We start from the raw sequence: 121,896 nt of genomic DNA, 5'->3' as shown, positions 1-121,896 counted from the left end.
TAACTGCATGCAAATGTGAAGGCACTTGGTATCAGCTTGCTGTGTGATTCTGTTCTTTCGTATGCTTTTGACACGTTCCAGCAAAGAGTCTGTCATACACACCACCAGGGGAACAACATCATATATTCCTACACTAAGAGACATTAGCAGTTTTCAATTTAGCAGTTATAGCTTAATGGGCATTTATTTTGACAAAAATGATTTTTGGTAAATGCTCTAAGATTTGGTGCAAAACAGCGTCACTTCTTCCAGTCAGGTTCAACATTGGAGTCCATGACCAAGAACAGTGCTGTGTTTGAAATGGCAACCTACTCATTATTTTCCCACATTGGAAAATCAGGAGCATTATATAGAACACTGTTATAGGGACAAAGGTTACATAACATTGCATATACACAGATACAGATAAAATTAGCTAAATTGTTATCCACACAATTATTTGACTTGTATGAAACCTAAAATCAGTAAGTAAGCTGGTTAACAAGAAAACAATCATCTGTGACTATAAAACACTTTTAAAAAATGTATCTACTCCTTACATTTGTAAGGAGTCTAAAGAGATGCGAAGGCGCGTGCGAATCAAACCAAACAATACAGTGCACTACAGATATTTCATGGCCTTTAGGGTACATTGTTTATACACTACAGTAGTTGAGGAAAAATAACAATTAGCCACAACATTAAATCCACCTGCCTAATATTGTGTTGGTCCTCCTTGTGCCGCCAAAACAGCTCTGACTATTGAGGCATGGACTCCACAAAACCTCTGAAGGTGTGTTTTGGTGTGTGTGTGTATATATATGTATATATAATATATGTGTATGTATATGTATATAATGTGTGTGTGTGTGTGTATATATATATATATATATATATATATATATATATATATATATATATATATATATATATATATATATATATGTATATATATATATGTATATGTATATGTATGTATGTATGTATGTATGTATATATGTATATGTAATTATATATGGGCCATTCTATAATTAGGAGTATATTTGGAATTTGACAATGTGAAGAAAACAAGTTTTTGTTTTTCCCAAAACAGAACAGGATCTTACATAAAACCCTTAAAATCAAGTACTTATACTATTAGCCAAACTCAGGGTTACTTGGTTTTGGATTTTTTTTTCTTCAAAAAGCAGATGTTAGTTATATTCCAGTCAACTAAGTTACTGGCAAAATAAATATTTGTTCATAGCCAGATATCATCTGATTGACAGATTATGTATCCACTTACCAAAAAAAAAATAAAATAAAATTGTAATCATTAATACTTTATGGAAAAAATATTTAGAGATGTAATACCTCTCTATTTTCACAAAAGTCGTTAAATGGTCCTCACATTTTCTCAAACAAGTCAAATTTGTATATGCTGTTTTGGAAGAAAAATACCTTGAGGGCATCTCTTGTAATCTCAACACTAAACATGTTTTACAGTACTCAACTGAGTATTTTTTGAAAATTAAAAACTCAGCAGTAACAGAGTTGACCATACAGAAGCATAGTTGACAAAGGTAACACAGTTGACTGGACATGAGAAAGTAGAGAAATGAGCAAGAAACAATAGATCACAGGTTATACTTACAACAACAACATTTTTATTTATTTATTATTGAACAAGTTTGCACACACTGCAGCTGGATATTAAACAGAATCTGGTTACTGAACAAGTTTACACCCATTTAAATTGTTAGAGAACAAGTTCTTGAATGAAACCAAGTCCATGTATAGCGTTCACTGAAAAGTCTTGGGGGTGGGGGATAGATCCAACATGCTAATTTCCAAGAAATCTAACATCATATAGCTCATATTAGATATGTTTGTGAAAGAGGAGAGAAAGAAACAGAACAGTTAATGCTTAAAGTTGTGATGCTGAGAGCTCTTCCCATATTTCTCTGCTTATTTGAAAATTACGAGATGTCACTTTCTTTGGGGGAGGAATTAACCTGAGAACATCCTCAAACAAGTACCACAGCACATCGTCTCTCCTGGGCCAGAAAAAGCGATTCTGGCCAATGCTGTGTATGCACTTCACTCTCACATGTGTTTCACTGACTTCAAGGATAGTCCCAGGGTATATATTTCATCATACTTGACAATGCACCACTGACCAATGATGATGTTGTCCTCCCACTGAATTTGGGTATGTTATTGATCTTCACACATGGCAGAAGGTTTGGGTATTATTGCATTTACATTGAAAAATCTGCATGGTTGAACACTGACAACTTACATCACAGTATTCAAATTTTCCTCGTGAAGTTGTGGTGATTTGATGGATCTTAATTTTTGAAGGCAATGCAGGGAGTCTTTGTGGCATTTCTTTGATGTTCTTGTCCACTTCTGTTTCCTGAATGTGGAAAAGCTTCACTGCTACACTGGACTGTAATAATACATTAAAGAGGTGTTTAGCAGTTGGAATGTCCTTCTCTTCACAGATCAGTCTGTCTGCTTTTTAGGAGGCCACCTACCCCATCAGGGCATCCTTCCCGTGGCTGGCCTAAAAAAAATTCCATGTGCCAGCCCTGAATCCATGCTTGTATAGTTCTGTACTAAACAGGAAGAAGTTGCCTTTCTGCCTATACTGGGTACACGGCCCAACACTGAAGAAGTGGATGACACACAGATGGATGGGATTCTTTTAGGTGGTCAAGAACTAGGGAGAGGTGTGCCCATATTGCAGGCGGTCCCTTTTCTTTGCTTGAGGAGACTGTAGTGAAGCACAGAGGCTTTACACATCCACCAATGTAGAGGACCCCTCTGTGAAGGACTGCTTGCTGTTGGGAGGAGGCAAAATGGACAGACTAGACTTCTGCATAGAATTTACATGCATAATTTTCTGAAAAATCAATATGAATGAGGCATTCATCATCTTTCATCCTTTGTTTCAGGTTATGGCAGTGTGTGAACTGTGCCCTAATATTAAACAAGTGCCTTTTGAAATTGTTCAGTTGTTCTTGAAAGGATCCAATCAGTTCTTCAACAGAACTTTCAATTTCCTTCTTTGTTGTTATTTTGTCAGGCACCTTGTCCTTAGAGCCATCATTCTTCTTTTCCCTCATGATAGTTTTGATTTTCCATTGTACATATGAAACCTGGGTTTGTGGGTCATATTCTGGAGCAATTTCATAGACACAGTTTGTACAGGTTTTGCATTCTCTGTAAATGCATGCTTTCTGTATTGCATCACAGCACATTGCCTCTGCAAGGGACTCCGAAGTCCTTGCATCTGAGAAGATTGAGTTGATTAAGTCTGTCAACAACAGATGACACATTTTCATGTACTTTACAAAGGCATGTTTGCCTGTCTGAGATGGTTGGATGGAGAATCCAAAATGGATGCATTCGCCAGAAGAGGGAATAAGAGAGATGACTCAGTGGATTTTCCAGCAGGAATCTTCGATGAAGGTTTCCCAGTGTGTCATTTAAAAAGCGTTTTTGCATTTTGCACTTTCCTTTACTTATGGTCTTTTTTTTGCCAGCTGTTGAACAACTTATATCATCCCTAGTAAAAAAGACAGCAACACTCTGATGCAGTTTAGATTGTTTTATGTTGTATTTCTTAATTTTGAAAGATGTTACATTTTCAGCATTTCTCAGACCCTTGCAGAAAAGTTTCCTTGAAGCACCCAAGGTTTCTTGAATATATTTCTGGAGCTTGTATTTTCTCAGAATTTTTCCACATACAATTCTGACTATAATTTGCCTGGTCTTCTCTTGTGTTGCTGTGTGAAATTTCTGTTTTATGTTTTCAACCAATGCATGTATATAGACTAGAGTTTTGCTGGAAGTCTTCAGAGCAACTTTTTTCTTTTGGTGCGAGGAGATTGTGTATTTTTCTGTATTTGTCAGTGATTCGTTGTTGTGTATGAAGTCATTTTTTGAGTTTCTGATTCTCTCTGTACAATCTTGAGTTTCTCTTTTTTGTCTCCCTGATAGTCGCGGCCTGCAATGAAAAGTGTAAAATCTCAATTTTCTCTGTTGATAAATCACAACTATTTACTGATAATGACTAAATTAATGGTTTGTAAGAAACAGAAAACACATTTCACAAAGTTGAGAACAATGCTACTGTCTACTTTAATCTCATTTACTACCCTGAACATCATCTTCATATTGTTGTATTGTTAATTACAGTTGTTTGAGTTACAGTTATTTTATATGTCTTACTAATGAGTCCGGTATTAGCCAATCAGATGTGGCTACGGCATTATACCAGAACTAGTTGACTGTGTTATGTTTTTAAGGCAGTATGCTCGTAGGCTCTGGTGTGGATGGTTGTTGACAAACCCATCAGCACTGGGCAAGAGCATAACTCTGTTGTTGTAAGTTTGCGCTTTTAATAAGTAAGTAAAGTTCCTGCAACAGATTCTCTTTGTTCTATGATTCTCTTCACGCCTCCACGGACACTTATAAGCCAAGAGGAAATCACAGCTATATTCGTTAGGCACTCACTGTTGTAACAAATTAGATACTTCTCAGTCTTCTAACCTTGATGTTCTTCTAGAGAAAATTACATCACAAAAGATTGGGACAACCCATTCCTTTTTGATGGGGGTTTTCCTAGTGGGTAACTTAGTTGACAATGGTTTTTTGGACACACATAAAATAAGGTATATAACAATAATCACTCATTATTTTTTTGAAGAACACACCCAAATATCTTGATGATCTAATCTAACTGAACGCAAAGCTAATAAATGAATTTATATTTGTGGTTTTCATGCTTAAATGCAGAGTAGAATGAGCAACTTTACAAAATCAAACAGTTGATACACAGTTGTATGTTTCAGCGAAGCCAGAGGACAGACATAAGCTTAGTAAAGTTGAGGATTGTGTAAAGGACATTAGACATTGGATGTTAATTAACTTCCTTCTGCTTAATTCTGATAAAACAGAAATACTTTTATTAGGCCCACGTGTAGCTAGAAGTATTCCTTCTGATCACATGATTACTCTGGATGGTCTTTCTGTTTCATCATGTGCAGCAGTTAAAGACCTTGGAGTGATTATTGACTCCAGCCTATCATTTGATGCTCATGTAGATAATATTACTAGGATAGCCTTCTTTCATCTCAGAAATATTTCTAAAATAAGAAACATATTGTCACTACATGATGCGGAAATACTAGTTCATGCATTCGTCACCTCTAGATTAGATTATTGTAATGCCATACTGTCTGGATATTCCAGTAGGAATATAAATAAGCTCCAATTAGTCCAGAATGCAGCTGCTAGAGTCCTAACTAGAACTAGAAGATACGACCATATCACACCGATATTATCAATACTGCATTGGCTCCCAGTAAAATCTCGCATTAATTATAAAATACTCTTATTAACCTATAAAGCACTAAATGGTCTCGCGTCACAATATCTAAGCGACCTTTTGGTTTTATATGATCCGCCACGCCTACTTAGATCAAAAGATGCAGGCTATCTGACGGTACCTCGAATAGTGAAGGCTACAGCAGGGGGAAGAGCTTTCTCTTATAGGGCCCCACAGTTATGGAACAGTCTTCCTATTAGTGTTCGGGACTCAGACACAGTCTCAGTGTTTAAGTCTAAGCTTAAAACGTATTTGTTTACTCAAGCCTACCCTGACTAGATTCTGTTCTACTTTCTCCCTCTCTCCTTTCGCCGAGCCCCACACGAATTTATGGAGATACTAGAGATCCAGATCCTTTCTGCCTCTGGATGGAGCTCAAATCTTCTTTAATTCCAGACTGCTGGGACTACGGCTGCTCTTAACGCCATACAGACTTCATATAAATCCATAATGAACTTTTTCACAATATCTGTTGTTACCCAGATGAGGATGGGTTCCCTTCTGAGTCGGGTTCCTCTCAAGGTTTCTTCCTCTTAAAACATCTTAGGGAGTTTTTCCTTGCCACCGTCGCCACTCAGTGGCTTGCTCAGTTGGGATAAATTCACACCTTTTAATATCTGTATACCGTGTTGATATTTCTGTAAAGCTGCTTTGAGACAATGTCTATTGTAAAAAGCGCTATACAAATAAAATTGAATTGAATTGAATTGAATTGAATTGAATACCCTTATTTTTGAACAAAAGATATGGCTTTTTCCACATGTAGTAGTGTGATTGGGAAAAATATAATTTTTCACTAGGAAAATAAGCATTGGGGCCTTATACTGATGAATATATACACTCACTGACCACTTTATTCAACTCATTGCACAGCAGTATATTTGAATTAAACTTTATTGATCCTTTTGAAATGACTTACTACAGAAATAAGATTAAATAAACTATTTACATGTCCTCAAAACTATTTACAATAAATAATGTAAATTGCTTAATTGAAGTATCCCCCCCCCCCCCCCCTTGTTGAACAGCTGAAATTAGGACTAGCATTTAATTTTCTTCAGCACTCACGCTACATATGGTAAACAAGGTACAACTGTGTTAATTTTAGACCACCTGTGACTAATTATATGCTTGCTCAATAAATATCATTAAATTTGGGAGGTGTCACCACCAAAACAGCAGATCAGATTAGTGCTGCTGTCACGAGGACCAATGACCTACCTGTGATGCTTTGCAATGAAGTTATTAAGAAGAAAAAAGCTAGAGAAGGTTATTAAAACATTGGCAAAGCTTTGAAGCCTGCTAGTAGCACGTGAAATCCATTATGACTAAATAGAAAAAAATATGGCATGACCCAGATAGTACCAAGACTGAGTGTTTGGGCAAAAAGGGCAATTGTTAGAGAAATGTCCAAATGTCCAACTACAACACTGAAGAGGCTACAGAGATCACTGGCTGAAACAGGAGATCCTGTTCAGACCTCTGCAATATCTTCAGCTTCACAGTCTTGGCCTCTATGGGAGAGTGACCAGAAGGAAGTCACTTTTGAGAAATCTTAACATAAAGGTATGCCTGGAGTTTACTAGAAGGCATGTGACAAAATCTTAAAGCTTTTGGAAAAAGATTTTTGAGCATTTTGTCTAAAGGCAAAGCTTTATGTTTGGTACAGCCTAACATAGGGCTGCACGATTATGGCCAAAAATGATAATCCCGATTATTTTGATCAATATTGAGATCTCGATTATTTATCACGATTATTAATTGATTTTAGTGACAACATATTTTTATTGCACTTTCACATTTATTAAATTTTATCATGCCACAATATAACACACAAGTAGGCATGAGAAAACTTGAGCTGGTCAATTATGACAGAATTTAGGAACATAGTGTGAGCCATGACACATTAATTTACCTTCTGATAAACTAAATTTAATATTTTCAGTTCATTTTACAGACTGTATGCAAAAAACAAACATTAACCTGTTCCACCTTGTAAACAAATACACTAAAAATGAATGTGCAGTCTTTGAAGTCTGCTCCTCTTAATATATTTAAAACTACACTATTAGACATTTTCCACTGTCATGGTTCTGGGCTGGAGTCAGTACTCGAACCGCTCTGTGTATATTGTGTATATATCTGAATAATCTAATATAGGATGTGATTGGCTGAGTTCATTTACCCGTCAGATGCAAAGCACTTTAGTTTAATGGTGTTCATTACTCACTGTCCGATCAGGATGTTTACAGACGATACAATCCAGATACCAATCTTTTTTTGTTTAAACTTTAATCAGGAGGTCTGTCATAAACAGTTAAATGTAAGCTCTCTGCTCGTGGTCACTGTTAATTGAGTTAAAATAATAGCAATGAGATACTGTTGGTTAATTGATAAATAAACAAGCATAAAATTTTTATTTTTAAATATCTTAAAAAAAAATAAAGAATCCTAATTAAGAGTAGACTAACACAAAAATGATCCATATTAGGAAAAAGGCTAATAACTTTCTAAGGAAATAGCTTACTAAGATTAATGTCAAACTGATATTAAATGCAACCCATAGTCATTAAACATTATTCCATTTCTCATTTTATTTATATTTGATGAAATTGTCTATTTTTTTATGATAAGTGATTTATTTATAACTAAGCACATTTTCTGTCTTTACATTTTAGTAGTTTTATTTTTGTTTGTTTATCAGTTTTAGATGGGTCTCCCCAGTACAGTGTTCCATGTCTGCTGATAATGATATGTTTTGGGGGGATAATTGAAAACATGGCAACTGATGTTGACTTTTCTAGTGATATCTGGCAACCGTGAGTTTAAATGGAGTGAATTAGAGTTAGTGAAGGAGAGCGGCAGTGTATTGTATGTTTACAGACCGAAAAGTTGCTGCTCTTGATTATGATTGGTGAGGAATTTTTTTTTAAATAAACAAGTTTGAATTAAACCCACCTTGTAGCATTAGCATTATTATTAATTTACTCCGCGCGAAGCCGCTGTTTCTACACGAGCAGCTCACAGTAGCGGGTTCAGGTTATTTTGCGGGATCAATAAAAGATGGCGGTTGTGAGATCGGGAGGTTGAAACCGATGATGTACAGAGTTACTTAATCATAATGGCTTCTCTGCAGTATTTACACACTTGTTCGGTTGAGTGAGGAGATGAAAAGCAGTGTGAAAGTAACTGTAGATGCATTTTGGACTTCCTGTAGTTTTTATTAGGATTGTATTATACAACTCCGAACAGGTCACTAGCACCGGTGTGAATAAATATTTATTCACAGTCGCACAAAATACTTTTCAGTCACAAATTCGAGTGAAATGGTCGAACTGTAGAGCCCTGAGTTTATCTGCAAACTTTTTTCCCGTTCGGCGTGATGACGTTTAATGTCCCCGACAACCTCTGTAGTGCCATTTAGAATCATGTTAATGTCATGATTTCTCCTCGCGCAAAGCGCTGGAGCTCAAAGCGAAGCTGGCCGCTAGAGGGCTAAAATTCTAACTCCGTTTCGGGGTTTTGGCACTACAAAATGACGTAATCCCTGCGCCGCTCTATGGTGATTGGCTGTAGTGTAGGCAGCTTGATTTGATCTGCAACGGAGTTTTCTATGAGTGGAGGACGAACTTTAAACGTTAATATCGAAGTCGATCATGTTCATTTAATTGTGGGCAGTCAAAATCGAAATCGCGATTGATATTCGATTAATTGTGCAGCCCTAGCCTAACACAAACATAACACCATTCCTACCATCAAGGACAGTGATGGTGGCATTATGCTCTGGTTTTCAGCAGATGGAGCTGGAAATCTTGTTGCCATTAAGGGCAAAATGGATGGAAACAAATATAGGCAAATTCTTGCCTATATTTTTATATTAAATAATAAGTATTTTTCTATCCCAGGGAGCATCGGGCACAAGGCAGGGTACACCCTGACAGGGTGCCAGTCCATCACAGGGCACACTCATATACCCATTCATACACTACGGACACTTTAGACACACCAATCAGCCTACCATGCATGTCTTTGGACTTGGGGAGGAAACCCCTGCAGCACGGGGAGAACATGTAAACTCCGCACAGACATGGCCCCCGCAGGAATTGAACCCCGGACCCTCGAGGTGTGAGGCGAACGTGCTAACCACGAATTATATTATGAAATATATTATTCCTTTTTGCTAAGCAGCAGCTTTTTCTAACAGCCTGTAACTCATGTTGTGACAAAGGAGGAATAGGCATCTCAGCTGTCTACTCAAACAGAGAAAACATGATCTCTTCAAATAATAGCCAAACATTTGGTGAGTCTGGAAGAAGTTACTGAATTGGGAAATAATTGGAACTGTGCCCTATCTAGTGAGGACGGAATATTTCCAGCCACTTAAGAGCTAAATTCCTCCAAACATGATTTACGTTTTCTGCAGTATATTCAAGTATGAATCAATCACACTGGATATCAGGAAAAATGCAATAACTGCTGCTAAGGGAAACTAACTGATACTATCATATTGCTATACTCTTGCTCTTGCTCTGATTCTGTTGACATTGTACTAGATTTTGGATAAGCAACTTGGGTGACAATATCCAACCATCATACTACTACTACTACTACTACTACTACTACTACTAATAATAATAATAACAATAACAAGATGAACAGGAAGTGGAGGGAAATCAAATTCCCACTTTTGCCCCTTCAGCCAAATTAATATGGGGACTGCTTTCCCTCTGCCCAACTCTAATCACATCCATATTCATACTGTATTGGAGGATGTTGGAGATTCTCTGGGACTTAAAAGATCAGTAGAACGACCCTATTTAAAAGTTTGACAAAACTGAATGCCTAAAGCATTGGAATGTCTGTCCATTTTGTTCACGCCTTCCCACAATTTCAAGATGAACCCAAATACACACACAAATATACATTCAAGCTGTTTCTGACACACAAAAAAAATATTCCACTTACAGGTGCCCCCTGGGCATGTCTAACATGCATTTCACAAAAAACAGCACTTGAGCTGACTTGCTAAATGTAATGACAGCTCTTTTTATTTAACAAACAACATGGCTTGAGTATGTATGTATATATATATATATATATACACACACACACACACACACACATATATTCGTATATATACCAAAGTGAACAGAAAATGTGCTTGAAATGAAATGAAAATGTGAAAATGTGCTTATTAATATTATGAAACATTTCTCATATTTCAATTTTATATTCAATTTTATTGAGCAATTTATCATACAGGGGTAATAGGTATCTTGAATTGGGGGGATGGGAGGTAGGAAGAGAAGGATGCTACTGAGAATGAACAGTGAAAACAAATGACACACTATTTAGGTTAGGCAACATATAAAAAAGAAAACAAGACTGAAATGAGTCAAACGTCACTTAAAAGAACAATGAGTGTGACAGCATACACCTGAATACAATGTATGACATATGAAAACAGGCAGCACTTAGCTTAAATGTAAAACCTGCACCATAAAGTGGCAAAAATGCACAAGTGAGACCTCATGTCTTACATGACCACTCCCTGCAGACTGACGAATATATAAAAATATAATTTTAATCAGTTACCCTGATACAAGTTTATGGCTGTTTTATGTTTAATGAGACCACTCAGTATAAGAGAACTGATCAAGGATCAGCCTAAAGAAACAATTTTGCTAAATATTAGAGAGCTCAGATTAGTCCATTAGAGAGTCCATCAGTATTATAATGTCCTATAGCATCTTAATGTTAACCCTTTCCTGCATAGTCGCTACTACAGTGAACAGCTATTCAAAAGCCATTTTCTGGCTACTGCAAGGATTTCAATAGAATAACTGCATAACAGCCACAAATTTTTTGTTTGAATGCATGCAGTCCACTGGAGTTGACACTTCAATAACTTTTTGAAAAATGAATGTAAAAGTAAAATGAAGGTAAAATAATAATTTTTATGCCTAAAGAAGAGAAAAAAAAAATCCTTGATCTGGATTTCAGAATTCATGCATGAAAGGGTTAAAGTTCTGTCTGAGTCTGTGTCACACACAGACTCTCTCTGTGTGTGTGTGTGTGTGTGTGTGTGTGTGTGCATGTGTGCATGTGCTTTCCAGCCAGTTCATTTCAGCCAACACTTGAGCTGAGACTCAACTGCATAGCTCTATGCTTGCCTTTTATTCTTGCCTCACTTGTAAGTCACTTTTACTAAATGAATGAAAAATAAATGTATCAGCCTAAAACTCAAACTCAGATACCAAATCTGTGGCCTTAATCCAAGAGGTTGGAATAAGTAGATTGCCTGGTGTCTTTTTGAGCTCACTGTCTAGGCTTGAAGGGATGTCTTGCAGGTCTTACTCGTCTCTTCATTCCTGCTGCATAGCAAAATGTAAAAATATAATTAGTGAACAATGCCATTTATCTAACATGCATTTAAAATGATTACAGATTCATTAGTAGGAAACAATACATAGTAGAAATTTTTCAAATTATAAATATAATAATAATAAACTTTATTTTCATATAGTGCCTTTAAAGCCACTTCTCAAGGCACTTTGCACAATAAGAATATATATATATATATATATATATATATATATATATATATATATATATATATATATATATATATATATGAAAGATAAAAACACAAAACATACAAAATCAAAAAACAGACTTGAATACAAAATGGTTAAAGCCATTAAGAAACAGCTAACCTAAAAAAAACCAAAAAAAAAATGTTTTTAGGTTAGATTTAAAAATGCTCAAATTCTGTGCATCTCTAATATGAGCAGTGAGTGTATTCCAGAGTCTAGGAGCATAGGATGAGAAAGCCCTGTCCCCTGCAGATCGCAACCATGTCTGTGGGACAGCCAATAAACCAGCTTGGGAGTAGCGCAAATGATGCTTGGGAGTATATAAAGTTAATATCCATTGTTAAAAGCGCTATACAAATAAAATTGAATTGAATACTATAATTCCACATTAATATAAATGAAAAGTTATTTTTGTAAAATTAGCAGCAAACACACAGAATAGCTAGATAGACACACTATTGAAGCAATATCAGATGTTGGTCATTAAGAAAAAAATTATTAAATAACATGAATGGTGTACATATTCATATGGTGGATATTCAGATATAGTATTTCAATATCAGGAAAGAAATACTTGGACAGCTATAAAATGATTTGGTTTTAAATAAAATACCCTCAAATAATAATCATTTTAAATAAAGTTTACATACACCAGTTAAAATTGCAGGGTTTAGAAATGTGAAATATAAGAAACCAAGATAAGTCATGTCAGATCTTTTCCTACCTCTTATATGATATTAACCAAGAAAATTTATGTGAAATACAAACAGAAATGTTTTAAGGGAAAAAAGTAGGACAAAATACTTATTACTAATAACCTGGTTGCTATTACTGGACAAATAACGTAAATTCACAGATAATTTAAAGAATAACAATTGATCTCCTGTGCTCAGCTCTCTTCAAGTCATTCCACATGTTTTCATGATCCATGATTCCCTCTATCATAACTATAGCCTCGGTCCCAGCAGAAGAGAAGCAGCCCCATAGCATGATGTTACCATCACCACCCTTCATTGTCGGTATGGTGTTCTTTGGGTGATGAGCTCTCTTGTTTTTGCACCAAACACATCTTTTACAATTATGCCCAAAAAGTTCTACCTTGGTTTCATCAGACCATAACAAATTTTACCATATCTTGGGGTGATTTCAGTGTGAATGGATTTATAATTTTTTCATAAAAAAGGGGTTTCCATCTAGACACCTCACCTCATAGCCCAGACATGTGAGGGATGTGAGAGATTGTTGTCACATGCATTTGCCAGATATTCCTGCAGCTCTTTTGATGTTGCTGCAGGTCGCTTGGCAGCCTCCCTCATATGTTTCTTGTATGCCAATCTTTTGTACCCCTTTTTCTCAATCTTTTGAAATTCTTTTGTACCCCTCTTCTGATCAATACCTGTGGGCAATGAGATCCTGTACATGCTTTGTAAGCTCTTTGTGGACCATAGCTTTAGCAGTCAGATGAACCCAAGAAGACATTAAGAAAATCCTACAGAAACAAATGACGTTTATTTGACATAAATCAGAATCACTTAATTGATGATACTTGTATGATAATTACTTTTGAACATGAGTTTGAATGTGATCGACTCATTTTGAGGTCACTCACAGTCCCCATTACACTTGTGCAACCAGGTTTGTTTTCTTTTTTGGTCTAAAATATTTATATTTGTTTTTCACTTACATTCTGTTGGTATATCGCATTACAGGTGGAAAAAGATCTCACATGATTTATCTTGGTTTTTTATATCACAAAACATGCCATTTGAACGGGAGTGTGTCTTTTTATATCCACTGTCAGTATAATATGTATGTATGTGTGTGTATATATATATCCATAAATCATCTATCTTTTCTTACCTGGTGGTCTTTGGACAGCCGCTCTTTTCTGAGAGCCGCCATCTAAAAAGAAACTAAGACTTAACTTACAGATTCTTAAAAACCATAGTTGCCTTTACCATAACCACCTTCATGCTTCTGCATAAATTAGAAACTTAAGTCTCTAACGTTTGATAATTTTGGTGATTCTTTCTGATTCCTCCTCAATGAGTTCTGGGCTGTGCTTGAAAGATGTGATCCTTGAGAAGTCCGGTCCTGCAACATTGGAATAGAATATGAATGACACATCACTAAATACCACCAGAGATGCCAAGATCTACTGATTCCATATTGATTTCAGTAAAATTCATTACATTTTATTAATCCTAAATCTTACCTTCAATAATATGAGGATCTGGCCTAATCACTTTGGTAACAGTGGTGATTTCTCCACCACCTCACAAACAAAAGAAAACAATAGATGTTAATTATTTACTGACAGTAGACATAAACCACAGGAATAACATGACTGTGTCAATATGCACAGCATTGTGACAGGGTATATAGTTTCCTATTTAACTTGTTGGTAGGACAGGCTACACAACACACCCTGATTGAGTTTGATTGAAAATGGTGATTGTTTTTCATGCCGTGATTTAGTTTGTTGATTTCTTTAATGATTACAGTGCAAGAGAGTGTTTTCTCTTACCTACATCGTGTTGCTTCACAGTGATCCTGTATTACCATATATATATATATATATATGGAGCACTTCGGCCTGGTGCACGCTGTCCCTGGCCACAATGTTGTTTGACAGATGTTTTCATTGTGAGAAGCTATGACACAGCAGCGCATTTGGGATGTATGCGTGGCAAGATTCTGGCCATCGCCCCTCCAGGAATTACAAGGGGTGAGGGGGTAGACAATGACTCTACCACAGTTGGGTGCTTCACCAGGTAGCAGCTCAGGTGCTGGGAAGCGTTTATGTAAGACCCCTGGGTTGTATTAACCCCGTCACAGTGCTACAACATTCAGTTCAGATGTCGACCACCGAGGTTCCATGGGGTCAAAATGACTATAGTCAAAGACCCAAACAAGGCTCTGACTCTACGCCAGGAGGTCTGGGTTCTCCCGGAGAAGGGTGCCATTGAGCAATTAGATGGTGTTTTACAGAACAATGGATTCTATTTCACTTTATTTTATTATCACAAAGAAAGATGGTGGACTTCGCCCCATACTGGATTTAAGACCTCTGAACACACACCTCAAGGTTTTCAAGCACTATATGCTACTTACAGTATACGTACTTCAAGGCATCAGGCAGAACTATTGGTTTACAACCACTGACCTGAAATACGCATATTTTCATGTTCCAGTCATGCCCCAGCACAGACTATTCCTCCTTTTCGCCTTTGAGGGAAGGGCTTACCAGTTTTGTGTGCTCCCATTCAGGATCTTGCTGGCACCAATGGTCTTCACCAGGTATGTAGCAGCGGCACAACCTAGTAGCTACAGCCATTTTTCATCCAGCTTCACAGCCTTTTTAAAGATCACGTAGGACTTCCTCGTGATCTTGATGGTATTACTCATCCAGGTGCTTAAAGCATTGTCTCTGGTGGTGAGTCGAAATGAAATAGAATGATGGTTACATATGTAACCGTGTTTCTATGAATTTCGGATGACCGCCAGAGCTTGGCAGTCACTCTGAATATTCATGAGAAGATTATGACCAAGATTATGACCAAGAGGTCACTTCCTGGGTGAACATGCCTTTAGTACCGGGGCAAAGGGCATCTGTCACCCAGGTCACAGGTGAATTTGTTGATACAAACACTCGATCTGCACATACATGTGATGGACATCTAGGTGCTTAAAGCACCACCTCTGGCAGGCATCTGAAATTCATAGAACCACAGTTACATACCTAACCATCAATATATGCTCACACTTCCTCTTTACTGACCTCCCTCAATCAGTTTAGTGATCTTCTCCTCCTGATTATGTAGCTCACTTTCCAAAACTTTCTTTACCTTGGACAGGTCTGTAATACACAATGGGGCATAAACATGTAACACTTCACAAAGAGTTGAAACTCACAGTCATATACACTACCGGTCAAAAGTTTGGAGACACTTGACTGAAATGTTTCTCATGATCTTTAAAATCATGAGGTGTATGATTAAATGTTTGAAATTGGTATTGTAGACAAAATATAATCGTGCCAACATGTTCATTTCTTTCATTAGAAAACTAACATTTTATTTACAAAAAAATATTTTTTTAAATGGATGACTTAGAGCGAAATATTCCAAAAAGCAGCCAATAATTGTCCAGCATAGGTGGGAACTCCTTTAATACAGTTTAAAAAGCATCTCAGGGTGATTCCTTAAGAAATTGGTTGAGAAAATGCCAAGAATACATCCTAGGCAAAAAGGATGTCTGCTTTGAAGATGCTAAAATACTAAATTATTTTGATTATTATTTTGAACATAATTCTTAGTTCAATTTATTTTATTCCATAGTTTTGATGACTTTATTATTATTCTAAAATGTGGGGAAAAAAATATAAAGAATGAGTGTTTCTGAACTTTTGAGCGGTAGTGTGTGTGTGTGTGTATATATGTATAAATATATATGACTTTTTTGGCATGTAGCTGCAAACATTTTACATTTAAATGTAATATTTGTGTATTGCACCATCCATCGATCCATCTTCTACCGCTTACTCCTTTTCAGGGTCACGGGGAACCTGGAGCCTATCCCAGGAAGCATCGGGCACAAGGCAGGGTACACCCTGGACAGGATGCCAATCCATCACAGAGCACAATCATATACACTCTCTCACACCTATTCATACACTACGGACACTTTAGACATGCCAATCAGCCTACCATGCATGTCTTTGGACAGGGGGGGGAAACCGGAGTACCCAGAGGAAACCCCCGTAGCACAGGGAGAACATGCAAACTCCGCACACACATGGCCCCGGCAAGACTTGAACCCTGGACTCTGGAGGTGTGAGGCGAATGTGCTAACCACTAAGCCTAAACATTGTGCTTTTAAAAATGCTGATTTATTCCACTGCACTGACTGCCTTATTTATTATGAATGTTGTAGGAATACAAATTTAAGAGTCACTGTTTTCCTATATGTGTATTTTGTATGAGAGTCAAACCATATTGGCATCAACAGAAGGATAATGTTAAGCAAAGTTTCTAGTAGGAGGTTTCTGCCAGTTCCTGTTCTCTTTATTGTGAGTGAAACATGCATGTATATAAATGTATATACATCTACAATGCACATTGCAATGTAATTTTGTTTAAACTTGATGACTGCAGCTCAAAACAGCAGGTTCTCAATAAAGAATTCCGATGAAGATATACCCGATTCTTCTGGTCTTCACTTCTGAATTTCAAGTAATGTGTAACTTTTTTAATGGTTCTAACAAACAGTATATTCTATATGATAGTGCAGAGTCACACACCTTCACTAAGAATCTTCTTAATCTCAACTTCAGCATCAAGTTCCCCACCAGCTGAAAAAAAACCCAACATGATATAAAACTATATAAAACTATAAACTATGACATAGAATTTAAGTTTTACTACTTAGGTTAATACCGAGCAATACCAAGCCTCTAAACTATAAACTATAAACTATGACATAGAATTTAAGTTTTACTACTTAGGTTACAGACCTCCAGGGAGGATTCCATCACAACAACCAGAAATTATTTTGTACTTGTTTCCTTGTTAAGTAGAAATAGTAAAGATGTCACCTTATGACTATGACTCACTGTGAATAGCCTATAAAATGACCCTGCTATGCCACAATTCATACTAAGTATAGCACACTAATCATTTGTTCATTTGTTTATTGCTAATTGCATGCAAAACCATGGGCAGCATCCAAATATCCTGACTACCCTATGGGACAGTAGGGGAAAAGCAGTATGTCAAAGGAGTAGTATGTCTGAATTCTCAGAATTCATAAAACAATAGGTGAGAAATTCCCGGATGAACTAATGCTTCTGCCGAGATTCTGCAGTATGGAACCACTGGACAATGTGTATACTGCACTATCTTATAATGTAGTGGTACTGGTGTGGAAGAGCTTGCAGAATCTGCGCTGCATAGGACATCCAGACAGTATTCATGCTTACCACTTATACAGTGCATCCGGAAAGTATTCACAGCACTTCACTTTTCCCACATTTTTTTATGTTACGGCCTTATTCCAAAATGGATTAAATTAATTATTTTCCTCAAAATTATACAAACAATACCCCATAATGACAACATGAAAGAAGTTTGTTTGAAATCTTTGCAAATTTATTAAAAATAAAAAACAAAAAAAGCACATGTACATAAGTATTCACAGCCTTTGCCATGACACTCAAAATTGAGCTCAGGTGCATCATGTTTCCGCTGATCATCCTTGAGATGTTTCTACAACTTGATTGGAGTTCACCTGTGGTAAATTCAGTTGATTGGACATGATTTGCAAAGGCACACACCTGTCTACATAAGGTCCCACAGTTAACAATGCATGTGAGAGCACAAACCAAGCCATGAAGTCCAAGGAATTATTTGGAGACGTCCAAGACAGGATTGTATCGAAGTACAGATCTGGGGAAGGGTACAGAAACATTTCTGCAGCATTCAAGGTCCCAATGAGCACAGAAGAAGTCTGGAACCAGCAGGACTCTTCCTAGAGCTGGCCGCCCGCCCAAACTGAGCAATCGGTGGAGAAGGGCCTTAGTCCGGGAGGTGACCAAAAACCCGATGGTCACTCTGACAGAGCTCCAGCATGTCTCTGTGGAGAGAGGAGAACCTTCCAGAAAAACAACCATCTCTACAGAACTCCATCATTCAGGCCTGAGTGGTAGAGTGGCCAGATGGAAGCCACTCCTCAGTAAAAGGCACATGACCGCCCATCTGGAGTTTGCCAAAAGGCACCTGAAGGACTCTCAGACCAAGATCGAACAAAGATTGAACTCTTTGGCCTGAATGGCAAGCATCAAGTCTGGAGGAAACCAGGCACCACTCATCACCTGGCCAAGACCATCCCATCCCTCATGCTGTGGGGATGTTTTTCAGCGCCAGGAACTGGGAGACTAGTCAGGATCAAGGGAAAGATGAATGCAGCAATGTACAGAGACCTCCTTGATGAAAACCTGCTCTAGAGAGCTCTGGACCTCAGACTGGGGCGAAGGTTCATCTTCCAACAGGACAATGACCCTAAGCACACAGCCAAGATAACACAGGAGTGGCCACAGCACAACTCTGTGAATGTCTTTGAGTGGCCCAGCCAGAGCCCAGACTTGAACCCGATTGAACATCTCTGGAGAGATCTGAAAATGGCTGTGCACCGACGCTCCCCATCCAACCTGATGGAGCTTGAGAGGTCCTGCAAAGAAGAATGGGAGAATCTGCCCAAAAATAGGTGTGCCAAGCTTGTAGCATCATTCTCAAAAAGATTTGAGGCTGTAATTGGTGCCAAAGGTGCTTCAACAAAGTATTGAGCAATGGCTGTGAATACTTATGTAAATGTGCTTTTTTGGTTTTTTATTTTAATAAATTTGCAAAGATTTCAAACAAACTTCTTTCACATTATCATTATGGGGTATTGTTTGTAGGATTTTGAGGAAAATAATTAATTTAATCCATTTTGGAATAAGGCTGTAACATAACAAAATTCGGAAAAAGTGAAGCGCTGTGAATACTTTCCGGATGCACTGTACTGATCGGTATGTACTGTATCAACTGCCGAACAGTAGGTACTGAATCGAATGCAGTAGGTCCTGTTACAGCATGCAATTTTGGGCACAGCCATGGGCTTCATAGAGATGAAGAGTAAATAATTTAACAGTATAAATTGTGACATTTACTGAATTGTTGAGATTCACAACCACTTCTATTTCAATATAGAAGTAGTAGGAGGAAGCTATTAGTGGTAGGAAGTTATTTGTAGTGGTAGGAAGCTATTTGTTCTGCAAGGTGCCGAGGGAGTTAATGTACAAGATCAATGGTCAAATTTGTTGGGGTTGAAGCATTTTCGACAAGCAGTTACAAAGCCTTGCCCTAACTGCAGCATAATGTCAACAACAATATGTTTATGCTACTGACTATTCATTATCCTATGAGAGTTATGATGCATTGTATTCACATCGAGGAGTGAAGCAAACATCAGACATGGCTGCTGAGCCGTCTAGGAAGAAAAAAGGTAAGGTCCTTTGCTGCATCATCACAGCAGGAACAGAAATGGAAAGAAAGATCAATTGCACAGCACCTGAAAGGTGAAGAGTGTGCATGTCTACTATGTTGGAACACAGGTGAAACAGTTGACAATGGGCAGGAACTGTTGCCAATAAGATAACAGTGTAAAAAAATGAAGAACACAGAAAAGTTTAGTACAGCTGCCTTACATAAAGAGAAAATCCTAATGCAGTCTCAGTGGCTGTTTTGAATTCTCTATGCTTGATGGTCCGCCCCTTGGGGAGTGGAGCATCATGATGATCAGAATGTAACATACAGAATGTGCAGGTTGGTGTTAGACCCAATTTATCCCAAATGCTTTGCAAAGCAAATCCTGGGTGGGCTTGGCTGGCTCAAGTACAATTGTCAGAGAGCAGGTTCTGCAGTTAAAGTATGACATCACTGTTCTCTGTTATTGTCTGGAGGGATGCATTATCCAGATGCATAATCCCTGTGATGACTGATTTGCAGCCACAACTAGTTACAAAGGAATCTGCTCTGGTGGTCCAGAACAGGGTCTTTTTCAGTGTTTGGTCATAGTCACAAGGTGATGACGTGTTTTTATTATTTGTACTCAACAATGTAAGGGGTCACATCTCCATGATTCTGAAGGGAACCACTCTGTCAATCATCGAACCATGACTACATAAGTAACCTTTTGTTTTGGAAGGAATATTATGTTCCTAAAAACTAGTTGGTCATGATGAGCAGTGATATTTAGAAAACTTACTTCCAATGAGCCTTGTAACCGTTGTAACTGATGGATCCCCTTCAATGACTCTCCTAACTGTGGTGAATTTTGGTTCTCCCTCAATTACCACTTCCTTCACCACAGGCTTGGTCTCAATCAGTTTGGTGAGCTTGAACTCAGTGATCACATGATCTCCCCCCACAACCACTTTGTCCACTTTTGGGCCAGTTTCAGTTACTTGGGTAACTTTCTTAATAATGGGCTTAGTTTCGATAACCTTGATTTCAGGACCTAGAACAAGAAGGCAGAGATTAAAGAAATATTATTTAATCTCTGATCTCATTAATGCAAATTTTACTGAAGTTTTACCAGTGCAATTTTTATAAGTGTTATATAAATATATTTCAGAGTCTTGGTGGTACTTTACAATTTTTACAGATTCATCATAATTTTAATGTAACTGGAAAAATGTATTGGAGTCTTGTTCAGTGATCTTATTAAACAGCCATTCTCAACCCCTAACAATGATCAGGAACAAAGCTAAAAAAACACTGTTTGGCCTTGGTGCAAGCAGTTTAAATTTACTAAAGACAGCTTGTAATGGACTTAAAAACATCTGCTGTTTTGATAGCAGTGTTGACGAGTTCCGACTGGGATTGGCCAGAGTGGAGGTACAGAATGTCTGCATAGTTGCTGGGAGTATTTCCTTTATCAAGAGTTTTAAGAGCACAACACAGGTTTCCAATAAAAGAGGAACCCTATTCATCTTTTCACTATTTCCAGCTTATGATTATGGAGTGATAAGTGAAATAATCATCTTATCTTAACTGCGTTAAATGGTGTTCTTGAGTCAACCTTTTTGCCAGGTGCCACATCAGAATGTATATTTGCCATTAAAATGCTCTTCGTTGTTGAGAGCCATTTTTCTGATAAAATCTCTTTCTTTGGCAAAAGCACTGAAATTTGATTCTGCACTGTAAATTGAACTCTTGAGTTAATAACAAGTCCTCAGGAGTCAGGATTAGTGCCGTATTCAGGGGAGCAAATCCTCTCCTGTCATCATTACTTCATTAAAAGGCTAAAGAGCTTTAATTTGCTTAGTGGTTTCCTGAGCAGATGCCCAAGAGAATGGCAGCCAACATCAGACCTTTTCCAGTCCAGCACCATACATCGTGTTGAGTTCTTTTGGTCCTGGACCTTTGTGTTATATCAATAATATCACACTCACAGTACTGCCAAAGTCCAAAAGCCTATTGTTGATAGGAGAAATATCATTGATACACAAACATATATAATAGTGCTTAATAATGTATTTGCAACCAAATATGAATACAGATCTGATCTGTATATGAAATATTTATTTTTTATTAATGTGTTTGATTATTTGTTTGTTAGAACAAATAATGTCAGCCTCAGACTAGGTCCGTGTAACCACAGGACAAAACAAAGAAGTCACATGACAAAAAAGCAGCAAATCTCTGCTGAATGTTATTTTTTGCAAACTCTTGGTTAAGACCAAGACCATGACAAGTACAAGTAGCAATAAGTCATAGAGAAGTACAGGTCAATACAGAAAGAAAAGAGATGAGTTCGTAATATTATTTCCATAATATCCCTAATATAATTTATATAATTTTCATACTCGTCAGAATTTCAGTGAGCCTTCACGCATTGTGGATTAGGACATTGTCATGGAATAATTGGAATGCTTAGCCCCCCCCCCCCCCCCCCCCACACACACACACTGAATTGAAATGTGAACAACTTGAGTAGTAGATTGTTAAGAGACCATAATACCATCCTCTTACGTGGAATAGAGCTCAACAATACATGCACCATGATGCTGTCCATTACCTGTTTCAATAACGTGAGTGGTGATAAACCTCTCTGCAAAAAACAAACAAACAAACAAACAAACAAAAAAATGGTTAATATACAGGAACCTTAGATTAGCATTTACTGGAGCCTGACTGGGTTCCAGAACTCTACTTACAATGAAAGCTGAAAGTAAACTCCTAGTATATTGATCATTTAGGTAAGTATTGCTTGTGGATATATGGTTTCTTGAAATGGATATATAAACTCTTTTATTGCAGTATGGCAGCTGCAGAGCTTCATTATTGGGGCATTAACACTGTTCTGTACCAGACAAGTGGTCATGCTGACATGAGAAGGAACTCACTAATGAAGGTGAGTGGAATCTCCCTGTAGGTGTATCCATTAACAAACTAAAAGATAAACAGACAGACAAGGCAAGCAAACATATGGTAGAAATGTAGGGAAATTATTGACAATAAGAATATGTACTGTAACTCATAATAACTGCATAGAGGATTCTACTGTATTAGATTTGGCTGCTGTTTTATTGTACCTTTATCTGTGTGTACTTAATGAGCTTCCTCAGCAGATAAAGCAGATCCTCATGGCCTACTGGTAGATCTGGCAAGAAAAATACATTGTTTCTCATTCAAGTTCAGTTTATTTCATCCTTACACTTGGCAATGATTAAAAGTAAGATTGCAAAATATATGACAGTAGTTGGCAAGCATATTGTACTTGGCAGTACACACAGCTGTAGTTTCAATATACTGCACAAAATTCAATGCCTGCCAGCTATTGCTTTAGGTTACAGAATACAAGAAACACATGCATGGAACATTTTGCAGGACAAATCTGGATAATTATTTCATTCTTTCCAGAGATTCCAAATAAAAAAAAAATATTAAAGAGTATTAATTTTCTTATTAATTATAGGTGTAGTTAGTGAGCATCTTGCAGGTGTCTGCATTGGGGACTAGAATTAAAATATGTCAGGTTGTGGCTTAATCCAGCATTACTACCAAAGATATCGCTGCAGTATAATAACAAACCTATCATTTTAACTTTGATTGCAGTTGAGAATGTGCCCAGGCCTGTGTCCAGTAAGTACTCTCAAAGGCTATGTGGAAGTGACTCCCAGCTGGTGGGTCTCTGGGCAGCTGTTTGTGTGCTTTGGGGCACACCAAAGAAGGTTCTGTTTAGAGACAGGTTAGCTTGTTGCATAAAATAAGTGACTGGACAAGTATACTTGAAGCAGAAAGCCTTCTTCCATTAAATGTAATTTCATGCTTGCTGTAGCTACCACCTGAGTGGCATTAAGAGGAGTGGTCTCCGTTAGTTTGAAGGAAACCAAAGGAAGTAGAATGGAAGTTTATATATGTAACCATTGTTTCATGACTACATGGAGGCCCATCAGGCTACCTGAGTCATTTGGCTCGATAAGAATGTCCAGACAATTACCACGACATAACAGGAACCTTTTGTGGGCTTCGGATGAGGGGTTATAATCATCAGGTGACAACTTTACAAAAACAGGATTACTCAATTTTTACTATACTAGACTCCACTCAGTCATAGAACCACGGTTACACACTTAAATAACCTTCTGTTATTTTACCTTTCCTGTTTTTAGAATGTCTTGCCATGATGCATGTCTTCCTTCAAGATACAAGGAAGACATTCATCAATACTCTTCTTTGTACTGACCCTCAGGAGGTAAACCGACTGATAGTGGATGACATAAGACCTACCACTTAACCAAATATGTATATAAGCACTAAAAAAAGAAAACTCTAGACATGTGTTTTTGTTGCTGGACAAAAGTATTGGACCAACTCTGAGTTTTACTTTGATCGTATTTTTACACCTAGATTTATTTGGACTAGCATTAGGCATTGAATTTCTTGGAGAGCACTTCTGTAAGTCTGTAATTCTGTAATTGTAAATTCTGTAATTGTAAATGCCTGTTCACTTACCCGCAGGATAGAGCAAGCTCTTCACTACGTGAACTACTCCATTGGAGGCCATGAGGTCATTATCTTTCACATTCACTGAGTTCACATTAATGGAGTTATTAACCTGAAAAGACAGGAATGCATTAATTGCATTTAATATAATAACTATATACATACCCTTAACAACTTTACAATATAAAACTTATAAAGTGATTCAGATGATGAATATTAGGACTGAAGACGTTGTAATATTTCAGTGTAGATCAATCATTCAATAGAACTAAGACACTACAAGGCCAAATAACTGAGAAGGGCATTAAGACGTTATTCTGCACCATAATATGAGAACAAGCATATACTATAGAACTCAGACTTCTGTTTATTATTGACATTATAAGAAGCAGTCATAAATATGTTATTTTTTAAAACGACAAGTACTCAAATAGGACATACTGGGCCTGTATGTAGAACCACATACCACAACAAGCAATTGTTTTTATTTTTGGATAGAAACGTGAAGGCAAGACAATCTTCTGGGAGATGATGCATAATGGGTGTTTTAGTGATGACAGCTTATTGCCAGGAAGGCAGATATTTATCAGTGTGTCAGCGTGGAATGACTTAACATGCAAACACACACACACATTGTACACACAAGCTATGAGGTAGGAAATAAGATTCCCCTACAGTTAAAACAATTGTAAATAATATTCAGTGTTCAGTCTGCAGAAACATAATATTTCAACAAATAAAACTTTGCCAAGTGTTTCCAACAGATTCATGTGACTTATTAACTTTAGTTACACATTTTAGTTACCTCTGCCAAATGTAGGAACAATGGCTTATTTTTATACCCTCTGGAATTTCCGTATTGTAAATGAAAGATATTATATGTAGCACGAACAGAATGCTTTCTCTGAGGTGTACAGGACCATGAGTTTTGTCTGATATTGTAGCAAAAGAAAGCTCACTGCTTGTCCAGGATTTCCATTTTCAGATTAACAGTATTTTTTATACCTTAGAGTCCAAAAGTCTGAGACCACTATTGAAAATGCTTCTATTTCGCATTAAAAAAAACAAAACAATAATTTCATAACAAACTGTCACTTGAGTGAAAAGTAGAATCTTTAAAATATTTACACGATCTTCAAAGTTTTTTAGTGTTTGGATTGTCCCCTTTTTGCATTACTGACAGTGTGCACTCGAGTTTGCATGGACTCCACTGAACCTTATGATCCATTTTACATCAAATCCTTCAGAATGTCGTTGTCACATATTTACCGTAATGAAGGTTAGGACTGATGCAAGTGCAGATAAGAGCTTTTAATAAAGAGAGGCAGGCAGACAAATCCAAATCATGAGATAATAATGTGGTCAAAAACAGGCAATGGGTCAGGCGATCAGCAAACAGGTATAAACGAGGCAAGGCATGAAACGAGAACGAGAATCCAGAAACAAGATCAAAAACCATGAATCAAAATGAGGAACAGGGTACAAATGCTTGTTATGGTGATAACACTCAATACTTTGCAAAGAGTGAAAGCCTCAAAAGTCCTTTTAAACTGTGGTGTGATTGTGTGTGAGATTGGATGCAGATGTGCGTGATTAGAACGAATGAATGTTCTGGGAATTGCAGTCCATGGAGGCCAAGTTTGTAGGGCACAGTCCAGGATGAGAAAGGTAGTCACTGGTTTGTTGAGACATGACAGAACATCTAGCTCCCCTCCCCTGGCGGTCCTGGCCCTCTGGGCAAAATGTCTTCAGCTGAACCAGGAGTCTGAGCGGCATCCTCAGCTGAGCAGGAAGGCAGAGCAGCGTCTCAGAACTTGGGTGTTCGTGTCAGCAGACTTGGGCATGCTCAGAACTTGCTTGTCCGTGTCAACAGACTCAGGTGTGAGCAGATCTTGGTTGGTCGTGACGTCGGCTTCAGGCGTGAGCAGATCTTGGTTGGTTGTGACGTCGGCTTCAGGCATGAGCAGAACCTAGTTTGTCATGATGTCGGCTTCAGGTGTGACCAGAACCTCGTTGGTCGTGACGTCAGCTTCAGATGTGATCAGCACCTGGCTGGTTGTGACGTCGGCTTCAAGCGTGAGCAGAAGAGCAGAACCTGGTTGTTTGTGATGTCGGCATCAGGCATGAGCAGAACCTGGATGGTCGTGATGTCGGTTTCAGGCATGAGGTGACCTTGGTTGGTCGTGTCATTGACCTTGGACTGGAACTTGATGTGGGAGGTCGCCTCATCGATATCAGACTGGAACTTGGTGTGGAAGGACACATCGTCAATCTCAGACTGGAACTTGGTGTGGAAGGTCACATCATCGATCTCAGACTGGAACTTGGCATGGAAGGCCGGCTTGAAGACCTCAGACAGGAATGTGTCTTGGGAGGCCGTCTCTTCGACCTCGGACGGGAACTTGGTTTGAGAGGTCATCTCTTCAACTTCAGACAGGAACTTGGCTTGAGAGGTCGTCTCTTTGACCTCGGACAGGAACTTGGCTTGGGAGGCCATCTCTTTGACCTCGGACAGGAACTTGGCTTTATGCTGGAGCTCTGGAGATGAGACCTCCTTGTGGGTTTCCTGCCAGAGCTCTAGGGTGGAGGTCACCACGTTGACCTCCAGCTGGAGCTCAGCAGCTGAGACCACCTCATGGGTCTCAGGTTGGAGCTCTGGAGATGAGGTCACCACGTTGACGTCCAACTGGAGCTCTGTGGGGGAGACCGCCTTGTGGGTCTAATGCTGGAGCTCTGGGGAGGAGGTCATCACGTTGACCTCCAACTGGGGCTCTGGAGCAAAAACTACTTTGTGGGTCTTAGGTTGGAGCTCTGGGGATGAGGTCGCCATGTTGACCTCCAACTGGGGCTCTGGAGCTGAGACTACTTTGTGGTTCTCATGCTGGAGTTCTGGGGAGGAGGTCGCCACGTTGACCTCCAGCTAGAGCTCTGTGCATGAGACCACTTCATGGGTCTCAGGTTGGAGCTCTGGGGATGAGGCCGCCTCGTGGGGATCCTGCTGGAGCTCTGGGGAGGAGGTCACCCCTCCCCATATGTATATATATACACACACACACACACACACACACACACACATTTGCAATCAATATTATTCAACCCCCATTGAAAATTAAGTTTATTGTCAAAATTTACTTTTGACTTTCAGATGTATGCAATCAACAAATAAAGCAAAAGCAATTGAAATAGTACAACACAACAGATGCTTCAAGTGATTTCCGAAATTCAACTGAATAGCAACTTATAATGATTTCTCCAGTTTCTAAATTATTCAACTCTCTGAATAGAATCCCTCACAACAGCACAAATATGCAAAGCAGGTGTCTCAAGCACATCTGGTGCAACTAGTCAAGGGCTTCATTGGTTGCACCAGGTGTGCTTGAGCTAGAACACATTATACACCTGAACTGGCTAGGGGCAGAAAATTCATGCAATACCTGGACGGGGCAGAAAAAGGAAGCTATCAATGGCTGCAACCAGGTTTCTGAGAAGGCAGGGTGTGCAAAACCCTCAAGTGACTGCAAAAGACCTGTAGTAGAAATTGGTGGCAAAAGGCACTGAGGTTTCAGTGAGCACAGTAAGGTGCATACTAAATACAGAATGTTTCCATGCCAGAACTCCAAGATGTACACCACTACTGACCCAAAAGCACATGAAAAGTTGGCTTAAAATCATATAAATAAGCTACAGAAGTTTTGGGATTCTGTTCTGTGGAGTGATTAAGCAACACCGGAACTTTTCCGCAAAATGGATCAGCTGTATGTCTGGAGGAAGAGCAATGAAGAAAGAACACTCTGTCCACAGTCAAGCATGGTGGTGGTTCAGTGATGCTGTGGGGCTGTTTTGCATCCTCTGGCACTGGAAACCTGCAGCGTGTGGAATGCAAGATGGATTCAAGTATCAGTAAATCCTAGGAGAAAACGTCATGCCGTCTGTGAGGAAGCTGAAGCTTGGGTGTCATTGGACCTTCCAACAGGACAATGATCCCAAGCATACCTCAAATTCCACCAAGGCTTGGTTGCAGAAGAAGTCCTGGAAGATTCTACAGGGCCATCACAGTCACCTGACTTGAACCCCATCAGAAATCTCTGGTGGGATTTGAAGAAGGCGGTTGCAGCACGCAAGCCCAAGAATGTTTCTGAACTGGAGGCCACTGCTCGGGAGGAATGGGCTAAGATTCCTCAGGAACGCTGCTAGAAGCTATGCATCTCATTTGCAGCAGGTCATAACAGAAAAAGGGTGCTCTAGTAATAGTAAAGATGCTTGCTATAAAGGGGTTGAATAAATTTATAAATTTGAAACTGGAGAAATCATTATAAGTTGCATTTTCATCTGAATTTGGGGAAACCAATTGAAGCATTCATTGTGTTAAGCTACCTCAATTGCTTTAGTTTGTTTTGCTCAGTGTAAACAGCTGAAAGTCTGTAAATTTTGACAATAAACCTGATTTGCAATGGAGGTTGAATAATTTTGATTGCAACTATATATATATACATATACATACATATATATATATATATATATATATATATATATATATATATATATATATATATATATATATATATATATATATATATATATGTGTGTGTGTGTGTGTGTGTGTGTGTGTATAGATATATATATATATATATATATATATATATATATATATATATATATATATATATATATATATATATAATTACTATAATCATCTCATTAAATATAATAGAAAATAAGATTAATAACTATTGTTCATGCTTTGGACACCAGTAGTTTCATTCTGCCAGCTGCAGTTTGAATGTACAAATTGTACAAATCCGATATAAAAGCTATGGCAGTAGCTAGCAAATAGCCACCTAACCAATCAATGGTTTGTATGAGAAAAATAAATAAATTGTGAATGAGATGTGGATATGTTTTTTTTATGCAAGTCCAAACATGAATGAACGCACAGAATGCACTTGCAGGTTGTTGCCCTGGATGGTCTTGAGCAGATTGGTCACTCCACCTTCTAGTCCTCCATTAATGACGATGCCACTGCTGAAATGGTAGAGCAGGATTGTCCTCAAAATGTTCAAGTCACCTAAACAGAAGGGTGTAAAAAATACTAGTCATTTAGGTTAAAAAAAAATCTAGCTTTCCTGTGATGGTTACTACAACTTTTTCAACATAATTGTAGGAAATAGAAATAGGTTTACTGGTGAGAAGTTTCATGTCATCCTCTGACATCTCCTTGAAAGCTTCATCAGTTGGAGCAAAAATTGTGTATGATCCCTCTTGCTTTAGCATCTCAGTCAGTTCTGCTTCCTCCATCAACTTCAGTAATATTCTATAACATTCCAGGCAATAAGTTCCTTAATTACTTTTATGTATTTGAGAAGTTTGGAGAAAGAAAAAAAAAAAAGACAAAAACTATTTTGATAATAAATGGATCCAGTAAGGTTCCACTTTATATTGTGTCTTTCATAACACTGTAGTTGCATATAACTATAGATGTGACTATAATGGCACTCTTCCACCAGACAGTGGAGCCAGGACATATGGGTAGAGCAAAAAATAGTGCAAACACTCAACTGATCAAACAGAGTTGCTCAGATGCCCTGATTAATATCTCGGACTGGAAATGTTTCTCTATCTAAACAAAAATCTTTGCAGTAGGCTAGTGTAGTGCCTGCAAAAGTTTCTTATTCTTTTTTAAAGTCTATATTTTGGCATATTTAAGAGGCCAGAATTGTAAATAAACAGCAATTTAATATTTCAGATTCAGTTGTTCCATCATGAATAGTGTAAAAATATATATTTGAGATTCAGATGTTTATTTAATGTTGTCTGGGAAGGGTTCACTAAAGATTAAAGGACTGGTTTACTTCATTGTGTTTGGGAGCATACCCTGCCATTAAAACAGTGAGAATACAGTCCCAAAACTTCTGGAACAGCAAGGCCAACTCGTTTGTTTGTTTATTCGTGATATACACCATAGACATTTGGGTTTTGATCAAAAGATGGATATGAGACAAGAGTTTAGGATTTCAGATTTTATTTCCTGGTATTTACATCTAGATGTGTTAAATGAGATAAAACATAGGACCAGTTGTCATGATCCATCCAGAAGGCCATGCATTTTCCTGTGTTTCCCTGTTTTTCCCTTCCCCATATTTCTAGTGTTTCTCTCCCTTGTGTTCATGTTGTGACTGTGTGTGTCTGTGTGTGTGTGTGTGTGTGTGTGTGTGCGTGTGTGTGTGTGTGTGTGTGTGTGTCATTGGGCATGGTGCTCCACCTCTCAGCAGTCAGAGTGAATCAGTAACTCACCTACGGCTCATCAACTCATCTCTCAGCAGTGTATATAAACCCAGGATCTTCAGCCACTCATTGCCAGATTGTTCCGGTTTCAGTGTGGTACTCTTTTGGCTTGCCTCGCATTTGCTTTCTGATTATATCTAGTGTTTCATTGTCGAGTTTCCCTGTGCTTACCCTGTCTGTTTTCTCCTCGTGTTCTACATCCACCATTCACACAACTGCCAGCTCTCCCTCGTCTCACTTCCTGCTACGCCCAGCACCATCAGCCTCCCTCATGTCTGAGCCCTCGACTCATATGTGGTGGACCTGAGTTTGAACCCCGCTCTCAACTACACATTTCCATACAACTTTCTCACACACTACAGTTTCCAATAAATCCCATGAACCTTTAACCATTGTGTCTGTGTTTTGCCTTTGGTTCTCCTAGTCTTGGTGTGTGTAACAGAAAAATTTGGCCACCATGTACCAGCAGAACCAGCTCCCTCACCATCAGCGCTGTCCCAGCAGGGTGCGCTCCTGGGCCAGCATGAGCAACAAAAGATTGGTGTGCAGCTCAACCATATCCTCCCCCAGCTGGCCAAGACTTCAACTGCCCCCCAGCCCAGTCAGTCTACTCTGGTGACCCTTCCTGCTCCCAGTCCATCACTGCTTGAGGCCCATGTCCCAGCCCCGGAACCCTATGCGGGTGACTTAGAGAGGTGCAAGGCCTTCCTACTCCAGTGTTCCCTCATGTTTGCCCAGCATCCCCTTACCCATGCCACAGAGGAAGCCAAAGTGGCTTATATAATGGGGCCTCTAAGGGTGGATGCCCTAGTCTGAAATCTGCCTTTCCACCCATGGTGTCTGCTAGTGCACCTCCTACTCTAAGGCCTCCAGACCCCTCATCCATGCCCGTGAGTATCATTACCTAGCGGAGGTCTTTAGCAAGGTCCGGGCCATCTTGCTACCACCTCACTGCTCTTATGACTGTACTATCTACATTCTTCCCGAGGCCACCCTGCTTTCTAGTCGACTGTTCCATCCTGTGAGGGAGGCCATGGAGAAATACATCTCAAAGTCTCTTATAGCCGGCATCATCCATCCCTCCTCCTCCCCCCTGGGTGCTGACATCTTCATTGTGGACAAGAAGGAGAAGACCCTTCGCCCTTGCATTGACTATTGACTATCACAGTCAAAAATAAGTACCTCCTGCCGCTCCTCAACTCCACCTTCAAACTGCTGCATAGGGCCACCATCTTCACTAAGTTGGACCTGCAGAACGCATACCACCCCATCTGGATCAGAAAGGCGGACAAGTGGAAGACAGCATTCAATACCCCCCTTGGCCACGTCAAATACCTGATTATGCCATTCGGCCTCACCAACGCCCCTGCAGTGTTCCAAGCCCTGATCAATGACATTCTCCAGGATTTCCAGAACTATTTTGTCTTTGTATATCTGGACATCATATTGATCTTCTCCTGAACCCCTGCTGAGTACATCCTTCATATCCATCAGGTCCTGCAGAGATTGCTGGAGAACCACCTGTTTGCCAAAGCGGAAGTGTGAATTCCATGTCAGCTCAGTCAGGTTCCTGGCGTTCGTCATTGAGAGTGGACAGGTGTGGGTGGACCACGAGAAGATCCGGGTGGTCAGTGAGGGTCCCAGACCTACCACCCAGAAACAACTTCAACGGTTTCTGGAGTTTTGCAAACTTTTACTGCCGGTTCATATGAGATTACAGTCAAGTTTTGGTACCACTAACCAAGCTTACCTCCACCTCTACCCCCTTTGTGTGAACTCCTGATGCTGAAACCACCTTCACCAGACTTAAGGAGCAGTTCACCTCAGACCCTGTACTGACCAAGCCAGATCCCGCCATGAAATTCATTATAGAGGTGGACGCCTCTGACTCGGGGGTGGGTGAGGTGCTCTCCCAGCGATCTGGCCCTGACAAGAAAACCCACCCCTGGGCCTTATTCTCTGGCCACCTCTCCCTGGCAGAACGCAACTATGATGTGGGGAATCGTGAGTTGCTAGCCATTAAGTTGTCTTTAGAGGAGTGGAGTCACTGGCTCGAGGGGGCTGAGCAACTCATTGTCTGGACTAAGTCCAATGCCCTCTCTCACCAGTTCTCCTCTGGAGAGAACCCCAGACACCAACACCATCACCACTCTGGCCAATGTGGTGGGGGCAGTCACATGGGAGATTGAGTCCATAGTCCGGAGAGCACAATGCACCCAACCCAACCCAGCTAATGAGTTGCATGGTCACCTGTTTGTCCCCAACACCGCATGTTCCCAAGACCTCCAGTGGCTCCACTGTTCCCGCTTCACATGTCATCCTGGCTCCAATCACACCTTAGGCTCACTGAAATGGCACTTCTGTTGACCTACGATGGACTCTCACACCATAGCCTTTGTTGCCGCCTGCTCCGTGTCTGTGTGTAATAAGGCCCTACACTGCCCACCTGCTGGCCTACTTCAACCCCTGCCAATTCCTAGTCACCCCTGGTTGCACATTGCCTTGGACTTCGTCACTGGTCTACCCCCTTCCCATGGTAACAACATCCTACTTACCATAATAGACCGGTTCTCAAAGGCTATACATTTCATGACCCTTCCCAAGCTCCCTACTGCCCGAGAAACCGCAGACCTCATCAGCCACGTCTTTTTCTTGCATGACATTCCCCAGGATATTTTCTCGGACTGCAGACCACAGTTCTTTTCCAAGTCTGGAGGGCATTCTGTAATGCTCTTGGGGCCACAGTCAGTTTATCCTCCAAGTTTCCCCCACAGACCAACATCCAGGTAGAGAGGGCCAACAAGGAGTTGGAAATGGCTCTGCGATGTATCACGGCTGATAAACCCTCCACCTGGAGCTGTCAATTACCCTGGGTGGAGTATGCCCACAACTCCCTGACTAGCACTGCCACTGGCAGGTCCCCCTGTGAGTGTTCCCCGGGTTACCAGTTGCCCTCATTCCTCGCCCAGGAGAATGACATTGTGGTCCCCACCTCCACCATTGTCATAAGGTATGGAGATAGATCTGTTCTGCCCTGTTCTGCTGAGCACAATTGAGGCCTAGCTGACCACTGTCAGGTTCCTGCACCCAACTACCAACCATGTCAGAAGGTATGGCTTTTGTCCAGGGACATTCCACTTAAGACACAAGCCAAAATACTCTCACCACAGTACTTAGGCATATTCACCATCGATAGCATTATCAATCCTTCGGCAGTTAAGCTCAAACTCCCCAGGTCCCTGCGCATCCACGCAACCTTTCATGTCTCCCAGCTCAAACCAGTTCATGTCAGCCCCCTGACATGTAAACCCTGGTTCTTCAGCCACTCATCACCAGTGTGGTACACTTCCAACTTGCCTCGCGTTTGTTTTCTGATTATATCTAGTGTTTCTTTGTCGAGTTTCCCCATATTTACCCTATCCGTTTTCTCTTTGTGTTCCAGGTCAACCACTCACACGACTGCCAGCTCTCCCTTGGCTTATTTCCTGCTATGCCCAGCACTGTCAGTCTCCCTAATGGCTCCCCAATGCTGCATTCAGTATTAAGCTGCATCCCCTGCCCTGCTGGTTCATCAGCTGAGCCCTCAATTCAGACTCGAGTTTGAACCCTGCTCTTGACTACATATTTCCATTCTCCTTCCTCACACACTCCAGCCTCCACTGCACATCAATAAATCCTGTGAACCTCTAACCATTGTGTCTGTGTTCTGTCTTTGGGTCTCCCAGTCTTGGTGTGCGTAACACAGTTTGTATCAGACCACCCAATTTTTAGGTGAGCAAAAGTATAGGAACAGATAAGTCTTGAAGTAAATTGAAGTAAATAAGACTTAATATTTGGCTGCATATTCATCGCTTGCAATAACTGCATCACACCTGTGACATCACCAAATTGTTGGGTTCTTCTTTTGTGATGCTTTTCCAGGCTTTTATCACAGTCACTTTCAGTTGTTTGTTTCAGGGGGTTTCTCCCTTCAGTTTTGCTAGAGGTTAATTGTGGATCCAGAACTTTTGTTCATCTGCATTTAGTAGGCGCCTTACTGTGTTCACTTAAACCTCAGTGCCTGTTGCCACCAAGTCTTAATGCAGGTCTTTTGCAGTCACTGAAGGGTTTTTCACAGCCTGCTTTCTCAGAAATCTGGTTGCAGCCATTGACAACTTCCTTTTTCTGCCCTGTCCAGGTATTTCATGTATTTTCTGCCCCTAGCTAGTTCAGGTATTTCATGTGTTCCAGCTCAAGCACACCTGGTGCAACTAATGAATACTTTGATTAGTTGCATCAGGTGTGCTTGGGACAACACCTGTTTTGCATATTTGTGCATATTTGTGAGGGATTCTATTCAGGTGGTTGAATAATTTTGAAACCGGAGAAATCATTATAAGTTGCATTTTCAATTGAATTTGGGGAAACCACTTGAAGCATTTGTTGTGTTTAACTATTTCTATTGCTTTTGTTTGATTTGTTAATTGCAAACAGGTGAAAGTACATTTTGACAATAAACCTGCTTTGCAATGGAAGTTGAATAATTTTGATTGCAACTGTATACTTGTTTACAAGATTACATGTGTTACTTCTCTCCAAACTCTTCCCCTGTGTAACCCTACCCCAACCTCCAGAAAGCAACATGGGGTAGTTGTGGGAATGCTACAATGCATTAGACCAGGATGCAGATAGACCTGAGTGCATATTTCTTGCAAAAGCATGATGGGTCAGCCACGCTGTTTGGTAAAGAAGTGCTATTAGGTAACTGCAGAGAATATTACGCACTTTTACACATATATTACAGTAGTTTTATTTATATCTTATAAGTCTTACTTATATCTTATGTCTAATAAGAAAGTTATTGTTATTGTTATGGTACATGTAAGTAGGTAAAAGGTCTACAGTTGATTTCAAGACACATTTTGCATTAAAGCTGAAAGTCTGAATTAATATTCATTGTTTAATTTCAACTCCAATATACTATGGTGGCCTGAAAAATATTTGTCCCTATCCTGATTGGGGGGGGGTTGGAGGGGTTGGATGACAGAATGTCTATTGAACTGTCCACAGTTCAGAAAAGATATGTCACTCAAACCACACTGTCGCAAAGGGACTAATTAAACTAAACTAACAAACATGTCACTGTGAGAAGAGCTTATATCAGTACAATAGCATGTTATATCAACAATAACATGCAATAAAATTTTATGAAAACAAAGTTTTTTTTTAGTCCCAAACTGTTTTTTTTTGTGCGGGACTGTGGGTAGTCTAATATAACCATCAAATCTTGCTAATTCGTCAATGGAAATAGGAAGTATTTAAAAAGAAATATGCAGCAAATTATTTATCATTGTATAACACAAATACCACATGGCAAAAGAACTTGCACTGCTCGACTTAGTAAAAATTGAGTGAATGGTTTTTTGCCGCTTTGAGCTCATGTGAGTGTCACCTATCGTGACGTAACGGAGATATGACGGATGCAAGTGCAGTATGAACAGTTTTATTTAAGAGAGACAAGGGCAGGAAAATCCAAATCGTAATCCGTAAACATAATCCAAAACATGCAAAGGTCAGATGATCGGAAACAGGCATAAACTGGGCAAGGCAAGGATCAAAGTCGCGGTCACGGGATACAGGGTTGATATACCAAACATGAAACATAAACAACAGCGAGGGACTGGTAGCGGAGAAACCAGCTTGGACTAAATCTAATGTTTAACCTAACTGACTTTAACAAGGAACCTAACATGGACATAAACTAGGACTATGTTTAACTATGGTAATGAATCGAGTCTAAACTAAACTTCTCTATTCTATTCTATCTATTCTACTGTTCCGCGCCGTGTGCTGGGAGACGCGCGGTATATGTATACAAACATAATCAGCGTCCTAATAGCTGACGGCTGAGGGTAATTCAGACCCACGTGAAACAATAGCCAATGACAGAAAAGGGAGGAGACGTAACAGAAACATAACAAATGCATGTGTCGAACTGTCACGATTGTCAACAACGGAAAAGCAGGTGCTTGTGCACCTTGCTTGTCCATGCGCTCACATGCTCTCCCGCACGCTGCTTAAAGGGGAAACCGTGACATAACCCCCCCAAGGGCGCTCCGGGAGGAGCGGTCCCGGCCCCCTGGGCAAATTGTCCCAAGCTGAACCAGGAGACCGCACGATGTTCTTAGCGCAACAAAAAAGCAGAGACGTTCAAAGCAGAGCAGAAAAGCATAGTGACGTCCGTGGCGGAACAGGAAAGCGGAGTGACATCCTCGGCTGAACAGGAAAGCAGAGCGACGTCCTTGGCTGAACAGGAAAGCAGAGCGACGTCCTCGGCTGAACAGGAAAGCAGAGTGACGTCCTCGGCTGAGCAGGAAAGCAGAGCGACGTACTCAGCGGAGCCTGCAGGCTGAACTTGGCTGGTCATGTCAGCACACTGGGACGTGAGCAGAGGTTGGTTGTCACTTGGTTGTACATGTCGAAATGTCACGATTGTCAACAACGGAAAAGCAGGTGCTCGCGCAACTTGCTTTCCGTGACCTGACGTTGACATGACAATTGGTCACTCCCGTCATGCATCATGCTCATGCTCACATGCACGCTGCTTAAATGGGAAACCGTGACATGAGCGTGATGCATGACGGGAGTGACCAATTGTCATGTCAACGTCAGGTCACGGAAAGAATTATACACGTATAGAAATCAAACATACACAGACTGGCCATGGCCAGTGATAAAGTACGAATTTACATTTTATGAAAAGTGTGGGGGACGAATTTGCATTTTATTAAAAGTGTAGGGAACACGTCCCCCGTGTTCTGGGCAGAGTCTACGCCCATGCATTATCTCCAGATGGAAAAACCTGGCATAGAACTCAACCTTCCCAGAACTGGCTGACCTTCCAAAATTCCTCCTAGAGCACATCAACTAGTCATCCAGGAAGACACAAAAGAGCCAAGGACAACATCAAAGGACCTACAGGCCTCTCTTGCATCAATAAAGGTCACCGTTCATGACTCCACTATCAGAAAGACACTGGGAAAAAATGGAATCCCTGGAAAAGTGGCAAGGTGAAAACCACTGCTAACGCAGAAGAACATTAAGGCCCATCTAAATTTTGCTAAAACACACCTTGATGATCCTCAAACCTTGTGGGAAAATGTTCTGTGGATTGATGAGTCAATAGTTGAACTGTTTGGAAAACAGGGGTCCTGTTACATCTGGCGTAAACCCAACACAGAATTTCACAAAACGAACATCATACCTACAGTCAAGCATGGTGGTGGAAGTGTGATGGTATGGAGTGTGGGGATGCTTTGCTGCTTCAGGGCCTGAAATAGTTCCCTTCAGTAATTGAGGGAAACATGAATTCTACTGTCTACCGGAAAATCCTAAAGGAGAATCTCTGGTCTTCAGTCCGTAAATTGAAACTCAGGCACAAGTGACGGGATTATGCAGCAAGACAATGATCCAAAGCACAGGAATAAGTCCTAGTCCTAGAAGTAAGTGATTGAAAAAAGACTGATCTCCAGTTATCAGAAGTGTTTGGTTGCAGTTAGTGCTACTAAAGGTGGCACAAACAGATTTTAAGTTTAAGGGGGCAATTAGTTTTTCACATGTTGGATAACTTTTTTTTGCTTCAATATTTTTTTTTTAAATAATTAAATAAAAACTCTATTCAGTGTTTACTCAGGTTGCCTTTGTTTATGTTATATTTCATTTGAAACTATTTAGTATGAGAAATAACCAAAAGCAGAAGAAACCTGGACAGGGGAAATACCTTTTCATAGCACTGTAAATACATGTGTATCAGTTTCAGATTTAGCCTGGAAAGTCTTCCTATAATTGTGCCCTGTAAGTAATCACTACTATTGCTAGACCTGAGTTTATCCATTTTGGTTTTATTTTAGACTTGTAGAATTTCCATTGTTTGAAATCCTTTGCCATTGTAGAACCTGCAGTTGGCCTGGTACTTACACAGATCCCAGACCACCACTGAAACTGCCACCTGGCTTTTTTTATTTGTTTATTATTTTTTCAAAAGTAATTTTTCATTCAGCACATATAACGCATGATATCACTTTTTCAGTAATTACTGTATGTGTTATATTTCTGGAAATAAATAATGGTATATTGGTGTAAACTCACGTGAAGCGGCCATCGGCCTTCAGCAACTCAAACATGGTCTTTTCTGGCAATCGGATTAATGACCGCATTAAATGAAGAGCACCGTTGCTTCCTTCTTTACTGCCTCGGATCATGCAGGCATTCTCAATACAGACAGCCTAGCACACAAAAAAGTAAAGCATCAATCATACATGTTCTGGGCATAGCTAATGAAGTGACAGCTGAAGTTAAACAACTAGCAAGATGCTGGCAGGCATAATGGACCATTTTCAGCAAGTTTGGCAAAATAATACGAGAAGGAAAAAACAAAGGAAGGCAGTTCTATGGAGGGTGTGGAGTTAAATTAAACACCACAAATTTAGCACTTAAAGGAATCTTAAAGTTTTTTGTGCCTGCCAACCAGCATCCACTGTCCTTCATTCTCTGTAATGATGTACCGATACTGCCTGTTTAGGGTATCTGCAGGTACCAGCACTTCAAATTTACTACCATATTCAAGACATTTCCAAAAAAATTTTAAGACCTGCATGTCACTTCAATCATGCTACATGATACATTAGCTATAATGGATTGTGTTCATGCATATGCATTCATTTCTGTGTTTAAGTAAACTATAGCAGGGTCAACTTATATACTTTCTGTAGGTATATGGGAGATTGCAGCAAATATCCTTTTTGCATTACCATTTGCTCCAACAGTGAAAGAAAAAAAACTGTATTTCCTTCCCATGACTATCCAAAAGAGGGAAAAAATAGAAAGAGGTGGATTGCGGCAGTCAGAAGAGAAAAAGATGTCAAATTTACCATCACTCCCTCAGCAGCTGTATTAAAAATCCCCTTGCCGCAGTTTTATTTGTAATTTAATGCCAGGGTAATGTAATAAGTGTTATAAACGTACATACATTTTTGTAAAGAAGAAAATATGTATATATAAAATAAACCTTTGCTATTTTGTAATATTACTATTGCACTGAATAATACTTAGTCATAATAATAATAATAATAATAATAATAATAATAATAATAATAACAAAAAATTTATTTGGGGTACAAATAGGAATATAACAATATATTTCTGGCTTAATTCACTTTTATATGTTAGACCTTGTGGCTTTTATTTATTTTGGTAGAAAACTGCAGGAAGACCTCCTATTAGTTGGCAACAGATTCTTAAATTTCACTTCTCATTATCAATCAGATGAAATGCTGTAAACCTCTGTAAAAAATGTTTGAGATTTGAGATTTTACACTAACGTAAAACCAAAGTGAATCTGGCGCGTGTTGTGTCTAAATGAATGTTATATGCGACTCAAACTCACAGCACAGACAGAGATGAAGTTGGTTTGGAGCGGCAGTTACTGTGAACTGAGCCGCTCTAAAACACTGATGAGCCCCATACACTCTGAGTGCAACACAGTCACATGGCTTTCACAAAGCAACGACCAAAAATAAAATCTAAATCTTCTTTACGGTGTTGGTTCGGTTGCATTTTTAAGACCTTTGAAACAGGAATTTAAGACATTTTAATGCTAATTAAGGCCTTATTTTTATATTAAAGAATTTAAGACATTTTAAGGACCCATAGACACCCTGCTGTTTCTTTTTTTTCCACATTCTTTAACACATTTGTTTAGAGACACTAACCGTGCGATAAACAAAGACTCTAACCAGCTTCCCTCCCAGGGTCTCCAGTAGTTGACCATTATAAAAGTCGTTCAGGGTGACCTTGAGCTTCAGAATGTGGTTTTCAAGAATGATCTTCAGCAGATGCTGGTCCAAAGCCATTATTTCATCTAAAACAAATACAGATCACCAAAACACTGCATTAAACAGTGTCAGTACTCATTATTAGTTGTTATGCACAAATGGAGTACAAAGATCGGCGCTTACTACCTGCTTGTTCTTGTTTTATCATGAAAATCTAATAGAATTTTCTCAAATTTTATTTGAGAAATAATTTTATTTCAAATAATCAATATGTAATAATCAAATGTTCTTAAAAACAAAAGTGCATTGTGGGAGATTCAACTCTCATTACCTGCAAAGTTTAGCATGTTTTCCTTGTGGAAAAAAAAAAGAAATACAATAAAGTACTGTAATTATTCAAGACTTTTGTAAGTATTTTACTTATGGGTGACAAAGGAAAAACAACATGAAGTGCCACAACAAGCCATCAGAACAGCTTAAATGCGTAGACGGTATATATCTTTGGAATTGTACCGGAGCAATAAACACCATGGTGCTAAATCTCTCATGGATGTTTAATTAGGTTGAGATCTGGTGATTGTTAAGGCCATAGCATATAATTTCTATCATTTTCATACTCATCAAAGCATTCAAATCTGGATGAGACTATTCACATCAGGATAGTGTAACATCGCGGGTGCCTTCTCAGGCATATCTGCGGCCACCTGCATGGGTTTTTATAGTGCCACAAGCATGTGCAGGTAATCAATGCCAATGCACGGCACATGTGCATGCCACTACCTAAACCCCTGAGTTTTGGTAGTCGATATGTAGACATAAAGTCTGTGGCATGTATCGGAGCGGTAATTTCTCTGAGAGGTAGACGCCTCACAAGCTAGAGATCAGAGAGAGATCTTAGTTTTTTTTTTAAAAAAAAAGGTTAGTGAGGTTCAGGATTAGAGGACTTCTTTACTAAAGCATTTGTTTTAAAAACAAGGGGCTTTTTTACCCCGATTCAGCAAGAGCTTCTCCTCAATGAATCGGCAAAGCTCCACTATTAACCAGCAAAGCTCCCCATTAACCAGCAAAGCTCTAGCCTGGGCACACATTTCTTAGCTGATTTTACCCTTGAATTTTGAACTGTGGCAGCTAGCTCTGGCTGGAGCCATCAAGCTGTCCAGGCAGCATATGTTCAGGGTCTGTCAGAGGAACTGAAAGATGAGCTGGCTGCTCAAGATCCTCCCAAGGACCTGGAAACCCTGTACAGCCTGGCCATCCACTTGGACAACCGCTTATGAGACCAGTGGTTAGAGCGAGGCAAGCACCTTTAGCTCTCTTGGAGGGCCAAGAGCCATTCAAGACCCTGTCTGAGCCCATGCAGTTGCATGCCACTGACCTGTCATGGCAGGAAAGGTTTATCCACTGATCTTTCCCCCGTAGACCATGTCTTGGGCCGCAGGGTTTTCGGAGCAACCCCAGGCGGCCTGCCCATCCAAAGAGTTAAAAGGCTTGGGCCCACCCAGATAGAGGGCTCTGGGTTGGCCCTACAGGCACTCCCTCACACCTCTGGACTGTTTCTATCGGCCATCCTATTCTGGCGTGAGGGCAAACAGACAGACCTCCGGGTGTTCATTGATTCTGGGGCTGCAGGCAACTTTATTGACAAGGGCATAGTTCACAGTCTGGAATTGCCCCTGGAGGCCCTTTCACATCCTCTGCCTGTCACTGCCCTGGATGGTCAACCCTTGGCCTCCAGTCCCATAACCACCTAAATGACACCAGTCATTTTGCATATAGTGTGGCACAGAGAACATGTCACCCTATGTGCCACATGCATTCCTGAACACCTTGTTCTTGGTTTCGGCAGCACAACCCCCGTATAGATTGGTCTACTGGTTCAAGTCCAGTGTGGGGATCCCAATGCCCCCAGAGTTGCCTCAGGGGCAGATACAATCTTACTCCAACCATGGAGGAACCAGAAGACCTATCGGGTGTATCACAGGACTATTGGGACCTCCAAGAGGTGTTTTCTGAACAAAAGGCCTAGACACTACTGCCACATAGGCCGTTTGACAGTGCCATTATCTTGTCCCTGGTGCAGCTCCACCTAAGGGCCAATTAATCCCCCCCAAAGTACAAAGCTATGGGTGATTACATCCAAGAGACTTTGTCTCTGTGGTTTATCTGGCCATCCACCTCACTGGCAGGCACAAGCTTCTTCTTTGTTAAGAAGAAAGATGGAGGTCTGTGCCCCTGCATTGATTTTCATGGCTTAAATGCGGTGACACAGAAGGACTGACACCTCCTGCCCTTGATGAACTCTGCGTTCGACCGACTACAACAAGCCAAAATATTTTCTAAGTTGGATCTGCACAGCGAGTATAATCTTGTTCGTATAAGGGCAGGGGATGAGTGGAAAACTGTGTATATTATGCCCTCTGGGCATTACAAAAATCATGTAATGCCCTTTGGCCTAATGAATGACCCCACAGTCTTCCAGCATTTCATAAGTGAGGCAATCAACTCTCCTACAGAGCCACCTATACATAAAGCTAGAGAAGTCACAGTTTCATGTCACCACTATCTCATTCTTGGGCTTTATTGTGTCTCGTGGGGGCTGAGTATGGACCCAGCCAAGACCAAAGTGGTTAAGGAGTGGCCTCGACCCATGTTGGTCTGGGTGGTCCAGTGGTTCCTGGGCTTCACAAACTTTTTCCAACGATTTGTGAAGAATTTCAGTTCCCTGTCTGCCTCACTCTGTGCCCTAACTAAGAAGTTCCAGGGCAAATTTATGTGGACTACTGAGGGACAGTAGGCCTTTGAGGCTCTAAAGGGGAGGTTGACCTCAGCTTCTGTGCTTCGGATGCTAAATGCTGAAGTCCATTTCATTGTGAAGGTCAATGCCTCCAACACTGGGGTGGGCGCCATCCTATCCCAACATTCAGGGCCCAAAGAAGATCTACACCCCTGCACATACTTTTCTCATTGGATAACAGTGACAGAGAGGAACTCTGATGTAGGGGACTGTGAGCTCCTGGCCATCAAGCTGGCCTTAGAGAAGTAGAGGTATTGATTGGAGGGAGCCAAGCATATATTCCTCAGCCTCATTGACCACAAGAATATTACCTACATCCAGCAGGCCAAGAGGTTGAACCCACGGCAAACCAGGTGGTCCTTGCTTTTTGCCCAGTTTGACTTCATTTTGTTGTTTAAATCCAGGACGAAAACCTCAAGCCGGGACTTTCCCGACAGTAAAATCCCCATCTGAGGATCCTGCCCCACAGCCCATCATCCCATCTCCCAAGACCATGGCCCCTTTGCTCTGGGGCTGGATGAAGCAGTCCGCCAGGTGCACCAGATCCGGGTGGGGCCCCACCAGGCTGACTCTACATCCCATACAATGTGTGGCTGTAGGTCCTCAATTGGGGCCACACCTCACCTTTTGCTGGGCATCCTGGCTCCATTTTGACCCTAGAGGTCTTGCTACTGGTTTTGGTGGCCCTCAATGGATAAGGATGTCTGAGCCTATGTTGAGGCCTGTCATACCTGCACCTGCAATAAAGAGCCTCGAACCTGTCCACAAGGTCTGCTTCACCACATCCCTCAACATTATCTCAGGCCTACAGGTGTCCCAGGGAATGGGGGTAACATTCATTGTTCAGCTATCCTCCACGCATGTTTGCTGAGCAGGAGGCAGAGGTGGGAGTCCCCACAGCTGAGCAGTTGGTCCACTGCTGTCATAGGGCCTGGTAGAAGGCTAGAACAGTCCTATAAGTGGCTGGCCAAAGGAGCACCCACTCAACAAACCGCAAGAGGTGCATGGCCCCCACATTCTACCCTGGCCAGCGGGTGTGGCTGGCCATGAAAGATCTTCCACTGTGGGTAGAATCTAAAAAATTGGCTACCCATTACATTGGCCCATTTAAGATTGTCAAAAGGGTAAGCCCTGTGGCGTATCATGTAGAGCTCCCCCGCTCCATGAAGATCAACCCCACATTTCATGTCTCCAGTCTCAAACTGGTCCTCTGCAGCCACTTGGCGGTCTCTCCCAAGCCAACCCCGCCCCTTTAAAATGTGGCAAATTCTGGATTCTCATCGCCATAGGAGGGGCACCCAGTACCTTGACGACTGGTAGGGGTACGTTCCAGAAGAGCACTCTTGGCTACCTGCAAGAAACATCTTGGACACGGAGCTCATAAGAGACTTCCACAGAGACCAGACTGCAGGCCTGGGAATATCAGGAGTTTTTCTTAGGGGGAGGGGTACTGTAATGTCGTGGGTGCCTTCTCAGGCAAATCCGTGGCCACCTGCATGAGCTTTTATAGTGCCACAGGCACATGCAGGTAATCAACGCCAATGCACAGCACATGTGCACGCCACTACTTAAATCCCTGAGTTTTGGTAGTCAGTGTGCGGATACAAGTCTCTGAGAGAGAGAGAGAGAGAGAGAGAGAGAGAGAGAGAGAGAGAGCGAGCGAGCGAGCGAGCGAGCGCGCGCATGTTTTTTTTTTCGCTTCATGCTGATAATATAAAAATAGAACAAATAAATAAATATCGATAAGCCTACTTGTTCACAGGGTTTTTTGTTTTTTATTACTGTAGAAAATACAACGAATAAATAAATAAATATTGATACTTGTTCAACCACTTTTCACACGTGTTCTCTCGCACTCGCTTTCATTTTTCTTGGTCTACCACCTTGGGTGCGCATTATTTTTCTAATAATTCAATGGTCTGTCATCAATTATTCCTTACATATTTCTGGAAAATTATAGTTTTCTGTCATTTTGTTTGTTGTTAGATCTGTGTGCTGTTTTGGACAGTAGCCTAACTTTTCCATTATTTCAGTTAACTTGGCAAAGTGATATGGAACTGTAGTGCAGTCACCTGACTCGAACTACTTTTGCTTTGCATTTACTAAAAAATAATTACACACATCAGAACATCTGTCAGCCAATCAGAATCAAGAATTCAACAGTGCTGTGGTATAAGTCAGAGTAATTTCGTCATGACTTCCTTCTAAGGGGACAAGTGGACACAACCCATGCCAGCATAATGCCCCCACACCATAACAAAAATACTGCTATTTTCTTTCATTTGTCACCTATCTGCATCTTAAAACCCAGCCAGTATATATAAATTACTGGAAAAATCACTGCCAACAAAGGTACTTGCTGGTATTTGTGTGTAAGCAGCATTCACAGGGTACTATATAAAGAAAATATATGTCATCACAGCAACTTTGGAAAACGAAGAATTTTGTTTGCAAATATTTTTAAAATATATTAAATGATTTCTTATATCAGCTAATAAAACTGGCCTATTTTACTTATATACAATATTAATATATTACTTATATACATTTTCAATGCATTCTTGAAAAATACATATCAATACTTGATAGTAGTCCCCTTGGTACTGGACTTGTCTGAATCCTGTCTGATTTTGACATTATCTCAAAAAGTATGCTGTTTTCTCTGTGTCTTATTTAGAGGCCAGTTACTGTGGTGTGGTGAACGCACTGGTGAAGACTCCATTGAGAGGGGCGAGGAGTGTGTACTCAGTCTCAGGCGTCATGGCTGCAGACAGGCCCATCTCTGACACCATGTCACCAAACATTCTCTGAGAATCACCTACCAGTTCAATCACCTGCTTAGCTTTAGTTGGAGAAAGAGGAAAAAAATATATAGAGAGAGAGGGAGAGAGAGAGAGAGAGAGAGAGAGAGAGAGAGAGAGAGAGAGAGAGAGAGAGAGAGAGTGTGTGTTAGGACAACACCACTTCATCAGCAGCACTTCATCAGACTATACCTGTAGTATATGACATATGTTATTGTTTCTTTTAATAAAGTTTGAGCACGTTGAAATATATTTATATATTGTACCACAGAGATTGTTCAGGTCATTTTCACCTGAAAGCATGTGTAGAAAAGGACTAGTCTTTGATATGAATCAAAAATATGACTTAATTTACATTTATGGCATTTGGAAGACACCTGTATCCAGAGCAACTTAGCAGTTAAAGGTTAAGGGCCTTGCTCAAGTGCCCAGCAGTGGCAGCTTGGCAGTGTTAGGATTTTACCACTGAGCTACCACTGCCCATGTCCTATTTGTACTACGGGGCACATACACTAGTCAGCGTGAAGGGGAAAAAACATGATGCAGACAGTAAAAAAAGGCAGAAAAAAGTACTTTTTTTAGTTTGTCTTTGTAATTTGATGTGCCTTGTACCATTGTGACAAAACAATAAGGTATTCTATCTACCGTGCCCTTTGAAAGTATTGGAATGGTGATAGATCAGAATTTCAGATTTCATTTCCTGATATTTACAATTAGATCATACAGTGGCAAGAAAAAGTATGTGAACCTTTTGGAATTTAATGGTTTTCTGCATAAATTTGCCATAAAATGTGATCTGATCTTCATCTAAGTCAAGGGTATTGACAAATATAATGTGTCTAAAATAATAATAATAATAAAAAAAATTCTGATCTTTTATGTCATTATTGAGAAAAAACAAAAAAACCTCCTAGTGTTTGTTGAAAAGGTATGTGAACCCTTGAGTTAATAACCTGAAAAAAGCTAATTGGAGTCAGGTTTTAGCACACCTGGAGTCACGTTAAGAAAATGAGTTTGGAGGTGTGGACTACAGCTACTTTGACTGATAAAAACCCCTCAAACTTTTGGAGTTTGCTCTGCACAAGAAGCACACGCTTATGTGAGCCATGCCTCGCCAAAAAGAGCTTTCAGAAGATCTACAATCAAGAATTGTTGATTTACATAAAGCTTGCAAGGGTTACAAAGTGATTTCAAAGACTTTAGAAACAGTTAGGCAAACATTTTACAAAGGGAGACACTTTGTGACTGTTGCTATTCTACCAAGAAGTGGGTGCCCAGTCAAAATGACACAAAAAGCACAAGGAAGACTCATCAATGAGGTAAAGAAACAACCCCAAATGACAGCCAAAGATTTGAAGGCATCATTGGAACTGGCTAACATCTCTGTTCATGAGTCTACAATACGTAAAACATTGAAAAAGCAGGGTATCTATGGCAGGACACCACGAAGGAAGCCACTGCTTACTAAAAAGAACATTGCTGCATGCCTGAAGTTTGCAAAAGAGCACACTGACACTACACAGCGGTATTGGCAAAATGCTTTGTGGACTGATGAAACTAAGATTGAACTATTTGGAAAAACCACACAGCACTACATCTGGCGTAGAAAGGACACGGCATATCATCATGAAAACATCATCCTAACCGTAAAGTATGGTGGAGGAAACATCATGATTTGGCCTGCTTTGCTGCATCAGGGCCTGGTCAGCTTGGAATCATTGAGCTGAAGATGAATTCCCAAGTATAACAGACAATTCTTCAGGATAATGTGAGAATGTCTGTACGTCAGCTGAAACTGTGTAGAAGTTGGGTGATGCAACTGGACAACGACCCAAAACACCGGAGCAAGTCCACAACAGAATGGCTTCAGAAAAACAAAATCTGCCTTTTGGAGGGGCCAAGTCAGAGCCCAGACCTCAACCCAATAGAGCTGCTTTGGAATGACTTGAAGAGAGCCACACACATGAGACGTCCAAAGAATATGACAGAGCTGAAGCAGTTCTGCCAGGAAGAATGGGCTAAAATTCCTGATCCACAGCTACAGGAAGTGCCTGGTTGACGTTATTGTTGCCAGGGGGGGTCAACCATTTATTAATTCTAAGGGTTCACTTACTTTTTTCCACTGCCATTTTGAATGTTGAATGAGTGTGTTCAATAAAGACATGAGGGATCAGAATTTATTTTGTGTTTTTATTTTAGGTACACCATATTTGTCAATACCCTTGACTTAGATGAAGATCAGATCACATTTTATGACAAATTTATGCAGAAAACCATGAAATTCCAAAAGGTTTACATACTTTTTCTTGCCACTGTAGGTAGAGGGCAGTGTGTGTATGCGGCAGCCTGTTGCAGCAGCTCTGTTTGTTTTATGCCTAGCTTTTATGTTTTTGTTTTGTTTTATGTGTTTTTATATATTTTTAGGAGAATAGGAGTGAAAACTATGTCAAATATTATGCGGATTGAGTGAATGGACAATGAATCACAGGGCATCTACTGACTTGTTTATACTAGAGAGCAGTTGCTTGCGTTGCGGAAATCTTGTGCGATGTGTAGATGAAGAGTGGAAATTCCTGGTGTGCTAAAGAAAGGTGCAAGAGGCCTCAGAGCAGGGAAGAGGTGGCGGAAGTGACAAAGTAAGTTTAAGCCCACTTTGCCTTCAGTTATTACTGGCAATGTAAGATATATTACAAACAAGTCGGAGGAACTGACGATGTTGAAGAGTCAGCGGGAATATCACGAATGCGGTATCATGTGTTTTACGGAGACATGGCTGTATGGTCTTATCCTGGACTCGAATGTGTACATTGAGGGCTTTTAGATGGCGTGGACAGATCTCAAACCTAAAGAAACTGCTTAGAGGAGTGGAGGAGGTTGGAAATGTATGTGAACAATAAATGGTGCAATCCAGGACACATCACTGTCAAAAAACAGCTCTGCACAATGGACATTGAACTGCTAACAGTAGGCCTGTGACCATACTATATACCCAGGGAATTCTCACATGTGATTGCTTCTGCTGTATATGTTCTGTATATCTTCAGCTAACGCAGATTTAGTGTGTGATGTTATTCATGACCATGTTGCTGATTTACAGACTCCGTATCCACAGGCATTTATTTTAATAACTAGAGATTTTAACCATGTTTCACTTGAGACGGTGACTCAATTTATATGTATAGTGCTTTTTACAATGGTCATTGTCTCAAAGCAGCTCTACAGAAATATATAAACATGGATACAGATTTTAAATGTGTGAATTTATCCCAATTGAGCAAGCTGGTGGCAACGGTGGCAAGGAAAAACTCCCTAAGATGTTAAGACGAAGAAACCTTGAGAGGAACCAGACAGAAGGGAACCCATCCTTATCTGGGTAACAAGAGATAGTGTAAAAGTAAAGGAAAGTTCAATATGGTTTGTGACTTGCCCAACCAGAGATTATATAACTTTGGATTTACTATATGCAAATCAAAATGAAGCTTATAGGGCCACCCCTCTTCCTCAGTTGTGTAAATCCAATCACAACATGGTGCATTTGTTATGTATGTATAAACCACTTGTCCAGTAACAGCCAGTTGTGACGAGAACAGTGAGGAAATGAACTATGGAGGGGAGTGATTCTTTAATGGACTGTTTTGAAAATACAGACCGGAATGATCTATGTGATATGAACGGTGATGATATTAATGCACTCACTTATTGTCTCACTAGATATATAACTTCTGTGTGGACAGTGTTATACCAACAAAGACTGTATGCTGTTTTCCAAACAACAAACCGGGGGTCACCAGTCAACTTAAGGCACTGCTTAATGAGAAGGAGCGAGCCTTTAGAGCGGGTGATAAGGAGGCTCAGAGAAAAGTGCAGAGGGACCTGAAGGTGAAACTGAGGAATGGTAAGGTGTCATACAAAAGGAATTTAGAGGACAAGCTTCAGAACATCAGCATGAGAGAAGTGTGGAGTGGAATGAGGAGGATTTCTGGATATAAGCCATCCAGTACCCAACAATTAGAACAGAGTTTGGACAGAGCTAATGAGCAGAATATGTTCTTTAATCGGTTCAGTCAGGTATTGGTGCCTGACAGTCAACTCTCTTCTTCTTCTCCCTCAGCAGGCATATCTTCTATAGCTCTGTCTTGCTTCATCCATCCACCTAATCCCCACTGTCCTGGTGGCCTGTATATTACATCTGACCAGGTAGTGAACGAGTTTAATAGGATTAATGTGGGAAAAGCAGCCGGCCCTGATGGAATTATCCCAAGGGTCTTGAAAGTATGTGCGGAACAGATAAGTGAAGTTGTGGCACAGATGTTTAATGTGAGCTTGAATATGGGGGAGGTACCTGGTCTCTGGAAGACATCTTGTTTGGTGCCAGTGCCCAAAAATGGGATCTGTAGGGAACTGAATGATTTTAGACCAGTGGCACTGACATCACATCTGATGAAGACACTAGAGAAGATAGTTCTTCCTTACCTTAGATCTATGGTTGGAAGTATGATGGATTCTGGAATTGCCCCTGGAGGCCCTTTCACACCCTCTGCCTGTCACTGCCCTGGATGGCCAACCCTTGACCTCTGGTCCAGTAACCACCCAAATGATACCTCTCATCTTACTTATAGGGCAGCACCCTATATTTTACACACATGTAGGAGTGGAGGACGCCATCGTTTATCTCTTACATAAGGCTTATTCACATCTGGATAAAGCTGGGAGAACAGTGTGATGAATGTTCTTTGATTTCTCAAGTGCTTTTAATTCCATCCAGCCAGGTTTACTCTGAGATAAGTTCATATCAGCTCACGTTGATGCCTCTATTGTAACATGGATCACGGAATACCTGACAGAAAGACCACATTATATGCACCTACAAACCTGTAGATCAGAACGGACAGTCAGTAATGTGGGTGTGCCGCAGGGGACTGGTTTGGCACCTTTCTTTTTTACTTTTTACACCTCTGACTTTAAGTATGATACTGGGGCATGCCATCTTCAGAACTTTTCAGACGACTCTGTGGTCATGGGATGTATAAGTGAAGGAAAGGAACAGACATATAGGAGCCTGGTAGAAAGCTTTGTGGGCTGGTGCAAGAAGAACCAACTCCAGCTTAACACAAACAAAATTAAGGAGATGGTGATTGATTTTAGGAGATCTAAACATGCAGTGTCTCCCATCAGAATTAATGGTGCAGAGATTCAGATAGTCACTACCTAAACATATTTGGGAGTGCACTTGGACAATAAATTGAGCTGGGCCACTAACACAGATGATATACAAAAAAGGCCAGAGACATCTCTATTTTTTGAGGAGGCTGACATCTTTTGGAGTTCAGTGGGAAATGCTCCGTTCCTTTTGAGTCTGTTGTGGCGGCAGTACTTTTCTATGCTGTTGTGTGCTGGGTAAGTGGAACCAGGATCAGTGACGTAAACAGACTGAATAAACTGATAAAGAAAGCCTGCTCTGTTTTGGGGACTAGTCTTGACCCACTGGAGGTGGTGATGGAGATGAGAATGCTGTCCAAACTCTCTGTCATTTTGCATGGAACTGCTCACCCTTTTAATAGTATCGTTGGTGCACAGGAGAGTACTTTTAGCACGAGGTTGCGTCCTCCTCGGTGTAAGAAGACAACACACCCTTATTTGAAGTATATGCAGAATAGTGTGGATATGTATATGCATATGTATTTATATGGATATATGTGTGTATGTGTGTATTTAGGTGTGCATGTATATGTATGTTCATGGGTATATATGTATATACCTGTGTGTGTGTGTGTGTGTGTGTGTGTGTGTGTGTGTGTGTGTGTGTGTATGTATGTATATGCATAGGGATGTATATGGGTATGTATAGCATGTGTATATGTGTATTTGTACTTCTGTAGAGACATGAACAGGCACTGTTTATTTTTTTAAATTCATATTATTTTTAGTTATTTACTGTAATGTCTCTTTTAAATAATATATTAGAATGGTTTGCTTGGTTTAAGGGATTGAGTGGCATCGTTTGATGGTATGAGATATTGTGCTAATTAGGTAATTGCACGGTATTTTGTTATTGATAATATTCAGAGGATTGTGTTTATTGATCGATTGTATTGTCTATTTTTGGTTTGAGGTTTTGTTTTTGTTTTTCTGTTTTTGTTGCTGTAATACCTTAATTTTTCCTTGAGGATTAATAAAGGAAGTCTAAGTCTAGATGTGTTAAACAACTTAAAACACTGCAGCTTTTGTTTGAACCCATCAATTTTTCATGTGATTAAAATATTGGTACATGTGACTGACAGGTTTGATTTTAATTTACATTTTAAATGGTTAGAACTGGTTTGGGTGCAGTTACATGTATACAGATGGAGATTAGATAAGACTTGCATAATGATAAGAGGTGGAACACTAACCTGAGTCAGGCATGAGCACTTGGTCAATGAGGTGAATAACTCCATTGCTGGTGATGATGTCCTTCTTCAGTACCATTTTCATACCATTGATGGTGAGGCTGTCTCCATTGCAGCCAATCTCAATAACACTGCCCTCCAGGGTCTCATATGCAGTTCCAGCCATAATGGTTTCTGAGCACTGGACTGAGCTCAGAAGGTGATACTTTAGAAAAGCTAGAGAAAAAATACAAATACAGAAAATGCATAGAAAGATGTTTTACACTTTAAAGACATGAAAACATCCTGGCTATTAATTATTCACCAAGGGCATTTTTTTTCCGGAATAAAAGGATATCAGTTCAGTTTCTCTCTCTCTCCTTTGGCACCAGTTATTAAACACAACAGCCTGGCAATTCTTCTGAAAAATTGTGGGTGTACCTGCCCAATACTAAACTTGCCAATAAAACCCAGATGAACTCAGTTTAAGAAGTAAAAAAATATTCTGGGCACATAAGGAGAGTTCTATCATTGCAATTACCTCAGACGACCTCATATCCAAACACTCTGTAGTGCCTAAATCCTGCTTGCATCAGAGAAAGGGTATAAATTGAGAATGCTTGTTACTGTTCTCACTATTGAGTGAAAATGGCTTTGGATTATATGTCATCCCCATGGTAGATAATTTCCCAGGAAGCTCAGCAAAGTGCACAAAGCCTTGTGTACTTCGGTGAACTCCCACTCTGTCCTTCCTGTGCTGACACTGTCTGGACTTTGCAAGAAACTACTGTATGCACATTATCACTTTCCCAGGAATTCAGCCTGCTCTGCTAATTCTCACTGTCTGTTTATGCACTCTATATGTGTGTGTGTGTGTGTGTGTGTGTGTGTGTGTGTGTGTGTGTGTGTGTGGGTGGGTGGAAAGTCCTATCCAAATATCTCTGTATGCTTGTATTTATCTGTACACTCACCTACCTGCACTATTGAATGAACTCCATTCATTCTGTTCCATAAAACAGGCTTGATATTTTACCCAGAACAGTACAGTATCAAAGAAGTCTAGCACTGTTTCATTCTTTTCCAAGCTGATGGAGTGTGTAGCTCTCATCTCTCTTGATGACTAAGCATCTAGTTGGTTTGGCCAGGAATTGGACAAAGGCTCTAGCTCTAAAATAATGAAGACTTCTGCTGCATCAATTCCCTCACCACTCATTCCTGTCTCTTCAATTGGTAGGTGAACTTTCATCATGGTTTAACATTCTTATCATTGAAACATTGCTAAAAGTTCACATCAACTTTTGTGACAATACAATGAGAGTAATCTTAACACATAAACATTTTTTTTTTATTTATAAAAACAGGCTGTAAAAATACACTTAAACCTATTTCATAATAATTCCTCTTTAGGAGTGGGTTGTATGGCCAAAATAACATAACATATAGATTTTGAAAACCTTTTCACAATACACAATATATAGAATGTAATTTTGCTTTCATAACAGAAAGAAAGCAAACAATAGGCACATAAAAATAACAATGAAAAACTAGTTCAATGTTCAATGACATTTCTATCTCATGTTTACACAAATAAATAAATAAATACATTATGATTATAATGCTGAAATGGATCCTAAACAAATGAAATGAAAATATAACAACTCAAAGTGTTTCTGCTGTAAGTTTTTAGTATGTTTTCAGTTTAAAAACCTGGGCATAACTACAAATCATTTACTTTTTTAAATTCATCATCATATATCTTCAGAACCGGTCCTAGTAACACTGGATGCGAGGCAATATAATTCACTTGGATGAGACTACAGTCTATCGCAGGGCACCATTCACATAGATATTCACACCTAAAGGTAATTTAGCATAGCCAAACTGCCTAGCTGCATATTTTTGGACAGTGGGAGGAAATTGGAGAACCTGGAGGAAACCCATGTGAACATGTGACACTCTAAACAGAATAGTAACCTGAGCTCAGGTTTGAACCCAGGAGCTGTGAGTCGGCAACACTACCTACTGTACCACCATGCTGCTCTCCTTTTCTAAAATTAAATAATTCAATAATACATTCTAAATAATTAATTGTACTTAGACTTATTTTCACATTCCTACTTCTCTTATATTTTTAATGTTTATTATTGTTTCATTCTCATAATATCTTTAGCAGTTGTTGGATTTACTCTTTCATTCAAATTTCTGGTGGTCCTAGAAATGTATACACATTTTGGATAGCAACCCACAAAAAAAGTCATTGTTTATCAAGTGACAACACTGTTTAGGCATTTCCTGCCAGGAACAGAGAATGGCATCAGAATGTCTTGACTTTGGACAACCTAGAGACTGTGGTTAGAACTGCTGTTTGTCCACTGTCTGAAAATCTAACATGACTTTCAGTGGTCTGCATTCAAGTCATTTGAAACAGGAGACGTAAACCTTCAGAGACTGTCAAGGAATAACAGCAAAAGACTGTTATCCTAAAGTGCCTTTATTTGCTGTACATACCTTAACAGTGATGGAGTGTCTACTGTAGGCAACCCTTATTCAATCCTAGAGAGAACTTTAAAAGTGTAGCTGTATTGATCATTACCAGGTGTTAATGTCTATTTTTGCCAATATGCCAAGATCTTACCTTGAAGCAAAGTCTTGTCTTTTAAGATCCTTTCAAGGACGGCATTGTCCAACTGCTCCAAGGCCTTGTTGGTTGGAGCAAAGAGAGTATAGTGTCCTGGTTTGCCGAGTCTTTCTAATAAGCTCGATTCCACATTAGCGGTTTTCTGCACAGACAGAAGAACTATAGTACTAGTAACATGTACTTATTAGTACTATTATTATGACTATTAAATTTCAACTTCACTGTTTTTTATTTTATTTTATTTTAAATGCATTAATTATATTTCATTTTACCTATTGTGAACTGCTTTAATTAATATATTATATTATGCATATTTTTATTTTATAATCCATTTGGTTTATTTAGATTAGATTAATGTGTTCTAGAAAACAGTTCATAGCAAGGAAAAACTTTTAACTCTCTTTACGATGCATTGTCTCATTTTTAAAGTTACATCCTATTTATCTTATCTAGCATACAGCATGTCTTAAACACTATTCAACAATTTCAGCATAATTAAATTAACCTGACAAACGGCCTCCTGTGTGTCTGTGCTCCGCCCCTCACAGGCTTTTTCCCTACACTGGTGGAGGATGCGGGCATGAGCACAGACCCACCCACCTGGAAAAAAAAAAAAAAAAGAAGGGGGAGATCTTTTCTTCTCTTTTTTTCCACCTTTTTTTTTCCCCTCTTCCTCTATCTTTCCCATCCCACTTACGGTCATTGGGAAACATGGATCCCGCGCTACAACGCCTTCTGGAGGTCAGCATCCAGCAACAGACCGTCACGCAGAAGCTTGCCCAAAGCCTACAAGCCGCAACCGAGGAGCCAGTGGCTGTGAGGACCCGCAGCCACGCCTCTCCCGGATCTGGGCCGCGAGGTCAGCCGCCTGCTTCCCCCTCTAACCCCCGAGGAAGATCTCGAGGCCTACTTTGAGACCTTTAAAGATATCGCCCGCCGCGAAGTAGTGGGACCATGACGATTGGCCCCGCATCCTCACCCGCTGCTCTCAGGGGAGGCGCGCATGGCCTATTACGCCCTCACGCTGAAGGAAGCAGCTGATTACGGAGAAATGAAAAAGGGAGTCCTGGCATGGTGTGGGCGAACTCCCCATCAGGCCGCGGCGGAGTTCCATTGATGGGCTTATCGGCCGGGGGCCAGACCATGCGGACAGCTGAACACCCTCATCCACACAACCAAGAGGTGGCTCCAGCCGGACATACACACCGCCACCGAGGTGGCTGAAAAAGTGGCCATGGACCGGTTCCTAAGGGCTTTACCACCAATGGAGCACCAGGTTGTGGGTGTGTATGTGCCAGAGACGCCCCAGGAGCTCCTAACCACCATGGAGCACGCGTTGACCACCCTAGAACTCGGCCAGGAAGAATGGCGAACCCGCACCCAGGCCCTAGGGGTCTTGTCCCACCGGCCCGACTGCCAGCGCTGTCCAGGCACCTGGAGGACCCTCCAGAGTTCACCTGTTCGTGAGACACCCATGGATGAACCCATGCCCACAGAGCCAGAACTAGGGCCAACCAAGGTCTGAAAGCTGTGGTTGGCGGGGTGCACCCTGGATTCGCCGCACCCATCAAAAGCCTCTACCCTGATGGTGTGGGTCGAGGGGAACCTGGTCACCGCCCTGCTGGACACCAGGAGCAACGTGACCCTCACCCGACCGACGATCCTTCCCAAAGAACTCGGCCGGAGCGGGGCCATCACTGTAACCTGCATCCATGGGGATACCTGGGAAGTCCCTGCGGCTGAGGTCCAGATCCGGAGTAAAGCTGGGATCTGGCCCCTCCAAGTTGGAGTTATTCCCAATCTCCCGGTGCCCCTGCTCCTCGGAAGAGACTGGCCAGAGCTCCCGACCGGCCCAGCGCTAGGATCCGGTAAGACACCTCAGCGCATGAAGGAGAGCCGAGCCCGGAAGGCCTACTTGGCACAGGACGACAGGGACGCCACCACGGAAGGTGAGCCGCACACACACTCTAACCCAACATCGTCTGTATTTCACCAGGTGAACCGGCAGGGGAATTTTGGACAGGAGCAGAAGGAGGACGACCGCCTGAAACACTGCTGGGCTCAGGTGCGAGGGATAGAGGGACTCGACCAGGACTCTAACCTGAGGCTTCCCTCCTCCTACTTCCTCGTCCGGGGTGGCCTCCTCTACCAACGGGCCTGCCGCCAAGGGGAGCTGGAAACACCCTGGAAAAACTGAGGGATCTCTTTGTTTGGTCAGGAATGGACGCGGAGGTCCAGGGCTTCTGTCAGCAATGCCCTCAGTGCCAGCGTACCATCCCATGGAGGCCCTCGCCGGCGCCTCTCATCCCTCTGCCCATCATAGGCATTCCCTTCGAGCGGGTCGGCATGGACCTCGTGGGGCCACTTCCAAATCTGCCCGGGGTCATGAGTACATACTCGTCATCCTGGACTATGCCACCCGATACTCCGCGGCGATAAACCCCCGCAAAGCCAATATTGCAAAAGAGCTGCTGGTCCTCTTCAGCTGGGTGGGGATACCCAAGGACATCCTGACCGACCAAAGTACGCCCTTTGTCTCTAAGCTAATGTCTGATCTGTCTCAGCTGTTGCAGGTAAAACACCTAAAGGCGTCCGTCTACCACCCCTAGACCGATGGGCTCTTCGAGAGGTTTAATCAAACCCTAAAATAGATGTTACGGAGGGTGATGAATGAAGAAGGGAGGAATTGGGACCTCATCCTGCCCTACGTCCTCTTCGCCGTCTGGGAGTGCACTCGGTAAGCGAGCACACACACAAACCTAACACATAAACCTGCTAAAGAAATGGGTAGAGCCAGCCCCAGTGGTGTTGGCGTTCCCGACCATAGAGACAGGCCAGGAGGAAGGTACCTTGGTCCAGCTGGGTGAAGACCTCACTCCAGGCAAAGGCAGGAATTATCAGAGCTAGTAGGGCAGTATGTATTTTCTACTTCCCCAGGAATGACCCAGCTGGTACACCACGTAATCAAGACCTCATTGGGAGTGGTGGTGAGGCAGCGGCCCTGTCGGGTCCCGGAGGCCCGCCGCCAGGCTATAGAGGAGGAAGTTGGCCGGATGCGAGATAACATCATTGAACAGTCCAATAGCCCCTGGTCCAGCCCCATCGTGGTCGTACTGAAGCCCGACGGAAGCATGCGGCTGTGCAATGACTTCCGGAAGCTGAACCAGGTTTTGGAATTTGACAACTATCCCCTCCGACGACCTAGTGGACGACCTAGTGGAGCGGCTGGGGAGGGCCCGCTTCATATCCACCCTGGACCTGACCAAGGAATACTGGCAAGTCGCCCTAGCCCCAGAGGCGAGACCAAAGATGGCCTTCAGCATGGCGAATGGCCACTGGCAATACCTCCCACGGAGCGCCTGCGACATTCCAGCGTCTAATGGACATTGTCCTGCAACCCCATCGCGCCTTGGCAGCCGCCTACCTAGATGATGTGCTCATTCACTCCTCAACCTGGTCGGACCACCTGTTCCATCTGGAGGAAGTCCTAAAGGAGCTCTGGAAGGCCGGGCTGACCGCTAACCCCAAAAAGTGTCACTTGGGGCTGACCGAGGCGCAGTATCTCGGGTACCTACATTAGCCGAAAGCTATCCCCAGCTGAGAGGAGATATGCGGCCATGGAGAGAGAGGCCCAAGCCATCAAATGGGTCATTGAAGAACTACGGTACTACCTGGCCGGTCGGCACTTCGTCCTAATGACTGACCACGCCATACTCCAGTGGATGGCCAAAGCCAAGGACACCAACGCCAGGGTAACCTGGTGGTTCTTGGCCTTGCAAGATTTCTCGTTCCAGGTCCAGCACCGGGCAGGGGCCCACCATGGGAATGCAAATGGCTGTGCAAGGTAGTAAATTGCTCCTTCCCCGACTACCGTGTGGGCACCGAAGAGACAGCCCCACGTCAAAACAAATTTTTTTTTCCCTAGAATGGGAATGATCTACAGGCACATCTAAAAAAAATCTGAATATCCTGGAAAAGTTCATTTTTGCCTGCAATTTAATTTAAAAAATGGAATTTTCATATATTCTAGATTAATTACACATAAAGTGAAATACTTCAAGCCTTTTTGTTTTAATTTGGATGAGTATGGCTTACAGCTCATGGAAATAAAAAATGCAGTATCTCAAAATATTACAATATGCATATTATTATTAGTATATATATATATATATATATATATATATATATATATATATATATATATATATATATATATATATATATATTACAAAATATATTAATTTATGCAATTTTGCACAAATTACTGTATCAATGTGGCGTGGCATGGAAGCAATCAGCCTGTGGCACTGCTGAGGTGTTATGGAAGCCCAGGTTGTGTTGATAGCAACCTTCAGCTCGTCTGTATTGTTGGGTCTAATGTCTCTCATTTTCCTCTTGACAGTACCCTACCGATTCTCTATGGGTTTCAGGTCAGGCGAGTTGGCTGGCCAATCAAGCATAGTAATACCATGATCAGCAAACCAGTTACTAGTAGTTTTGGCACTGTGGGCAGGTGCCAAGTCCTGCTGGAAAAGGAAATCAGTATCTCCATAAAGCTTGGCAGCAGATGGAAGCATGAAATGCTCTAAAATCTCAGAGTAGACGCTGCATTGACTCTCGGCTTGAGAAAACACAGTGGACCAACACCAGCAGATGACCTGGCACCCCAAATTATCACTGGCTGTAGAAACTTCACACTGGACCTCAAGCAACTTGGATTCTGTGCCTTTCCACTCCTCCTCCACACTCTGGGACCTTGATTTCCAAATGAAATGCAAAATTTACTTTCATCTTCCCCATCATTGTGGTTGTGTGTACTGAACCAGACTGGGAGATTAAAGGCTCAGTAAACCTTTAAAGGTGTTTTGAGTTAATTAGCTGATTAGAGCTCTTCTCAGGTTAACGTTTCTGTATTATACATTTTTATTCTAATATTTTGAGACACTGGATTTTTGATTTCCATGAGAGATATTTCACTTTATGTGTAATGAATTTAGAATATATGAAAGTTCCATTTTTTAATTAAATTATTGGAATTACGGAAACAATTAATTTTTTTAATGAATCTATATTTTTTTTAGATGCACCTGCATGTGGTATATCTTGGTCATTACCTTACTAAACCTAAACATTATCTTATTCACCATGCACTATGTACAGTGGTGCAAAAAAGGATTTGCCCCCACCCTGATTTCTTATTTTTTGTGTATATCGCATACTAAATTGTTTCAGAAATTAAAACAAAATCTAAGATTAAACAACGGAACCCTGAGTAAACACAAAATACAGTTTCTAAGTGATAATGTTATTTATTGAAGCAAAAAATTATCCAACACCAACAGGGCCTGTGTGAACATTTATTTGCCCCATAGTTTCTAATTCCCCAAATCTATGAAGCTGCATCCATAATTGTGTTCAACTGGACTCGACACAACCAGGCTTGATTACTGCAAACCCTGATCAATCAAAACCCTGTTCAATCGACACTGAAATAGAACTTTTCAATGGCATGATGTTGGTTAAAAGGTCTTACCTAGTAATACATTACGCCAAAATTGCAAGAAATTCCAGAAATGATGAAGAAGACGATGATTAAAATACATCAGTCTGGGAAGGGTTACAAAGCTATTTCAAAGGCACTGGGATACCAAAGAACCAGTAAGAGCTATTATCTCCAAATGGAAAATTCAGCACAGTGGTTAACCTACCCAGACATGGCCAAACTTCCAAAATTTCTTCAAGATCACAGCAATTATTCATCCAGGAAGTTACAAAAGATCCAACGACAACTTCAAATTGAACTGTTTGGAAGACAGAGGTCCTTTTACATCTGATGTAAACCAAACACAGAATTCCACAAAAAGAACATCATACATATGGTCAAGCATGGTGGTGGAAGTGTAATGGTGTGGGGATGCTGCTTTAGTGCCTGGGCAACTTGCAATAATGGAGGGAAACATGAATTCTGCTATCTACCAGAAAATCCTAAACGAGAATGTCCGGTCTTCAGTCAGTAAATTGAAACTCGAGTTCAACTGGATTATATAGCAAGACAATGATACAAAGCACAGGAATAAGTCATAGTCCTAGAAGTAAGTGATTGAAAAAAGACTGATCTCCAGTTATCAGAAGTGTTTGGTTGCAGTTATTGCTACTAAAGGTGGCACAAACAGATTTAAAGTTTAGGGGGGCAATTATTATATATTTTTTTACATTGGTGATAGGTGTTGGATAACTTTTTTTGTTTCAATTTAAAAGAACTATTGTGTGTTTACTCAAGGTGCCTTTGTTTTATGTTGTATTTTGTTTGAAGATCTAAAACTAGAGTACTTAGTATGAGATATACACAAAAACAGAAGAAATCAGGATGGGGCTAATACTTTTTCGCAGCACTGTATATACACGAGTGCAAAAGTGTGCATCCATTAGGACAAAAGATGCTTTCTTTTGCTTTTGCATTGTTTGTCATTTTTGAATATATACCCACAATTTAATATATTTTGAAATTCTACAAATTATTAAATTCAAAAACAAAAAATTGTAATGACTTAGAAGTGAATGTTAATTTTTTTTTTTTTTTTAAAACAAATGTGCAATGATAGTGTATGCCACAACACATACATGCAATAAGCTAAGTTCCTCATTGCTTTGAATGACATCCCTGATGCTGTTTCCTACTGCACTGATGACACGGTCAATTATGTGTACTGCTCCATTTGTGGACACCTGGTTGGCATGAATGATCCTGGCACAGTTAACTGTTACAATCTGCAGAACACATAACAATAATCAGACAAACATGCTGAACAATCCTGACCAAAATGGTCTTTGATCTTTTTCAATTATAAAAAACTTATTAAAAAAACTAAATAATAATAATATTTCTAAGAATAATCTAACAGGTATATTTATAAATAGAAAAATGAGAAAATGAAGATAAATACAGATAGATACAATATATACTCCTATACAATGTATAATATGATAATTACAGTGTGCATACTATACAGAGTATAGAACTATAACAAATATCAGACACAACGACAATTTTGTGTATTAGAAGGCTGCTTGGGTTCCCATTTGTATAAAAAAAAAAATCATGGTGTGAAGTGTTAAAAAAAAAAAAAAAATGGATATGCAGCAGAACATTTTAAATCATGCAAGCTTTTCCAAAACAACAAATTACGTCTCAGTGTTTTAAAAATGTGTTACTGCATACTAAGCATGAGTAAAAGGCTGCATTAATTTTCATAACTGGTAAAATAGCATTCACTATGAAACAATAGATTTTTCTTCAGCTCCGTCAACAAATAGACTTTGTTACACATATATATTGTGCTCACTGCATGGTGTTTATTTTGATACATACTCCATTAGAATAGTGGTTTATGTGCAGTCCCTGTTTGTTGTACATTGACTGCAGGGTCATGTCATTCTTCAGGTCTTTGGTAAGGAAGCGTTTGTTGACTATGTGGTAGCGCAAAGTGTTGTACAATTCTGTTTTTGCATTGTTCACAAGGGCATTTCTAGCAGTCTGCATAATAGAAAAAATACACTTCGTCAATATTATCAAGGTTAACATTAACAGAGTAAAAATGTACTAGAATACAGCTGACTGAAATATAAAAGTAAATGATTGTTGATGGTTGACAACTGTACATTTAATAAGACAAAAATGTGTATGTATGTGTGTGTGTACGTGTAAAGTAAATTACTAGAAAATTACTACAAGATGAAAACTATCTGCTTTTAATACATACAACATCTAATTGTTCCCAGGCATCATTGCTAGGAGCAAACATGGTATAGGAGCCAGCTCCATCAATCTCTTCTCTGATCTTGGACAGGTCAGAATACTGCTGTGTGATATCCAATTTCAGCAGACCCAATGTGATATAGATGTTGTCAATAGGGACAGCTGCAGATCAAGGTAAAATGATAGAAGGAGAAAAATATATCATTCAAAGCAATTCCACTCTCTACATTATACTTTTTGTAATACAATTGTTAAAATTGGCTTGGTTTTATTTATTTGTTTGTTTGTTTGTTTTTATTTATTCAACCACTTATGTATTCATAGAGTTAATGTTAATCATTCAACCAACTGACCTTCTAATGTTCTGAATCTACTCTTACTCCAAGATCACTGGAGAAAGAAGGTGTGTGCTTTAGATCAGAGCTTTCATGTAATCTGCATGGATTGCTGCAAATAGTCATCATTGCTCACTGTGGAATTTGGTAACACTTCAGAAAACCCTACATACATTCTACTTTTGGCCTTTGATAAGTTATCTTAAGGATAAACTGCTATCAGCATATTGCATAATGCATAAACTACTATCAGTACACACGGCAGTCACACCAAATATATGTGTAGCTCAATTAACAGCGGAAATACTCCAGCTATAGTGTGAACTATAACATTAGGTTATACTCCAGTCTCTAAACATGAACGAAATAGGTCATTGCATGTGTACTTGCACATTACATTATGCTGTTTGTAATTATATTCTTTTGAACATATTGCATCTGCCTGTGATTCCATGTTTATATGGAGTTTCAGCTTTAGAGTATGCTCTAGAGTACACGCTTAAGGAATCTTCAAGTGTTCTTCACTGGATAATTAAAGTTTCTTAGTTTCCTACAAGGGTTCTACTTGGACCCCTTTCTTATAGGAACCCACACTACAGTAAATAAAATCTACATAGAATCATTAAGGTTCAGCAGAGGGACAACTAAAGACCATGCAAGGGTTCTAAATTTTCTAAGAGTGTAAAAGTAAGCAGACTTACCTGGAACATAGGTAGGAATATAGGTAGGACCTACCTACTGTACATACTGTATATTTCACTTTTGATCCTTTTTTTTGTGAATGCAACTTACTTTGAACAGTTGTGGTTGATGTTTACATCCTTAAAAGCATGTAAAAACCCAGATGTACATAGATAACAGACTGTGACACAGCACCAGTGTCTATTTGGATGAAATGTCTTTAATTATATATGATGTTTTTAACTAATTCAAATTTGTACATAAATCTCTTACTGATGTTATGTAATTCTCCATCCTGCAGGTTTGTTCATAATCATTATGTACAGGGTTGTTATCTCTGTTGTATTACTCTATTATTATAAATTTTGATGCAGTAGTTTATTGATTTCTGCATTTCTGCTCTGAAATAACCTGATATTAAATTTTAAGGTCAATTCCCTTCAGAAATATTAATTATATACCAAATATTTAATTATATCAATTTCCTAACTCTTCACAAAATCTTGGGATTGCGTACAAACAAACATTCCTTCATTCATTTATCTTCAGTAACTGCTTCATCTTGGTCAGGGTTGTGGTGAATTGGGAGCCCAGGAACACTGGGCATGAGGCAGGAATACAGCTTGAATGGTATGCCAGTCCAGCTCAAGGCACCATGCACACACATTTACACCTATGTGCAATTTATTATTGACAGTCCACCTATTGGTATGTTTTGGGAAGTGGGAGGAAATCAGAGAAGCATGAGGAAACCCACACAGGAACAGGAAGTATATGTGAAATTGCACAGACAGTAACCCAGTAACTCAGAGTCCATCCAAACAATCAGGGTACAACAGGACAGTGCAAAACAGATTCACTCTATAGGGTGAAAATAAACAGGAAGTGTAGAAATATAGGAATATATAGTGTAGATAAAACATCTGCTCTTATTTATGCTCTTATTTAGGTATGCATTGATGAAGGTTACTACAAATAAGAATAATTTTTATACAACCCCAATTCTGAAAAAGTTGTGACAGTATGAAAAATGCAAAAGAATAAACATAAAGAGTCATTTGAAAATTCAATTCACCATGTACTATATTGAAAACACATTATTAACCCATTATTTGATGTTCTACTTTGTGAATTTAAATTAGTTTTGAAAATAAATACTCATTTAAAATCTGATGACTGCAACACACTCCAAAAAGCTGGGACAGTTGACTGTTTACCTTTTAATAATACTTATTAAGCATTTGGGCACTTAAGACACTAGTTGGTTAAGTTTAGCAAGCGGAATTTTTCCCCATTCATCCATTATGCATTTCTTCATCTATGCAGTTGTACGGGGCCTCCATTGCCTTATTTTGCACTTCATAATGCACCATACATTCTCAGTCAGAGACAGGTCAGGACTGCAGGCAGGCCATGTTAGCACCTGCAGTCTCTGTTTACACAGCCGTGCACTTGTATGCTTCTGGGAAGAATGTGGTTTGGTGTTGTCCTGCCCTAGATGGCAGCATATGTTGCTCCAAAATGTGTACATATCTTTCTGCATTAATAGTGCCCTCACAGATGTGCAAGTTACCCATGCCATGGGCACTGACACACCCCCTTACCATGACAGATGCTGGGTTTTGGACCTGATGCTGATAACAGCTTGGATGGTCCTTTTCCTCTTTGGCCCGGAGAATACGACGGCTATTTTGTCTAAAAACTATTTGAAATGTTGACTTGTCGGACCACAAAACAGGATTCCACTGTGCTACTGTCCATCTCAGATCAGATCGAGCCCAAAGAAGTCAGTGTCCCTTCTGTACAGTGTTGATGTATGGCTTCAACTTTGAATAGTAAAGCCTTAACTTGTGTCTGTGGATGCAGTGGCGAATGGTGCTGACTGACAGGTTTACCAAAGTATTCCCGAGCCCATGTCAGGATATCATCACAGAATCATGATGGTTTTTAATACAGTGACATCTGAGGGATCGGAGATCACAAGGATTCAGAAATGTTTTTTCGGCCTTGCCCTTTTTGCACCGAGATTTGACCAGATTCCTTGAATCTTTTAATTATATTGTGCACTGTAGAAGGTGAAATGCCCAAAATCCTACCAATTTGTCTTTGGGGAATGTTGCTGTCAAAGTGTTGGATTATTTTCTGATGCATCCGTTGGCAGATTGCCGAGCCTTGACCCATCCTTGCTCTTTTTTGGAGGCCCCTTATGTACAATGATTAGGGTATTGCCTCACCTGTTTCACATCACCTTCTTATTTCAACTTGTTACATCACTATTAGTCCTAAATAGCCCCTGTCCCAACTTTTTTGGAACAAGTTGCCTGTATCCATTTCAAAATACATGTTTATCTTCAAAAAACTATGCAGTTGATTAGGTATAACATAAAATACCTTGTATTTAGGCATTTTTAGCTTAAATACAAGTCAAAGTACATTTACAAATCAGTCCTCTTTGCTTTTATTAGCATTTTTCATACTGACCCAACTTTTTCTGAATTGGGGTTGTAAGAATGGTTTCGGCAACTTTCAAAGTGTTTGCAGACTGGGGTAGCCTTTGTTTTCCCATTTAGAACATACAACTAATGAATAATATTGATAAATTTCATAACCTTTGGATAACTTCCTGCCATAACATGAGCCATAATTCAAAAAGGAGCACTGATGCATAAACAGAAGTATATTGAGGCAGTACTGAAATAATTCCTGGAACTTTTCCTTAGCATGCAATACCAACCTGCAGGGCAGCCACGCATCCCCTCCAGCTTCATATAACCAGGACAGCATTCATATAAAACAATCCTGTAAATTAAGCCACAAAGAATATCACTAAGCTTTAGCCTTACAGTCTAATATACAATTATAAACCCATTTGGGCAATAGACCAGTCAGATTCAACATCATTACTGATGACAGTATAACTGATCATATACAAACTATAAACTCACTGAAGCAAAGTTAGGCCTTGATGCACTTTCTATTTATTTATTCCAAAAATTATTTGTCCAGGCTTTATTCATTCCAGATCATTCATTGAACAGCATTTCATTAGAAATAAACCATCTTGTATTTATTTAATGACTAATTACTCAAAAGAGACTGTGACTGTGAAGAAAAGACCAGTTTTGTCAAGTATTATACATTTTTTGCCAACAGTTATAAATTTTGAGCTTATTTGAATAACAACTGCAGATTGATTAGCCAAATGTGAGTACCTGTTAACAAATATATGATAAATATAGATATTTATTTAATGAAGTAAAATACCAAGAGAGGAACAAGAATACTCAGTAAGTTGATATATTGCATATGAAGGTAAACAAGAAGATAGCTTCAGTAGTCAAGTCTAGAAATAATTACAGCTTGCATAAAATTTGAGCAGATTTTAAAAATATTTTTTTTTTTATAAATATTAAGAAAAAGTAATCTGCAGGATATGATGATTACTGTAATGTGATTTGGAAAAAGTTCAGTTTATCATCTAAAATAAGATTCTTAATCTTTAAAAGACTGAGTATGTAGATGGTGATTGACATTTCCAATGGGGTGGATAACTTAATTGCTAGGTACAGCACCTTCAGGTCAATCAATCAATCAATCAATCAATCAACACTGATTTATAAATCACATTTAAACACAACATAAGTTGATCCAAAGTGCTGTACAACAGAACAAGGTAAAACAATAAGAACATCAACATCTAAATATTTTTAAAGGCTAAAGAATAAAAATATGATTTAAGGGAAGATTTATAAATAGCAAATGATGACTCACACCTCACAGGAAAGGGGAGACTATTTCAAAGTTTGGGTCCAGCCACAGAAAAATCCCGATCACCCTTGGATTTACAGCAACAATGGGGGACAGACAAAAGTAATTGACTGGAAGATCTGAGCACTCTGGATGAGGGTGAAGAAGGTCACTGATGTATTTTGGTGAAAGACCAGACAATGCTTTATACACAAAAAGAAGGATTTTAAAATAACCCTGAACTTAACAGGAAGCCAGTGAAGAGATGGCAGTATGAGGGAAATGTGGTCCCTCTTTCTAGACCCTGTTAAAAATCTGGCTGCCACATTTTGAACAATTTGTAATCAGGCTAAAGCAGATTGAGAAAGTCCAATGTACAGTGAATCACGATAGTTTAGTCATGATGTAATAAGAGCATGTCATTACAATTTCCAAATCTTTCCTAGAAAGAAAATGTTTTTATCTTGGCAGTGGATCTGAGATGAAAGAAGCTTCCCTTAATAACAGCACTAATATGTTTAGCGAAAAGAATTGAAGAGTCAATAATGACTCCAAAATTCATAAATTGCTTTTGTAAATTTAAAGAAAGTAGACCTAGATGAGCTTCCTCGACCGAGAAGACATGGGACAGCCTAAAAACAAGACTTCAGTTATACCTTCACTTAAGCACAGAAAATTATTCACTATTCAACTTGTAATGTCTTCAAGCTGCTTTAGCAGAATCTCAAAGGGGCATTTAGTATCTGGTCTGACTGAAAGGTAAAACTGAGAGTCATCAGCATAGAAGTGATAAGAAATATTAGATTTCTGAAAGATATAACCAAAGAGAGGCATATAAATGGAAAACAATAATGTTCATGGGTATTCATCAATGAAGAGATGTCAGAAAGGCAATGAAAGGAAATGAAAAGAGAATAAGAGAAGGAAAGTTGCTCATCATTATCATAGCAATGATTCGAGAAGCCATGAGACCTTATCACTTATCCCAGTTATTTAGCATACAGAGAGAACAGTAGTGGACCGAGTACTGACCCCTGAGAGACTCCAGCATTAAGGATGTGAGGAAATTGATCTTCTCTAATCTACATGCTACAATCAAACCTCCAAGTGTGATGAGAACCAAGAACCAGATAAGAAAATAACTCCCTATCTCACAGTCGGTTAGAGAGGAAATGAGGATCTGGCAATTCACGGTGTCAAAGGCAGCTTCCAGGTCAAAGAGGATGAGGACAGAAGGCATAATTTGTAAAGCCTCAGTGACTGTAAGGAGGGCCATTTATTTAGAATCCATGGCCTTGTAACTAGACTGGTTGGCATCCACGCAGTCGTTTAGTTGAAAATCTGTAGACAGTTATTGCACGTTCCAGGTTCTTGGGCAGGAATGGAAGGAGGGAAACAGGTCTGCAATTAGCAACATTAGTAGGTTAAGGGTAAATTTCTGAAGGTCAAGAGACCAGGCCACTTGATAAAAACAGGCCAATGAGTCAAAACATTATGATCACCTGCCTAATATGGTGTTGGTCCTCCATGTGCCCCAAAATAGTTCTGATCCCCCAAGGAATGAACTCTGCAAGACCTTTGAAGGTGCCTTGTGGTATCTGTGCACCAGGATATTAGTGCCAAATCCTCTTAAGTCCTCTTAAGGTGACCTTCCATTGCTCCAAGGCTTATTTCCAGTGCTTCCTGTCCATTGTAGGTGCTTTCAGCAGTGGATTAGAATGGGAATTCTGACTGGTCTCAAAAAGTTCAAACTTGGTCACAGGATCTTCCAGCAGAAAAAAATATCCTAAGAATACCAAACTGTAAACAAAATGGCTTAAGCACAACATATCGAAAGTATTACAGTGGACATCATAAAGACCTGGCCTGAATCCTATAAAAAATTTCTGGACTGAACTGAAAAACATGTCTGAGCAAGGAGGCCCACAAAAATGACTGAGTTACACCAGTTCTGTCATGAGGGATGGGAACAAATTCCAGCAAAGTACTATGAGAAACTTGCGGAAGCCTACCCCAAGCATTTGATTCACATTCAAGCAATTAAAAGGCGATGCCGCAAATACTAACAATGTGTACGTAAACCAATGACTGTATATATGGGTGGACAACATGGCATCATTTACTCCCATTGTGCACTTTTGAATTCTGTTTTGGTTGAATTGAAAATCGAAGAATTCGCACAGTAGATCAAAACTGGAACCAGAGTCTGTGCCATAGAGACTTTAGAGACATAGCATGTGCAGTAGATATAGCCACTCAGACAGTCACTCATTCACTCACAATGGTTTGCTAATTATAATGTTAGTACAATGAGGTAGCTTAGATATCAACTGAGGGTCTGTTAGAACAGTTTACAGTGGAAAAAGACATGGCTCTGCTACAGAAACTTTAGGTGTTTGTTAAAAATTAGCTGCACATTCATGAGGCTTGACTGTCATGTCCAAAACTGTCAATCACCTCATCAACCACAGACTTTTAATTATCACCAAAGAAACTCCTATAAAAAGCATGGTCAAATGAACTTGTAAAAATGCAGAATACTATTTCTGAAAATAATTTGTGGAGATGCGACTTAAAATGTAAATTTGACTTATCTTTTATTCACTAATGGGAATGGCATAGGTAAATAATTGAACACCCAGCCAGCCACTAGAGGGCCTCAGAGACATTTTGGCCTCAACTTTTCACCTGTTATTACGTCTATGTATGATGTCCCATATTTACAGTCATTGATATAAACATTTGACCAACTGAAAATCTGATATAGTAAATAAAATCTGAAATAAGTCAGTCTCTTGGTTATTATTTTTTAAATGACCTCTTAAGAAAATGAAGTAGATACCCTAATTGACAACACAGGTAACGAAAACATGTGGAGTTGTGCAAAATTGAGTTTGGTTGTCTTTAGCCTAGGTGTATGCAAAATTTTGTATACTGTAAATAATAGTATCAGTCTTAACTTTTTTATTTTCTCTTAATTTTATGCTACATTGTTTTGTAATGGAGTATTTGTACATACAGTATTTTACAAAAGTGAGTACACCCCTCACATTTTTGTAAATATTTGATTAAATATCTTTTCATGTGACAACACAATGTAAAGTAGTGAGTGTACAGCTTGTATAACAGTGTAAATTTACTATCCCCTCAAAATAACTCAACACACAGCCATTAATGTCTAAACCGCTGGCAAACAAAAGCAAGTACACCCCTAAGTGAAAATATCCAAATTGGGCCCAATTAGCCATTTTCCCTCCCTAACTGGGGAGCACGTGTGTTAAATTTGGTGTCATCGCTCTCACACTCCCTCATACTGGTCACTGGAAGTTCAACATGGCACCTCATGTTACAGTGTCTCAGGTGTGAATGGGGAGCACGTGTGTTAAATTTGGTGGAAGTTCAACATGGCACCTCATGGCAAAGAACTCTCTGAGGATTTGAAAAAAAGAATTGTTGCTCTACATAAAGATGGCCTAGGCAATAAGAAGATTGCCCAGACCCTGACACTGAGCTGCAGCATGGTGGCCAAGACCATACAGCGGTTTAACAGAACAGGCTCCACTCAGAACAGGCCTCACCATGGTTGACCAAAGAAGTTGAGTGCACATGCTCAGGGTCATATCCAGAGGTTGTCTTTGGGAAATAGACGTATGAGTGCTGCCAGCATTGCTGCAGATGTTGAAGGGGTAGGGGATCAGCCGGTCAGTGCTCAGACCATACGCCGCACACTGCATCAAATTGGTCTGCATGGCTGTCATCCCAGGAAGGAAGCCTCTTCTAAAGATGATGCACAAGAAAGCCCGCAAACAGTTTACTGAAGACAAGCAGACCAAGGACATGGATTACTGGAACCATGACCTGTGGTCTGATGAGACCAAGATAAACTTATTTGGTTCAGATGGTATCAAGCGTGTGTGCAACCAGGTGAGGAGTACAAAGATAAGTGTGCCTTGCCTACAGTCAAGCATGGTGGTGGGAGTGTCATGGTCTGGGGCTGCATGAGTGCTGCCGGCACTGGGGAACTACAGTTCATTGAGGGAACATGAATGCCAACATGTACTGTGACATACGGAAGCAGAGCATGATCCCCTCCCTTCGGAGACTGGACCGCAGGGCAGTATTCCAGCATGATAACGACCCCAAACACACCTCCAAGATGACCACTGCCTTGCTAAAGAAGCTGAGGGTGAAGGTGATGGACTGGCCAAGCATGTCTCCAGACCTAAACCCTATTGAGCATCTGTGGGGCATCCTCAAATGGAAGGTGGAGGAGCACAAGGTCTCTAAAATCCACCAGCTCCGTGATGTCGTCATGGAGGACTGGAAGAGGACTTCAGTGGCGACCTGTGAAGCTCTGGTGAACTCCATGCCCAAGAGGGTTAAGGCAGTGCTGGAAAATAATGGTGGCCACACAAAATATTGACACTTTGGGCCCAATTTGGACATTTTCACTTAGGGGTGTACTCACTTTTGTTGCCCGCGGTTTAGACATTAATGGCTGTGTGTTGAGTTATTTTGAGGGGACAGCAAATTTACACTGTTACACAAGCTGTACACTCACTACTTTACATTGTAGTAAAGTATCATTTCTTCAGGGTTGTCACATGAAAAGATATAATCAAATATTTACAAAAATGTGAGGGGTGTAATCACTTTTGTGAGATACTGTACATAATGTGATATAGCTAATACAGAATTAATCTTGACATTTTGAGTAGCTTACTTTACAATTTCTGAACTATATACAGAATAAATGTATATCTGCCTGGCCTAACTTCAGTGGGGGATATAGATTAGAAATGAAATGTTTGCCAAAAAAATCATAGCAGTATTTTTCTTCACATGAGCACATATGCTAGCAATATGCCTAAGCAATTTTAGAACTCATTTATATTTATTCATTTGACAGATGTTTTTAATCAAACCCACTTATAAGTGAGATACTAACATATAGACAGTTAGTAAAGTAGAAAAAAAAAAAAAAACCGGATGCAAAAATCAGTGCAGTGTAAGCAGCAGATCTCCTTTCATGAATTCTAGTGGCAATGTTTTGGCTTTTACACAAATTCTAACAGCTGCCCTCCCATTATTCAAGCTAATATAATGCCTAATTTCCATTTTCTGACATTAGGGAGATTAGCCCAACAGTCAACTGATACTGTGGGAGGACTAATGAGGCACACACACACACTGTGACAAGATGAAAAATTTAAATATGAAACACTCAAATATGTTGATCTGTCTGTCTGCCTCTGCTTTGTCTCTTTTTTCTCACTCTTTTTACTGGAATCTAGAAGCTCAGCCATCTCAGCCCTCCTCATTACCCCACTGTTTTCAGACAATACTCCCTGTGTATGAGGCAATGAGTGGTTCGACCCTTTCCTGTAGGGATATCAGCAAACTGACAAACCAATTTTTTTTTGGATTCCAGACTAGAGGCAAATAAATACAGAAAGAACCAGGCACTTCCTGATACTATAGCCAGGGTGGATAATTAGTGTATAGTTTTGTGTCATAAAACACCGTTTGGATCACACATCACAGACTACATATCAGTGTTGGCTTTATGCAACACCTCAGGGGTGAATACAGCAAGGTAGATGAAAGTCTGTAAATAGATAACAATGCATAAAGAAAATACAAAAATATTGTATATCTGCATATTATAAACATTGTATACTGAGACACGTGAGACGTATATGGTGTGTGTGTGTGTGTGTGTGTGTGTGTGTGTGTGTGTGTGTGTGTGTGTGTGTATGTGTGTGTGTGTGTGTGTGTGTGTGTGTGTGTGTGTTATTCTTATTTTTAAATTCCTATTTTAAATTCTAATTATTCTAATTATTCTTAAGGAAATAAATGCTTGAAGGAGACTAACATATAAGTGCTCATCTTTTTTTTGGATTTGCTTGGTTTATACATCCAGCTGCATATTTGCACACATACACTCATGCCAAAATGCAAATAGCTTAAAGATGTGGTTAGTTTGTACATGGCTGGGGCCCCCAATGTTTGAACAGGACACAGTATGAAGTAAGTGGACTGTGACAGACATTTGACTCAGACTACAGCTTATCTTCTTCAGTCCCCAAGAACTTAAAAAAGTGAATGATTACTGAAAAAGTGAAAAGTAACAGAAGAATTTTCTTTAGTCCAAAAACGTAACATTTAACACTTCCTTAAAACCTAAACTTTTTTTTGAGCAAAGATACTGCTGAGGATTTACTTGAAGATACAAACTGAATGAATATCATGTACATTGATGAAGCTACAAAATTTTGTAAAGACCAAAAAATGTTGAATGTTTAAAGAAACAAATGTAACAAGACACTTATTTGCCTCCATGGAGCCAATGGTTCCATCACATTTTTTGTTCACTGGCTAAAGCTATGGAAGAAAATGACTCAGTATTATAAGAGTGGCCTTGCACAAGCTTGCCACATGTCAGCACTGTAAATTCTAGTACATGAAACATGTTGGCGTCATCTGTAGATACTGCCAATAACAATAAATAATCTGCAATCATCTCAAAAAAGACCTACTTTAACTGTTATAACTGAGTGCCTGGGTCTATCCAAACTATTGCAACATACTTTTAGCAACCAGCTTTCAGGAGTGGGTTATGTCAAACTTTATGGCGTTGTGGTGGGTTGTTGCCTCACATTTCCAGGGTTCAATCCTGAGTTTGGCTTAGTTCTGCATGATTTTGATGCTCATATGGATTTACTCTGGTTTCCTCCCACCTCCCAAAAACATGTCTGTAGGTGGATTGGCTTCACTAAATCCCCCCCGGGTGTGAATATGTTTGTGTATGATGCCTTGAAATGGACCAGTGTCCCATTCAGAGTGTATTCCCACCTCATGCCCAGTGTTCTCATGACTCCAGATACACCATGACCCTGACCAGGATAAAAGTGCTTACTTTGTTTAACTGAGTTAGACAATTATGTACTAGGATCAGGTGTTCTTTGTCATAGATCACATTAGGTGAATGATCATTCAGATGTGTTTACTCTAGTGTTGGGTACAAGCCCACTTTTGTCGAGTTTGAGTCAAGACCAAGTCCTTAACCAATCGAGTCCAAAAGGGGCCGAGTTGGACTTAAGTCCGAGTCGAGTCCGGCTGAGTCCAGAAAGTAATTAAATTTAAATAAGATTTGAAATTGCAATTGTAAACTCAACACTGAGTTGTTAAATTAATATTTTAACTTTCACAAACCAATAACAACATTATTGTAACAAAAATACCATTATTACATCTTGCCATTGAGATTTTAATATTTTATTTCATGTCATCAGCACCTCACCTAGTTTCCTATCAAAAAAATGGTTTCAAAGAAAAAAGGGATATAGAGGTATACGTAGAACTTTTATTATATTACAAGTGTATGAAAATACAAATGAACCTGTTTTGTTATTGTATCACACTATATTGTGTCCTCCAGTTCGAGTTGACATTTAAATGATTTGATGCCTCCCCCCCACAGTTATATAGGCTGAGAGAGAGAGAGAGAGAGAGAGAGAGAGAGAGACAGAGAGAGAGAGAGTGCAGAGTTACATTTAGGGCATGTCATAACAACAAGCTAATCTGTCTATGACAACAAACTCATTTCTGAACACAGCTCTGTTCTTGTAACTTTTTTCATTTTAATTCCTAAAATGGAAAATAAAAGAAAAAAAAAGAAAAAAACTATAAGCAGGGTTTATGATATTTATTACATTAAGAAGTACATTTCACATTTTACATGAAATTCAATACTTGAATCACCAAATGCTAATGTTTAGGGGCGGGCGATGTGACTTATCAATCTTATTTCACGATAACGATATATTTTCTCATGTATGTCTATCAGTATTCAAGTAAGAAATTCAGTCAAATGAGTGAGTGAGTGAGTGATTTTCTCTTTGTCATTTTTTTATTTATTAACATTAATGAGACAGACAGCAGCAGGTTTATTGGACTGCTGTGACTTAAAGACCTAATGCATAGATCCAGTATACTGACACAAATCTGATTTCTTTCCAAACTGTTTACATTCACTTAAGACATAACCGACTGTTTGCATGAATACTCGGACAGACCTGCATTTTCTACATCAAAACCTACAAATGGGTGATACTCTTAGGTATACATGTACGTGATTTTATAGAGAAAATGTGCCTACATGCATGTAGATGATTTGAGTAGGACTGCAGGGGGAAAAACATACTCATGTGAACTTCCAAAATTAATATCAAGACTGAAAATGATGAGCACACATGTGCAGAGGGGGTTTGCCAGTGGTTCCTAAGTGTATCTACTCCTTTGCCATGTTTTTTTGTTTGAAAGGTTTTTCTGTTTGTTTGGTGGTTGTTGTTGTTGTTTTTTGGAAAGGCATGCCTGGGGCCCTTATCAAGAGAAAATGTTTCCCTTGAGCAAGGCCCTTATCTGCTCCAGGGCCACTGTATCATGGCTGACCCTGCACACTGATCCCTGCTTCTTAATAAGCTGGTATATGTGAAAAAAAGAATTTGCTGTAAAGAATATGTAAAAAATGAAGGCTTCTTCTTCTTCTTGTGTTTAGCAATAAAATGGTTTACATGCCACTGCCTTTCAGTATATTATCTAACATTTTAAACTTGAATTTTGTTTCAATACTAGGTTGTGATTAGTTTATGGTTTATCTTAATTTACCTTTAACTAATATTTAAATTGTATTATATTATTAAAATAATTGTACTTTATTAAATACATTTAAAATGATTTCAACTGCAGTTAGTATCAAGATGCTTTTGTATTGAGAGGTACAGCATTAAGCGACTAGAGGCAACATATTCCCTCATAATATGGTTTTAGAAAAGCAAATTAAACATGTACCATTCATTTTAAATATTTATAGTACAGTAATATAAAATGATAAATGGCAATTTAGTCATATAAATGGTGTGGTTTGTTATGTTCTATTTGAAAATCATACATTTCTAGTTTGGCAAAGCTTTAATTAAGGTGGCCATCTCAGGACCAAATTTTGTGTGAGAATTTGGTTCCATATCAAATCTAATGATTTAATGGTTCCCCAAGATGTGCCAAACTGAAATATCCTTTAAGGTGCTAGCCTTTTTTTCTAACAGGATACATCTTCAAGACAACATATTACAGATCAGTACATTTGTACTGTGAGCACTACAGACAACGTAGGCAAAAGTTTTTACTTGTTGATCTGATGCCAGATTTGTAGCTATTTCAAATGACTAGGATTAGCTGGACATAGACTAGTACAACAGGAAAACTCATTACAAGAATAAAACAGGAAATCCAACTTGGACTCCACCCTCAAAGACAAAGACAGCATTGTTGTTATCTATATGCACGTGAACCTCCATCCACCTCTCTTATGTAACCCATAACACAGCTAAAAAATGCACACTGGTGGACAAATAACAAACTTCATAGTTCCCTGGCTGCAGGTAAGCACCTGCTTTCAGTTTGGTTTCATCTCCGCATATGTCTTAACCATCATCCCCACACTCTCCTCACCCAACCCCCCCCCCCCCCCCCCCCCCCCCCAAACACCCACCACCAGTGCACAGGGCAACACATTGACCACAGATCAAAGGGATGTCCAGTCTGAAGCACTTACGCTTTCTTTCCACAGATGGTTTTTTGGTACCAGTTCCTGCATGTGCTGAAATACTTCTTCTTGGTCCCGATTACCTGCTGAAGGGCACACACATTGGGCCTGTCGAGAATGTAAGAAGCACAATTAATCAAGAAAGAGAAGAAAAAAGAAGGAAGAAAGACTGTAGTACTGGGCTTCAATACTGAAAATGTCTTCTGTCCTGGAGTAACCAATTTTAAAGTCACCACAATCAGGAAGGTTAATTATGTGACATTCTTGACAAATTGCTTTTAAGAGCATGCATGTAAAATGCCAGGAGTAATTATGTAATTTTAATATGCACTTTGGGAATTCAGTGTGAATTCAGTTTTTTTTTTTTTCTAAAATCCACTATTAAGCATGATGAAACTTGGGTTTGCAAACATATGCTTTTATTTATTATTTTTTAAAAATAGACCCAACATAAATTATAGGTCTAACACTAACAAAGACAATAAAGTTACAAAACATGATTGAATATAGCAAATGTGCCAAATTAACTTTTTGTAGCTATGCTTTTTTTTTTATGAATTTCTCTAAAAACAAATCATTATTTCCTTTATAATAATATTCCCTTACCCCTGATTCTTGGCCCTGATGCGGCTGTGTGAAACAATCTTGTCATAGGCAGATGAGTCTACCTGGTCCAGGTAGAAAAGTGCCAGCAGAACAAAGGTGGTCACAAACACAAACTTCATCCTGACTTTTGCCCCACACATCAAAGCCATAGACAAACCAGGAGAAATGGGAGCAGACTATAGCAAGGCAGTTTTTATACCACCCCTCCCCACTCTAACTCTCACACAGCTGCTGTATTGGTTACACACAATGAGGGAATGAACATAGAGTAAGAATATCAACCTGCTCCATATGTAACCACATCCTCCTTGGGAACCCTGAGCACCTAACTCAGCTCACTTTAATTAGTTTAAGACCTGACTGTGATTTATACATGACTACGTTGATTTTATTGTATGTTTTAACAGAAATATGTACATTATTTGCATTTAAATCATTATACTATTATACATTATACTATATATTAAATCATTATACATAGTGTGACTTTTTTCCACCTCCTGCCTGATAGAGTATGTTGCTTTGCAGGATTTCCATTGCTTTCCACTTGCAAAGTCTGTGTATGTGAACACTGGAAAACTAAATAGTTTAATCCCATCAAAAACCTGCTGAAGTACACTTATAAAGGTTTAAAGAGACTTACTGTATTGTAACTCTCATTACATTCTTCTGATCTCTGGGCAGTTAAGTATCAATGGGGCACGTCAAATCCAGCTAGAGGATTTTAAAATTGAGGAAAGGTAGGAAGCAGAATTACACTTTACTCAGTCTCTGCAGGTCTGAGAGGTGTTTAGGAAAGGCACAATAGGGGACTGGAGAATATGGAAACCAATTCAATGTGAGAAACTTGAGTTGCTTTCCATTCTAATGAACATTCATGTTTAAGTTAACCTTTGTGCATCACTACCTCTAGTGGTGGAGGCATAGCAACACAACATCACCACAGCATTTTATCATTAACCAAAATAAATTACACACTTAGCTGAACTGAATAAATGTTCCATTGAAAGTTTGGTCCCTATCAGAAATGTAAAAAATAAAAAATAAAACCAAATAATTAACTGAAAAGATATTCCATCCAGATCTTGGATAAGTATCTGGTTTTTATGCATAGTGGATGCAGTACATAGACACCCTCACCTCCCATTGTTTATTTTGTTTTATGATCACTATTTACCTCCATAAAAATGCATGTCATTTGCAGAGCACTATATGGCCAAATTAGAATGTTCAGGAAACTGATTAGTTGGCTGTTTCAGATCTATTCTCACTAAAACATGAAATCAGTTGTAAAACAACCCTGATTAGAAGGATTAGCTAACAATCTTACAATTACAAGCCAACAGTCCTGAACAGATGGTGTGGAACTAAACATTTACATGATAAGAAACATAGAAACCCAAATCAATCCTGAACTTCAGGGTGCTTTTGTTTCATCCCTGGAGTGTTCATTCCTTGCCTCAGCCTTTATAATTCATTAGTATCCTTTTGTGTAATGTAACTTTTACACAAAAAACAATATTGTCACCTCTTGAGACTGTGTTGTTGTTGTGTGCTTTTAATTTTTCTTTGATATTTGTATCTAGTAAAATCTGATAAATGAAACTGAGCAATATGCTAAAATGGAAAATAGTTTAGATGTGTTGCATCTATAATGAGTGATAAAGAACAAGCTGGGGGAGATAACAGTCACAGTTTAGAGTCTTGCAGTGTCAACTGAGAATGTGGCTCCATGGATTTGTGCATTCAGAGATGACAGACTGTTGTTTTTACTAGTGTTTGTAGTAAATGACTAGAGTTTGTTCTGGCTTCCTTATTCTTAATACAACTATCTTGCAGTATCACTGTTGGCTCCTTTAATGACTGTATGCTATGGATTTTATTCTGCCTCACTTGTAAATCACCTTGGATGAAAACATCTGAATAAGGCAATTGTAGTCACTGTTTAGTTACCGCACTGAACATACTGTGTATTTTCATATTAATGCATAATTTTGTAAGAACAGCTATACATGCATGTGCAGTGAAAGGAAAAAATATTTCAATGCACTGAGCTAGTTCACTTTGTATTTAAAGGAAGCCAAGATTAAAAGAATAAGAAAAAAAGGAGACCAAAGCAACCTTTTCTTTGGCTCTTGCCAACGAAAACAAAAGCACCAAATGTGGTGTCTTAGACAAATGAACTAAGAATCATTAGACATTATCAGTATCTCTAGAATAGTTTTTTTTTTTTTTTAGACCCTTTTATTTGGATATTCTTGTTTATTAAATACTTCCTAATTCACGAATTATTCCAGAGACATTCTATCTAATAACAGTTGTCACCACTCAAACCTATTCTCTAATGGTCTCAAAATGCTGTAATGAAACAGTTCTACTACCTGCCATACCTTATGGATTGTCAGGGTGGTTTTATTTCTACTGTAACTAGTGGGATATTCCTGTTCACTAGTTTTCTTGCTGAGTATCAATAGCAAAGTCACCACCTCATGATCATGACTCCACATGTGTAGCCTATAAAAAGCCTGTGCTATGTCTTTTGTCAGTTTTCCATTGTAATCTTGTTGAGGAGAAAGTGGAGTCATTTGTTTCTTGCTAATTTTGTAATTCTTGTTAGATCACTCACCATCAAAGGAATGTACATTGATGTACACCTTGAGTGATAGTAATTCTAATGTTTGACTTAATATTATTCTAGCCACAATTGACAACATCCCTACAACACACAACCTAGGGCTTGTGTTAGTGTGTAACGTGGGCATGGCAATATATTTAGTTTCATAAGGTTATAAATGTATAAATTTTATAATTTGTTGTTCAGTGTTGATCTTTCCCAATCTCTTCTATTTCAGGGCAGGATGGTGAAGGGCAAAGCAGTAGACAACAGCAGACATGGCCACAGAGCAGTCTACGAAGAAAAATGTAAACTTCTTGCATAACTTAATAAACCAACGCTGGTGGAGAATGCTGTCAGCTTGCCATCTGAGCATTCCATGTCACGTCCTAATCACGCTCACCTGTGTCTCGTCTCACCCTGATTAACACCTCTATATAAGTTCAAATTTTTCAGCACTTCATTGTCAAGTTTTTGTTGTTGTGTGTACCTTAGTTTCATTCACAGTCTGCATGTTTTTGCCTTGTCTCTTCTGTTTAGATTTATGGTTCTTGTTGGTCTCTGGATGGAGCTCTGGAGGTTAGCCTGCCTCATTGGACTCTGGCTGGTGCTCTGGAGGTGAGGCTGCCACATTGGCCTCGGGCTGGAGCTCTGGAGGTAGTTCACTTTCTCTTTCTTTTTACTCCAGCATTCCTCTCCTCATAGAACATGGTGAATGATTGAGTAGACTCAGCCATCATGCTGGCCCTCCCCAAAAATTTTTCTAAATTGAACTCAAAGTCTGTGTTGCTGTAGATCATCCGCATTAAGCAAATGAACACAGCCATGCTTCCTAGACCCATGGTTCCCATGGCAACTAAAAGTTCTGCCCACTGGTGGGCTCAGCCAGTGAACTGGGATAACATGAACCCCGGCCACTGCTTCTCTTCGGCCTTGGGGTCTGACAAGCTATACACAGAATAATACAAAGAATAATCAGAGGGTAAATGGGATCAGGTGTGAATGATTACGACACATGAGGGAAACAACCAATGACAAGACATGGGTGGAGACAGGACATAAACCAAAACAAAAACTCGTGGTAACATAAACAGAGTGTCAGAGTAACATGTCAAATCCCTGACAGTTGAGTTTTTCCTTGGCACTGTCAACACTCTGGCTTACATTTACATTTATTCACTTAGCAGACGTTATCCAAAGCGACTTACAAATGAGAAAGATACAAGCAAAGCGATATATCAAGCAGAGAACAATACAAGTAGTGCTACCATACAAGATCTATTAATTGAATTCCAGAAGAAGCAAAGTGCAGAGTAGAGGTTTAGTGCATTTTAAAAAATATTTAAATTTTTTTTTTTATTATGAGTTGGTTAGGTGTTCATGGAAGAGGTGGGTCTCTAGCTGTTTTTTGAAGATGGTGAGAGATTCTGCAGTCCGGATTGAGATTGGAAGTGCATTCCACCACTGAGGAACAGTTAGTGTGAAGGTTCTGGACAGAGACCTTGCGCCACGCTGAGTTGGAACTGCTAAACGTCGGTCGCTAATCGATCGCAGATTGCGAGAGGGAACGTAGGCCTTCAGGAGAGAGTTGAGGTAGGAGGGTGCTGTTCCAGACAAGGTCTTGTAGGTGAGCATCAAGGCCTTGAACTTGATGCGGGCAGCTACAGGAAGCCAGTGGAGGGAGATGAAGAGGGGTGTGAAATGGGTTCTCTTGGACTGGTTGAAGACAAGGCGCGCTGCAGCATTCTGAATCATCTCAAGGGGTTTGATGGAGCTGGCTGGGAGCTGGCTGGGAGGCCTGAAAGTAGTGAGTTGCTTATTCATTATGGATCTAAATCTACATCTGGATTACTGTAAAGTTCCTTGTGCCTATTGCCTATGAGATCAGACCTACTGTCCCAGATAAACAGGTCAGCAGTGATGTAGGATACTCAAACCAAGGAAGAGAGGACCCAATTGTTTGTACCAAAGAACCACAGGGAAAAGCTGTTCCATTCAGCTCGTCATAATCTTATGACTGTGCATTTGGGGCAGGATAAAACAGTAAACCTTCTCAGGGCCTATTTCTATGATCGCAGATGGTGTGCAGCATGCCATGAATGTCAGATGGCGAATCAAAAATCAACCAAAAGTGCTATTGCCCCCTCTTTTTTTGATCGAGGTCCCCTTTGAAAAAATTGGTATGGACATCGATGGGCCATTAGAATGGACTGCATGAGGTCATCACTTTGTGCTAGTTTTAGTGGACTATGCTATGTGATACCCGGAAGCAGAGGCTCTTTGCAATGTCACATTCTCAGCACGCAGCATTGTGCAGGGCACTTCTTTAATGCCATGCACTACAAAATCTAAAAGATGTGGCTCAATTCACCCCGGTCCCATCTGGAGTCCACCTCTCACTATCCCAGAGAACACTGGTTGCCAGGTTGCAAGGGAATTATTTATACATGTTTTCACCTCTACCTGGTCGCACAGACACGAAAATTTGTGGTTCAGGATGAATTCAAGGCTAAGCTTGACATGGGAGTAACCGAGACATTGGAGCAGCTCCGTGGTCTTGGTGCCCAAGGCCAATGGGTCTGCCCACTTTTTTTGTGTGAACCTTAGAAAAGTCAACGCTGTGTCTAAATTTCAAGCTACTCAATCTGTTAGGTGTGGCTCACTTTTATTCTACACTCGATTTAACCAAGGGGTATTGGCAGATTCCCTTTACTATAATATCCTGAGAAAAATCAGAGTTTGTACCTAATTTTTCAGAGATCAGCAACCCACTGATTGACCGCACTGAAGTGAGAGCCCCAGATCCAGTCCAATGGAAGCAGCCATGTGAGCAAGCTTTTTGTGAGGTAAAAGTTAGTTAGTGTTGCATTCTCCTGACATTTTTTGTCCCAGGTGGAAGAGAAAACGCTGAAAAGCACTCACTGTTAAAAGTAAAAATAAAACAATCATGAAGCTCTATAAAAAGTCACCTGTCTCCCATGTCATCCTTCAAAGAGACACAGCTGGTTCTACAATCGCCTTTTATAATAATAATAATAATAATAATAATAATGATGATGATGATAATAATAATAATAATAATAATAATAATAATAATAATAATAATAATAATAATATGGAAGATATTCTAATTTGTTTATTTATTTTCACTTTTTTATATTCAGCATACAGCACTGGCCCTTTAAGCAAACATATATGCTCTGTTCATTATGCTCACATGATAAAGTTTACAGACAACTCAGTTTGAAAACATCAATCAGTACCTTTTGAGTATGAAAATGCGATGCAATTGTTCAATTTGAAATGTTTCAAATTATTTAAAAGAATAATACAGAATATACACGACAGATATGTTCAATATGACAAGTTCAATAGAATTGTGATATAAAGGCTACATGACATTGAAGTAGGACATATATACCACAAATAAATGTGGATGCTTAACCAATAACATGATATAACTACTGAATACAGAATGAAATTGCCATACTCTTCTTCCTCCATCCTCCATGCAGTCTGCTATTGCAACAAGATCATCAGTTCAAAGCAACATCATGAATGTCCACCATGTGTAAACCTGTATAAGGTTAATTAAATATTTGCATAGTAATAATATACTAGAGTAAAGTAGGCTGTATGAAGACATAAAATCTCTCAGCTTATGATCAAGGGCCATACTCAGATTTGGCCACTTAAATCGGAAAATTGAGTTAAACTTTTATGTCAGTATTTACAACAGGAATCTTCTCCACATTCAGAGCCATCTTAGGCAAGCACTTGACTTTTCTGGGCAACTCAATCAGATTAATTAGGGTGACCATACGTCCTTTTTTTGGACCTTAAAAAAGCAACTGGCCGGTATTTCAAAATTTGAGAAAATGTCTGGGTTTTTGACTTTAGTTTCATTATGATGTGCTTATGGTCTTATACTGCATCATGTGTGCCAAATTTCTATCTCTCAGCCATTAGTCTACTCTCAGTGAACGTGTGAAGGTGAAGCACTGTTGTGTATGGCGTCAAACAATTGCTTGACAATAGCAGCAAATGACAACTGTCCTGAGTCTAAACCATGCCCATGGCCATATATGGTAATTTTTAATTTCATGTTATCACATTGCTATGTTTTACATGGCCATTCAAATGTGTACATAATGGTAGAAGGTACACTCATGGCATCTAATATTTTATTTTATTCCATGGACATTCAAAAGAATGTAGGAAAAAATGTAAAACATGGGTAGAGTGAAACCAATTTTATTTATATATATTTATGTGATGCTAATAGTGTGTGTTTTTCAGTTTACTAAAAGTTTGCATTTATAATAACACTGTTTTGAATGCTATTAAGCCCCCCCCCCCCCCCCCCCCACCAAAATATTGGATTTCACCCAATATTTGACTGCTAGTTGACAGAAACAGAACTTAATAAAGCACATCCAGTTATTGTGCCATGAACTACATGTATGAGAGTTTAAACAAAGTGTGAGGGTGAGATTCCAATACTACATTCTTACCAAACATTTATTTGTTCTTTAATTTGGTGAGAAGAGTATGAATGATAGATTATAGTTATTTGAGTTCATGGCCGTAAATTTGGTTTGAACATTGGGGGGGTTGATGTGTGAATGGGTATGCTTATTATGTTGTTCATAATAATGGGAACTCCTTAAAACAAAATTTATCTAGCATAACAAAAGGCAGTTTTTCACTAGCTTGTTATATTGATAGTTATGGCTAAATTGCAATGAATTAGCTAACTAGCTACAATATATGTGGATTGTCTTTAGCTACATTACACCATATTATTCTACCTCCTGAGTATGTCTTATATTTTTTCCTGTCCCTCTCTGACCAGCAATACAAAGTAGTCTGCTGGGCAGCATTTCATCTTCATCTTTAAAGCTACCTGTGCTCTACTAGTCAAACGTCAGTTTGTGTTCAAGCATTGTGTTGGGCAATAACTTGTGCAACGGAGGGGGGCTTTTAGTATTTTTATCTGATTTATTATGACAAACTCACAATCGAGTCAGAACACCAATAATGTTAGAAAATAAATTACTTCTATGTTTCAGTTGAAACATTCTTATAAAAACGTTCTGATTATACTCCCCCCCCCCCCCCCCACCCCCCCAACAAACTACGCCCCTGTCTGAGTTACCCTTGTTGTGGTGTTTAGTATATTGCAAAACAGTTGAGATGTTGTTCAGCTAGACAACTAAGGATTGCTGATAATGACTAAGGCAGGGTGTTGGTGAGTTTTTCAAAAGTAAGTAAGTAATTCAACAACTCTGCTTGCGGATCTTTTTGTTTTTGTACTCTAGCAACAGTTTTAGCATTTATGCTAACACTATCAAGTTCATGTCAAACTTTTTTAAAAGGTTAGAAAATAAAATGCACAAATTAGATAACAAAATACACAGAGAACACAGATTGGAAAATACACAGAGAAAATATTTGGAAAGCTTTTACTCTATTTTGTAAACTTTTGAACAGGATGATTGGTGTAAATTTTTATTATTTTGTTAAAGATCTTATTTTTTTTTATTATTTATTACTGCCCTTCAGAAGCTAAACAAGATATTTACATGTTTCTCAGAAGACAAAATAATAACAATTTACATCAGTCATCCTATTCAAAACTTTACATCCCCATGGCTCTTATCATGTATCGTGTTGCCTTCTTGTGCCTCAGTGAATGTATGCACCTTTTGTAATTAAGGTGTATGAATCCCTCAGTGTGAAAAGCTGTATATCAAAATCATATAGCCACTGTTGGAACGGGGTCAAATATGCAGAAGATGCTGGAAAAGAACATGTGCAGGACCTGGAGGATTTTTCCTGGAGAACAGTGGGCTGTTTAACTGCTCAGGACAAACAAGGAACTCATGAACAACTATCACAAAACATAAAAACAGTCATTGATCATCCAGGTAACAACACATAGTATTAAGAATCAAGGCTATGTAAACTTTTGAACTGATTCATTTGTGTTAATTCAGTTAGTATTGTGTCTTGTGGACATCTGTTATGTGAAATAGTTTATTCATGGCAGTACTAAATAAAAAAGCAAAATGCAATTTTAATGAACCCTCTTATTATTCTTATTTTTTTAAATTATTAACATTTTGCAGATTCTGCAAGGCGTATGTAAATTTATGAGCACAACTGTATGTGAAACTTCAGGGTGGTGAACAGGCATTGGTCAGCTTCAGGCAGCCATCCTGAAAACTTTTGAAGATGTTTTATTTTGCTCTGTGGGCTCATGCCTGTGCCAATATTTATTATACAGATGTTTCTGGAATATTTTTAAATAGTTCCAAAACTCTATTAAGAAAAGCCTCACCTGGCCAATTGCTTCTGATGCTTCCATTATTACACCTACAATTTTATTTTATTGTGATGAGCAATTAAACCAGTAGAATACTGATTATAAAAGCTTGCTAAGATATGGATACCAAGTTGAAACCACAGAGTCAAACAAAAGTGCTAATGGACAGAAATTACTGGCAACATATCCTTTTGCGGCCATAGCTTCCAATCCCTAGAATACTCCCAAAATGACAGTCATCCCTGAGTCTCCTTCAGAGAAATCCTCAGCAGGGCATGTACATGCACTATATTGGTGATTCAGGCAACCTGTACATTTTAAATGTTTACTGTTTATGGTCTCAATCAACACCTTTCTCTAGAATCTTAAAGACAGAAGAATGGATATCTGTAACAGTTCAGACAAGTTGATTCCCAAAGAAGCTACTAGTTTGGCTTAACTGGTGTGTGATTGTTCCTCTCATAGTGGTTGTATGCTACTATAATCTGCTGATTTCTTCATAATTTTCAGTACTCTCGTCATTCACGTCGTTGTCACATATACATGGTATGTCAGAAAATCTGTTTCTTTCCTCTATCATTTTGTGCACTTCTTTTGTCTCATTACTGCTTTCACCCATTTCATTTTCATTGGCCTTTTTCATAATCAATGACTCAGAGGGTTTGTCATTCTTGGTTTTCTCCCCCAGTTCCTCTGTATCTGACTCTCCAACCTCTTCACACACCGAATAAATCCTGCCAGGATCGTTTGTCCCCCTATGCCAGATTTGGTGATACAATCCAGAGAAATCACTTGTCCTGTTGCTTGATGTGGTTTCTGATGGTGTACGGATGGACCCATTAGCAAGGTAGTGTTCTGTATTCTTTGTATTTGCTTTTGAATTTTGTTGAAGAATAGAGGTAGTGACATTAAAAAGTTTAAGCTTGCTCTTCAGTGATTCTCCAGTAGGAGCTGTTGAACACTTCATAGGATGTTCACAATAGGCCATGTTTGAGGCTCCTGTACTTCCTTTGGAAGGTTTGTTTCCTTTCATCATTCCTAACACTTCATATCGGAAACTAGAAATGTCCTGTTTTAGCTCCTGAAAAAAATGAGACATGGTTTATTCAATTGTTGCCGCACCATGAAGCCACTATATAAAGACTTACCTTGAAGTTCTCTTCTGTTAGGCCTTCTTCTGTCTTGGCATCTCTGATCATTGCAGCCACGTACCGCTTCACCAAGTTTCGCAGCACCTCCTGCAAGAATGCCAAACAAGAAAAGAGAAGGCTAATAGCCATCAATATGAAATTAGACTGTATGAGGTCTGACTTATCAACCTGGCCTAACAGAGCATTAAAAGCATCTGCAGTACCAAATTTAGAGAAAGGAGTGGGAAAGGCACAAGCTGATTTATGGCATGAGAGATGAAAGGGGAATATATTCACAGCAGTAAGTCATCAGAGGATTTGATGTATAGCACAAAGGTAAATAGAAATAATGGGTATTAGCTTTGAAAAAGACATCATTACCTGATACTGGTGATTGATGTGGACATTCCTTGCAGCTCTCCTCTGTGGGAGAATGGAAATGGCTTGACTATTGACTTAACCACACTTTCACAGCCTCTGGTTTGGCAATGAGGCTCCCAGCATTGATGTTAGTACAGAAGAATCATGCTTAAACCACTACATATTGAAATTTACCACACTAAAACTGTATTACTTTCATATGCAATGATCCAAAATAATTTGATGCAGGTTATAAATTCAGCAGAAAAGATAAAAGTCTTACACTAATTGACCCAAAAGTCGCAGTTCTCTCTGATCTTGTCCTCTTGCAGATGTGCTTCTTGATCCACATGATCAGGTACCATGCAGACTTAGGGCTGGGAATTATATTAAATGGAGGAGGCAAAGTACCTCCCTCTTCAAAGTAGCTCATCCATAGCTTAGTTCGAGCAAACTTCCACTCAATGTCAGCATGATCCTATGAAGTAGCAGAAGAAAATATTATTTATGGAAATAAGACAGAATGAGGGGGGGAAAGGTTAAACACAAAACAAATAAATATCCAGCATATTTTCAAAGGTCGGCCACTTCTGGGAAGGTTCACTACTGTGCTGAGTTTTTTCCAAATGGAGATAATGGCCTCACTGTGGTTCTTTGGCGTCCCAGAGCCTTTGAATAAAATTTGCAACCCTTCTCAGACTGATGTATATCGATCACCTTCTTCCTCATCATTTCTGGAATTTCTTTCAGTTTTGACATAGTGTGTTACTGGGTAAGACCTTTAACCCTTAAGAGTCTGAGGCTTTTTTATCCTGGAGATGTTTTGACATGCCCTGACATTTGTTCTTATTTCAGTTACTTATAACATATTAATAGTAAATCTATAATTACACTATATCCAGCACAAATTTTGCTACAATAATATTTGAGCAGCATGTAGGTACATGTTTATATTTTTGAGAAAATGAAGTTTAAACTTGGTTAGTAAAAATATATATTTTTAAGGACATTGAGATAAAACAAATACTAAATATATTTTCACAAGACTTTTGAGTACTGGATTATGTAGACCAGAGTCTTTGTAACAACATGCTGTGAAAACAATCTTGTTCATTCATTCACATAAAACAACACATTGATTTAAGTTTTGTGTGACATTTTGGTTTTAGAAGGCTGTATGCAAGGGAGTGTCAATGGCCATGAATATTGAAGTCTTTCACATCATGTTAATGAGCACCTATGTGTATATAGTCACAGTTTGTACTGCACTCTCTGTCGTACGTTTGACTTTCTTTACTGTTGTCTATGTTGCTGTGTTTATGGTCTTTGTTTCACGGTTATACTTTGGCTTAATGTTTTGCTGCTTATTCATAGTTCTTGTTTGTGTTGTTTTGGTATTAATTAAAATCTATCTTCACTATTATTATTATTATTATTATTATTATTACTATTATTACTATTATTGCTATAAACTGACTTTTGATATTAAGCCTGATGCCTTTAGTTTCAGAGGAAAAAACACATCTCCACACACACACACAAAATAGGGAAGCAGCAACTCTAAGGCCAGCAGTGATCTTATTCTGCTTGTTGAATAACTGCAGAAAGATTAGATGATGCTCTGTATATAATGACACATCAAGGGCCTGGCTCTTTGTTCTTGTTTGAATTGGATAAAATAAGTACCATGTTTATACTAAAATGGGGTGACATAGTGTACATCAAAAAAATTAGGTTGTCAGAAATTGGACAGGACTTTTAAACCATTGTTTCAAGAAAAGCGATCTGGGCTTGTGACTGCTCTGAAAGAGCATCTTGATGGGTGGTACTGTTAGTGCAGTTTTTAACTATAGTGGGTTTGAAAACCCCACTCTCGCAGCAGATTTTTAATGTTACAACCCCCAGCTTCAACCATGTCTGTGCAGATGCATTCATTTCTGACCATAAAAACAGGAATAAAATTGGCCTACACCAAAAAATATTAGCAACATGAAGTGTTCTAATATAATATAACATGAAACTGTGTTTGTGTCTGCATAAAGACATTACCCCAGGAAAAATGAAAACATAAGACTCACAGCAATATGTTGATACGAGTTGTTCATCATGGCAATTAGCATGTTGAGAAGCACTACCAGAGAAATAATGTTATAGGTTCCAAACATGGTGGCTCCAACAAACTCTGTGAACTGGTGTTCTGGGTCAACGTTGGTCACATACAGACTGATGAGGCCAAATATGGACCAGAACAAAGACTGGAGGGTTTCAAATAACCTGGAATAGCACAAAGAATAGAGACTGTTTCCCTACAAGCATGGAGCCCAGATTATTTTTTTAACAAACAATTTATTAAGATCTGCAGTCACTCACGTGGAGAATGCATTATTCTGCTGTACACAGCGAATACCCTTGCAGTTCCCTGTCTTGTTTGAAGCCTCGGTTTCATAATAAAAATATAGCTGGTTGAGGCCATTCGCAAAAGCCAGAAGTACAAGGCAGTAGATAAATAGGAATTTAAGGATGTCCAGTAGCATGCGGCCCAGAGAGATTTGCAGAGGACCCAGGTGGGAGTTAGCTGTGAAGAGCGAGATCAAGCGCAGCGAACTAAAGATGTTGGCAATGGCGAATAGTGCCTCTGCCACCAGGGTAGGATGCCACATCTCCCAATCATTCCTGGGTTTGACGTCACTGTACTGGAGAGAAAAGAAAGTCAACAATAATCTAACGTTGGACTTTTTTTTAATCACTGTATTTGAGCACCATTTCAATGACAAGAAAATGTAACCCTATCTACTGTACCAAAAAAAAAGATTTCTCAGTGTTGGGTGAGTGGTAGCTCAGTGGTTAAGACAGTGACCTCCTGATTAGAAGGTTGTGAGTTCAAATCTCAGTACTAACAACCTGCCACTGCTGGGCCCTTGAGCAAAGCCCTTAACCCTCAACTGCTCAGTTGTATAAAAAATAAGATAAATGTAAGTAACTCTGGATAAGGGCATCTGGTAAATGAAATGTTGGGTATAGCACAATATAATTTATGATCTTACCTTTGTGTAAGCTACAATCTTTAGAGAGATAGTGGCTAGATAGAGAGCATTCATGACAAAATCCATAAGGTTCCACCAATCATGGACATAATCTTGAAAGCCTCCATCCCACATCTGTTTGATCTCAGCCCATATAAATCCTATAAACAGTGAGGTTAAAAACTTATATAAATTTTGCAGCTCACAAGACATCACACCCATTTTATGTTTCTAACACTTCATTTGCATTTCTTCCCACTTGTTAACAGCTTTGCCAAACATGCCACTCTGTGCTAGAAGTCTTTTTTTTTTTTTTTTTTTGTATTCTTTGGATATATTTAATTAAAGGACTTGGTATGAGTTACCGAGCACCCAAGGCAGTATCATCCATTCCACAGTGGTGGGAGCTGGACCCTGCCGACCCGAGTCTGTGGTGACCACATGCTGGGAGGCCAGAAGAAGGAGGAAGAGGAAGGTCAGGTAAGAGGCAGTGTGGCAGATGAACTTGATGAAGGGCTTGCGGATAAAAAGGCCATAGTGACTCTTAGGGGCTATCAGATAGAAGATGGAGAAGAGAGGGAACAGGAGGCCGATGAAAATGCATGTGACAAACTTGCCGGCCCAGTGGCGTCTCCTCCAGCCTGGAAACTCATCATACCAGCGGGATGCTAGAAGCTGCTGACAGTTTGGCTGTGCTACAAACTAATCACAAGAGAAAGAAAAAAACAAAGACATTTATAAAATTTTCAGTAGAAGTCAAGCTAAATGTGTCTGGACCATATATATGTATAAACAAAACAGATAAAGAATATATTTTAAATCAGAATTAACTGTATTGTATTTGTATAGATTATTTAACTTTAATTGATAGATTATATTATATTTAATATAATGTACTTACATTATATTTTATTTTAGTAAAACAACTGGGTATCATTGAGGTAGTAAAGGAACGTTTTGAACAATTCAAATTGTTTTGAAAGGGAAGAAAATGAAAAACACATTGCACAAAGATCATCATAGGGGACTAATTCTTTTGCAATCTTTGCCATAATCTAAAAATACTAGTTTATCAGTTTTATCCTGATAAGATCGATCTTCAGACCATTAGACCTCTTGTAGTTTGTGCCAGTTATAAAAGCAAAGCCCTGTCTAAGAGAATTCATGCAATATGGATAATGAAAAACAAATGACATTTCAAGAAATAAAAGTACTCCTAGTGACTCCAGCTTGATCAGTCTGTTTTTGATCAGATGGCATGAAATTCAACTTTCTACACCTTTGTGCAGCCATCTGCACAGCATATGAGGCATGGCTGATATAACTAACCACATCCTGACAGATCATCATACATTGCTCAAACAGTGCTCTTGGATGAACAGGTACTTGTGCTTTAAATTGTGTGTGAACAGGACTATGCTCAATAGGAGAATTTCAAAGGAAATATGAGCCCTCCCAATCAACTCAAATGTAAACAATGTGTGAAAAAGTCACTGTGATTCCACAGTGCAGCTTTAATTGTCTTAATTTAAAAATTACATGTTTCATTCTTCAGTGTTTCTTGGCTCTTTATGCTATGTAAAATCTGAGCTCTGAATGATGTAATGGAATTTGTGAGCTATGCCATGTTAGCTGGCTGCTCCCACAATCGAGCAGATTCTGAAACACTACTGTTTATTATTACTAGAATAACATCTGTGACAGATTGCAGAAAAGCAAAACTTGGACTTTCTGCAACACAGAATCTTGGTTTTATTATCTTTGTAAGGTACTTCTACTGACATGTACAACCCCAACTCCAAAAAATTTGGGATGGTATGTAGAATATAAATACAAACAGAATGCAGTGATTTGCAAATCTCATAAACCCATAATAGAAAATAGAAAACATATCAAATGTTTAAACTGAGGAAATGTACCATTTTAAGGAAAAAAGTAAGGTAATTTTGAATTTGATGCCTGAAACATGTTTAAAAAATGTTGGGAGAAAGCAAAAAAGGCTGGAAAAGTAAGTGTTACTAAAAAGAAACAGCTGGAGGTACATTTTACAACTAATTAGGTTAACTGGCAACAAGTCAGTAACATGATTGGGTACAAAAAGAGTATCTTAGAGAGGCAGAGTCTCTCAGAAGTAAAGATCAGATGGAATCTGGATGGAAGCATATGTTGCTCTAAAACTTATAAAATCTGTATATACCTTTCAGCATTGATGGTGTCTTTCCAGATGTGCAAGCTGCCCATTCCGTAGGCACTAATGCACCCCCATACCATCAGAGATGCAGGCTTTTGAAGTGAACACTGATAAAAAATAAAAAAAAACCGGATGGTCCCTCTCCTCTTTAGTCCTCTTTAGAGGATGCAGTGTCTAGGGTTTCCAAAAAGAATTTCAAATTTCGATTCCTCTGACTACAGAACAGTTTTCCACTTTGCCTCAGTCCATTTTAAATGAGCTTTGGCCCAGAGAAGACGGCGGCGTGTCTGGATCATGTTCACATGTGGTTTCTTCTTTGCATGATAGAGCTTTAACCAGCATTTGTGGATGGCACGGCGAACTGTATTCACAGACAATGAGTTCTGGAGTGTTTCTGAGCCCATGAAGTGATTTCCATTACAGAATCATGCCTGTTTTTAATGTAGTGGCGCCTGAGGGCCCCAAGATCACGGGCATGCAATATTGATTTTCACCCTTGTCCCTTGCTCACAGAGATTTCTCCAGATTCTCTCAATCTTTTGATGAAATTATGTTCTGTATATGATGAGATATTCATAGTCTGTGCAATTTTACATGGAGGAACATTATTCTGAAATTGTTCCATTGGTGAACCGGAGCCCATCTTTACTTCTGAGAGACTCTGCCTCTCTAAGATACACTTTTTTATACCAGATCATGTTACTGACCACTTGCCAATTAGCCTCCAGCTGTTTCTTTTTAGTAACACTCATTTTCCAGCCTTTTGTTGCCCCTGTGCCAACTTGTTTGAAATGTGTTACGGCCATAAAATTCAAAATTACCTTATTTTTTTCTTACAACAGTACATAGTACTCAGTTTAAACATTTGAAATATTTTCTATGTTCTACTGTGAATAACATATGGGTTTATGAGATTTGCAAATCATTGCATTCTGTTTCTATTTACATTTTACACCGCGTCCCAACTTTTTTGTAATTGGTGTGTAAATTATTGTGTATATTTTATATGAATAATGCTAAGCCAACACCTAACACTAACTTTGACCTTAGTGACTAAACCTTTTGACTATTCAATGCTAATAAAAACTTTTTCCAAAACCGTTAAAAAAAGATTTTTCCTTGATTACTGCAAACGTTTACTGTTCACACACACACACACACACACACACACACACACACACACACACACACACACACACACACACACAGTGGTGGCTGGTGCTTACAGTATATACACACTGTAAAGGTCAATTCTACTGCTTTTGCTATACACTGAATTCCAGCTGAATTTCAGCTGATATATCCATCTACGTGTGTTAAACAACAATTGATTTGGCCAGTCTAAAACCTTCCACTTTATTCCTTGGAATAAAGTTTTTTGTTGTGTTGTTTGTTTTGGGTCATTATTAGGGGGTAAAGCACAGATGGTATGTAGGCACCCTTTTCTTATTCTATGTTTTATTGTTCTTCTTTTTCTTCTGACTAGGGTGACTATGGCAGCCCATAGATGATCTCTAGAATCATCACCAAATATGGCACACATCATCTTCAGAGAAAGCCTCACAAAAGTTATCAAATGAATTTTGCATATTCAAAACTATTCTCCTGTAAAACATTGGCACATGCAAAAAAACAGGATGTGAGTGTGTGTCTCAACAATGCATCCACGTATGATCAAGAAACTTGATAAGTATCTTCAGGACCTTGAATGTATCTTGAATGTACCCAAGATGTTGCATGACTTTACCACGTTGTGGTCAAGAACTGTAACAACTTTCATTTTTTTTCCTTATATAATTTAAAGTATTTGTGTTAAATTCACTGCTCCTTTTTCCTATAATTCCATGGAGTATAATGCATACTAGCATCTGAAATTCAAAAAGATGTTAGACAGTGTACTTCCTGTCTAACATCTGGGAATTTGTCCAAAAAAAAAAAATTTCACTACTCCTCCTACGAATTGTATCCAGTCATTACCAGATTGAGCACATAATCTCCAGAGTAAGCCTCACACAAATTTATAAAAAAAAATTGAAGACTGCAAATGGTTTGCCCAAATTGTTCCAATAAATCTGACGGTGAAGCAACTAAAAAGGAAGTTTAACAACTTTGCGCACTGACACAAACTTGGTATGCAGCTTCAGGACCATGATGCTATGCAACAAATTTCATGACAGCACTACCTACTGGTCAAAAGTTAAAACAACATGCTAAAAATGCTTACATGTAACTGCCATTTTTGCTGCTGCTCCTATAAATTTTGTCCCATCTTCACCAAATTTGGTTCACGTCATCTTGAGACCTGTCTGAACAAAAGTTATCAAGGAATTTTGATATTTAAAATCATTCTTCCATAACGGACTGCCAAATGTGTGAAACTATAAATCATTCTTGAATCCATTTCCCTTTTGCTTTCCTGTGATTGCTTATATGAATGTGCGGTTCACTGAGTCTGGGTGCATGGCTCACAAAATTACTATTATTATTATTATTATTATTATTAGTAGTAGTAGTAGTAATAGTAGTAGTACTAATAGTAGTAGTAGTAGTAGTAGTAGTAGTAGTAGCAGTTTTTATAGTTGAAGTAGTAGCATTAATAGTTCTATCCTATGGAGCATTTTAGAAAGCACCTTCACACTTTCTTGCACAACAGATTTTTTTTGACTCAATTACAGTTTTTTGAGTGTGCATCTTTATCTTATTTTTGGTGTGATTTTTTATATGGAAATATTTGTTTATACCACTACTTTAATAATGCAGTTTCACCTCAGGATCAATAAGGTATCTATCTATCTATCCATTTATCTATCTGTCTGTCTATCTATCTATCAATCGAATGATAAATTGCATCCCAATTACACTGGATGTAGTTCTCTGTAAATTGGCAGATTTTTCTTTAGACTTCTGACATTCTGCTGCTACCAACATAAGATTCATAATCAATAAAGATTAATAAGCCCATTCCAGAAGCAGCCATGCAAGCCGAAGCCATGACACTACCTCCATGCTACACAGATGAGCTTGTATGTTTTGGATCATGAGCAGATCCTTTCTTTATCTACACTCTGGCCTTTCCATCACTTCAGTAAAGGCTAATATTGGATCTCTACATTTCTTTGCGAATTCCAATCAGGTAAACAATAGCAGTGTCTATTTTGTCCCAAAAAGCAGCTAAGCTGCTAGCTGAAGAAGGAAATGACAGCTAGCTAGACTATTCAGAAATGAATCCAAATAATCAAACAGAAATTATATCACAGTTTATTTATACTATTTACAAATTGCTACTACTAAATTAGGCTCCATGCAATTCCATCTGGGTCAGATATCTTCAAGTTGAAATGTCAGTCCTGTTCATTCTGGATTTACAGATTGGCAGCTAGTTACGAGGTTCTGCTCCTTTGAGAGGTCTACCAATCATCATAACGGTACAGCACAGTAAACTTTTTTTCATGTGTAAAATCTGGGGGGCATCTGCCCATACTCTATTCACTCCCAGTGAAGTTGTGCATCTGGGCATGATTCAAAATTATGTGCACTGTATGCTGAAAAGAGTTTGAGATTAATGATCAAACAGCACAATACTGCAGTGAGATATTTATTGTTTGAGTCACAAAAAATATTGAATTCCAGCAAGAGTGATATGACACTTTGGTAAACATTTAATTGGCACATTTTAATGAAATTCTTGTGAAGTCTTAACGCAATCGCCTGTGGCACACACACACACACACACACACACACACACACACACACACACACACACACACATAATTGTGATAATCTTCAGCTTAACTTGTCTCAGGTGAGCCTTGAGCTGCCAGCTTTTGCTTTACGATGGCTGCCTGACCATGTAAATATTTATGCTTATTCCTTGGGGGTCTTTGTTAGGGATCACCAGTAACCATTGTTCCCATGGTAACAGAGATTGTGCACTGATCTTGGGACAGCTTTGTTGTTCTGTCACATCTAATATTAGCACAGCTCAGCATGCCTGACTGTGCTGACAGGGCTCTAAGTTAACACTAGTCTTATAAGCCTCACAAGCCTGAAATTACTGATTATGATGAGAATTTTTAAAACTGCTTTAAACTTTTAGCTAATGATCCAAGATTATCAGGTTAAGCTGAATAAACTGTTATGGGTGAAAGCATCATTTTTGTAGTCATATTGCATTTGCAGTCATATGTGTTTATATCCTATGCACTTTTTGTGTTATTATTATTTCAACACATGCATTAAATTATCCAATAAATAAAAAATGTGCTAAAAAAAATTCACACGAGTGACCAACACAACATATGTTAAATTATTGTCCAAAGACGTTGCGGACTGTGCTGCCGACGTCATCATCCAACTCTGAACTTGTCTCAAAGTGAATGTTGGTTGCTTTGACCTTTTGATTGTGATATCGGAGTAAGAGTCCTAAGGCGAGGAAACGAAATAACCACAGGTGAGTTAGCGTTCCTCATTATTTAGTGTTAATGCTGCTGAAAATGCCTGGCTGAGTTTGTGATATTTAGGCAGGGAGCTCTCGAAAATGTATTCATTGGAAAACAGTAACTCAACAAGTGATAATTAACTTTACCTATCGCAATGTTAGACATTCCCATTACCTTTTTGAAAGTTAACGATAACCTAGCATTACAGCTATTCACTATGATGTAATACAAAGAGTGGGCTAACGTTAACTACATTTATCAAGAGTTTTGGACAAGACAAGCTGTAGTAATTAGCATTAGGCTGATAAGTTAGAGCTGTGTTTCTTCAAGTATTCGGTGAATATTAATGCTGGTTAACAGGTGCAGACAGTCAGTGGCTAACGGAAACATAGCTAGCTCAGTAATATCGAGGCCAAAAGTTATTAACAAGGTTAACGTGACAAAAAGAGAGGATGGGGTTTAGGTTGTAATGCTTTCCACTATCTCTGTAATGTTGGTTGACTTAATTAAGTTGTGCAAAAAGGCTGGAATATAAATATCTGCAAGTTAGCTAGATTTTCTTGGTGAGGCTACAGCACAATTTTATTCATTAGGAAAGTGGAGGTCACATTTCCACAATTCTGTAATGCAATTTCTCAGTTGAAGCCCAAAGGCATTTGCCCATATTTTGTAGCTAGCAACTAACCAACACTCTTTTTGCTCTTTTTTCAAATGCAAGCGAGTGGGATTCCCGTCTTTATAGGTGGCAAGGAGATTTGTAAGAAGATGCATCAACTCCAATTCTTACATCTGTCAAATGTTTAAATGATTTTAATAAATGTCAAATGAATTAGAATTTATTTTGTGAGCATTTTTAGAATTTTAGCATACAAACAAATTGCATTTTAGGATTGTAGGGGAATAAAAATATAAACCACACATCTCTGTAATTTCTATTGTTATTTTTTAACACATCTCTGTGTGGAAATGTTTAACACACTGCATGTGTTAAATGTATTAACACACTGATTGTGTTGAAAGCAACACAAAAGGTTTTGATTAAGCAGTTGTACCAAATGTGATAGACAACCTCAAGTTAGAATAATGACAGCCAAGGAAGGAAAGATAAAAGTGTTGTTTGGAGTAGTTAAATAGAATGAGCAAATATGGTAGTAAATTCATGCCATATTTAATCTGTATGTGCCGTCCTTATAATATATTAGGTTTAGTACACATTTCTCTTAATTCTGTCTAAAATTATTACCAAATGTCTATAATTAGTTTGCAGTGTGTTTCTTGTGCAGAAGGGGGCAATATATATTCACGTAAAATAACAGTATTACCTTAAAAACAGAGCATTAGAGAGTTATGGAAGACCTTGAGTAGAATACAATGATTCATAGTAATTGTAATATTAGTAACGTCATCTAAAAGGACTGAGAAACCTTTTCAAAATGTCTGAGAAATAAACATCTGACGTGTGTGCAAATTAGAGATGAATATGGAAGAGACTAAAATTGTTTTTGTTAAAAAGTCACTGTTTCTTTTTACAATCAGGTAAAATGAATGAATCTGAACAAAATCTCTCTATTTTTTAAAATGATTTTCATGCTCATTTTAAGACACTCAAGTTTTAGAAAATATAGCATAGAAAATATACTATATCCTGCAATTTTAGTAAACCTTTTTAGCAAAGAATATTGCAGGGTTATCTCACCTCCTTCTGATGGTACTTGATGGCCAGTTTGAGCCTGGCAAGATCATTGTTGTTGCCCTCATCCTCCAGAGGATTTATGTCATCTCTGTAATTGAGGATGATCTCAAGCTCTCGTGAGCTGCGTGTCTGATCCAGCAGGTCCTTGGCGAATTGTTTGCACTGGTGCGACAACTCCTCATATTCAGCCTTGAACTCATTCTCCACCTTGCTGAGCTCCTGCAGCTCCCAGCTGAGGAGGAAAGCCGTGAGGAATGGGTCTTCGCTGGACAGGGCGATCAACGATGGGCTGGACAGTGCGCGATAGATGTTGAGACGGGAGCGTGAGTGCCGCAAGCTATCCACATCTGAGCCAGATACACACTCCACACAATTGCAGCGCACCTCGTGTGGCTGGGGCACCGAAACGCCCTTTTGCACCAGAAGCTTGATGATTTCATAATTGTTGGTGTGAGCAGCCAAAATAATGGGCGTTATGTCAGGGGTGAAGTCAGAAAACTGTTTGTCCAGCAGAATAGGAGGCACCTGTGAGAAAAATTGGACTAGTGTAATTCATATCAACTCATTAAAAGATTTTATTGAAAAACAAAATTTCAAAATGATATTTTCCACACTGAACTGAACTCTTTGGCTTAAAGGTAACCCATTAAAATAAAAGTATACTGGTCTGTACAAATAAGACAAAATTTGTATCAAGCCTGACCAAAAACCTATATTATTGAACATGAGGGTCATTATTTTTAAACAGTATGTATTATATTTTTAAAATCATAGTATATTGTTTTTGCAAAACCACTTTTGATGTTGTGTAATAAGAGCTACTATGCAACAATTGCCTCACAATAATATAAAAAATTATGAACTAGTATAATAGAATTTCATCTGTACACCAAACAGTATCCTTCAATATTCAGAAGTGAAGGCACATCACATCACTGGGGAGAAACCATGCTGTGTTTAATTGCCTGAGATTTTACATCCGGGGGTGTCAGAAACGGGTTGCATGTGTCAAGTTGTTTGTCAGAGCTATTTCAGTATTTACCTAGCCAAGCCATCTTTAATCAGACAACAAGAAGACAGCCGAAATCTAGCAGCATAGCATTCCTCAGATTTATAGCAGAGCTGGAGGAAGCCGCATACAAAATTAGTGGGATGGAAAACTTTCTTTAATGGATTATCTGTATTTTATGTCACTGCACTCATGATTCAAGTTCTTTTTACAAATGCATGGCAAATGTACTGCTGATGAAATATATCATTCCACTCAGCTCAAAAGAACTGACACAAACAATATGTTCACCTCCAGCCACAGAAAGATAGATTTGATGCATTTGCCAGCAGGCACCTTCTTAATATAAAAAAAAAATGTTCTGCATTGCAGTGATGATAGATGGCATGGTTATCAATTTAGGCAACCTTTCAGGGCCAATGGGCTTATTGCTTATTGAATAAGCTATTTAGGTAAAGGGGTAGCAGTGGCTAAATGTCATTTTAGTGCTATGAAAAACATTAGATTTTATAAGAAGAGGAATTCCACAATTCTTGGGTAGGGATACAGCTGAAGCAAGTTAAAACAGGGTGTCTCTTAACACTCAAATTTACTCTATGGTCCTTTCAGATTATGCAGGAAAACTTTGTTTAGGAGATAATAATGAACACTGTGCATATTAGAAACAAAGAGAGAATCTTCAATAGGAAGGAAGGAACAGAAAGTTCTCTGATAATGAGGCTGTCCTTCAAAGACATCACACACCTTAACAGATCACCTTTAGAACAGATATAATTTTCTTAGGATATGTAGGTCCTACCTGCATGCCCCCACTGGGCTTCTTGTGGTTGAGCAGTAGCTCTACAGCACCCACCACCTCTTTGCGTATGGCATGGAGCAGCGCGTCACCCACGTATACATTAAAACTGAGCAGGAGTTCGATGATCTCCAGGTTCTCATTCTCAATGCCGATAAGTAGGGCTGTGCGGCCAAGTGGGTCAATGCAGTTGATGTTGATTTTGAAGTAGATCTCAGCCTCCTCCAGGGCTTGCTTCACACTGGCATAGTCACCCTTCTCTACAGCATTCAGGTAGGCCTTCTCTAGGGGGGATAATTCTGATTCGGCCCGCACAATCCGAAGAGGGATGCGGTCTCGATATGAGGAGTTACCAGTACGGCGGTAATACAGCTGGGACATCGTTGCTAGGCCATGTTCCACTGATGCTGCATAAAGAGGAGTGAGTTTATATGGAAAGATTTTGAGAGGTTCAGAAAAAAAAGAGTACAGACAAGGTGTAACAAACCTGACAAGCTGTACAATTACATGCAATTTTCACAGTCAGTCTGCTCTGTTTTGTCTAATTATGCTGCCTAGTTTACCCTGATACTGCTGCTTTTGTCTGTGTAGCGTGCAGTATGTACTGTTTTTTTTTTTTTTTATTGTATTGTGCTACACTTACTAAAGTACTACTAAAGCTGTAGGTTGACTCAGTACATGTGTTGCACTGTTTGCACTTTATCTTAACAATTACATCCTAATTTATGTGTACATAGACAATAAGACCCTAAAAACTGACTTGATTTGAGAAGCAAATACAGGAGGACAACTCAATAGATTTCAGGCATTGAGGGTTGGGATGGTACATTAAAGATGAAACAGCTTTTAGTGTTGTCATTAGCGCTACACATGAACACCCATTATGGTTCACTCTCAGGCTTCAATAACTTAAGTATAAATCTAAAAAAAACAAAAAAACAAACAAACAAACAAAAAAAACACTTTGTGTTTGCGGGTTTTTGTTTTTTATTATTCTATTCTCTCTTTTTTTGTATTATGTGGAAATGCCTTTTGATGAAATCTTCCACAAAATCTGGAGCATGACTCACAGCAATACTGTCATGTGAGAGAAGGTTAAGATGGATACAATTGCAGTTAAAAAAAATTTTAATGAAAGTCTGACAGACAAATCCAAAACGGGAAACAAGATCAGGGTCAAACATAGGCTTAGGTCAGGTGATCAACAAACAGAGTACACTAGGCAAAGGCAGGTCATGAAAACTAGGAAAAGAGTCAGGGTCAAAACCAGAATAGCAGATCACAGAAAATAGCAGGATTGGTAAAGTCAAATGCATAAACAAACTGAGCGTTTACTTCCAATATATATATTGCTGGTGGTGATTGGTGACAGGTGTGTATGACAAGGTGCTTGTGCTTTAGGAAGTGAAGTCTGGCACGGCCATGGTTGTAGGCCGTGGTGTGTTCTGAGAAACTGAATTCACTGATTGAGTTGACCTGACAATTACATTGCTTTACTGTGTGCAATAATACATACATGTGTTGTTGGGTTATTAATTGTTTAGGCAATTGAGTAAATACAAGAAAATTCAGAATGAAATACTATGCATTATATGTAATAAAAGTAAACAAATTATTATAAAGTTACAGTAAAATTTTTGTTAACAATTACTGCCTATTTTTATTTTTCACCTTTTCTTTTAAGCTAATTTCTTAATTAGCATGTTTATTCATTTGTCTGTTTCCTACATTCCTCATCTTCCATTTTCCTCACTGCTTACTGGGAGGACTGGCATGTTTGTAGCACTTTTCATTTCATACTCAATTACACAAGTCCAACATGTCTACAGCCATAAATCCAGTAACGTCTGACCATGAATGGTTTGTGTGCAATTTATCAAAAATGTAAATGCATGACAGATATTCAATTGTCAAGTAGTGTAAATCATTACAACTGTAATGAGGAATAACTGACTTGGTTGATTAAATTATATATATCTACAATATTTTGCAAGACAACTCATCTAGTTTAAAAGATTAAACTCTACAGGTGTGCCTAAACTAGCAACATATTCAGAAGGGGCTCTTTTTCCACATATGTTTCTATGTAGCCTCAGATAAATTTTGTTCACACAGTAGTCACCTTATTTTGTCTTTGTAGTCATATTTACTGGAACATAATATAGAAGCATACTATAGCTAGTGCTGCTTTACTCTAGGTCTGACATCATTTATAGCTTCTGTACTAATCAATTCATATATGTACATGTACATACATGTGTGACAAAAATATACATGCAGACGAATTAAAGAAAAAAAATTATGAAAAAAGTGTCACAAAAAGGTCACCAAGAGACACCTGAATAGCTTCAATGTGCCTTGACATTGATTCTACAAGTCTCTGAAACTATGCTTTTTAATATGTTTTGATAGTGGTGGTGTATCTATTCTAACAGGAGTCTAACAGGTCAGTCCAAAATCTCCCATAGGGTTCATCTGAGTTAAAAATTAGTAAATGCGAAGATCATCGAATAGTACATCATTTCAAACTCATTAAATCATTCACTGAGTTACCAGGCACTGTGGTAGGGGACATCCTAGAAGAGAGCACGCTCAGCATAGAAATATTTCATAATAGGATCACTCCGAATTTCTTTGTATTCATTTACAGCATTGATTCTCTCTAAGTGGACAAATGGACCCAAACCATGCCTGCAAAATACTTCCCAAAGAATAACAGAGCTGCTGTTTTTTTCCTTTTATTTGTTACACATTCATATATGCACTTTTATTAATATATACAAAACATATACTATATGGTCAAAGATATATAGTATATGTATACCTGACCATCACAGCCATATGTGGGCCTTCCCCTAAACAATTTCCATAAAGTTTGAAGCACAACATGGTCTTGAATGTCTTTGTATGCTGTAGCATCAAGAGTTCCCTTCATTGGAACTAAGGGGCCCAAACCTGACAATGATGGCATGGTTTGCCATGGTTGGTGTGGATGGACTTAAGTAATCTGCACAAAGCCTATCCTCACTGAAATGTGCTCGGCCTCCTCGCCTGACATTAGTGCCTGACCTCACTAATGCTCCTGTAGCTGAATGGTCAAATCCCCACAGCCATTTGCCAAGACTTAGTATAAAGCCGTTCCAGAAGAGTGGAGGTTATTAGGTTATTATAACAGCAAAGGTGGATTAAATATGGAATGTGATGTACAAAAATCATATAAGGGGTGTGACTTGTCAGGTATACACATACTTTTGGCCATACAAGTTTTAAAAATAATGTTTACAATTATTTGTATTTTTAGTTTCAGTAAAAGTTCTGGATGCTCCCTGGGTGCTAACTTTGAAGTAACAAGATGAGACAAGCTGGGATTTTCACTGTGTCTCGGTTTCTGTGACTTAAATGGACAGTATCTTATACATCATTGGTGAATGATTGCTGGTTGTCAGTAGAATTTAATTAGCCCAATGTATACTGATTATGAACAAGACTATTGTCATTAACATGTTCTCTGGTCGTTATACTAACTCCACATAATATTACCATCTCTGCGGTTGTCAGTGAAGTTGACATATAGTAGGACATTTAAAACTCGGAGTGGGGTACATCATGTTGCTCTCACACATATTATCTTGGCCAAACAAGCTGCAATTGATGGGTAAGGGAATTAAACATATTCTATACTAACGGATGCACTGCACTATGGGAGTGCATTTTTTCCACACTGTCTAGCACTTGTTGTGCACAATGTTTAAGGCATGCCCCATTAGCTATTACTTAAGGACTGAAAATGAGCGCTGTTGCATGAGGAAATGGGAAATCGATGAAAGGTAAAATGTGCAAAAGCAAGCAAACAAACAAACAAACAAATACAAATTTATAAATTTATAAAATAAAAACTACAAACCAGTAAATGATAAGTGGATGAGAAAAGTTTATATAAAGCTCCATAAGGTCACACTATAATTAATTACTGCAGTTAATTATAATTAATTCAATTCAATTTTATTTGTATAGCGCTTTTTACAATAGACATTGTCTCAAAGCAGCTTTACAGAAATATCAACATGGTATACAGATATTACAGATATTGAGAATGAAACAGTCCATCAGTGTCATTTGTCATTTCTGAACGAGACCAAAACTGTGGACTTGACTGTAACCAGATATTTGTGTTACAGCTTCTTAAACTGGACAGCTGATGTTCTCTTTGCATCTCAAGAAGACTGCAGATATGTGCTTGTCACATGCATGAAACCCGATAGGTAAATAAGAGAGCACATCATCTTGCGCATTTGGTAGTATACAGTCAGCAGATAGCATGCAAATATCATTGTGTGGTTTGGACCATACGCAGAAACTCTTCCAGAGTTATCTCGCAGCTGATCTACCGATCTCGGGGTGGGGGGGAAATGAAATGATGATTTCTCATAGATTTTGTATAATCGGTTGTAATTTTGGGGATGCATTTCAACCCTGTTTTCTTATGCTTTTCTCTTAGAAGCAGACTGCCGCCGGGTTTAGATGGAGACACGAGCCCGCACGCACTGCACTGCGCTTTAGCCCACTGAAGGTATTTATTTTTTTTACGGTTCCGTGATTCAAGTCGAAAACGGAAACGAAAGAAAGACTTATTAAATATTATTATTGTTATTATTATTGATTAGCAACTAAATTGCGAAACACGCCATTAGGTGTGATGTAATTACGCTTTTTTTTTTTGTTCTTAAAAAATGGGGGACGTTAACACGAAGCTCACCTGGATTTCAGTCGCTGCGAAAAATCCCGGCGCATATGAACTGATCAGCAAAGACGCACAACAGGTGTTCATAAGTGAGGCTGCGTTGAGAAACCGCTCGTCTCGGCTTGCAAAGAAGCGAAGAAATGTGGAGAAAGCAATGCACTCTCCAGTCCTCAAAACGGAGCGCCGATGTGCGCCGTCACACTGTTTTCACCCAGTGATTACTGTGTGACGGTCCCACCATCCTGTCATCCCCTTCAGTTCGAGAGATTTCTGTTAGCAATCACAATTTGTAGAAACTGGAAAAGAACATGTTGCTCAAAATGTTCAGAAATGTTGTTCAAAAAACACGTAGACTCCTCCGCATGGATATCCAGTCTGTCTGGTCAGTGTGCGTAAACTTCAGTTTAGGTCCAGTTCAGTGTGTCGGTACTCAGCTTGGAGTGAGGCGCAGAGCTCTATTAAGCCTGAAACTCTCTCTCTCTCTCTCTCTCTCTCTCTCTCTCTCACACACACACACACACACACACACACTCTCTCTCTCTCTCTCTCTCTCTCTCTCTCTCATATCCAGATACTAGCTGTCTGTAAGGATATTACACTGGCCTGACCATCAAAATAGCTGAAGAGAGTGTTAGTGCAGAGAATCCCATACTGTCAGTTCATCATTGCAGTAAAGATTGGGCCTCCAGCATCTGCACTCCAAAGCATGTCTTGATCAAAGGTACACAGCTCAAACGGTGCTTACTACCACACTGGGTAACAGCAGTGCATTTGTGACCTGGTTTTGTCTCATTTAGGCTACAACAGAGACTACAGCAGTCTCTCCTTCTCCCCAGTTTTAGTCACAGCAAGTGGGGTCTAAAATGACAGCAGAAAAGTCAAAGTAACTTGCAGTGAAAGCTGAGGCACAGCTATTGATATATCTTGAGTATACAGATTTGCTGCCAGTGGTAGCATTTAACCTGTATTTTATCTGCTAGACGCTTTGTGTCGAAGAGTGGGGCTGATCTTGCTTTCCTCTAACAGCAGCACTATGGCAATAAACGTTCTGGCATTTTCAATACAAATCAGCAAATCAGCCGAGGGCAAAACAGATGGCTGTAAAATGGGCACATAGTCAGGTTCACACAATACAAAAAAACAAACAAATAGTAAGACATATTTATTGCCCTTAAAAAATAATGGTCACATGTAGTCAATGCAAGTAAAGGGTAAAAATTATTAACAGATCTCAAGATGCAAGCAAGGAACGCAAGTAGTGTCAATTACCAGGGGCGTAACCTGGCCCTGGGCATTCAGGGCTATAGCCTCAAAGATTTTTTCTTTAGCCCCTAATAATTCTCCACTTGTAGTGGTTTGTCACTATGTAACTAAACATCAGTAACATCTTCAGTGAACGGAGGCGAGACCAATCAGACATGGTTTGCAGGAAAATGCATGGAAATGCTAGTGTCTTATTGGGTGACAATTTTTTTAAAACCAGTAAATGGGTAGAAACTAAAAGACTAACATTCTCTCATGCTGAGCAGGAAGGTGTGTAAATGTCTATATAAGTTTGTGAATATGATATGAGCAGAGCATAAGGAGCGCTAACATACTTTGCATGGCACTGTACCAGCTAAACCCATACAATGATAGCTTAGTTATGCCTAGCGATACCAAACTAGTCTATTCTCATGTTAGATAGCCAAAAAGTTTGACATTATATCAGTCTGTTAGTCCTTCATACACCCGAGGCAACTTTTATGATAAATCCATCGTTCTGTCAAATTTTCACATTTTTTTAAGCAATATAAGCCCTTACAAGCAAGAAAACAAATGCATGCAAACAGGGTAATTTAGAAGAACATTAAAAATTTTTTTGTATTTTTTTTTTTTTTTTTTTTTGATGGAGAAGAATCTGGGCTCAGCCCCGGATGATTAGCAGTTCAGCTAACGCCCTTGTCAATTACATCATGCACTCAAGAGCCCTCTATTAGCCCACTGCAATAATCCCATTTATTAGAGTGTAATGGAATAACAATGATGCAGGAAATACTAGAAAGGCCCTTTGGGACATCTACAGAAAGAGCCATTACTAGTAATGCATTTTGGTTTTGAAGTCATCCTCAGTTTGTTTCCTTTCATGATCTGTATTAAAAATTTATTTTTCTCTATGTTTCTGCGCCCCCTGAAGATTCAGTATTCTAATCTCCAACAGGGTGATACGATCTCCAACAGATGTTGATGCATTAATACAACCCCCAAGTGGCAGCAGGGTGTCCTCTGCAAGAATGATCTGATGTGTGCCACAAATGGACAAGCTATAAATACACACATGCATACTGTATATGACACACACACACACACACACACACACACACACACACACACACACACACACACACATGGCCAAACAGAAAAAATAGTCTAATTATATATACCCTAACTCAGCCCAAGGATTTGTCCATATACTGTAATCCTGCATTAAATTACTCTAAAATGAAAGGCAGAGCACAGTGAATTACAGAAGGGTGGCAAGGGGATTTGTGCATGCGTGAAGTAAAACAAGCACAGAGAAGAGGTTCCCTAAGGCCACCATGTCTACCAAATCCCCATTACTATCAGCAACACAGAGAGGCAGGGTAATTAAAATTGATCAGCTCTTATCCTTGGGGAAAGAAATTATGCTGTCTGAATTATGCTCAGTGTAGTGAGAAGCACTTTATTAATAAAAATTAATGTTAGTAAAGGGAAACTGATAGGAGAGAATCATTTAGAAAATAGAGGAATGGAAGATGACATGCAGTGATCAAGGGGCTGAATATTTTACATGGATAGAATGGGGTCCAAATAGATTTGGATTGTAACAGAGTTTAGTTGTTTCATCCCTCACAGCCAGTGATTTTGGATCTACATTGAACAGTGACTATATGTATCTGGTTAAAGAGAGAAAGGAGGGACAAGTTCAAGCAAAATGGAAAAATCATCACTGGTAGAAAACTATGGACGCACCTATTAGACCACATCATACTTAAATAATGGTCCAGTTATAGCATGGAAAACTGGAACTGGATCTGGAACACTGATACACTCTTCAGTCAACATCAGTGCCTGACCTTACTAATGCACTTGTGGCTGAATGAGCAAATCCCCAGAGCCATGCTCCAAAATCGAGTGGAAAGCTGAGTGGAAAGGGGGACCAACTCCATGAATGACCACGGTTATGGAATGGGATTTTTATGAAGCACAGGTGTGATGGCCAGGTGTCCACATACATTTGGCTATATAATGTATGTAAACACATTATATGCAAACATAAGGATCGGGGTTACTGATCAGAAGGTCAGGGGTTGAGCCCTTGAGCAAGGCCCTCTCTGCTTCAGGGGTTGCCATATCATGGCTGACTCTGAACTCTGACCCCAGCTTCCTAACAAGCTGAGATATGCGAAGAAAATAATTTCACTCTGCTGTGATATATATTTGATAAATAAAAGCTTTTTCTAAAATGCAATAATTTTTTAACCGATCATCCCAAAGTGCTTTTAAACTTGATTTACACATTGATCTCAGTTGTTATTTCAAATCTACTTAAGTGCCAAATCAATATGATGCTGCCCTTTGCCTTGTATCTCATATATAGACTAAACAGAACATTTTTTTTTTGTCATTTCAACAATTCCCCAATTAAAATCTAAGGCATTTTGTGGAATATACAGTATATGAATATAACAATCATATTTTACTAATTATTTGTTAAATTATATGATTTTATATTTTATGATATTATATGACTTGAATTTAAATATGTGATGTAAAACCCAAAGCCCTTTTGCTCACTTCCCAAATTTCCACTTTCTTGGGTCATACAGAATGCATTTATCCAACAGACAACACATCTACATTAGCCTGAGCCTCTTGCACTCATTAGTGGAGGAGATAGATTCCATTATGGCTCATAGGCTCCAGTTATAAAAAGGCAAAACATTTGTAATGTTTTCTCATTAGTGTTTGAAGAAGCAATAGGCTACTGGCTAATGGATAAGTTTTCTTTCACAGCCAGCCAGCACTGGAGAAGCAGCTTCTAAAATACAATTTCTAATAAATTAATTAATTAAAGTAGATCAGACATTAGGTGAGCAGAGGGTCTGTCAATGCAAAGCATGCATCTATTTCAGTAGTTTCCAACCTTGTTCCTAGCATACCCATGCCTACATGTACTGTTTTCTTTTCTCCTGATCCAACACATTAGCATACTGTGTCAATGTGGAAACTGCTAGTAAGTGCAGCCACCAGTATAATTCAGTGCTTTGAGGAGTCCATACCCTAAATTTTAGAATCATATTTCTGCATTTCCATGTAATTAAATGCTGCCACTTATCTTTATTAGGAGCACCTGTCACAGAAAAATACTGCTATGCTGTATGATAGTGATGGCAAAACATGAGTACATACATCGATCAGCCATATCATTAAAACTATTGAGAAGTGAAGTCAGTAACATTGATTATCTCGTTACAATGGCACCTGTCAAGGGCTAAGATATATTATTCAGCGAGTAAACAGTCAGTTTTCAAAGTTGATGTGTTGGAAGTAGGAAAATGGGCAAGCGTGAGGATCTGTACAATTTTGACAAGGGCCAAATTGTGATGGCTAAATGACTGGGTCAGAACATCTCCAAAATGTCAGATCGTGTAGGGTGTTTCTGGTATGCAGTGGTTAATATCTACCAAAAGTGTTTCAGGGAAGGACAAACGGTGGACTAGTTCTCATTGATGCGTGTGGGGAATGAAGGCTAGCCCCTCTGGTCTGATCCCACAGAAGAGCTAGCACAAATTGCAAAAATGTTAATTCTGGCTATGATAGAAAGTTGTCAGAACACACAATGCATTGCACCATGCCACACTGCAAATTGTTCAGGAATGGTTTGAGAAACATGACAAAGAGTTCAGCCTGTTGATTTGGCCTCCAAATTCCCCACATCTGAATCCGATCGAGCATCTGTGGGATGTGCTGTACAAACACATCCAATCCATGGAGGTTCCACCTTGCAACTTACAGGATTTAAAGGATCTGCTGCTAACGTCTTGGTGCCATATATCACAGCACATCTTCACAGGTAAAGGTGGACTTACCACAGGTGGAGTCCATGTCTCGACAGATTAGAGGTATTTTTGTGGCTCAAGGGGGGCCTACACAATATTCGGCAGGTAGTTTTAATGTTATGGCTGATTGGTGTAAACCAGAAAGTTAGCTAATCTTGAATAATTTTACCATAGTGCATGCCACTTCACTCTGTACTCTCCCAAAATGATGCAGCATTTTTAAAAGTAAATAATCACTGATTATCCACAGGCTAGACATGACAATTTCCAGTCAGATCCAGTGGTCCGAGCCTACTACTTTATATTTTACATCAGAAGGAATTTAAAATAGCCTATATGATTAAACGTTGACTGTTCTACTGCATAGGCTTCTGTAATCCATTACTTGCTACTAGAAAGGTCAAAGTATTGATCATTAAACAGATGTATCACAATTTAAGTTTTTGTATGACCTACATATTGTAACACTTTTAGGTTGCTGTGAGTCTAATACAGTATGGCAACTTGCTGAAGGAGAAGATTTAACAACTTCAAGGGTAGAAAAAACAAGTCTTGTGGACAACAAATATCCAGCCACCAGGACAGGACATCAGTGACTAAATCAACATTAAGAGAAGGAGTAATCTCTAACTGCCTGTCAATTCAGACAGCTTCTTATCTTGCAATAGAATTCAGGCATTCTAGCCTCCGGTGTTGAAGGAGAATGGCTGTATTTGTTGGAATGTAAGTTTCAAAACAGTAAACTTCATATAACATCTACAAAAATCACTTACTATACCTTTATATGGAAATAAGAGATTGTTAATGGCATGAATGTTAATTGAGCCTGCAGCAATTGTGTAGATCACACACAACTGTCAAATTTAAGGATTTAAGGATCCAGTCGAGTTTGAGATGCAAAAACATTTCAGGGCTTTAAACCATGTTTTATGCCAGGATTCCCAAGTATGATTGGCTTCAGGAAACCCATATTCCATGGTCATTCAGTAAATGAAAAAGATTATGGGAATGGGAAATCTCATTACAGCATCAACATGCAGGCAATAATAATATATTGCTGTGCAGTTTAAAGGTTCATTTCATAATATACTGCAACTCATTAATCTTACTCACTGTCAAGATATTGAGGCTGACAATATTATAACCATAATATTGCACCCGAATGGTTAGGCCCTGTTCATAGTTCTCAGATTTCTTGAATGCATGCACTGTCAAACAAATATGCACAGTGTATGTAACTTTTTTTTTTTACTAATACTATTATTACTATTTATTCCCACTAATATATACAGGCTGATGTTCACCTCCAGCAGTTATGTTTTAAATAAATACAATGCCTCTTTTTTCATGAGTTCTTTTTCATTCTATTCAAGTAAAAATGGCCTGTAATTTTAATGGAGTATATTATGTTGTAAATTAACTTCACCCACCTTTATTTTTAAGTTTTTAATTGTGCATGAGCCCTCTTTTTTAATTTCATCACCAGCTTTCTGATTTACCATGGGAATAGCCTTTTACATTATCTTCCACATCAGAAGAGGTTATATCAGTCATTTATAACACTTGCAAAATGCTTTCTAATGGTGATATGGGAGGGGAGTCAGAGCTGGTAGAGGAGCTGGATTAGGATTGAGTTCAGACAGAGCAAATTCCACCTTCTCTTGTGCTAACCGCAATTTGACATGAATTAAATTAGTTCATAAACTTTCATAGAAAATTATCAGTTGTTTATTTGAATGTTAGTCCTGTCTGCCATTGTTACAGTGTAGAACCACTCTGCCATTTTCAAATACTCTGGTTTAATTGGAAAGGGTCTGGATAAATATTTCAACACTGTATCTGTAACTTTTAATAACCTGAATTTTTTTTTTCTTGTTTGCTATTTTTGGGGTGCCAGCTGGTTCTTCCACCTGCAAGTCTCAGGACCTGGATGTTATCATGTTTTCCCCTTTTGGTTGAAAGACCTAGCATTTCTCCCAGTTTGCAGATGATTCAATTTAGCCTTCAATAATCTGCCAGTTTGTTTTATTAGTGTGGCCAAAACCTTTCAGAACAGCTGTCCAAGTCGGGGCTTCATCTACTTGCAGGCACAGATGACGCTATATTACCTATAGTGCACAGTTCAATTCTTAGAGTTATTTTCTCTCTCTTTTTTATTTTTTGTCCTTTTCACTTTTTCAAGACACAAGGTCACAGGGGAGCCAGGAGCCAAACTAAGGGCAAAAGGTGGGGGACACCCTGAACAAGTTGCCTGGAGTACCCTGAAGCACAGGAAGTACATGCAAACTCCGCACTTGCAGGGCAGTGGCGGGAATCAAACCCCCAACCCTGGATTTGTGAGGCAAATGTGCTAACCACTAGTGACTGTGATTGTGCCCTGTGATGGATTGGCACCCCATCCAGGGTGTCTCCCACCTTGTGCCCTGAGTTTGGCTCCAGGCTCCCCTGTGATGCTATGTAGGATAAGCAGTATAGAAAATGGATGGACGGAGGTTTAAGACAATAAAATAAGCTCTTGCCGTGCTTGGGTGGGTGACTGATGCAGCTTCACAGAAGTAGAGCAAGTCAATGAGAACATTAATATATAATATATTTATAGTACTGGTATTTGTAAGCAAAACATCTCATCTGTTTGATTTATGTTAATTTTTTTTGTTGATAGATAGATAGATAGATAGATAGATAGATAGATAGATAGATAGATACATACATACATACATACATACATACATACATACATACTATTTCTCTTTGCCTCCCATGTCATCATAAATACAACTATAAGTATAGTGAAGAGAGAAAGCCAGAGATTTAAATCATATGTAAATGAGATATGGATAAAATGTGTACAGTTAGCATTGCCGTAGAAATGGAGGAATTTTATGCTCCAGTATAGGCACTGGTATAATAATAATAATAATAATAATAATAATAATAATAATAATAATAATAATAATAATAATAATAATAATAAAATATTTTTCAATATGATCCAGTGGATTATCTCAGATACAAGGCAGGAATATATGGGGTATCAGTACATCACTTGGAGCATTTTTGAGTCATTATGTCATATACCTTCACAGTTCTTGGAGTTCCAGTGAAAACACAATCTGACACTGGGAAACCATGCAAAACTCTACACAGATAGTACAGTATGTACTCTTTGCCATAGTAGTAGTAGCAGTAGTAATAGTAGTAGTAGTAGTAGTATTTACATGGCAGGTCCTGATGGTAAAACTCCTAGTTCAACATTCAATTCCAGATTCATACTGCCAAGCTAAACATCTAAAAGAGAAACTATAAGAGTGCACAGTAACAGCTCCGTACCCCATCTTGATATTTTCCCTGAATTAGGTAATGGAACTGGGCTGACCACAGACTGTCATTTGAGCAATGAGGGTCTGGAATACCAGACCGAATGGAGACAGAATAAATGAGCAAACATCATAGACAGTGAATAAGGTGATGGAATAAAATAACCTGTCTCAGCCTTCTGTTGCCTAGTTTACAGGCCTATGGAGACAGTGTGAAGAGTGTGATTTACATTTTGAATAAATGGCTAGAAGTGAGGTGGGAGGAAGTGATCTGGATTGTAACAGGTGTGTCATCTACCTGTGAGCTACCTACTCCAGGTTTTCAGATCTAGAGCTAGCGAGGCCCTAAAGTGACTCATTATCACTGCAAAAAGAAATCAAACAGGGACTCCCACAACAAAAGACCCAGCACAGATGAATATAATAAAGCATCATTTAACATTAAGTCAAACAAATAGTTACTCTCCAGCATACACATGCAGAGGAATAAAATACCATACTGTCAGTGCCATGGTGCAGCGTACATGACCATAGAGTGGCTATAACCACATTACTTAAGTAGGAATGAATCAAAAGTCACCTGCCTTATTCATTCATCTATATTCAGTTACCACTTTATTCTGGTCAGGATTGCAGTTGATCTGGAGGTTATCCCTAGAAATCTGAAATCAGGGTAAATCAGGAATGTTCCACCATGTTCTTTTTTGTTGCCACTTGCCACTCACAATTCCCTATTGCCATAGGAAGCTGGCTGTGATAGCTCATCTCCTGGTGCACCCTGCTAATATTATGCAATTCCCAGCAGTATTGCAGTTACTGCAAGCTCCAAAAATTAGTGAAGATGGACAGGATGTGTTAGAACATCTTAATTAATAAGCAGGTCTAAGAAGGTAACTGATATGCAAGAGACATATGCTGCCTGTGAAATGCCAGAGAAGCAAATATGATTTTTGATGAGATCATTTTTGTAAGATGGCGATGCAAAAGCTTGTCAGAGACTTTAAAAAAAGCCTCCGCGTTATAACAACAAATGCTTTCAGATATTGAACCTACAGCAACCTTCAAATACATGTGGGCATTAAAGTAAGCTTTAGTGTGTTAATCCTTTCAATGTATTTATCTTAGTTAAAGCAACACATTGAGCTTTGAATGGTGCCTCATGCAGTTCTAATGGAGACACAGCACACAGACAAAGTTGATGCAGCTTACATGGTTAGTGTGACAAAATCAATATTCACATCATATTGACATGGCTATAGCCACCTGTAAGGCTTAGTGTTGCCCATAGTCACAATTTCTTACAATTGGATTTCCAGACATTTGAGTGATATTCAACTGTTGGTAGTAAAATGCTATTTTATCTAGTTTAATAGTGGACAACAATGAAGAAAATGAATATAAACATTTTAACAGAGTTATCTGAATCATTTGAGTAACGCATCTAAAGGTAGTAACACTTGTCATTAAAATGGTTGCAGGATTCACTCAAACTGAAACAATGGATTAGTTTAAAAAAGATAGAGTTCCTGTGTTACAGAGAGCTGGTGTGTAAGGTGTTTGAACCTTCTGTAGTTGCTGCTGATTCTATTCTTTAAAATCCACATAGAGTGAGTCACAGAGAGCAGCAAATACAACATATTTTCTATTGTCTGGTGCCACATATATGACAAGAGAAGGCAACAAATAATCTCCACTTCAAGCACCTCCCAGAGAGAGCACAGAACAAATAATAAAGCCAATCTTGTGGGGAGTTAAATCACTGAGGCTTGTGTTGCTATGGAAGGTTCCCCATAGAAACACAGAAGATCGCAACGATTTACATTTCCAGAGCTTTTCCAGTGTTTGTAAGTGTAAAAAGAATGGCTAGTATTAACATATAGATCTATGTGAAGATGAACATATTAGGATGTTGAATTTGACAAGGAAAAGGTCAAATCAGACCCCAAATTGTAAGCATAGCGAAAAATGTAGAAATATTGTGTTTTGTTTAGAGGTCAAGGGGTATCTTCAATTGATTAGTGTTCTCTTGACAAGTCCAATGTAGAGATTAAATCAAGAATATAATTGGATTTGTTCCATCTCACTGGCCAGTGTAATTAGGCTACTTACATAGGATATACATATTTGCATTTTCTTAAACCCTTGTATATATATATCCTTTAAGATTCCAGAAATATAAGTTTTATGAGTTTCATAAGTAGCACTGCAGAGACAACAAGTCATATTTGTAAAATAGGCAAACAGAAACAGAAGAATAGTGTGACAAATAATATAAAACAATCAAGACAGCATGTTAGCTAGTCAAGGGACATCATCTGGGTACAGTGCAGGAGAGCTGTACAATTGCTGAATCAGGACCAAAACTTTATATTTTAGCCCTAACATGAACCACATCTAATCATTTTAATAATAATAATAATAATAATAATAATAATAATAATAATAATAATAATATATTTTATTTTCTAATATTAATATTTTGAAATTAATCTTGATATTAGGCCTATATTAATGAATAAGTCTATTTCACTATGATCACTAACCAAGAGCAGTAAGTCATTGTATGGTACAGTAGGGCAGCAGCTTATTAAAATATTCTTCCTTTTCTAAATTGTGGTAATATTTAAACATATTTATTTGAAGTAGCACTGAACATGAATCCACATCTGAATGGCACACCATCATCATCAAGTGACATTAAACTCACATATGATCATGTCTGCAGAGTTCAGTTTCATTTGAACAGAGAGAGACAGAGAGAGAGAGAGAATGAACCCTGCTGAGAGAGAGAGAGATTGAGCCCTGCTGAGAGTGAGAGAGAGAGAGAGAGAGAGAGAGAATTAACCTTGCTGAGAGAGAGAGAGAGAGAGAGAGAGAGAGAGAGAGAGAGAGAGAGAGAGAGAGAATTAACCTTGCTGGGAGAGAGAGAGAGAGAGAGAGAGAGAGAGAGAGAATTAACCTTGCTGGGAGAGAGAGAGAGAGAGAGAGAGAGAATGAACCTTGCTGCCGGTCTCAGCCTCGCTGTTCTTTGGCTGTAATGCCAGAGGCTTACCTTCACACCAAAGGCCAAATCTGTTCATTTAAAGCACTTCACAGGCTTTGATAAAAAAAAAAAAAAAAAAACCTTTTTGCTTTCCTGGTAGCTGGGGGCCCAAAGCAATTGCTGACCTTTGCCTAATGGTAAGTCCACCCCTGCTTTTGACTTGAATCTGACCTTTATAATAATAATAATAATAATAATAATAATAATAATAATAATAATAATATTTATTATTAATCAAACACTTGTGGGAACCACAGCATGATCAATTTGCTCTCACAGTTTTGTCTGGAGGTTATGGCTGAAGTACATTTTTTCAATGTATCTGTCATAGATTATATGTCATAATGAAGTTATAAATAAAATCGTATTAAGCTATTCAACAGTACAAGTGAAGTGTAGCTTTAGCATCTGAAAATTTACATTTGAATTATTTGTATGACTGAAGCACCTACATAAACCAGGGAAGGATGTATGTGAGGCAGGATCACTTTTGTTTCAATCCCACCTCAATCTTTGAGGTTAGTGGAATTGATAGGGTGGATAATGCTGAGGACTGTAGAAAAAAAAACACCACTTCAAGCATGCCAACAAGACTGCAGTGAAGAATTACCATTTTTTCTTTGTGAAACAAAGCAGTATACAAACTGATTCCCATTACAGTGATGCAATATATTTTGTAAGTCATTAAGTGCGACTTTCTAAAGTCTATGTTTGAGTCCACATAATGAATTATTGAGTAAGCTATTTATGATGCAGAAGTCTCAATTTAACCCTATATATTTTTTCACACTAATATATGAGGAGTATGAGGAGTATAGAGAGCTAAGGCACCTTAAGCGATACATTGAAAGTGACAGTGTGAAATAGGCAAGCAGTTTCTCAGCTGGTGACAACAAAGCCTCTAGCTGTTTTTGACTCCTGTGTGACATTAGTGCAGATGGGTAAATCATTAAAACAATGTACACTCACTTCACCCATAACAAGCTCCTTCACCACTTTTTTCTCCCAGAGAGTTTTTAATGTAAATCATTTCTACTCTAATTAATAGCTCACCTAAGCATGGATTAAGAGAACGACTTTTGCTAATAATAGCAACAACACAAAGATATGGGCTAATGATCTGATTCTGCTTTGAGACATTACAGGCATATCAGATGATAATCAGCTAACCTGTAATTAACTTGTCAATGTATAAAGCACTGGAACTGGGTGGAAAGAAAGGGTTTTGAAGTTCATTAAAATGTAGCTTTTAAAATGTAGCTTTGAGATCAAGATGATTACACTATGAAATTCCCTGTTAAGTTTAATCAACCTAATCACCATCTGTGAAGGAGCTCTGAGCTATTTATACATACATGCCCACACAGATGCATTCAAGCAAGGGATGGATCTAACAATTATTCAAGTATGAACCAAATATTAGAAAGATGGTGAAAAATATTACTAAAACAACATCAAGCAAGCAAGTGGGTACAAACCAAGCTGTGTGGAAACTCCATTATTAAGTCAATGTGGTTTTGTTTTTCTTCCTTTTGTTCTTTGTTCAAAGGCAAACCTCTCCAAGGAAACAAAAAAAAAAAAAACAAGCAATTACTGACAATGCAATTGGCATTACAACCTCTCTCTGTAGATGGCATACACATGGGAATTTCATCCCAATAACATTATCTTGTGTATGGTTTTGAATGTTTTATTGAAGAACATGTGCATACTTTTAGCTTTACATTTATTGTTATGAATAAGCAGCCAGTTGCAATAGATGACTGTAATCTGGATAGTAAATCAGGGTGTCAATTTGATCATAAACCAAAAGTAGCTATTTTAAAACTAGAATGCTGTAAAATTACAGTTAAAATGTTCATGTAAATCAAAACCAGTGAAACAGAAACACAATCTGACATCAAATCTGACAATAAAAAGATCATCCACAGTCGAGACGCAGGGATGCAGTTAATGTCCGTCATTCTCATTGTAACATTTGTTTCAAGAAAGATTTTGCCATCAAGTTAGTCTTTGTAACAAGCTAATTTGAATTTGAAAAGTCTATTTTTCATTTATATAATCCTTCCATTACATTTATATGTTCCATTATAAACAATGTATTTTAGTGTGATCATACACCACAAAATACTTCCCACATAAAGACATCATTATACTCCTCACAAAATAAAAGGAAACAAAACTCACTTATAGTTAGTATATTCACCCCCCCCCCCCCCCCCATCACGTCAAAGCCAGCCTTTTTGAATGGTTATCATGCTATGAGGAAATGCAAGACACTCAGAGAAAATCTCTATCTACCCTCTTCTGCATACAGCCATGTGAAAAAATAAGTACACCCCACGGAAATTGTTGGCTTTTTTTTTTTAATTTTTTTTTTTTACATATTTGGACAAGCAAACATTTGGTAATCTTTGAAACAGTGCCTATTAATGAAGTTGATATACCTGAACAAAACTACAAGAAATATTAGCTTTTTAAATTACTTATTCAACAGAATTGTTAATAGATGTGACATTTCTGTGGAAATGTAAATACACCCTTGGCCTTGGAAATTAGTATTGACCCCTTTAGCAGAAATAACTTCTTGTAGGCGTTTTGCATAAGCCTGGAATTTTTGACCACTCTTCCATGCAATATTCTTTCATTTGCAAGATGTTTGAGGGTTTTCCCTGCATGTACTTCCCTTTTCAAACCCCCCCACAACATTTCAATGGGGCTTCATTTCACTCAAATCTGGGCTTTGACTAGCCTATTCCATAACCCTCCATTTCTTCTTTTTGAGCCATTCCTTGCTGTATTTGATAGTGTGCTTAGCATCATTGTCCTGTTGAAAGGTCCACTTTTGGTTCAACTACAACTTTTGGACAGACCTGTCTTATTATCTTCAAGCACTCTTTGACATGATACAGAATTCAATAGTAGAATAGTTGAGTCAATGAATGTAAGCTGTCCAGTCTCTGAGGCAGCAAAGCAACCTCAAACCATAACATTTCCACCACTGTGCTTTACAGTTGGTATGAGGTTCTTCTCCTGAAAAGCTGTCTTTAGTCAGTACCAAACATGTCTACTGTTACTGTGGCCAAACAACTCTATCTTTGATGTCCAGAGCGCATTATTTCAAAAGTCCTGGTCTTTGCCTATATACTCATTGGCAAACTCTTTTGTAAAGGCTTTTTCCTGGCACGCTTCCCATGCAGGTTACATTTGTGCAATTTCTTTCTGATTGTAGAAGCATTCAACACCAACAGTTGCAAGACTTAGCATAGTAGCTCCTGTGATAAATTTTGGGGTTCTTGGAGACTTCTTTTTGCATCAGACGGTCTGTCTTGGGCTGAATTTGCTGTTATGGCAAGTCCTGGAATTTGGCAGTCGTTTGAAATATGCACCATTTGTCGAATATTTTCCTTACAGTCGAATGATGTATTCTGAATAATTTGGAGATCCATTGCCAGACTCATAGGCATCCACAACCTTTTTTCTGAATGACTTACAGAACTAGCAAAGGGAACACCAGACACTAAATATGTGTCATGTAATGGAGGTTAGGACGGATGCAAGTGCAGATGAGAGCTTTATTAGAGTAGAGACAGGCAGACAAATCCAAAACTTGAAACACTGGCATGGTCAAAAACAGGCAAAGGGTCAGGCGATTGGCAAACGGGCATGAATCAGGCAAGGCAAAGCACAAAACAAGAAACAAGAAATGAGATTTTTTTAAAAAACAGACACGAGAACAAAATAACACGGCTTTTCACGGTGAACACACTCAATACTTGGTGACATACATAGATACCAATGACAATTGGTTTCGCAAATTGTTTTCAAGAAAGAAAAATCATAGACAGGGCATCATTTGGGTACTCTGTGTATTTTATTGCTTTTTAAAGAGTATGTGCATAAATGAAAAACCCCACGTTCCCTCTCTCTCTACATTTTCTTTTTGCTGGGGAGAGGCGGAGCTTAGCCTGCCAATTATCTAGCTGTCAGTGCCAGTGTTGCCAACTTAGCGACTTTTCAGACCCCTTTAGTGACTTGGGGGGGGGGGGGGGTGCCTGGCAACAAATCTAGTAACTTTTTGGACAAACCTTATCAACTTTCGAAATGTCACCAGTACTGTCCTGCAAGTGCGAAGTCTTGCTTTCTCGCTGCAGTCACACCTCTCTTTGCATCTGCTCTGTTCAGTGATTGGCTGAGA

At 39.0% G+C, this 121,896-nt stretch overlaps 2 protein-coding genes across 4 annotated transcripts; both read right to left on the bottom strand.

The window, feature by feature from the left end:
* Window positions 1–10,575: 10,575 nt before the first annotated feature.
* Window positions 10,576–78,100, bottom strand: postna (periostin, osteoblast specific factor a). Of its 3 annotated transcripts, XM_017489843.3 has the most exons (24): window positions 77,931–78,099; window positions 77,334–77,432; window positions 66,705–66,769; window positions 62,959–63,116; window positions 62,568–62,732; window positions 61,820–61,966; window positions 55,196–55,340; window positions 52,585–52,797; window positions 46,099–46,233; window positions 40,535–40,683; window positions 38,913–39,049; window positions 29,684–29,814; window positions 29,438–29,568; window positions 24,513–24,615; window positions 23,090–23,157; window positions 22,901–22,946; window positions 22,573–22,605; window positions 20,758–21,009; window positions 17,255–17,305; window positions 15,734–15,811; window positions 14,168–14,227; window positions 13,960–14,046; window positions 13,813–13,854; window positions 10,576–11,730 (listed from the first exon to the last, which is right to left on the bottom strand). In XM_017489843.3, exons 1-24 carry the CDS (start codon window positions 78,077–78,079, stop codon window positions 11,675–11,677), a joined length of 2,700 nt encoding a protein of 899 aa, XP_017345332.1. In that variant the 5' UTR covers window positions 78,080–78,099; the 3' UTR covers window positions 10,576–11,674. The 3 variants fall into 3 exon arrangements, with proteins under 3 accessions (XP_017345332.1, XP_017345333.1, XP_017345335.1); XM_017489844.3 differs by lacking the exon at window positions 17,255–17,305 and having other exon boundaries at window positions 77,931–78,100; XM_017489846.3 differs by lacking the exons at window positions 17,255–17,305; window positions 20,758–21,009 and having other exon boundaries at window positions 77,931–78,100.
* Window positions 78,101–85,680: 7,580 nt separating this feature from the next.
* On the bottom strand, window positions 85,681–108,555 carry trpc4a (transient receptor potential cation channel, subfamily C, member 4a). Its single transcript, XM_017488419.3, has 11 exons — window positions 106,270–108,555; window positions 101,517–101,920; window positions 99,712–100,233; window positions 91,751–92,087; window positions 91,407–91,546; window positions 90,733–91,055; window positions 90,441–90,636; window positions 88,646–88,840; window positions 88,384–88,425; window positions 88,021–88,110; window positions 85,681–87,953 (listed from the first exon to the last, which is right to left on the bottom strand). Exons 2-11 carry the CDS (start codon window positions 101,892–101,894, stop codon window positions 87,351–87,353), a joined length of 2,826 nt encoding a protein of 941 aa, XP_017343908.1. The 5' UTR covers window positions 101,895–101,920; window positions 106,270–108,555; the 3' UTR covers window positions 85,681–87,350.
* Window positions 108,556–121,896: the final 13,341 nt, after the last annotated feature.

The sequence above is a fragment of the Ictalurus punctatus genome, chromosome 16, assembly GCF_001660625.3.
Source record: "Ictalurus punctatus breed USDA103 chromosome 16, Coco_2.0, whole genome shotgun sequence".
NCBI classification, from domain to species: Eukaryota; Metazoa; Chordata; class Actinopteri; order Siluriformes; family Ictaluridae; genus Ictalurus; species Ictalurus punctatus.
The sequence above is the reverse complement of the archived record's forward strand: the minus strand, read 5'-3'. Positions and strand labels throughout refer to the sequence as shown.

Coding starts and splice junctions, on each gene's coding strand:
- postna (XM_017489843.3), bottom strand. CDS start 78,079: ATGGCTTTGATGTGTGGGGCAAAAGTCAGGATGAAGTTTGTGTTTGTG. Junction 29,815..38,912: donor AAGGCCGATGGCCGCTTCAC/GTGAGTTTACAC, acceptor GGAATGTTATAG/AATATTACTGAAGTTGATGG. Junction 14,228..15,733: donor CACTAAACTGATTGAGGGAG/GTCAGTAAAGAG, acceptor TTTGTTTGTGAG/GTGGTGGAGAAATCACCACT.
- trpc4a (XM_017488419.3), bottom strand. CDS start 101,894: ATGTCCCAGCTGTATTACCGCCGTACTGGTAACTCCTCATATCGAGAC. Junction 92,088..99,711: donor TCAAGTACCATCAGAAGGAG/GTGAGATAACCC, acceptor TCTTGTGATTAG/TTTGTAGCACAGCCAAACTG. Junction 90,637..90,732: donor CAGAATAATGCATTCTCCAC/GTGAGTGACTGC, acceptor GTGCTATTCCAG/GTTATTTGAAACCCTCCAGT.